At 47.7% G+C, this 140,143-nt stretch overlaps 1 protein-coding gene across 1 annotated transcript; it reads left to right on the forward strand.

Moving 5' to 3' along the window:
* The first annotated feature begins 59,154 nt into the window (after positions 1-59,154).
* KCNJ12 (potassium inwardly rectifying channel subfamily J member 12) lies at positions 59,155-108,587 on the forward strand. Its single transcript, XM_037068854.1, has 2 exons — positions 59,155-59,255; positions 104,766-108,587. Exon 2 carries the CDS (start codon positions 104,825-104,827, stop codon positions 106,112-106,114), a length of 1,290 nt encoding a protein of 429 aa, XP_036924749.1. The 5' UTR covers positions 59,155-59,255; positions 104,766-104,824; the 3' UTR covers positions 106,115-108,587.
* The last annotated feature ends 31,556 nt before the right edge of the window (positions 108,588-140,143 follow it).

The raw sequence follows: 140,143 nt of genomic DNA on the forward strand, positions 1-140,143 counted from the left end.
CCCAGAACTTTCAAAATGAACAAAAATGATTTTCATCAGGACCTGAATAAGACACTGAGAGTTTACCCTCTAAATAAGTGAATATGGCATTGAGAGTTTACAGGGCCTGCTCTGCTTCCAACACTCAGACCTTTCTGTAGGCCTGTTGTGATCACCCCACCTGGGAGTGAGGAGGAAGTGCTTCCAGTGTCCACAATACATGGCACTATCAGGCTGAAGCAGCTAAGACCTGGTGTGCCTCCTCTGCCTCTAACTTTCACAGCTGTAGTCATCTTGGTGACAGAGCTGCACCTGAGGGGGAGGAACCTGAACCCATGAGTACTTGAGCCCCCATTGTTGCAGATGGAGACAGGGTCCAGGTTCTTGGTGGTTGTAAACAAAGAATTGGACTGACTACACAGACATTGTAAAGCAAAGCTAGTGGAAAATATAATAAAGAAAGTAAACTTCCCAAGACATGGGAACATGCCATATCTAGCTAGGAAATGGCTCCCTTCTATTGAAGGGTTACAGGCTTTAAACAGTTTTTATGTAAGCTTCTACACATGCGATTTCCCACAATCCTCCATGATTGCTAACTCAGGGAGGAAACCACAATGCTAATTATTATTGGGTGTCACAAGGTGATTCTTGGAAATCAGGATGCTGATTTGTGAGAGCTGCAGTGTCTTGGGGTTTCCTATTGTACCTCCTGCCTCAGCTTCCCCCTGAGAGACATAATTCTCAAAAATTATTTTTTGGGGGTTGCTCAGGGAGGATGGTCAATTTTCTGTACCTACTTCCTGCTGGAATGGAAAGTAGACTCTGCTTGCTTAGAACTGTGAAACTTGCCCTATCTCATTTAGTGGTTGGGGAGGAATTCCTGAGACTAGCATGGATGCTGCATGTTGTAAGGTGCTGGCATCAGATTTCTTAGGGATTGGCTGAAAACCCTGGAGCATCGTCATCCTGATGTGATGAGTCTGGAAGATACAAATTTAACCAAGACTTTAAAGATGCAAGGGCAAAAGACTAATAAGTCCCAACTGAGGCAGAAACCAAGTTACTGAGGGAATGTATCCATTAATGGTATCCCAGATAGTTTCTGGGTTCCCAAGATACAATCCTTTTAGCCACATTGCTTGCTGTAATACAAGGTCTGCCTCAAATAATGCCCTCATTTCATCACAAAATCATAAGCATGTAATTCTGTAATATAACAATATCACACTCAAGCATACCATATAACAATTTAGATGAAATGTTCAAATTAAAACTATAAATTATCACACCCATATTATTACCCTACCAACCACACTCAAGCAAGCCTTACTTCTACCAGACCCCATATTTTGTCACCACTTGTTTGCATTTGACCTGATAAGTTTATCAAGATGTATTAGTTAGAACACCAATCTGCCCCCCTGGACCAGTAAGTAATCTGCTTAAAAGTCCACTCAGGTTTCTGGCTAGCAAAAGTCCTTTGAGGCTTGGATTGTGCATTGGTTCATTTGGCCCAGAGTACTGTTAGGGATATTCTTCCTAATGCTGCTGAGATACTGTCTTGGCCCAGTTTGGGTGTTGAAGTTGTAATGACTGACTTCTTTCTCTACCAGGCTGCCCATTGCATTGTGGTTGGTATTGGCAAACCCAGAAATATTTATTTTAAAAAATGTATATTTCACTGATTATGCCATTACAGTAGTCCTGATATTTCCCCCTCTATACTCAGCACCCCCTAATCCCTCAGGCAATTGCCCCACTGTGGCACTCCCTATTGTCACCTCCCAACGCCCCTCCAGCTATTGTTAGATTTTTCTTGGTCTCAATGTCTGTGGTTATGTTTTGTTTGCATTTTTCTTTTGTTGATTATATTCCAGTTAAAGGTGAGATCATATGGTATTTGTCCCTCACCACCTGGCTTATTTCACTTAGCATAATGCTCTCCAGTTCCATCCATGCTGTCACAAAGGGTAGGATCACCTTCTTTCTCTCTGCTGCATAGAATTCCATTGTGTAATTGTACCATAGTTTTTTGATCCATTCATTTACTGATGGGCATTTAGTTTGCTTCCAGCACTTGGCTATTGTAAATCATGCTGCTATGAACATTGTGGTGCATAGGTTCTTTTGGATTGTTGTTTCAGGGTTCTTAGGATATAAACCCAGCAGTGGAATTGCCAGGTCAAAAGGCAATTTCATTTTGCAGTTTTGTCTTTAGCTTTCTGAAAAATTCCATACTGTTTTCCACAGTGGCTGACCCAGTCTGCATTCCCACCAACAATGCACTAGGGTTCTCTTTTCTCTGCATTCTCTCCAAAACTTGTTTGTTGATTTGTTTATGTTGGCCATTCTGACAGGTGTGAGGTGGTATCTCATTGTGGTTTTAATTTGCATCTCTCTGATGGCTAGTGATGCTGAGCATCTTTTCATATGTCTCTGGGTGCTCTGTATGTCCTCCTTGGAGAAGTGCCTTCTGTCCATTTTTAAATTGTGTTGTTTGTCTTCCTGGAGTGGAGTTGTGTGAGTTCTTTATGTGTTTTGGAGATTAAAACCTTGGATTTCTCTCCCCAAGGCTTACATTTCCAGTCTCTCCTCAGGCATCTCCAGCCTACCGTGCTTCTGCCTTTGCCTGAGCCCCAGATTTGTGCCAGGGTGGAGAGTAGGCAATCACATTCAGAGGGTCTGGGTGCTCAGAGGAAAGGCCTGAATTTACGGAATGAGCCTGGGGCTTTGCGAATGAAGTTCTCAGAGAGAGATTAAGATGGCAATGGAGTAGCACAGAGGGAGTCCAGCTCCTGTGCTCCTGGTAAAAAATCCAGGCAGATCTACTGAAGAACAGCAAAATCAACCAACAATTCCCCAGCATTTATGAAAATAAGAGACCAGAGAGTGTGACGGAGAAACCAGATAGCTGCAGGTTGGCAAAAACTCTGGAAGGCGAGTGAGGACAAGGGCTGCACCCGCGCCTGCGGCCTCCCTGGCGGTGGGCTGCGCCCACGACCTGATACTTGAATGCAGACAGTGGGAGGCGGNCCTGAATTTACGGAATGAGCCTGGGGCTTTGCGAATGAAGTTCTCAGAGAGAGATTAAGATGGCAATGGAGTAGCACAGAGGGAGTCCAGCTCCTGTGCTCCTGGTAAAAAATCCAGGCAGATCTACTGAAGAACAGCAAAATCAACCAACAATTCCCCAGCATTTATGAAAATAAGAGACCAGAGAGTGTGACGGAGAAACCAGACAGCTGCAGGTTGGCAAAAACTCTGGAAGGCGAGTGAGGACAAGGGCTGCACCCGCGCCTGCGGCCTCCCTGGCGGTGGGATGCGCCCACGACCTGATACTTGAATGCAGACAGTGGGAGGCGGCAGGCGACCTCGGCCAGTGCGTGAGTATGGACGAGAAGCGGTGGGCGATCTCGCTGGCATCATTGGTGGGAAACAAAGGCCCCAGTCTGGGTCCAGTGCCAGAGCGCCTGTGGCGGAGGGAACTCTGGAAGCCTGGCACCCAGTGGGCCAACAAGAGACTCTGTGGGAGCCGTGGGAGCCCTGGGCCTGCTACAGGGTCCCTGGGAGAGAACTGACTCCCTCCCTCCCAGTCTAGGCAAGGCTGGGCAATACTGGGCAGAGACCTGTGGGCTTAAGTTTACATAAAGGGTGGTGGGGGCGGAGGGCCCTGTTCAACTGCAGACTCTGTGGTTGCCAGCCAGCCCAGGGGATTTGAGAAGGACACTGTCGTTTCTGGTCTTTTGGGGACTGGACTGGGCTGAGAGGCAGGCTTTGTGGAGAAGTCTTTATTGGAAAGTGAACTGAGGTGTTCTGCGACAGCAACTTGCCTCATGGCCCAACCAGCCCAGCGGCCTTCCAGGGGAGGGGTGGGAACACCTGGGCCCTGCCCAGGACTGGGAAGGACAGTGCCAGATACTGCAGGACCCAGGCAGCCTGCCTCCCAATCCGGTAACCTGGCTCGCACAGGGTGAGGGTGCGTGCCTGCATCCCAGCCCACAGAGAGGTCCTGCTGCAACCAGAAAAACCGGTTTGGACAATTTGAAACTGACAAAGGAAGGTGGTTTTTTTTTTTGCAACTTCTTTTCTAAGTAATCTTATAAATATATATATATATATATTTAAATATTTTGAATATTTTATTTATTTATCTTTAGAGGGGGAGGGAAGGAGAGAAATATCAATGTATGGTTGCCTCTCGTGAGTCCCCTGCTGGGAACCGGCCTGCAACCCAGGCATGTGCACTGACTGGGAATCGAACCACAATTGTGTGGTTCGCAGGTCCGCGCTCAATCCACTGAGCTACACCAGCTAGGGCAGTAATCTTATATATTTTTAAACTGTATTATTGCTCTATCTTTCAATACTTTGTCCCTTATTTTTCTTTTTGTCTGGTTTTAGTCCTTTTTCCTTTCTTCCCAAAATTTTCACTTATTCTTCCTTTCTCCTGACTTTGTGTGTGTGTGTGTGTGTGTGTGTGTGTGTGTGTGTGTGTTGGATTGCTTGTTTGTTTGTTGCTTAGTTTTATTTTACCTACAAGAGACACAAAATAACTGGGAACTGCGAAAGGACCATAGTGAGACCTAAAGAGGGGGCATCTCAACAATAGTGACACAGAGACAAATTTCATTTTGCTATAGCAGAGAAGCCTCAAGTTGCTGCATAGGTGTATTTTTTTGCATTATTCTCACTTCTTTTTTATTTTGATAATATCTTTGTATTCCTCCTCTTTCTGTACAGGTTTCTTAGTCCTGGCTGGCTATATTGTACTACCTGACAGGTTTCCCCTGCTCTCTCCTCCACAGCGTATTGCTAATTTTCTATACTTCACGCCACTTGCTTTCCTTTGGCATACTACCCAAGCTCTATAACCCCCATTCAGACAGATCACATAGAGTCTGTCACATGAATGTTGCTCTAATATTATTGTAAATAATAGTGATTCTATACAATGGTAAATACTTCACAACACATCTCTTGGACCTTAGGCCACTTTACAGGTTCCTGAATTTTATTACTGTAGTGATTAACTCCATTTGCTCACACACTACACCTAGTTGCTCTCCCCTTACCTCAAAATCTGACCACCCACAATCACACTGCTTTCTAGATACAACTCACAAGCCTTCCCTTCCCAACAAGAGATTTCTCTTCTGTCCATCCTTTCTTATAAGTGGCAAGCTTGGTCGAAGAGTACAGTTAACACTATACATAGCCTAAAGTTGTCTATTTCTTCTGTACCAACTGTGACTGTAAATAACATAAAATACTCTTCTGCTATCATAAACCATTTTGCCTCCCCCTCCAAATGATCACACACACACACAAAAAGGAGTAGGTGGAAGCAGAGAACACCAAGATACCTGCAGGAGACTGCACCACTGAATTTCACAGGTATCCTACCACAGAAGTTCACACCATAAACCCAGGGAACCAGAACAGACCAATTTAAGAAGCTGAGGCCAACAAGAAGAGTATAACAAACAATGGGAAGACAAAGAAACAATCCCCAAATGAAAGAAAAGGAGGAAGTCTCAGAAAGAATGTTAGATTAAATAGAGGCACGTCAACTATCAGATGTGGAATTCAAAGCACTGGTTATTAGGAAATTCAAAGAGCTTACAACAAGCTACCAGAAACTACAGGGGAGCTACAATGAACTCTCTGCAAACTACATCAACATGAAAAAGGAAATAGAAACCATCAACAAAAGCCAAGAGGAAATGAAGAATACAGTTTCTGAACTGAAGAACACAGTACAAGGTATGAAAAGTAGGATCAATGAGGTGGAAGACCGCATCAGTGAACTAGAGGACAGAGTAGAAAGAATATCCCAGACCAAGCAAGTAAAGGAAAAGAGGCTCAGAAAGAATGAGGAAGGATTAATAGAAATGCAAGACAATATGAAATGTAATAATATCCAAATAATAGGAATACTAGAAGGAAAAGAAGAAGAACAAGGGATAGAAAATCTACTTGAAAGAGTAATAACAAAAAATTTTCGTAAGTTGAGGAGAGATAAAGTCACACGAATCCAGGAATCACAGAGAGTCCCAAGCCGGTGGAACCCAAAGAGGCCTACTACAAGACACATCATCACTAAAATGGCAAAACTCCAAGACAAAGAGAGAATCTTAAAGGCAGCAAGGAAGAAAAAGAAAGTAACATACAAGGGCACCCCAATAAGGTTGGCTACTGACTTCTCAATGAAAACACTCCAAGCAAGAAGAGAATGGCAAGAAATAAATATTCCAAGTAATGAGAAACAGAGGTCTACAACCAAGACTACTTTACCCAGCAAAGCTCTCAATCAAGATAGAAGGCCAAATAAAGAGCTTCCAAGACAAAAGAAGTCTAAAAGATTATGCCTCCACTAAACCAGCTCTACAAGAATTACTAAAAGGGCTGCTTTAAGGAAAGGAAGGAAAAGAGACAGATGGAGAGGAACACAAGTACATAAATGGCAATGATTAAATACCTTTCAATAATAACCTTAAACACAAATGGATTAAATGCATCAATTAAAAGACACAGAATAGCTGAATGGATAAGAAAGCATGACCCACACATATGTTGCCTACAAGAGACCCACCTCAGGTCAAAAGACCATCACAGACTAAAAGTGAAAGGCTGGAAACAAAATTTTCAAGCAAATGGACAAGAAAAAAAGTTGGGGTAGCAATTCTCATATCAGACAAAATAGACTTCAAAAACAGGGCCATAAAGAGAGACCCAGAGGTCACTTCATAATACTCAAGGGGAGAATCCACCAAGAAGACATAAACATTGTAAATATATATGCTCCCAACATAGGAACACCCAAATATATAAAGAAAATCCTAGAGGACCTCAAGAAAGATTTTGAGAGCAACACAATTACAGTAGGGGATTTTAACACCCCACTGTCAAAAATGGACAGATCTTCCAAACAAAATATCAACAAAGATATTGCAGCATTATATGACACCCTAGATGAAATGGACCTAACTGATATATACAGAGCCCTTCATCCCAAAGAAGCTAAATACACATTCTTTTCAAATGCACATGGAACATTTTCCAAGATAGACCACATGGTAGGACACAAAACGAGCCTCAACAAATTCAGGAAAATTGAAAACATACCAAGTATTTTCTCTAATCACAAGTGAATGAAATTGGAAACTAACCCCATAGGAAAAAAAACAAAATACCCAAAATCATGGAGACTGAATGGTATGCTATTAAAGAATGAATGGGTCAAGATTGAAATTAAGGAAGAAATCAAAAAGTTTCTCGAAACAAATGAAAATGAACTCACAACAACCCAAAACTTATGGGACACAGTGAAGGCAGTCCTGAGAGGGAAGCTCATAGTAATACAGGCTTACCTAAAGAAGATAGAAACATTTCAAACAAACAACCTAACCCGACGCCTTGAACTTGCAAGAACTTGAGGAACAACAACAAAGACAGCCCAGAGCAAGTAGAAGGAAGGAAATAACCAAGATCAGAGCAGAATTAAATGACATAGAGACTAAAAGCACAAATCTAAAGATCAATGAATCCAGGAGTTGGTTTTTTGAAAAGATAAACAAGATAGACAAGCCTTTAAGTAGGCTCATCAAGAAAAGAAGAGAGAGAAACCAAATAAACACAATCAGAAATGAAAGAGGAGAGATTACAACTGATACCACAGAAATAGAAGGGATTGTAAGGAATTACTATGCAGAACTGTATGCCAAGAAATTTGAAAACCTAGGTGAAATGGACAAATTTCTAGAAAAATATAATCTTCCAAAACTCAATGAAGAAGAAGTAGAAAGCCTGAACAAACCAATAACAGCAGATGAATTGAAGCAGTAATCAAAAAACTTCCATCACACAAAAGCCTTGGACCAGATGGTTTCACAGGAGAATTCTACAAAGCATTCAAGGAAGAGCTAACCCCTATTCTTCACAGACTATTCCAAAAAATCCAAAATGATGGAAAAACTCCCCAACTCTTTTTATGAAGGCAGCATCATCCTAATTCTAAAGCCAGAAAGAGACACAACAAAGAAAGAAAACTTCAGGCCAATATTGCTGATGAACATAGACGCTAAAATCCTCAATAAAATATTGGCAAATTGCAGCCAATAATACACCAAAAAGATCATACACAATGACCAAGTGGGATTCATCCCAGGGATGCAAGGATGGTTCCATACTCATAAATCAGTAAATGTAATACATCACATAAACAAAAGCAAAGACAAAAACCACATGATCATATCAATAGACACAGAAAAAGCTTTTGATAAGGTACAACACCGATTTATGATAAAAAACACTCAGCAAAGTGAGAATAGAGGGAGCATTCCTCAATATAATAAAGGCCATATATGAAAGACCTACAGCCAACATCATACTCAATGAGTAAAAACTAAAAGGTTTTCCACTAAGATCAGGAACAAGACTAGGTTGTCCACTTTCACCACTTCTATTCAATATAGTATTGGAAGTTCTAGACATAGCAATCAGACAAGAAAAGGAAATAAAAGGCATCCAAATCAGAAAGGAGGAAAGAAAACTGGCACTGTTCGGAGATGACATGATAGTGTACCTGGAAAATCCCATAGCCTCTCCCAAAAAACTGCTTGAACTAATAAATGAATTGGGCAAAACAGCGGGATACAAAGTCAATATCCAGAAATCAAAGGCATTTTTGTATACTAACAATGAATCAGCAGAAGCAGAAATCAAGAAAAAAAAATCCCATTCGACATAGCAAAAACAAAAATAAAATATTGGGGAATAAACCTAACCAAGGAGGTAAAAGACCTGTATGCAGAAAACTACACAACACTGAAGAAAGAAATCAAGGAAGACACAAACAAATGGAAACATATACTGTGTTCATGGATTGGAAGAATTCACATCATCAAAATGTCCATACTACCCAAAGCAATTTACAGATTCAATGTAATACCTATTAAAGTACCAATGGCATATTTCACAGACATAGAACAAACACTTCAAAAATTTATATGGAACCATCAAAGACCCCGAATAGCAGCCTCAATTTTGAGAAAGAAGAACCTAGTAGGAGGGATCACAATACCTGATATCAAACTGTGTTACAAGGCCACTGTAATCAAAAGAGCATGGTGCTGGCATAAAAACAGGCACATAGACCAATGGAAAAGAACAGAGATCCCAGAAATAAACCCAAATCTCTACAGTCAATTAATATTTGACAAAGAGGGCAGAAACATAAAATGGCCTAAAGATAGCCTCTTCAACAAATGGTGTTGGGAGAACTGGAACAGCTACATGCAAAAAAAATGAAACCCGAGCACCAATTTACACCATACACCAAAATAAATTCAAGGTGGATAAAAGACTTAAATATAAGCTGGGAAACCATTAAAGCCCTAGAGGAGAGCATTGGCAGGAAAATCTCAGATATTTCACGCAGCAATATTTTTACTGATACATCCCCTAGAGCAAGGAATATAAAGGAAAGAATAAACAAATGGGATCTCATCAAACTTAAAAGCTTCTGGATGGCCAAGGAAAACAGTATCAAGATAAAAAGAGAAGCAGCAGTTTGGGAAAACATATTTGCCAATGACACCTCAGACAAAGGTTTAATCTCCAAAATATACAAAGAACTCACATGACTCCACTCAAAGAAGATGAGCAACCCAATTAAAAAAATGGGCAAAGGAGTTGAACAGATACTTCTCCAAGGAGGACATACAGAGGATCCAGAGACACATGAAAAGATGCTCAATATTGCTAACTATTAGAGAGATGCAAATTAAAACCACAATGAGATAACACTTTACACCAGTCAGAATGTCCATCATAAACAAAGCAACAAACAAGTGTTGGAGAGGTTGTGGGGAAAAGGGGACCCTAGTTCACTGTTGGTGGGATTGCAGACTGGTACAACCACTATGGAAAACAATATGGAATTTTGTAAGAAAACTAAAAATGAACGTGCCTTTTGACCCAGCAATTCCACTGTTAGGAGTATATCCTAAGAACCCTGAAACACCAATCCAAAAGAACCTCTGCACCCTGACGTTCATAGCAGCACAATTTACAATAGTGAAGAGTTGGAAGCAATCTAGATGCCCATCGGTAAATGACTGGATCAGAAATCTATGGTACATTTACACAATGGAATTCTATGCAGTAGAAAGGAAGAAGGAGCTCTTACTCTTTGCAACATCATGGATGGAACTGGAAAGCATTATGCTGAGTGAAATAAGCCAGGTGGTGAAAGACAAATACCATATGATATCACTGTTAACAGGAATATAAACAACAAAACAAACAAACAAGCAAAATATGACCAAAGACACTGAAATACGGAACAGGCTAACAGGGACCAGAGGGGAGAATGGAGAGAATCATAGGGGAAAAGGCGAAGGACTCTCATGAACAAGTATAAAGGACACATGGACTATAACTAAGGTGGGGGTGGAAATGGGAGGCAGGCGGGGAGCACTGGGGGGGGGCAGGGCTGGGAATATAAGACTGAAAACTGTACTTGAACAAGAATTAAATAACGAAAAAAAAAAAAGAAAAAAACCCCACCTTGTCTGAGGTATCATTGGCAAATATGTTTTCCCATACTGTTGATTCTGTTTTTTATTTTAATGCTGTTTTCTTTAGTGGTGCAGAAGCTTCTTATTTTGATGAGATCCCATTTGTTTATTCTTTCCTTTATGTCGTTTGCTTTAGGGGATATATCTGTGAAGATATTGCTGCATGGAATGTCTGCAATTTTCCTGCCAATGTTTTCCTGGGACCTTTATGGTGTTACAAGTTATATTTCAGTCTTTTATCCACCTTGAATTTATTTTTGTGTATGGTGTAAGTTGATCGAGTTTCAGTTTTTTGCACGTGACTGTCCAGATCTCCCAACACCATTTGTTGAAGAGGCTATTTTTCCTCCATTTTATACTTCTTTCCTCTTTGTTAAATATAAATTGACTGTAGAGACTTGGGTCTTTTTCTGGGCTCTCTATTCTTTTCCATTGGTCCATGTGTCTACTCTTATGCCAGTACCAGGCTGTTTTGATTACAGTGGCCTTGTAATACAGTTTGATATTAGGTACTGTGATCCCTCCTATTTTATTCTTTCTCAAAATTGCTGCGGCTATGCAGGGTTGTTTCTGCTTCCATATAAATTTCTGAAATGTTTGTCTTATATCTGTGCAAAATGTCATTGGTAGTTCAATAAGGATTGCATTGAATCTATAAATTGCCTTGGATAGTGTGGCCATTTTGGTGATGTTAATTCTTCCAATCCATGAACATGGTGCATGCTTCCATTTGTTTGTGTCTTCTTTAATTTCTTTCTTAAGCGTTGTGTAGTTTTCTGAGTACAGGTCTTTCACCTCCTTGGGTTATATTTATTCCTAGGTACTTTATTTTTCCTGTTGCTATTGCAATTGGGATTTTTTTCCTGACTTCCATTTCTGAGATTTAATTGTTGGTATACAAAAATGCCTTTGATTTCTGAATATTGATTTTGCATCCCACCGTTTTATTTGGGGGCAATTTTGTCAGCAATTCCCCCTGTCTCCCACAGATGAAAGTGACACTACCAAGACATAATCTGCTTGGGGAGGAGAGGTGGCCAATCTCTGAGAGGAGAAGGGCTAGGAGCCCCTTCTTCAACAGCTTTTATTGGGTTGTAATACACAGGAATACAGGAAGGAAGGATCAAACAGTAAATAACATTTCAAAGAAACCTGAAGGCTTAGTCAGAGTCAGTGTCTGTCAGGAAAGGGGGTTGCAGAAACTTTGGGAGACATACTCATTTTCTGCTTGTACCCTTATCATGTGAATGAAAACACTCTTAGCAAAGCAGGCTTCACAGGACTTTAGGAATTCTTTCTAATGCCAGATCACCTCAGATCCCACTCTAGCTGGCAAAGGGCTGCACTGCCTCTCCCATCACAGGTTTTCAGGCTTAAGTGGATTAGAGCCAGGAAGCACTTCTCCCAGAGGACATGCGGACTTGGGCTACGTCAGAATAGCTGGGGGGCAAGGGTCCATCACTTCCTCTTTGTTGTAGTCCCCAGAGTTCTTCCATGATGGCCTCCCAAGTGATTGTGTCTGGCTTAGGTTGCCCCTCCTCTGAGGAGTCTTACCTGTCTCTGACTATCCAACCATGCATTGGGGGTAGGGGAATGAAGGAGAGGCAGTGTTTGCTACCAGAGACAAGCTTCGTCTCCTTGTGGCTCACATTCTGGAGGTTGCTCACTCAGCCTTAATCATGGGGGGGTAGTTACAACTCCTGAAACCAAGCAGAGTGGTTCCCAACAGTTTTCTAAATTCATTTATTAGATTGAGTAGTTTTTTGTGGAATCTATAGGATTTTCTATGTACACTATCATGTCATCTGCAAACTGTGACATTCTTGCTTCCTCCTTTCCAATTTGGGTGCCTTTTATTTCTTTTTCTTGTCTGATTGCTGTGGCTAGGACTTCCAATACTATGTTGAATAGGAGTGGTGAAAGCAGACATCCTTGTCTTGTTCCTGATCTTAGTGGGAAAGCTCTAAGTTTTTGCCCATTGAGTATGAGGTTGGCTGTAGATCTCTCATATATGGACTTTTATTATGTTGAGGAGTGCTCCCTCTATCCCCACTTTGCTGAGTGTTTTTGTCATAAATGGGTGCTGTACCTTGTCAAATGCTTTTTCTCCATATACTGATATGATCATGTGATTTTTGTCTTTCATATTGTTTATGTGGTGTGTCATGTTTATTGATTTGTGAATATTGTACCATCCTTGAAGCCCTGGGATGAATCCCACTTGAGCATAGTATATGATCTTTTTAACATATTGCTGGATATGGTTTGCCAGCATTTTGTTGAGGATTTTAGTTTCTATGTTTCTCAGCAATATTGGCCTGAAGTTCTCTTTCTTTGTTATGTCTTTATCTGGTTTTGGGATTAGGTTGATGCTGGCTTCATAAAAAGAGTTTGGGAGTCTTCCATCTTCTTGAATTTTTTTGGAATAATCTGTGGAGGATGGGGGCTAGCTCTCCCTTAAATGCTTTGTAAATTTCTCCTGTGAAACCATCTGGTGAAGGGCTTTTGTGTATTAGAAACTTTAAAATTACTGTTTCAATTTCATTAGGTGTTATCAGTCTGTTCAGGCTTTCTGCTTCTTCTTCACTGAGTTTTGGAAGATTGTATTTTTCTAGAAATTTGTCCATTTCCCCTAGGTTTTTTAATTTTTTGGCATATAGTTCTTTGAAGTAATTTCTTACAATCCTTTGTATTTCTGTGGTATCAGTTGTAATCTCTCCTCTTTCATTTCTCACTGCGTTTATTTGGGTCTTCTGTCTTTTTTTCTTAATGAGCCTGCTTAAAGGCTTGTCTATTTTGTTTATTTTTCAAAGAACCAGCTCTTTGGATTTATTGATCCTTAGAATTCTGAATTTATTGATCCTTAGAATTGTGCTTTTGGTCTCTATGCCATTTCATTCTGCTCTGATCTTGGTTGTTTTCTTCCTTCTACTTGCTCTGGGCTGTCTTTGTTGTTGTTCCTTCAGTTCTTGTAGGTGTAGGGTTAGGTTGTTTGTTTGAAATGTTTCTGTCACTTTTAGGTAAGCCTGTATCACTATGAACTTCCCTCTCAGGACTTCCTTCGCTATGTCCCATAAGTTTTGGATTGTTGTGAGTTCATTTTCGTTTGTTTCCAGAAACTTTGATTTCTTCCCTAATCTCATTGTTGACCCATTCATTGTTTAATAGTATGCTACTCAATCTCCATGATTTTGAATGTTTTGGGTTTTTTTTAAGATTTTATTTATTTATTTTTTGAGGGGAAAGGAAGGAGAGAGGGAGAGAAATATCAATGTATGGTTGCCTCTCATGTGTCCCCTGTTGGGAACTGGCCTGCAACCCAGGCATGTGCCCTGACTGGGAATCGAACTGCGATCCTCTGGTTCGCAGTCCCGTGCTCAATCCACTGAGCTACACCAGCCAGGTGTTTTGAGTATTTTTGTTAGTTTCATTTTTGAAGAACATCATCAAGAATGTCATTGAAGAGGGATGGGACTGAGACCATTGTCTCCTGGAATGATATGGAAGGTATAAACCATTTTCTCCCTAGTGTCCTCAGTTAGGGAAGATAAAAACCTTGTGATTTATTAGCTGGCTGTAAATGGCTCAAATTATTTGGCCTTGTTTAATTCTTTTGTCTCAGTTTCCCTTCTTCCACCTCTCAAGGAATCTCTGTAGCTTCTTACTATCCTGCCTCAAGATCTGCTTTTGGATGATATTGTAAAATTTAATTTAAGGCAAGTGCTTATAAGAATTGACTATTTTAAAATTCTCAGACATGTAGAAATTAATTCAAATGCTTTTCAAGTTTATATGACCTGTGAGTAATCGCTAGTCAATAAAAGCTGTGTTCTGTGAATGAGGCTGCCTCAGAGTAGGAATGCTTCCAGACCCTCAAAATGGGTACCCTCTTAGTAAAAACCTATTTCCTTCCCCACAAATTTTTGTGTTATGCTTGTACTTGCCAGCAACAAGCAGCTGGACCCCAGGCTGCCTGGTTATATGAAGATGGATATAGACCTTGCCCTCCCTCTGCCAGTGACTGGTACCAAGGCCTGAAAGACAGGGACCAATTGGAGATTACAAGAGGTAGTCCAGCTTTTGTGGGAAATGTCAAGGGAAGGCTTCTAAAGGAAAGTTGCCCTTGATCTGAGCCCTAAACCATGAATAAAATTTGGAAAGAGATAAGAAGAGAGACATTTTACTTAGAGGGAGACTCTTACTCAGAGGCCTGAAAGTTAAATGCAAATATTATGTCATAGAAAGCACTCAGGTGAAAGTGACAGAAATCCCAAACTATACTAGCTTGAATAATAAGGACAAGGAAGTATGCAAAATGAAGAAAAGTTAAGAGGCAGCTAGTTCCACAGATCAGTGGAGCTCCAGGCTTCTTCCATCCTGTTTCGTCCTCTTCAGTGTGGCTTTTGTTCTTAGGCTTATTGCCTTCTCACTGCAAGATGGCTGCCTCAGCTCCAGCCATCACGCCATTTTATTACCACCTTCAAAGGCTGGAGGCAATGTAAGTGTATCAGGAGGCTCATTTTTCCAAGTCTTCCCTTATGTCCCGCTCCTCAGAAGAATGGCAATGGAGAATGGAATTCTATGACTGGGTTAGACCAATTGGGGTTCATCATCTGGAGCTGAGCTGACTAAGAGAACTTCTGTGATGATGGACGTGTCTAGACCTGTGCTGCCCCTTTGGTGCCCACTAGCCATATGTGGCTACTGAGCACTTGAACTGTATGTAGCTAATGGAGTAGAGAAATTATATTTTTTATTAATTTTAATTTGAGTTAATTTACATTTAAATAGCTGCATGTGGCTAGAAACTACAGTAATGGACAGCACAGCTCTAGAGGCTAGGCACTTTGCCTTTGTTGAATAAGGTTTTAGTTTGGTTATTTGGGAAGAAGGCAGATGGTTGCTGAGAGGGCAACCAACTGGCCTTTTGGGTATGTGTTAGAAATCAGGTGTGGGTGGGAGTGAGTGGGGTGGGACAGAGGCATTAGAGAAGGGTGTGTGACCTCAAACACTTCTGGCTTTTTCCTCAAGGTTGGAGAGAACTCACCCCAGGAGTGGAACTGTGTGCTGGATTCACTGCTTGCAGACTTTCAGCCCCCTCTGAGCTCTGTGGAAAGAGCAGCTTCCTCTGTAGCATTTCTAAGGCTTTGATCTCCTGCCTCTGCTCAAAGTTCTCCAGCTGAGGGCCTTTTTCCAGAGAATGAAGGAATTGGCACAAAGCACAATTCCACATGTCATTTGTCCTCTACCAAATCAGACTCTTAACCCGTCCCTGGTCTTTCAGACCAGAGTGTGAGACTGGAGGAGGTAACCATAGGTGCATTGCTGTGGCAATGTTCATGTGAACCTTCAGGGAGGTGCACCTCTAGCCTGTTTCACAGGTGAGAAAGGTGAGGGTGTCCCACTGGGATGCAAGGTGGGACATGCATCTGGCCTGGCTCACCCCGAGCAGCAGGGTCTCTCCTGTGAGGCCTCTGGAGCCAGAGCTGGCAGAAGCCACAACCATAACTCAGGGAAAATCAACGTAAATGTTGTTTGGGTGTATTTTTAACCTTGCTGGCTATGAGTTAAGTTTGGCTATCCATTCATTTGCTCACTTATCCAATATGTACCTACTGGGTAAACTGTAAGCATATTCTGTTGAACATGATCTGCCTCAGTGGAGTTTGGTTTGATATGGCTAATAGACAACCAAGAAACAAATAATCATAATTAGAGTCATAGGCAGTGTTCCTATAGAGGAATGAGGGCAGGGGAGGCTTTTCCAGCATTTGGCTGCACTGACAGGAAGCCTCCCAGAGGAGATGACATAAAACCAAAGCTTGAATAACAAGAAGCCGCTAGTCATGCAGGACACTGGGGCAGAGGTAGGTACAAGGAACCTGTGGTAAGGTACAAACAGTCTATTGGAGGAGTGGAGAGAAAGAGACCAAGAGTGGCCGGAGAGAGCAGGCCACTAGACTGTCCAAGCAGACGGGGCCACCGGGCTTGGCTGGAGGCTGAGGTTATCAGCAGCGGGGTTGCGTATTCCTGCCAGAGGAAGCCCTTGTGCTCTCTTTCCAGTTGCTGACTCGACTGGCCCTGGCCTTGCAGTCTTTATGGGGTCAGCAGGAGACCCAGGCCTTTATGGAAACCCAGCTAGTGTGTCACAGACTGCTCACTCTCAGTAGTCCTGAGGATGGGGAAATCTTCCCATCCACCTTGTGGTTCAGAGTCACCATGTGCACCCAGAGTGGTGATGGGACTTGCCCAAGACCACAGGACTGGCGAGGGGCAAAGTCGAGATAAACCCAGATCTGAAAATCTCTGGGGTTGGTGGTGTCTCCTCCTTGACACCAGTGGTGGTAAAATGAATTTATTTTGTCAACATTTTCTCCTAAGATTCAGCTTATAAAGTGCATAAACATAAATACAGCTCAATTCATGTTTACATGTGTCCAAACATGTAGCTAACTACCCAGCTCAGGAAACAGAGCGCTGCCAGCCCAGCCCCTCCTGAGGCAGCATCATCCGGACCAGTGTCACCAAGAATCATTTGGCCTGTCCTTGAGCTCCATGTCCACGGCACCATGCAGTGCACACTCCTTCACACGTGGATTCCCTCACTGAGGGCTCTGTCTGCACAGCTCATCTGGGGGAGGCCTGTGTCGGCCTCACTCTCGCTTGCTCCAGCTGTGCTGTACTGCACAGCACAAACACATGGTGTGTTTTTCCTTGCCCCTCTTGATGGCTTGCTTTGATTTACAGTTATTCTGAATAAAGCTGCAAGAACACTCTGTACCTTCTGATGGACATATATCTTCATTTCCTTTGAATTCGCACCCAGGAGTGAACTTGCTTGGTCCTAGGCTCTATTTGCCTGTAGTACATACTGCCAGACTGCTTTCCGAAATGGTTGTCCTAATTATACTCTTGCTTCTACTGTAGGGAAGTTAACTGTATGAAATGGGGGTAAGAAAAACCACTTGCCCACAAGCCCTGATATATACAACAGGTGAGAAGCTAGATACCAGATTTAAGGCAGAGGGGGAGCTTGCACCCTCCCTACTCCCACCCTATGACCCAGTAAATCTTAGAGTTCTCTGGAACCCAGTTTGAAAACCCTTGATTCAGCCCAGCCAATCCCAGCCCTGGATGTGTATAGTAGTAATGGGCATGGGTAGAGGGCAAGGCTTGTTAAAATACATAGTCTGCAGCTCCATCCCTGTAGAGTTTGATGTGCAGTCTAAAGTGGAGGTCCATTATTCATATTTTTACACCCCCCACCCCGTGGGCCCCACCCAGTGACTCAAGCCCACAACTGGGTTTGAGGTGATGGGAATAGACACAGTGCCTCAGAAATGCATTTTCCTGGAGAAGTGCAGCCAGATGGTGCCTGGGTTCTATTTCCCTCTAACTTGCTTCAGTCCAGGTCCAGGCAAATCCACACATCAAGTACTACTGGGACCCAGCCCTTTGTGGGGCTGGAGGACAGGGCTGGGGAGTATGGCGCCTGTCCTCCAAAGGCTCCCACACTGGCAGGAGGAATGGTGCTGAACGGGCCATTTTAGGGCAGGGCTGGGGGAGATGGCTGGAATCAGGGGACAGTAAACAAGGCCCAGTCCCCCCAAATTAACTTTTCTGGGACATGATGGTTGCACACAAGTTGGCTATGCTCTCTAGTAAGGAAAGAGAAAAGGATGTACCCAGTAGGAAGACCAGCAAATTGCAAAGCCATGGCAGGTGCAGAATGCTGAATTTCCCCCGGGGCTTCAGGCACACAGGGGAAGCCCCACTGGCCAGCAGGAAGCCAAGCAGGCTGTGAGTCCTCCTCTCCTCATCACCTCCCTTTTGTTACCATTCAGAGCAGAATCAGATAAAGGAGACACCCCTTCCTCATGCCCCTCAAAATAGGTTGGCCCTTCTAATCTCTCTGGCAGGGATCAGGCTTCCCACTTGATTAATGAGCAGCCGGTGCAAAAATGTCAGTAGCAATTCAAAGGCCTCCCTGGCTTAAGCTTTATCTGCAACATCTTTATTAATGATGCTTTTAATAATGCAACCCTAACTCCCAGCAGAAATGGTCATGGCCACCCATTTCCTGGGTGTGCACTTTCCATTCATTGCTGCTGCATCCCTTGATTTCCTCCTTTGCAGATGGGGATGAGGCCCACCAATACCTCAGTCTCCTCACCTGTAAAATGGGGATATGGTGGGTATCAATTTACTACTGCACTACCACAAACATCCCTGAAATTCAGGGATACAAAATAATAACAATGTTATTTACCTCACAATTCTTTGATTTGGCAGTTTGGATTGGGTTCAGCTCTTCTCAATTGGGCTTGCTCACTCTCTGCAGCCTCACCTGGGATGGCTGGGCCTCGTTCTCCCAGAGGCTGTCTCACTCCCCAGCAGGTCAGACAGGTCAGTCCCTGTGGCAGCAGCCAGGTCTGCAGCGTGATAGTGGAAGCTGCAAGGCCTCTGGACACGGATCTTCAAATCTGGCCCAGCACCACCTCTGCCTTATCCCATTGGCACTGTAAGTCTCGTTGTTTGCACCTGTCCCAGGCCAACTGGGTTTGGCCTGACAATTCAGTAGATGAGACATTCCCAGGTTAGCCTGTGATGCTCAGGTCCCAACACAAAGGTGTTGTGCAGGTATGCTCCAGGAGGCAGGAGGATACAGGCTCGGGCACGGAGGCTAGGACAGACCTGCGTGGAGCCTCCAGAATATAGTGAGAGGGTCTCTAGGAGGTGTGGCCTGGGGCCCCCCTCCAGGCCCTACTCTGTGGGAGCAACCTGCTCCTCAGCCTCTGGTCTGCCTGCTTTGCCAGCTCTCTGGCTATCTCACAACCTTTCTTTCCTTTCTCGTGTGTTTGTTTTGTGTCAGTTAGGCAAGAGGGAAATCCCCCCAGCAACTGCTCCTTGTTGCCTGGGGAGGAAATTTCAGTGTAAGGAGAACCATAGAGCCTGGTGTTTCCCAAGCTGGGACCTACACCGGGGGTACCTCGGTCTCTGGCTGGTGTCCCCTGGGTGGCAGGGCCATGACAGCAGCCACCACAGCAGCAGCACTGTTTGCTGCACACTCCCCTGGGCTCACCCCCTTTTGTTCTCATGATAGCACCCGGGGTAGGTCTTACTATGCCTGGTTTTTAGGTGAGGAAACAGGCACAGAAAGGTGAGTGGCTTGCCCAAGGTCACACAGTGAGTCAAGGTGTGGCCCTGGGACATAATCTCTGCTCAGCTGACAGGCCTCAGGAGCCCAGGGGTTGGGACGAGGGGGTCCTAGCCAGCTTCCTTGTCTGTGTCATGGCGCAGAATGTCTCCAGCCACTTCTGATGTGGGGCTGCTGTCACCTGCCGCCCTAGAGATGGGGAAACTGTGCCCACAGAAGGTGTACAAACCCACCCCAGGTCGTGTAGATGGCACAGGGCAGGGCCGAGAATCGGTCCTAAGCAGTTGGGACTCTAAAGAATGGGACTCTTGGCTGCCCCGCTGGGAAGGTTTCAGACTCCAAGGGATCAGTGAGGCTGTCTTTCCCTCTCAGAGATGTCCATTCCTCAAATCTTTGCTTTCTGGAGTTCCTTCTGACCTGGGCAGAGGGAAGAGAAAGACCCCATGACAGGGAGCTTTGGCTAATGGGTAGCTGTGGACAAGCACAAGGAGCCTGGCCTGGCTCCAGATCCATCCGCTCTGAGGGCCTGCCTGTTTGACCCCTGTCACCCAGGCAGGTTCTCTAGGCAACGAGGGTCTCAGAGACCCCTCAATTTATAGCAACAACAGCAACGATAATAATGTAGCTCTCAGTTCCTGAGCACTTCCTGCACACCAGCTGCTGTCCCAGAGCTTCGTGCACGTCGCCTCACTGCCTCCTGGAGCAGAGCTATGACCGCCTTGCCGCCCTGCCCCGCACCCTCCGCACCCTCCGACAAGAGAAGCAGACAGAAGCACAGAGAGGGTGAAGAACTTACCTCCCTGGGTAGCGGGGGAAGGGGCTTAGGGTTGCTCTAAGATCTTGCTCTCTTCACCTCAGACCTATCACTGATGGGTAAACTGAGGCCTGGGGAGAGGAGAAGTCTCACCCTGGTCTCTAGTACTCAAATAGAAGAGATAGGACCCAAAATTCCACACGCCGATGATAATGAAGGGATGAGGGGGAGGAGGCCCCACATCCGGAGCAGATTCCTTCACCTCCCCTGGCCTCAGTGTCCCCATCTGTAAAGTGAGATCTTAGCAGCACCTGCCTCAGAGGAGCCATTTGAGAGTAAAGGGAGCTAGCACCCATAGAGTAGCCCCTGTGAACACTGGCTGTCACAGCCACATGAGTGGCTGGTGTGGATGGGGTGCCAGGCCTGTGAGTTCTCTTTGTCGCCTGACAAGGTGGCTGGTGTGCCCTGCCATGTACAGACCAGCTCACAGAGGCACAGGGATAAGGAGATGGTCTGAAGGCCTGAGCAGGGAATGTAGGCCATGAGTGTAGGTGGTGGTGCCCTGCAGAACTCCACAAGGACCTGGCCCGCTCACCCAAGCCCTGCCAGAGGGGACAGCTGGGGCTGAGCGTCTGGTGCTCCCCTACTGGGATCCACTGCTCACCGAGCTCCCCGGCCTCAGCTGGGGCCAGCTGGCCTGGTGGGGACTGGATGTTTGCTTCACACGCCTCAGGGTGTACTCCTGGTGGCCGGGGACGCTGCCCAGAAGTGACTTCCTAGATCAATGAGAGGCCCCTTCATGTTTTGCTGACCAAAAATTAGTAACAGTGATAAATGCTCAGGTGGCCCTCTCGTGCCAGGCTCATTCCGAATACTGTGCACACTCACGTTAATCTCCTCACAATCACCTGGGGCAGGAAATAGCGTCAGCTCATCCTACAGATGGGAACACTGAGCTGGCAGGCAGTTTCACAGCTGGTGAGCAGCAGGGCTGGGGCTTTAAACCTGGGCAGTGGGCCTAGAGGCCTCACCTTAACCCCCACCTTTGGGGGTGGGTACTTTTATTATTTTATTATGTGTTTCTTATTGGGGAAACTGAGGCACTGAGGAGTGTGTGTGTGTGTGTGTGTGTGTGTGTGTGTGTTTCCCTCAAGTCCACCCCACCAGGAAGGAATGAAGCTCAGATCTGAACGCAGGCTCTGCAGTTGCAGAGACTGTGGAGGTCACCAGGCCACCATTGGTCCCACCATGGCATCCACCAGCCAGCCCCTCACTAATTAGTCCACTGCCCCCCTTTTATCTGCTTTTCTAGCCATTTCGCACCTTTACCTCAGGCCCAGGACCACATGTGTGAACTCTGGTGGAGAGGGGCCTCCATGCCTTGGTGTGCCCTTCTGAGAAATAGCCTCACAGCCCCTGTCTAGAGGGCCACCCAGGGCTTGGGGAGGACAGGCATCACCCAGGGGGCTCACATAACACTCCAGGCTCCTGGACCCCTCCCTACCCCCTAGGCTCAATTTTGGAAGTCTTCATGGGGTTGCTAGGGCCCTGTGGGGACCCCTGCACAGACTTACCCCATGGACTCAGAGACTCATTTGACCTGCATGGAATGTAGTGGGGAGTCCTTTCCATCTTCCAACATCCTTGACTTCAGAATCTGCTCCCCACATCAGGCCCTTCTCTTCCCTTTGAAACATCTGTCTTGCTGTGGAGGAAGCTATTCATAGCCATGTTGATGCAAAATTTATAAAGTGTGGCTGGTAGGGCTGAATCCACCCTGGCACAGGCTGCAGCCCCCTCTGGGCAGCTCTTCCTGGGCTTGTGCCCTTGCCTGCGGGTGTGCACACAAGCACGTGCGCGGGGGAGAGCTTGATCCCTCCCCTCCCCTCTCCCTCAGTGTCCTCTCCCCCTGGCCTGGCTGCCTGAGTTTCCACTCCTAGGGGAGCCAGACTTAGCAAAGTCAGTTCGTTTAGGATGGAGGGGACATGGCTTGCGGCATCAACTCTCTCCCTTTTTCATGTTTCAGCTGCACTCATGCCTCCGGTTCTTCACCTGAAGGAGGGCTCGTTGTCGCCATAGGAATGAGACACGCTGAGGGCCCACACTGCGGGCCCGGGCACTGCTCTAATGGACTCATTCAGTCCTTATAAGACCCTATGAAGAAGTTGCAGTTCATGCCTGTTATGTGTGGGTAGAGTGAGGCACAGAGTCGCCAGACAAAGCAACCAGGGCCCGAAGGAGGGAGGACTGGGAAGTGGTGAAGCTGGGATCTGAAACCTCATCTGTCACTTACTCACCACTGCTGACCCAGTGTGTGACTCTGTCTCCCTCGCCATCTGATTGCCTATCCTTGAAGAACCCACAAGCAGGAAATTTCTGGGCTGGAAGCTTTGTAAAAGACTGATGCCCATCTCTTTCCCAGATGGGTGGGCAGGGCCTAGGGAAGAGATATGAACTGACCAAGGACACAAAGAGATGGTTGCTCTGGCTCAGCTTGCAGCCACCTTCACCCTGGACGTGGTCTGGGACAGCTTGGGAGCCTCACCTACCCTAGGCTGCCAGCCTGACCACCTAGACTCATGCAGAAGCTGTGGCCCCTGCTGGCAGGGGCTCCAGGCCCTTCCAGAGAAGACTGACACCATGTGGCCTGGCAGGGTGCTTCAAGAGGCACTCTGCTCCGGGCACCTGCACCCGCTCCCTCCGTCAGTCCTGCAGTGGCCCTGCAGCAGGCCCTCTGCTTACCCCACTCCACAGATGAAGTGAAGAGGAAGGCCCAAGGTCGCACAGCCGGCAGATGGCAGAGGAGGCATGGCACCCAGGTGGTCTGGCTCATTATGTCGGCTGTTGCTTCTGCTGTGGTTCTGCAGTGGGTCTGCTCTGTCCCTGGTGGGTTTTTCCATTTTAATTAAGGTGACATTTACGTGACATTAAAGTACTCATGTTAAAGTGTACAATTCAGTGGCATTAAATACATTTCCAATGTTGTGTAAACATTTCCATTCCAGGATATTTTTGGCACCCTAAAAAGATACCTTGCACCCATTAGCAGTCACTCTCCATTCCCCTCCACCAGCCCCTGGCAAACTGTAGCCTGCTTTCTGTCTCTGTGAATTTGCCCATTCTGGACATTTCATACAAGTGAAATCATACAGTAGCTGGCTTTTGTGTCTGGCTTATTTTACTTTGCATAATGTCCTCAAGGTTCATCCATCTTATAACATGTGTCATAACTTTATTCTTTTTTATGGCTGAATAACATCCCATTTGTTTATCCATCATCTGTATGTGGACATTGCATTGTTCTGCCTTTGGACATTGTGAATAGTGCAGTTATCAATATCCATGCACCAGATTTCTTTCAAAAATTGTCTATTTTAATTGTTGTTCATTCATGTACCAGTTTTATGTGAACACTGGTTTCAGTTCTCTTGGCAGAGACCCTGAGGGGTCAGATATGGTCCCTGGTGATTTAAGATTCCTGTTCTTGCTGGTGACGCCCTGATCATCGTCCTTGTAATAAGCACCCTGCTTTACTCAGCTGGACCCATGTCTTTCCCCTCTGCCCCCCCTCTGACCTGAGTATGTCTGTCTTTCTGGGCATAAGCCCTCTGTCTGTCTCCGAAAGGCTGTACTTTGCTTCTTCCCTCCTTTGTTACTGGGGGCTCTGGCCAGGGTCCTAGGGCTCCAAGGGACCAGACCACCAGCAGGGAAATCAAGGTTTATAAGGGGAAAGGGTCTGGCTCAGTGCAAAGACCTGGGCTGGTATTTGACCTCAGGCCCATGAGACAAGTCCTGACTCCTTACACTGTCTCTGTCTGTCTCGTCAGGGGCATAGCCCCCAGAGATAGCCAAGCAACAGGACACTCACTTCCCATTTTTAGGGGGCATTGGCTTTCCTCCAAGATCTGGGGCAGGATGTCACACTTTTATGTAAAAACAATGCTGGCTGGATTCTGCATTGGAATGGTAACCACACATGAATTTTTCATCCTCAATCACAAGTGTTCAAGAAATATCCTGGCCTGGGTGCCCAGAGACATGCCAGGGATCTGCCCTTGCCACAGCCCCCAGCTGCTCAATGTGGGGATGTGACTGAAACTCCAGATGGCCTCCTTGGGGCCTGCTTTTGGGATGGGTCTTTGCTGTCCCCCTGCTTGCTCCAAAAGAAGCAGCAGCTCTCTGCCGCTGTCTGGCTGCCTCTCTGAAGCCCTAAGTTGTAGGGAAGGAGGCCCTCCTATGCAGGATCGTGGGTTTCCTGCCAAGGACCCTGGCACTGATTGGGACTTTGGCATTTATTTTCCTTCCTCTAGGGACTTTGGCTCTACTTGGTGTGCAGCACCCCCACCCCCTACCCTTCTGAGCAGCAGTGGACACTTTATAAATAGTGAATTGATCCTTGGATCTGTCCCCCCTGGGATCCCACGTGTGCCCTTAAAAACATGGTGTTTGCCACTCTCTTCCCTGCGTAGGTGAGGAAACTGAGGCCTCCAGTGAGCTCAGGCTTTTTCTAAAGTTACCCATTGAGGCTGTTGGGGAGGGGATGGGTCAGGCACCAGCTCCTGTGACTTTTGCCTGAGGCATAAATTTGCCTCCCTTCAGTAAGCCCTGGGCCCTTGGGCATGAGCACCTGCCCCTGCATCTGTCCCTGATGGGGGCACTGGGGTACTGGGAAGAAGATGAACCACCCTTTCAACAAATGTTGACTAACTGTCTACCCTGAGCTAGAGAGCCCTAATGCATCCAGGGACACCCGGAACAGGGACCCTGGCCTCATGGAGCTGATGTTCTTGTCACAAAACAGACACTAGCAAAGAGCCATGGGGAGGTGGGCACTGGGAAGACAAAGAATGCAGGGAATGGTAAGACAAAGGTCAGGGAAGGCCTCCTGGAGCAAAATCCTGAACAGAGTGAGGGAATGAGCGATGAGATGCCTGCAGGTGGAGGAGCAGCTGGTGCAGAGGCCCTGAGGTCTTTCTGTGATTGGCCATTGGAGGAAGTTGCTTAAGAAACAGCAGGGATCACAGCTGTGGTCCAGCCTGCAGGCACATTCAGTTTGGCCTACAGAGAATTGACTCTCCTGATGATTTTAAAATTTGAAACTCGTGACAAACACTTTAAAATCTAAGATTTTTTTTTCATGAAAAATCCAGATTTCCAGCCTCTCTTAAGGAACCAAAGCTCTGACAACACCAGGGCCTAATTTTGGAAATCTAGAATCAAACAGCATCCACCCCTGTGCCTCAGATTTTCTCTCACTGTGCTCTCTTGCCTGAGTGCAGTAAGATTTGCACCAGTGGCCTTGGCCAGGGTCATTTATGTGGTCCCCCCAGAGGATGGGACACTGGTCATATAATTGCCGCTGCAGACTTTGCTTCTCTGTTTTCCTTCTAGAGCAGAAACTGGTAACTGGAGCTCTGAAGCACTGTTGCCACCAACTGAGGCAGGACTGAAAGGCTGCACAACATCGTCTTCCTAGTTCTCTCCAGTTCCTGGACCTCACAGCAATTTTTCTACCACTGGAAAATCAGGGATACACCCGCCCCTTACTGTATCTATACTGCCCTGAACTGTAAAATCTCATGGTGTGTTGCTGTGGATGGTGTGGCTCAGTGGATTGAGTGCAGGCTTGTGAACCAAAGGGTCGCCAGTTTGATTCCCAGTCAGGACACATGCCTGGGTTGCAGGCCAGGTCCCCAGTGGGGGCAAGTCAGAGGCAACCACACGTTTATGTTTCTCTCCTTCTCCCTTCCTTCTCCTCTCTCTGAGAATAAAAAAATAGAATCTTTAAAAAAAAAAACCCTCAGTTAGGTTGCCTTTTCCCTGGGTTAAGTTACTGCACTTCTCTGGTACCTCTGTTTTGTTGTCTGAAAAATGAGAGGAAACTTGTGTAGCTCAGGACTAAAATGGGAGAAGTCAGGGTCTTTAATGTTTAGGACTAAAATTCTTATATATGTTCAATTTAGGGTCAAAGAGAGATTTGGGGATATGCCAGCCTTTAGGTTGAAGCCAAACACAACCTGGCATGCATGCCGAGATCTGGGATCAAATCACCCGGTCTGTTATCTTTTCTTCTTCCTTTCCTATCTGGCCTTTGTCTCTCATTCAGTGTTCGACCCCTGCCTTTGAACGTCCATTGTGTGTCAGGCCCTGGAGGCAGGGCCTCGGATGAAAGTCTCACTCTTGCCCCTACCCTTACCCAACTGGAGCTTGGCAGTGGGAAGGAAGAGTGTTTTTGACTGCCTCCTTCCATTTTTGGCAGCAGCTACATGTTTTCCATGGCTTCAGAAGGAGTAGTTTCCTGCTGGTGCTGTTCACTGGTGTCCACTCTGTGCTGGCATCATCCACGTGACCAGTTCCCCAGGAGCAGCTCTCTCTGAGAGACCTGCAGATGCGCTGCTTCCTGGCCATACACCCTAGAGCAGCCTGGCTCAGTCTCTTTCCTCACCAGACCTGTGAGTGTCCTGAGGATGAGGGACCAGCGCTTCCTTCTTCGGTCTGCAGAGTGACATGGAGAGACATGTGCAGGAACCATTCGCATCTCACCAATATCCTGTGAGCTGGGCACTCTATAAGCCCTCACTACATTCTAATAGGTAGGTAAACTAAGGCATGTGTTCTTAACCCTGGGCTCATTGTAGCGGGGGTGGTGCTGTGCAGCTGAGCACTGGCCTAGGCCTAGGCACTGGCCTAGGCCTTCTCACATGAATGGATAGATGGACAAATGGGAGAAGCAGGGCTCTGTGCATGTTTTGGGGGTGGGAACTAGGCCTGAGTCCCAGGCTTGCAGGGAATTTGCCCATCATTGTCTGGTTCCTGATCCCAGGCAGACCAGTGTTAAGCTGGAGCCTTTGGCTTGGCACAGAGACCCAGAGCCTCCAGGGAACTGAGCCGGGCTAATGGGCTTGTCCTCCCAGCTGCTACCCTGAGCAGCTGGGCCCCAGAGGTGGGCATGAATGGGTCCCATAGAGAGATGGTGGCAGGGCTGGGACAAGAGCCTGGGTCTCTGCCTGCTTTCCACCTACTGTACTGAAAAAGGCTGTGTCTGTCCCAAAGGTAAAGTCTGTCCTCAGTGTTTGGGTGGGCGGCGATAGGAGGAAGCTCTGGCTGGACTTTGCCAAGACGGACATCCTCACAGTAACCTGAGTCCGAGGAAGAGACCACCAATGCTGTACTGCTTCTTTGTTCAGAGGGCACCAATCCCCAGCTCCCACAGGGAGCCAACGAAAATAAAACCCCACTGCGTTCCCTGCTCAGGCGTGACTTCCACGGCCTCATCCTGCAGACCTGGGAATCTCACCCGGGAGCACAAACCCCAATAAAGCTCTTTATTGCCTACTTTATGGCTGATTGGCATTTCTTTCTCAGTGGAGTCTAAGAAAACCTCTCACTCAGACTGCCGGCTTTTGCTACAACCCCAACCTCAGCCCAGACTCCCTCTCCTCTTGCTCCACTATAGCCTTCTGCCCTCCTTAAATACCACAAGCTTCTTCCAGCAACAGGCTTCTGTCCTTGCTCTTCTCTTGGCCTGGGATACCCCTCTCCCAAGCCCTGTCACTCCATGAGGAGGTCCTCCCTCACCCGCAGTGTGCTATGGCACTCACATCTGGGGGCTCACCCCTCAGCTTTCTCCTTACTGGATGTGATCATACACTGGCACCCTGTCTGGTGCCAAGGGGCAGGGGCCAGGCCTCCTTGCTAGCCACAGTGCCTGACCCAGGAGCCCTGGCGTGTAGCAACTACTTGATCAGTTGGAGGAATGAGTAAAGCCTACTGGGCACCTGGCACTGGCACAAACAGCTTCTGCATGTTCTAATTCATCCCATCTTGCAGATGAGGTGGCCAGAGTTCAGCGAACTTCACAGACCCGCTTAAGGATGCACAGCTAGGCAGTGGCAGAGGTCAAGGGCGGGAGTTGTGTCATTGTCAAGACAACACCATGGGCCACTGAATGATGAGGGTAAGAAGGAGAAGTCTGTGGTGGTGTGGGGCCCAGCTTCCAGGCCTGGGGGCCTGGGTATTCTTTCCTTCTGTCCTACAGGTCTCTCCCATCTGCTGCTCCCACCTCTGCCCCAGAGCCCTGCCTGATGGAGTAAAGAGCGGCCCTCAACCATCCTGCCATCTGAGGGGCGGCTCCACTTCAGACAGGAGAGAGTTCAGATTCTGGAAGACACCTGGCTCTCCCAAGGCTGACTAGTCAAGGGGTCAGGGCTGTGGTCATCCCCTGTGATGGCTTGGGCTTCGAGGTGGCCTCTGATGCAGTCACCTCTGAGGCTGTCACTTCATGTCACTTCTGGAGTAGGTAGAGACAGGGCCAGTCTGGTGGCTCAAGGCTGTCTCAGAGAGCCAGCTCCCCATCCCCTGCCCTGAGCGTGCCCCTGAGCCTGGCCCTGGCCCTGGCCCTGGCCCTTGGAGGCCCCTCAGGGGCACCTCATGTGCACAGGACATATCCTGCCCCAGAAAATGGGGTTACCTGTTCTGAGGCTCTAGTGGACATCTCCTCTGGTCCTGGTGTTCAGAACAGAAGCACGTGCCCACCTAGCAGCAAGGGAAGCCAGGAGACAGAACCTGGCCTCCAGTCTCTGGGGCAGTGAGCATTGGCCTGGCCACCAGGGCTTGCTTTGACCTCTCTCTCCTGCCCCCTTAGGAGCAGATGCGATGGGCTCTGGGCCCCAGAAATAGGACTCCTGTTCATTCTTTTCCCCAGACACTCAGAGCCTTCATATACTCAGGCCTGACCTATTCTTTATACCAGACTCTTCTTAGGACCAGGTGTTTTGCTGGTAGATGAGATGGTGGGGGGTTGTGTGGCTCAGAGAGTCTGTTTTGTTGCCTCAATTCTGCATCTTGGGCCTGTGCTTGAGCCTAGTAGGGCCTTCTCACAATGCCAACTCCAGGAATCTTGAAAGGCCCCAGCCGGTGAGTTTATAGAGTCCTATTACACACTCAGAGAAAGGCTGCTCAGAGAGGCTGAGCTACTTGCCTGCTGTCACACAGCACCTGCCTTTGCTGTGCACTGTCTTTAGACCCCTCATAGGCCATTGCTCCTTCTCTCTCCCCCTCTTTTCCCAGAAGCTTGGAACTTGAGGCCAAATGGGTCCTGAGGGCTCAAACCTAATCTACCATTCTGCCCAAGGTCACACAGCACGCAGCAGCAGGTGGAACCCCTCCCAGGCCAACAAGTCCACTGACTCTGCTGGGCTGAATCTTCATAGGGCACCATGTGGGGGCCCCGAGGAAGGAGGGGATGTAATGCAGTGTGGGGGTGCTAACCTTTCCCTCATTGGTCTCTCCATGGGGGTGTACGACAGAAAGGCATGATGGGCACTTGTTTCCATGGGTCAGGGAGTCAGTTTGGTTGTGTGAGGGGTGGGTGGGGGCCCCTATCTCTGAACCTTGAGAGGGGCCAGCTGATATGAGGGTGCTCCATGGTTGGCAGCCTGAAGAGTAGGCTTTAGTGAGGACCTAGCTGACTGCTTCATCTGGAGCCAGGGATACGCTTTGCAAACATCTGAGATGTTGCCTCTACACACTACCTTAAGCGTTAAACACGTCTATTCTTTTTTAGAATTATATTTTATCAATTATGTTATTACAGTTGTCCCAATTACATCTTACTATTCTTCTGCAGTATTTGCTGTGTACCCTCCTGACCACTGGCAGTGTGGGGAGCCTTCTGCACCGTCAGGTCCTCTGCGTGAGAGGCTGTCCCTCTGGCTGGACGTCAAGCCCTTTCGAACACTTAGCTATCCAAACAGCACTGCGGCAGCCGTCCCAGGGGCACAGCTACCACATGTCCCAACTATTTCCAAAGGATTTGCGTGCTGTCGTCAAACTCCTGGGTCAATGGGTTAGCAGGTTTCATTTTTCTATTAGTGGACACCCTGCACACAGAACATTAGGGCACAACATAGACGGCTCCTGCTTTTCTCTGTCCTGCAGCCTCTCACAGCTCTCTAGAGGCAACAACCAGATTTCCTGTGTGTACTTCCAGAGGCCTGCATACATACATAGCATTGGTACAAAATCTTTTTTTGTGGTTCTTATTTTGATCAACAACAAAGACAACAAAAAATTGTAGCATCATGTGTGAATGCTGTTCTATACCTTGTTTTTTTTAAAAAACTTGATATATCTTGGAAGTGTCTCATATCAGGATTGAAGGAGCCATGTTGTTCTCTTTCTCTGCTTTGTGATGTTCTGTGATAGGGTGTCACTAACATTCAGTACTATTTAGGGCATCACTGCCTCGTGGTGGGCATCCTGGTGTCTGACCATTTGCTCTTGCAAACAGGATGCAGTGAGCATCTTTGCTCAGGTGTCGCTTCACACATATGCAAAGATATCCATGAGCTAAAGTCTCCAGTGGGCCTGAGTGGGCAGTCATGTCTGAGAAGCCTAAATGGCCCCCTCTGTGGCAGCCATCTGCGCAGTGATGAGTATGGTACCCAGTGCCCTGAGCTATGCTGGGACTTTTGACAATCTGATGGTGTAAATGGCACATCCAGGTAGACTGAATTTGGTTTGCACTTTTTAGAGCGAACAAAGGTCGAGTAGGGGTTGAGGGAGGCACGCTTGGCCTGGCAGTCAGCTCTCACATGGGTAGGACAGCACTGACCATGCTCAGGGTCGATAAGGGACCCATGGGTCCCAGGTACACGTCAAAGGCAGGCAAAATGTCCTGAGAGATTAATTTTGGTGGGGCCTTTAAATGGGTGGGGCCTTTAAAAGGGTTTCCTCAGGTTAGAAGGAGAAGGGAGGGCACTCCAGGCAGTTGCAACAGCACAGGCAAACCCAGGGAGGTGTGGAAATCAGGATGGGCTCAGGGAATGGCGAGGTTGTTGGCTTTGCAGGAGGGGACAGGGGCAGGCGGTCTTGCCAAGGGCCTCAGTGTGTCCTCTGGACACTGGGGAGCCAAGTGATGAGAGGTAAGAGGGAGGTCCTGGAGATGTGCAGGGGTGACCCTAATGAATAACCTTTAGCCAATAATGAACCCAGAATGGAGTCAAGGCCAATGTTTTATTCTTGGCCATGCAGAACCATCTATCACCAGCTCTTGCTGCCCAACTGGCACCACATGCCACCCCAAGCTATTTTGGATTTGGGCTCCTCTCCCTGTCCTCCAGATCCCTCTCCTTGCTGGGGTAGGGGTGGGGTGCTCGTCCTGCTCAGAATGATAGGCCTGAAGCCAGGGGTCAATTCCTGCTAAGCATTTGGGTAAACAGAGGTTCAGAGAGGTGCAGTGGTGTGATCAGGACCCTGCCACAGAGGAGGACTGGGACTTTTGTGTCTCCCATGTAGCCCTGAGGCAGGTAGGGGGATGCACTCCCACGTGATAGAAGGGGTATGGAGAACCATGGGTGCCAGATGGCAAACCAGATCCCATGGTGAGTCAAGACCAAGCCAAAGCTAGAGCTAGTCCCACTATTGTCAGGTTCTTTGCTCGCCATGCTGCCTCTAGGAAACAGGCATCCTCAGCTCCCAGGGGAGCTTAGTTTCAGTGCACTGGCTCCCTCACGCCCTCCACAGACACCTTGGAGACCTCCTCAGGGACTGCCCCCTGACAGCCACTGGGGCCTTGGGGAGGGGTAGTTCCTGACCACTGCCTGAGCTGGAGACTGTCCCAGCCTGACTCTCTTTTCTCACCTCTGTGCAGCATGAACCTTTGAAAGGACAGACAAACAGCCTGGAAATCCCAGAACCTCAGGGGTCCTGGCAGAGCTCCTGCAGAGGACACACTAGGAGCACCAGGCTCAGAGAGGGAGTAAACCCACCCAGGATAACACATTATGGCACTGACAGAGTGGGAATAGGGCAAAAAGAAGGAGCACATATTAATTTGTTTTTACTCTGTGCCTGTGGTGTTCCTGCTGCTTGACTTGTTGCACCTCAGTTAATCCTCAAGAAAAACTTTGGGTGATCTTGGTGGTGAGGCTGATCCACCCCCAGAGCAGTGACCCCCCACTTAGGGCTCCTTTCCCAAGGTCAGGGCACTCAGCCCCCAAGCCTGGGGTTCAGAGGAGACAGAAAGCAAGGAGACACATGCAGTGACCCTTGGTGTCGATCATTCCCACTGGCCACTTAGAGATGCAGAGCTGGCACCGCAGCAGAGCCCACGGAGCCACTGTACCGCTGGGCCTGCATGCTTCTCAAAGCAGGGTTCCCTGGGCTCCCACAGTGGTTGAAGCACTTACTACATACTAGGTGTGGTCCCATCACCTCCCTTCCTCTCCGCGATGGAGCTGGAGGCTTGAGCTTTGGGCTTCAGCATGAGCCCTCCCTGCTGTGATCTTGCAGAGGTGGTGGCAGGTCCTGGGATGCCTCTTGGTCTTGGAACTGTGCCTTACCTGGGCACTCTAGGAAGCCAGTGTGTTTGGAGCAAAGTGGACTACAGACAGCAGGTGCATGATTGTCAGAGGGCCTGGGCTAGATCATGAGGGTCTTGCTGCCAGGTCCCCACTTGCTCAAGAGCTCCTGTGTGATTTCAGGCAGAGGGCAGGGAAGGTCTACTTCATGCTCTAGCCTCCTTGTTACACTAGCCCTGAGGTGGAAGTGGCGGGCTGGGGATTTGGACTTGCCCCTTAGGACTCCATGCCCTCTGAACTTGGCCCACGGAGGATGTGCCACTGTGTTATCTGGGTGAACATCACAAAGCTCCCTGCTAGGCCCTGCAGGGGTGTGCTGAGGACCCAGTGGATTCCTACCTTCGGTCCCAGGAGTCTTGGGGGAGACTCAGGGTGTGTCAGAGAATGAGAATGCTACTTCGTCTCTGCATCAGGCATGAAAGGCCTCCCTAAAGGGCTTGGAGGGAGGGTCCCCAAGGAATGCCTCTGCTTCCCTGCCAAAGAGTCCAAAACACTCTCTGCTTCTTGCACCCCCATTCACTCCATGTGACATTGGCCCAGGGCACATCCTTGTGATACCCTGCCTCTGCTTGGCCTTCAGGAGTTGGGGGAGCAGAAAGGGGCAGTTCTGTCCCCACCCCTATCTCCTGCTTTAGAGGGTGATGGGTTAAAAGCTAGAGTCAGATCTGACTCAGTTTGTCACCCACTAACAGAGAGACAACCTCTCTACGCTTCAGTTTCCTCATCTTTAAAGTGGAGCTGGAGTGTTGACTGGGAGGAGCCGTGTGTGTGTGTGTGACGCATGAGGTGGGCACACGTGTCCTCACTGTGGTTCTATCTGCCGGGGCCCACCTCGCTCAGGCAAGCTCATGTCCCTGGTCCTCCAGTGGTGCATTCTCTGCCCTAGCCTGGCTAGAAGCCTCAACCTACACTCCCCTCCCCTTCTGATTCCTTCCTACCTATTGGCTGGAACTGGCTTGGTCCCCATCAGCTCACTAGGATAGGTTGGGCAATGGCCACCCTCTGTGGAAACCCTCTTAGATTTCTAGGTATCTTCTGATCCCCTAGATGTGTGTCTGAATCTAGATGTGGAAAGCCAGTCCTTGCCTGTGGGATGTGTGGATTCCTGTGGAGCCCTTGGTAGGCCGTCATCATGCCTCTGCTTGCACACCTCTGAAGTTCAAGGAAGCAAGAAGCCAAACTGGGGACTGACTGCTGTGCCTTCCCCAAAGTCCAAGGGCCTGGGTTGTGCCTTCTGCCTGAACTATTCTGGCTGTGTGGTGGTGGGTGGGCTCGCCACCACTGCCCTCCAGGCTTCAGGGACTGGAGGAGGCCTTACAAGGGCGGTTGAGAAAGCCAGGCATCCTTAGGAGAGAGGAGCCCACAGGCCTTGTATATGTGCAAGAATATTGACCCTGCTGCCAGGAGCATCTGATGGATGAAGTCATGGTCTGCACTGTCCTTTCCACTGACTGGGAAGGATGGGGAGATTACCGGGGCCAGGCCAGGAGGCAGGAGGTTAGTGCCAAAGCCAAGTCCTGAGCAGAGACATCCCCCTTTGAGCCTGAGTCTTCCCTTCTGTGGGCAGCGAGCATGCCAGGCCTGGGTGGTCCCCCCAGAACCCTATGTCGCACTTCTGTCCTTCCTGGCCCTGAAGACTGCCTGAGCTGTCTCGTTGTCCATGGACACACTGGTACATTCATCTCTTGTCTTCCCTACTGCAATGTCACCTCACAGAGGGCAGGGATGCCATCTTGTTTGCTTACCTCCCCAGTGCCTGGAGCAGTGCCTTGCACATAGCAGGTGCCTGGTAAAAATTGTTGAATGAGTGGATTTGATGAATGCATAATTGTTGGTCTTCCTTATTCTATGACACTTATTGGACACCCACTTTGTGCCAGGCTCTGTGCTAGGGGCTAGGGGCCCTCCGGTGACAGATTAATAACCCCATCCTTGTGGAGCTGACACTCAAGTTGGGGGATTGATAAATATCAGGTGGCAATTAGGTGCCTTGGAAAAATAAGGCAAAGGGGGGGCATACTGCCAGGGTAGGAGGGGATGCACTCCTAAATCTAATGGTCCGGGAAGGTCTTCCTGAGTAGGCAACCTATGAACAAAGACTTGAAATGGTTAAAGAATTAAACAAGAATCCATTTGAGAAAGAGCATTCCTGGCAAAAGAAACAGCAAATGCAAAGCCCCTGAGGTGGGACCGTTCCTGGTGTTTTCAGCTCAGGAAGTAGCAAGTCCTCACTTTCCCTTACCACACACCCAGCTCCTCAGTGAATCCTGCAGTTGTACTCACTGAATCCCAAACCAGACCACTTCCCCCACCACTACTGTCACAGTCATCCTGCCACTGGGCTAGAGTTGTGGCTGTGTCACAGCCTCCCTGGGTCACACTTGCCCATTTAACCTCTTTTTTGCATGGCAACTGGGGGTAGCTTAGAACACAGAAGACACTATCCTTACAGCAACTGTGAAAAAGAGTTTGATGATTACACCAAGAGTTACTATAGGACCCAGACATCCTACTTCTAGGTATAGTCCCGAGAGAAGTGAAAAAAAGACATCCACACACGTACAGACATGTTCATACATCAATATTCACAGTTGTCACAAGTGGGAAACAACCCTAATGTCCATCAACAGATACATGAATAAACAAAATGTGGCAAATCCATACAATAGAATATTGTTCAGTTATAAAAATGAATAAAGTACTGATACATGCTACCAAGTGGATGAATCTTGAAGACATTATGCTAAGCAATAAAAANTTCTAGGTATAGTCCCGAGAGAAGTGAAAAAAAGACATCCACACACGTACAGACATGTTCATACATCAATATTCACAGTTGTCACAAGTGGGAAACAACCCTAATGTCCATCAACAGATACATGAATAAACAAAATGTGGCAAATCCATACAATAGAATATTGTTCAGTTATAAAAATGAATAAAGTACTGATACATGCTACCACATGGATGAATCTTGAAGACATTATGCTAAGCAATAAAAAGCAGACACAAAAGACCTCATATTGTAAGATTCTATTGATTTGGAATGTCTAGAATAGGCCGATTCACAGAGAGAATGTACATCATGGTTTCCAGGGGCTGAGGAAGAGGAGAGCAGGGAGTGGCTGTTTAACAGGAGTCAGGTTTTCTTTTGAGGTGATGAAAATATTTCAGTTTATCCATCTATCCACCCAACCACTCGTCCCCTCACCTACCCATCCATAATCATTCATCTGCTATCCAGTCAGTCATCTTAGTCCATCTGATGGGCTGAGTGCGCCTGCTCACCCCATCTAATTATCCATCCTCCCCACACATACACTCACCTGTTCATTGACGCATCTATCTAACCACATGTTCATCTATTTTCTTTCTTCATCATTTATTGCATCTGTCTCTGCATTCATCTCTCATCTACAGAGATTTTTCTAACATCTGCCTCCAACCTGCTCAGTAGAAATCTCCTTTTCACCTTCCACTGCTGATGGATCCAACTCAAACTTTAAACTTAGCGATGCTTCAAGGCCCTGGAAAGCTCTCATCTCTCCTCTCACTTCTGTTGATTCCAGAAGTTAGTGTGCACTAGGCACTGTGCCTGTTGTGCCCAGTGGGTGAGTTGTCCCCGGCTTTCCTCCTCTGGCCTGGATTGGAAGCTGTTCCTGAGGGTCTGGACTGGGGTCCTGCAGAGGAGATGTGAGCCATGATCACGGGAGCTGGAAGGGAGGGGATAAATAGGAACAGATTGATGAACTGGGCCTCAGTTTCCCCATCTGCAATGAGGGGATAAACAATGATGACCTTGCACCACATTCTAAGATGGGTCCTTGAGCTACCTGAGTTCCAGAGTGGAAGAGGGATTGTTTGCTCCCCCCTTTTCTCCCTGCCACTCATCCTCTTAAAGGTCCTGATGACCCTGGGCTTGGGAGGGAAGTGCTTACTGTGGGAGGAGGCATCTCAGCCCCCATTAGCACTGTTAACAGCCCCTGAGGAACCAGGGGTCACCTGATGGCAGCTGTAAGGCCATTAGCAGTCCATTAACCCCATCCCCTTTCTCCCCAAACCCCTACTTTGCCTCAGGTCCTGCCCTACACTTCCTGGCAGAGCTTCGGGGCCCACAACAACCTCATCAAGCCTCAGAGTCCCCATCAATGGCCAAGGCCCAGTCAGCCTGTGCCTGGTCCAAGTGATGGAGGACAAAGGCAAGAAGTATGGCAGGTGTAAGCTGGTGGCTGGACCCACTGAGCCAGTAGTGAGGGCAGGTAGATAGGTGTGCCCTGTGGGGAAACAACTTAGCAGAAAGTCCCTTCTGCCCTTTGCAAATAGAACATGTGTGCTGTTTTCTGCTTTCTCTCCACAACATATGTGAAGTGCATTTCACTCAGTTGGAGCTGTGCCAGATCAGTGAGTCAATCAACAAATGTCCGTTGAGCATCAAACCTTGGGCAGCAGGGCACGGACTTAGACTCTCTTAATTACAGAAGATTTGTCCACAGCTAACTACTCGTTGAGCACCCACTGTATGCCATGCCCTGGGACACAACAATGAATGAGACAAGCATTCCAGCAGGGGAGACGAAAAATGAACATGGGAAAGAATAAATAGGACAATTCTCAAAAGGATAGTACCATGCAAGAGACCAAATATGGTTTCATGTAAGACAGAGGTGGGGTAGCAACCAGAGAGGGAGAGAGAGGTGGGAGAGGACACAAGGGGCAGTAGGAGCTTGCATTCTTCTTGTCATACAAAGCAGAGAAAGGGCATGATCTGGTTCAAATTTCACAGGATCCCTCTGGCTGTTCTTAAGGCATGCAAGGGGCTGCGGCTGTCAAAAGACCACGACGTGAGTCCTGGTGAGCCCGATGGTGGCTCTAACTGGGCTAGGAGGGTAGAGGGGAGATTCAGATCTGCCTGAGTCTGAGTCACCAGGAATTAGAATCCTCATGAATCTCAGAATTAGACTCCCTTCATTAGAACAGGAGTAAGAAGCCTCATAGAATTCTGGCATTAAAAGCTGGCAGGAAGCTCAGGGAGACCTGATTCATCCCCTCTGGCCTCAGCTAGCAACCCAGCACCACCTCAGCCTCTGCTGAAATAGCACACCCTCCTCACACCCCCGCTGTACTGGCTGCTTTAAAGGGCCAACTGCTGAAAAACCACCTCCCCAGGGTCCCTCATGGCGATGGCAGCCATGCAACTCAGCCTGTCTCGTGAAGGGGAAGGGTCATCAAGGAACATGTATAAAGGACCCATGAATAAAGACAATACAATAGGGAGGGGAGGATTGAATGTGGGAGGTGGGGGTGGTAGGGCGGGGGAGAGTCATGGGGGGGAAATTGGGACAACAGTAATTACACAAAAACTAAAAAACCGCATAAATCATATCATTAAAAAAAGACATTTATGTGATTCTCAGGAAGAACTAATGAGGCTTATGCCATTATTCTTCCCATTTTATAGATGGAGAAACTGAGGCAGTGAGGGACTGTGTCCTGCCTGGTCTCAGGGTCTGGCCTTGGGGTGGACAGGGCCAGAGAAGAGGGGCAGGAAGAGACTATCTGGCACTTTTGTCAGCCAGCTGCCTGCCTGGCCTGCCAGGGGAGGGGATCAAAGAGAAGCCTCACTGGAGAATGAATGATCGGTGGTGTCTTCATTGGGAACCTCAAGGACAAAACTGTTACAAGGGTTCAGTTATTTTATAAGGAGTTTGCCAGGGCCAGGAGAGAGCTGCAAATATTCACAAAGCTGAGATATGCGTGTGCTGCTGCAGGGGCATGGGGTTTCTTTTTCCCGGTTGGGAGGAGTCAGCCTGATATCTGTGCCTGGAAGGTCCTCTGTCTCACAATTCTCTCCCCTGATTAGTCACTGATGGAGCGACTTCAGGCATGTGGGGGACTCTTTGGTAAGTATCCAGAAACTGACAGAACCCCTCTCCTTTCCCCACTAGGTGGGGAAGGGGCAGAGATGTAGGGAGCTGGGCTATTGCAGGACCACCAAGTTGACACTCTTTGTGGCCCCCCACAGCCCTCCTGTAAGGACCGAGACTCCGTGACCTGCCATGCTGACCCCCTCAGGCCCTCCCTATGTCCCCACAATGAGCCACTCTCATTTTAAACTAGTCCCAGGAGGTTACTGCCTCCAAGCCTTTGCCATGCAGTTCCTGTTGCCTGGAACAGCATCTCTGCTCTGTTCAGGGTTCAGTTGAACTGTCCTCTCCTCAGTAGACCATCTTGTGTACCTCACTTGCCACAGTTTGGTCGCAATATGTCCTTGGTTACCTTGGTTAAATCAGCCCCTCATGGGGCTTTGGTTAGCTCATCGACTCAATGGGAACCACACAGAAATTTCAGGATTTTGTCAGACCTGGGAGGGACAGGGATCTCTAGGCACAGAGAGAAGTCACGGGCCTGGAGAAGGTTTCTACAGAGGATCTGACAGAGATGAGATGCCCCCAGGGGCTCTGCCCCATAGAGCCTGGCCTTCAGCAGGTAGTCTGGACTAGTGATCAAAGCAGACATTACTGTTATCATTTTATATTTTAAAAAACCTTAAATTTTGACTCATTTGACTTCTGGCTAAGATGGAGGTGTAGGTAGACCCACTGTGCCTACTCGTACAACCAAAATAAGGACAACAACAATTTAGAAACAAAATAACAACCAGAACTGACAGAAAATTGAACTGTACGGAAGTCAGAAAGGAGTTAAAATAGACACATTCATCCAGACTGGTAGGTGGGGTGGAGTTGGGTGGCGGAGCAGAGAGAGGTTGCGGCACAAAAGTGGTGTCACTGGGCACGCAAGGCACCCTCAGTGCCTGCGACGGCAGTGGTAGTGGCAGACCCAGCGAGGTGGCAATTGTGAAGTGAGGAACTGCGTGCAAGGCTGTTGGCTGATCAGGTGGCCCCACATTTGCAAACACAGATAAAGCAGGTGAAACTGGGGAGAGGGACAGACCACACAACCCAGGGTCTAAGTGCTGGAAAATAAAGTCTCAAAACACTTATTGGAAAAACCTGTGGGGGTTGAGGCACAGGGAGAGACTCTCGGCCTCACAGGAGAGTTCACTGGAGAGACTCACAGGGTCCTAGGATGTACACAAGCCCACCCACCCAAGAATCAGCACCAGAAAGGCCCAGCTTGCTTGGAGGAAGTGGCAGAGGGGACTGAGATCTGACAGAGAATGAAGCAAGTGCCATTGTTCCCTCCCAGACCCTGCCCACACACAGAGTCACAACCAAGTGTCTGGGTTGACCCACCCTGGTGAACACCTAAGGCTCTGCCCCTCACTACATTACAGGCATGAGCAGACCCCCTCCCCCCCAAAAAAGGCTCAAATGCGAGAACAAATCAAAGCCTCAGAGCCAAAACTTTTAAGTGACCAAGAGACAGCCAAACTACCAGGTACACAGTTCAAAATACTGGTGATCAGGATACTCACAGAACTGGTTGATTTTAGTCACAAATTAGATGAACAAATGAAGGCTAAACTAAGTGAAATTAAGGAAAATGCACAGGGAACCAATAGTGATGGGAGGGAAACAGGGACTCAAATCAATGGAGTGGATCAGAAGGAAGAAAGAAACAACCAAACAGAAAAGAAGGAAGAAACAAGAATTCAAAAAATTCAGGAGAGGCTTAGGAACCTCCAGGACATCTTTAAATGTTCCAACATCCGAATTATAGGGGTACCAGAAGGGGAAGAGGAAGAGCAACACGTGGAAAAGTTATTTGAACAAATAATAAAGGAGAACTTCCCTAATCTGGCAAAGGAAATAGACTTCTAGGAAGTCCAGGAAGCTCAGAGAGTTCCAAAGAAGGTGGACCCAAGGAGGAACACACCAAGGTACATCATAATTGCACTAGCCAAGATTAAAATGAAGGAGAGAATCCTAGAAGTAGCAATAGATAAGGAGACAGTCACCTACAAGGGAGTTCCCATCAAACTGTCAGCAGATTTCTCAAAAGGGACCTTACAGGCAAGAAGGGGCTGGAAAGAAGTATTCCAAGTCATGTAATCCAAAGACCTACATCCAAGATTGCTCTATCCAGCAAAGCTTTCATTTAGAATGGAAGGGCAGATAAAGTGCTTCTCAGATAAGGTCAAGTTGAAGGAATTCATCATCACCAAGCCCTTATTTTATGAAATGTTAGAGGGACTTATCTAAGAAAAAGAAGATAAAAAAACATGTATAGTAAAATGACAGAAAACTCACAATTATTAACAAACACACCTAAAACAAAAACAAAAACAAACTAAGCAAATAAGTAGAACAGAAACGGAACCACAGAAATGGAGATCATGTGGAGGGTTATCAACAGGGGAGTTGGTGGGGGGAAGGTACAGAGAATAAGCAGCGCGGACAGTAGGTAGTAAATAGACAGGGGGAGGGCAAGAATAGTGTGGGAAATGTAGGAGCTAAAGGACTTAAGACACATGGACATGAACTAAAGGGGGGAATGTGGGTGATGGAGGGTGTGCAGGGTGGAGGGGAAAATGGAATAATTGTAATAGCATAATCAACAAAATATATTTTTAAAAACCCTTGAATTTTAAAATAACTTTGAGAAACATGATTTTGTTTTTATATATGGGAATGGAGTAGTGGCTGGGAAATGGGACCCCCATTGCTGGGGCTTCTCAGGAGCTGGCCCCAGGGGCCCTAACCCTGATCCTAACCCCTTGGAGAAATGGAGATGCTAATTGACCCTGTGGTTCTGGGGCCTGTGGGAGGCCTGCAGAAAGGGCTGGGCTCTGATCACAGAGGCTCATTGATCCTGACAGTGGTTGTAAATGTCTGGGGGTGGGACATGGGTGGGAGCAGCCCACTTTGGAGCTCTTCCCAACACCCTACCCTGGCCCAGAACCAGGTGTCTTGAAGCAGCTGGGGAGCAGCAGGAAAGGAGCAGGATCAGGAGTGTGATGACAAAGGGAAGCTCTCCCGATGTCCTAGGGGAAGCTAGGGGCTCCAGCGGGAGGCTGCCTGGGCTCCCACAGCCTGCAGCCCTGGTGCAGTGGCTCATTTTACAGAGGTCAGGGCAGAGGAGAAGCGAGAGGAGGAAGAGCAGAGACTCCTAGCCTCTGTCCTCATTCATTCCTTTGTTCATTTATTCTCTTGTTCACACCACCTTCCTCCCTCCCTTCTTTAGTTCAGTAAATAGTTCCTCAGCTCCTATTGTGTGTCAGAATGCATGTTGAATGTTGGGGATAATGGACCAGAGGGCGTGTTGATAGTCTGGGCTGGAGAGGAGTATGGAGGTCTGAGAATAGGCAGCTGTCCCCCTTCCTCCTCTGCGCTACACTTCTTCCACATGAACCCCAAAGCCTCTGCAGGGTCCTGTGTAGAGGGCAAAGACCTAGTTAATTTTGAAGTTTCTGGGAAGGTTTGAGTCAGATGCTACAATGATCTCTGGATGTGAGAGATAAGTGAGAAAGCTAACGCCATACATGATGAAGAAAGGAAATAGATGGATAAACAGGTGAATGAGTAGGTGGATGTATGGATGGTTGGATGGTCCAGATGGTTGGGTGGAATAAGTATGGACAGACAAATGGATAGATGAATGAGTGGGTGGATGAATGAATTAATGAATGGGTGAGTAGATGGATAGACAGATGGGTATGTGGACAAATGGATTGATGAGTAAATGGATTGTTGAATAAATGAATAGATGGGTGGATCAATTAATAGGTAGTCAACTGGATAGACAAACGGCTAAGAAGATGATGATGATGATAATTATAATAAAAACACCTATTGTTTATTGAAGGCATCCCGTGTACCCTGCCTGCGCTCCACAAACTCAACCTCACTTAATTTTTATTACAATGTAATGAGACAGGGATTTATGTTCCCATTTTACAGATAGAAAATTAAGCCTTAGAGATGTCAAATGACTTATTAAGGCTCACAGCTGAGAAGAAGCTGAGTTGGCTTAGCTTTCAGTGCCGCCCTGCTCTACAGGACAGGGTCCCCCTGACAGGAGTGTTCACCCGTTGGGGACAGGCATCCTGTCGGGGCACTTCCAAGGCTCCCACCAGCTGCTCTCTGGAGGAAGAGGTCTCTGTGATGATCTGTTGGCTCTAATTTGATGTTCATGGTTACATTTGGCCCCAGAGAAGTGAGGCAGTGAGAGCAGCTCACTCATAACCCTCCACATTACACTGGCACCAGGTGGCCCTGTCTGTGGGGAAGAGGGTGTGGGTTGGGAGGGCATCTGACATGACTGATGCAGACAGAGGGACCCTGTTCCAACCAGTCCTGAGATTTCCAGGGCTTGTGCTTCATCTGGCCCCTTAGGCCCCAGCCTCATCTCTCTGAGTCTTGGTGCCCTAAGGAGACAATGGGCAGCCTCAGGAGCAGCTGGCTCACTGGGATGTTGGAAATGTGCAGTGAAGTGATGAATGCAAAGTGCCTGGCACATAGTGCCTACTCAGCCTCCACCACTGACAGTTCCAACCAGCTCTGCCATGTCCTTGTGGGAGACCCTGGGCACATCACTTCTCTCTGAACCTCAGTCCTTTTCTCTTTAATGCTGGGTGCGTACCTTGCAGTGTTGTTAAGATTCTATTCTTTAAACAAAGCTTTATTTTTTCCTAGGCACATTCTAGGTGCTAGGGATACAGCAGTGAATAAAACAAACATTCCTGCCTTCGTATGTACTTACATATGTAATTTATTTACACACGTAAGTAAAATTGTGTGGGGATAACTGATAAAGAAAGCCATAAAACTGGGGAAGGGATAATGGAATGGGGAGTGGTAAATTTTATTTATTTCATTTTTATATATTTTTTCTTTTTTTATATATACAAAATATATAAAATAATATATTTTATTGATTATGCCATTACAATTGTCCTATTTCCCACCTTCACTCCCCTCCACCCTGCACACCCCATCCCCCCACACTCCCCCACTTTAGTTCATGTCCATGTGTCACAAGTTCTTTAGATTCTATATTTCTCATACTATTCTTGCCCTCCCCCTGTCTATTTTCTACCTGCTGTCTATGCTACTTATTCTCTGTACCTTCTCCCCACTTCTCCTCCTCCCACTCCCCTATTGTTAACCCTCCATGTGATTTCCATTTCTATGGTTCTGTTTCTGATCTAGCTGTCCTTTTAGTTTGCTTTTGTTTTAGGTGTGGTTGTCAATAACTGTGAGTTTGCTGTCCTTTCACTGTTCATATTTTTCATCTTCTTTTTCTTATATAAGTCCCCTGAACATTTCATAAAATAAGGGCTTGGTGATGATGAATTCCTTCAACTTGACCTTATCTGAGAAGCACTTTATCTGCCCTTCCATTCTAAATGAAAGCTTTGCTGGATAGAGCAATCTTGGATGTAGGTCTTTGGATTTCATGAGTTGGAATACTCCTGTCCAGCTCCTTCTTGCCTGGAAGGTCTCTTTTGAGAAATCTGCTGACAGTTTGATGGGAACTCCTTTGTAGGTGACTGTCTCCTTATCTATTGCTACTTCTAGGATTCTCTCCTTCATTTTAATCTTGGCTAGTGCAATTATGATGTACCTTGGTGTGTTCCTCCTTGGGTCCACCTTCTTTGGAACTCTCTGAGCTTCCTGGACTTCCTGGAAGTCTATTTCCTTTGCCAGATTGGGGAAGTTCTCCTTTATTATTTGTTCAAATAACTTTTCCACGTGTTGCTCTTCCTCTTCCCCTTCTGGTACCCCTATAATTCAGATGTTGGAACATTTAAAGATGTCCTGGAGGTTCCTAAGCCTCTCCTGAATTTTTTGAATTCTTGTTTCTTCCTTCTTTTCTGTTTGGTTGTTTCTTTCTTCCTTCTGATCCACCCCATTGATTTGAGTCCCAGTTTCCCTCCCATCACTATTGGTTCCCTGTGCATTTTCCTTAATTTCACTTAGTTTAGCCTTCATTTGTTCATCTAATTTGTGACTAAAATCAACCAGTTCGGTGAGCATCTGGATCACCAGTATTTTGAACTGTGCACCTGATAGGTTGGCTATCTCCTTGTCACTTAGAAGTATTAGCTCTGGGGCTTTAAGCTGTTCTTCTTGAGCCATATGTTCTGGTCTGTTCGTGCCTGTTACGTATGAGGGGCAGAGCCTTAGGTGTTCACCCAGAAGGGGCAACCCAGTTGCTGGGTTGTGATGCTGTATGTGGGGGCGGGGTCAGAGAGGGCCAATGTTCCATGCTCTCTCTCAGACCGCGGTCCCCTCTGCTGCTTGCTGCAAGCAAACCCGGCCCCCCTGGAGCCGGCTTCTGGGTGTGTGGGCCTGTGCACCCTCCAGGACTCTGTGGGTCTCTCCAACAAACTCTCTGTGAGCCTGGGAGCTTCTCCCAGCACCTCGACCTCGAAAGTTTTTCCAATTGGTGCTTTTAGGCTTTAATTTCCATTGCTGGGGCCCTAGCCTGTGCAGTCTGTCTCACTGCTTGCTCCTTCACCTGGTTTACCTAAGTGTGAATGTGTGATTGCAGTCCGCAGCTGCCTTGTACTTCCACTGGGTCCGCCCATTGCCACCCCACACCTGGGATTTGCCAACCGCCGCCTGCGTGCCTGGGCCGGTCTGGCCACTTTCCCCCCCGCCCCCCGCACAACCCTGCACGCCAGCTGCTGACTCCACCCTTCTTACTGGTCTGGCTGAATGGTTCATTGTTGTCAGACTTCCATACAGTTCAATTTTCTGTGTTTTGGTTGTGTTTTTGTTACTAAAACTTTGTTGTTTTTAAACTTGGTTATGCGAGGAGGCACAGTGTTTCCACCTACACCTCCATCTTGGCCAGAAGTCCACAATTTTAAATAAGGTATCCAGAAAGGATACCTCCCCCAAGAAGAGACATGTGACAGAGACCCAAGGTTGGAGAAGAAGTGAGCTATGCAGAGATCGGGGGAGAGCATGCTGCAGAGGGAGGGCAAGTTCAAAGACCCTGGAGTGGGCAGGGTCTGCTGTGCTGGGGAAACAGGAAGAAGTGTGAGAAAGAGGGGACAGGAGGTAAAATAGGAGTGGTACTGGGGGCCTGGAGGCTGTGGGTCAGCTGGGAGTCCTGGGTGGGTGTGAAGTAGACAGTTTTCACAAGCTCAAAGACTGTGATGAGGGGAAAGGGCTATTTCCCTCCAGTAGAACAGCCTCTCCCTTCTGCTGGGACCTTCGGGGACTCAGCCCTGCTCCCCTCACCCTCGGCTCTATCCCAGCCCTGGTTGCCCCTCTGAAGGTTTCTGGGAGCTGGTGGCTGCCCTAGACCAGGCCCTAGGCAAGGACTGGCCTTAGGAGCTGAAGGGCTTGTGGGGTCCATGCTGGGAGACAGACTAGCATGCGAGACCCCGAATCCGGGCTGCCTGCTCCGAACACAAGACAGGAGACTGTGGATGGGAAGGCAGGCAGGTGCCCAGAAGTGGCATGAAGTCTACATCACTGCTTGTGTAGCCTCTGGAAACTTTTATCTTTTCTACTTTGAAAATTTGTTCAAGTGTTCCTGTAGCAGAGACCCCTAAGGATGCCCACTGCACAGCCAGGCCTAAACTGAAATTGTTTCAAAAGCAAAATGATAAAAATCCTTTCTGAAACTCCTACTGCCCTTCCCAAATGATGCTGGGAGTAGGGGTGTCTAAACTTCAGAGGCCCGGAGACTGGTTTGGCTGAAAGGGGCCTTTCCCCGGGATGGGGCCTGGTGGCAGGGCCAGTGCCGGCCTTGCCCAGCATGAGCTATGTGCTGACACAGCCCTGAATTCCCCATCTTGCTTCCCTCACTGCACCCATTTTGTGCCTAAGCTGTGGCTCAGCCAAAGACCTAGGACAATGGTGTCCTGGCTCTGGCCCTGATCTTGTGGCTGGGTCCAGCTGGCCGGATCTCTGCACACCCCTTCCACCCACACACATGGGACAAGCTGACCACAGCCCTTGCCCAGTCACCCCAGGCCTGCTGTTCAGGGACAGCTGGGTCTTGGCTTACATGCATACCTCTTGTGATGCAGTCTCGCTACCACGTTGGATCTCGCTCTTTGGATCCTTAGAAAGATTGTCTTTTCCTCTAAATTTAACACAGAGAGGCTGAGCTTTGGCTTCAATGAGACCTAGGTTCTCCTAGCCACACATACCCAGCTCCCAGCACTAGCCCTGTGTTTTTACTGCACCCTCTCCACTCCCACTTTAGGTACCACAAAACTGGGGGGAACCTGAACCCTGAAACCACTTTCCTCTGAGAAGGGAGCAGTGGTTAGAAGTTACTTCATGGCTACAAGACCTTGGACTTCATGTCTTTGTGACTCAGTTTCTCTCATCTGTGAAATGGCAAAATGCTCTAACTGGGGGAGTGAAGATCTGAATAAAGAGGCCACCTGAGGAGTTCAGTGCATTGGTCGCAGGGATGGACTGACGTACTCTGAGGTCTGTGGGGCTTCCTAAGAAGCAGGGGGTTCCAGGTCCCAGGGTTCAGCCAAATTGCCAGCTTTGGGAATTCAAGGAGGGGCTACTTTCTCCATGTGACTCACCTCCCCCATTCAAGAGCCCCCACCTGTGACTGCTCTCCATGTCCTCCTAGCCCTCCCAGTTCTTCTTGTCACGCTGCCCCTCCTCATCCTTTGAGTGCTAATTTCAGGGGCTGGAGATGGTGGGCTTGCAGGGGCTTCTGGAATGGCCAGAATGCTGGGGAAAGTCTGAGACCTGCAGCTGGTGATGAGAAGGTTCTCAGTGCAGACATGGAAATTTGGGACTCCAGGTGTGATAGTGTGAGGCCTCCCCAGGGCATGAGGGAGCCAGAAGCAACTCCCAACTACAATGGCCTGCCTGTCCCTCCAGCCAGGGCTCAGACATCCCCACCTGATGGGTTTTAGACATCCTGGAGCTCTTTCAGATAGACATGCAAGGCCCAGAGTGAGGAAGGTCCCATGCATATAAGCCCAGGACTGGATGGTGGGGCCTTGGCAGGAGATTGTAGGTTAGTGGGTCCAGCTCTATCGCGGTGCCATTCCTCAGGCCCTTTCCTGTATCTTGAACCCTTCTTTAAAATTCTGTCTTACATGCATCAGATAGTACACAGGATCCCAAAGGTACCACAGTAGTTAAAAAGCATATTGTGATAAGTGAAATACGTCCTTTTTAAATGGGCGCATTGATAAAAAAGTTGAATAGTGGGTTTAATCTCAACGACAATTCCAGGTCAGAAATAAATGCAAATAACATTTGGGAAGAGGTGGGCGCTGTCAGTTTTCTGGGTGATAACATCCCAGGCACTGCTGATGATAGTAGGGTTTGCTGCCTCAACTCACAGTCCAACGAAACACTAAATCCCAGCATTCCAGATAGAAGTTAGTGAAAGTAGTGATAATTTTCTCCATTTAAATATGTGGACCCTGCCTCCTATCCCAACATTTCCCCGATCTTGCACTCCCTGCCAAGGACAGCAACAGAAGTGACAGCTACAACGCCACATTTGGTGACTATCGCTGACAAAGGATGGTCTCTGGTCTTAGGGAGGCCTTGCATTGTGCCAGACAGTGGGTGAGTGCTTTTCCCCCCTGTGATCCTCACCATGGCTCTGCAAGGCAGGCGCTGGAGTAGTGCCTACTGTGCAGGAGAATAAGCTAAGGCATAGTGAGATTAAGTAACTTGGCCAAGGCTGCACAGCTTGTGAGTGCTGGTGCCAAGATTTGAACCCAAGTCTTTCTGACCTTATATCCTGTGCTGTTACCCCTACCAGAATGCCTGGCACACAAGTGGGGTTTAATAGATGTCTGGCTCATTTAAAGGGTCATTGCTGAATCCTCTTTGTTCACAGAGGTACATTCCCTTGGGCTGGCCTGGGCTCCCAGAATTTATCTATATTTATCTATATTTATCTTTCCCTTCCCTAGGCAGGTCAGTGGGTTTTATTTTATTTTATCTATTAAAACTTTCTTTTAATCCTCACTCACAGACAATGTTATTGATTTTTAGAGAGGGAAAAGGGAAAGAGAGAGAGGCAGGGAAACATTGATATCAGAGAGAAACATCAATTGTATGTGTGCCCCTATGGGAGACAGAACCTGCAACCCAGACATGTGCCCTGACCGAGAATTGAACCTGTGACCTGTCAGTTTACTGGACAATGATCTAACCCACTGAGCCACACAGGCCAGGACCAGGTCAGTGGAGTTGATACTAATTGCCCATGTGCTGTTGCTGGGCCAGCCTGGGGGGGAAGTTTACTCCAGCTCTAGGACCAAATTCCTAAATCTAGACCAGCACCAAAGCTGTGGTGAGGGTTTAATAAGGTAGAGATGCAGGTGGAAAGGGCACTCAGCCAATGGAGTAAGGGGGCAAAGTCATGGCAGTGGGCACTCTAGAGCCCCACTGGGGGAGCCACGCAGGTCCCTCCTGCCAGCAAGTCCTCCTGGGCTGTGGTCCAGCCCGGCTGTCCCACAGGAGCCTCTGTGAGATTCAGGTCCTCACAGAGTGTTTATTAATCACCACAAACAGGATGGGGTCCGAAAGCTCTGAGGGGAGTTGGGAGCAGGAAGGAACCAGGCTTTGAAAGGACCAAAGAGGGGTATTCAGGACAGGCAATGGAGGCTGGGGCTTTCTGGACCAGGCTCCCAGTCTCCCCTTCCCTTAGCTTTTGGTTATTTTAAAAATTAATTAATGCTGTGGACACATGGAATTCTTGGACATGGTATAAAGATACAAAAGACTTATGGAGCCCAGCTCTCCAGGTAGCCAGTTTCTGTTATCCTTTTCCAGAATATTCTACTAAACACACATGTGTATGTGCATATGCATGTCTCACTTAAAAAAAAAGACCTGATGGCACCCAGTAGCCTCTCTTCAGTCCTGTGTTTTTTTCACTATATCTTAGAGAACTTTTCCCATTAGACTCATTCAACAAGTATTTATTGAGCACCTATTAAGTGTTCTCATGTGGCCAGACTGACCAGATGCCTATTTTCAGGGAGCTGATATCCTTATCTTGTTGCAACTACACTGATTTGTGCCGCTGGGCTCCCACTCCCAAGAGTGCCCCACAGGCTGTTGCTGCTCTGCAGTGAGAAACTTGGGCACACTCACACATCTTGCTGTCAGTGTGCAAGCAGCTTGTGGAATAAATTCCTAGACATGGAACTCCTGGGTTAAAGAGGCATGCCTTTTTAAGTTGACCAGCTGTTTCTAGATTGTAATCAATAGGTTGGGGTTTAACTAAAGAAAGAAATAAGGAAGATACAACCAAATAAAAACATATGCCATGTTCATGGATTGGAAGAATTAACATCATCAAAATGTCCATACTACCCAAAGCAATTTACACATTCAATGCAATAGCTATTAAAGTGCCAATGGCATATTTCACAGACATACGACAAACTCTTCAAAAATGTATATGGTACCATAAACGATCCCAAATAGCAGCTGCAATTTTGAGAAAAAAGAACAAAGTAGGAGGGATCACAATACCTGATATCAAACTGTATTACAAAACCACTGTAATCAAAACAGCCTGGTACTGGCATAAAAACAGGCACATAGACCAATGGAATGGAACAGAGAGCCCAGAAATAAACCCAAGTTTCCATGGTCTATTAATATCCAACAAAGGGGGCATCACCATAAAATGGAGTAAAGATAGCCTCTTCAACAAATGGTGTTGGGAGAACTGGAACAGCTACATGCAAAAAATGAAACTCGAGCACCAACTTACACCATACACCAAAATAAATTCAAGGTGGATAAAAGACTTAAATATAAGCCATGACACCATTAAAGTCCTAGAGGAGAACATTGGCAGGAAAATCTCAGATATTTCATGCAGCAACATTTTTACTGATATGTCCCCTAGAGCAAGGGAAATAAAGGAAAGAATAAACAAATGTGATCTTATCAAAATTAAAAGTTTTTGCTTGGCTAAAGAAAACAGTATTAAAATAAAAAGAGAACCAACTGTAATGGAAAACATATTTGCTAATGATACCTCAGACAAGAGTTTAATTTCCAAAATATACAAAGAACTTACACGACTCTACTCTAAGAAGACAAGCAACCCAATTCAAAAGTGGGCAAAGGACTTGAACAGACACTTCTCCAAGGAGGACATACAGAAGATCCAGAGACACATGAAAAGATGCTTGTTATTGCTAGCTGTCAGAGAGATGCAAATTAAAACCACAATGAGATACCACTTTACACCAGTCAGAATGGCCAACATAAAGAAATCAACAAACAACAAGTGTTGGAGAGGTTGTGGGGAAAAGGGGACCTTAGTTCACTGTTGGTAGGATTGCAGACTGGTATAGCCACTGTGGAAAATAGTATGGAATTTTCTCAGAAAAATAAAAATGAATCTGCCTTTTGACCCAGCAATTCCACTGCTAGGATTATATCCTAAGAACCCTGAAACACCAATCCAAAAGAACCTATGCACCCCAATGTTCATAGCAGCACAATTTACAATAGCCAAGAGTTGGAAGCAACCTAGGTGCCCATCAGTAAATGAATGGATCAAAAAACTATGGTACATTTTCACAATGGAATTATATGCTGCAGAAAGGAAGAAGGAGCTCCTATCCTTTGCAACAGCATGGATGGAACTGGAAAGCATTATGCTGAGTGAAATAAGCCAGGCGGTGAAAGACAAATACCACATGATCTCACCTTTAACAGGAAGCTAAACAACAAAAACAAACAAGCAAGCAAAATATAACCAAAGACACTTAAATTGAGAACAGGCTGAGTGACCAGAGGGGAGAGGGGAGGGAATTTCAGGGGAAAAGGGGAAGGATTTACAGGAACAAGTATAAAGGGCACATGGACAAAAACTAAGGGGGGTGGAAATGGGAGGGAGGTGGGGAGCACTGGAGGAGGTGGGCTGGAATGGGAGTAAAAGATAGAAAATTGTACTTGAAAACAATTAAATAAATTATTAAAAATTAAAAAAATAAAAATAAATGAAATTGAACTGCAAAAAAAGGTTGAAGTTTAGGCTTCAGGCAGGGAGGTGATCCAGGTGCAGAGGGAGAGGTGAGACGCAGGTGGGATGTGCTTGGGGAGGGAGGCAGAGGTGCTGCCTTGGATTTCATGGAGCCTCCAGTGTGAGGAAAGGCAGGATCAGAGAGGCATAGCGACCCTGGAGAGATGTGATGGGGCAGCCCAGGAGACTGTAAGTGTCCAGAGAAGGGTGGGACACAGTGTGGGAGTGGGAGCATTCAGGGAGGCTTCCAGGAGGAGGCCTCTTCACTGAGCACCCACTGTGCATCTGTGGCTGTCCTGGGCCCTTCCCACATTTTCCTTGGGAGACCTGACAGCCGGACAGCCTCCTAGATGCTGGGCCCTGTCATAGGGGAGCAGCACGCCTGTTCCACAGCTGGTAAAAGGGAAGCTCAGTGGCCGAAAGCAAGAGCTGAGACCCCGGGAATCCAGTCACCTTCCCACTGCCCTGTCCCTGAGAATGGCTCAGGCCATTCAGTGCTCCTGTAAATGGGAGCTTTTGCCATGACTCCTAGGAATGGACCTCAGCACACCAGAAAGCCTATCCACCTCATCCCTGGGCTGTCAGGCTATATTACACTGCCAAAACAACTTGACGTAAAATCATTGCTTGTTGTACAAACTGCAGAAGCCCTGAAGTCATAGGATATGCCCATGTGTGACAGGCCCAAACTGCTCTCATTCCTCACAACCCACCCAAGCAGAGGAGGGAGGCTGAGCTGCAGCTTGCTGGGTGAGCACAGGGCCTGGATGCAGGCAGGTGGGCCCAGAACCAGAGCACTGAAGAAGCAGGTGTGGGAATTTGCCTTCATGCCAAAGTGCAGGAAGGACAGGTGCCCTCTCAGGAGAACACACTACTAACAGTTTCATTTCCGAACTTCCCTTTGCTAATGCAAATATGTCTGTAGTTTTAACATAAACAGGATCAAGCATTAAACCCCATTCTGCTTCTTGGTTCTTTTTTGGTGGACAGGGAGGGGAGATAGTGGGTCCTGGACAATTAACTCTCCATTGGCAGGCCTGAGAGGACTATGTCTTTCTACTTTAGGGCCAGGTCCACCTCAGAGAAGACTGAGGTCCAGGACTTCAGCTCTGCCCCCTTGTGAGGAAGGAAGGGGAGGGGTTAGTCACTGATTTGGGGGGCACAGGCCCCATTCCTAGTGTTGTGGGCCCACATGGGGGTCACAGCGTGGAGGCAGGCAGTACCCACCAGGGCGAAGGGGCAGGGTAATTGGCTGGATTATTTTTGTGGGGAGGGTGGCCTTCTTGAGGGAAGCTATTTTTAACAGTGAGAGAGGAGGAAGTGACTTCCCTCCCTTCTTTTACTGCCCTTTATTCCTGTCATTCTGGGGCCTGGGACCTGCAGACCTTGCCTGCCTTCCTGGAAACTCTCTCCCTGTTGAGGAAGGAAGAAATGGAGAAGATTAGAGGATGCCTTCGGCCTACACCACTTTGTTCATTTCCGCCCAGCTCTGTTAGAGAGGAGGGTGAGAAGGTATGAGGGGCATTTGGGAGTCCTTGCTGGTCTCTTGTTTTAAATATAGATTTCATTTATTTAGAAAGAGGGGAAGGGAGGGAGAAAGAGAGGGAGAGAAACATCAGTGTATGGTTGCACTCCACCTGCCCCCCACTGGGGACCTGGCCCACAACTCAAGTATGTGCCTTAGATTGGGAATAGAACCAGTGACCCTCTGGTTCCCAGGCTGCCTGGCACTCCATCCACTGAGCCACACCAGCCAGGACCCTAGCTGGTCTTTTTAAACCCACCACTTCCACAACTATCCCCTTAGGACATGAAGAGAAGTATTAGAACCCATCTCAAAAATCTCTTAAATTAGAAAAGGGATTGTTTGTGTTGCAAAACTCTGAAGTCCAGGGGTAGATCTAAGGGCCCCCAAAGGAGCATATCTGGAGTCTTGTGTCTCTCAACAAACATCTCAGCCCCGCTCTCCTCTGGGTGGGTCTTGTTGTAGGGGGGCTCACCATATGAGGGGCAAAGGAGGCCCCAGCAGCCCCTGAGAAATAAAGCTCCTTTTCTGGCTTATTCAGCCCAAGTCTGGAGCCAGTTCTCATTGGTTGGCTTCAGCCACATGCTCATCCTTCAACCAATCACAGTAAAGTTCACAGCCAGGCCTGGCTCACTTGCTTACCCCTGAGCCCTGGGAATAGTCCCAGTCCCCCAGTGGTAGAGAATATTGGGCATAGGTGGTGAGTCCCCAGAGAGTAAGGTTCCCAAAAGAAGGGCCTAAACAATGGGAGGACATAGACCACTGATTCCTACAAAGTTGTGGAGCCAGAACGGAAACTTCCTGATACCCAGGAGAGGCCAGATCATCCAAAGCCTAAAGCCCTGGCTGGCTGTCAGCCCCATTGCTGTTCCCCTGGCTTCCAGCAGCCCATCCTCCTGACAGCTGAAGCTCCAGGGGTGGCAGGGAGGAGGGGCAAAGTCAGTGGGGTGAGTGTCAGAGCCTGTTCATGAGGGTAATAAGTCAGTTGGCCAGCTCTAGGCTGAGTGGATCAATGCTTACTTCCTGATGGGGTGGGCGGGGCTCCGTGTCCTGTTTCCAAGGCCGACAGCCATTCCTGAAGTTCTGCTCTCCTCAGATCAATGCCACAGAGTCAGCCCTGGGTCTGTGGGAACCTGGGGACAGGAAGGGGCATGTGGCCTCACATGAGCAAGACAGTGACTTTCTTGACCTCTGCACCTTTACCCCTTCCACAGCACCCCTGGAAAAGTCTCACTGAGGTTGGGCGGCTCACATACTCCCAGGCAATCCTTTCACCACAACAGCTCAGCCCCATCTGGGTGTCATTTCTTCAGCTACCAACTGCGGTGGCATTTTTATACCTGTCAGCTGGAGCAGTCACAATATCAACCTCCATGATGTGTTCCTGCAGTGGGTATTAACTTGGGGCCTGGCACAGGCCAAACGTACAGTTGGCATCATCCATTGTTGCCATCACTGTTTTTATTCTTGGGGAAATGGCATCGAGAGAAGGGACTGGGCTAAGGGCCAGACTCCTGGGCCTGGTTTTTTTCCTGCTCTGCCATTCACTGCCTGAGTTATCAGGGGAACCTCCTTTCCCCTTGGCCCTGGTGGAGTGCTTCCCTGTACCTCGTGACTTCTGGCCATGGGCTTTGTGCATCTCCCCAGAAATCCACTCTGGACCAAACAGGAGCAGTTCTCTCTGACCGCTGTTGGGGGTGGAGGTAAGAGGCAGGGCGAGTCCTGGAGGAGGAGGCAAGGCTCTGCTGAGAGCAGGCCTGTGATCTCCTGAGTCTCTCCGGGGTCTCCCTATCCTGTGTCTCTCTGTTCTTGCTCTGCAGATATTCATGGCAGGCCCACTGGGTGCTGGGCCCTGGGCTGTGAGAATGCTGGACAGATTTGTTCCTGCCTTACAGACCTGACATGCCCTGGAGGAGACCAACAGGAAATGAGGTGTCTCAGTATGGGAAAGAATAAAACGGGCCATTGGAGACCCTGGGTGGGCTTTTTCATGAGGTGCTGCTTGAGCTGTCCCTCAAGGAAGAGTAGTTTGGAGACAGTCCAGTGACAGAATTAAGCTAATGACATCCGAGGGCCAGCGCGCCTGGCACAGGAAGGCCAAGGGGGCTGGGTGAGACAAGGGCCGGTAGGTCCTGGGTCCCAGGGACTTAGGCTCTCACACCCACCCTAGAAGAGTTTGAACTGGGCAATGATATTAGCCTGCTTTATATTTCAAGGGTCTCCTGACACAGGGGTTGGGGATGGGCCAAAGTCTAGGGCAGGGGGTTGGCGGTCGGGGAAACCTGGGGGGCTCCTGGAAGGAGGTAGCCCTTGAGGCATTTGGATGCTGGGAGGGTTCTGGGGCCACTGTTGAAGATGGCTGTGGTGTCAGACAAAGAGTCACCAGTGAGGGACTGTCTGGTTTTCACATCTCAATCAATGATTAATTTATGACTGAAACAAATGCATTGTCATTGTCATATTAAGACATGAATATTATAAGAGCCAGCAGACTGAGCCTGCTGCCTATTCAGACCAGCAAACCCCAGGCAGCAGGCTGCTCCCCCAGCCAGTGCCTCTCGTGCACTGACGGCTCTGTGGCTTTGGAAGCAATCTCCCCTGCCTAGGCCTTGGTTCCCTCAAAAGAAGTGGGTCCACATGGGATGAGGGGCCCTTTGGGATCTCAGCCTGTGGCTCTGAGGATGCCAGGTCAGCAGATGTGTTTCGAATGGCTGCTATATGCCAGGCCCAGGGCTGGGAGGGAGACAGGACTCCACCCTGGAGGGGTAGAAAGAATTTCAGATTAAGGGGAAGCCAGGCACTGGGCAGAATCAGAGAGGGTTGGAAAGGTATGCTTGTTGCTAGAACTCCTAGTGTGTGTGGGACACCAATTCCCTTTCATCTCATCAGCTGCACAGATGTCATGAGAGGGACATTATTATTCTTATTGTTGCAACCCCATTTTACAGAGTGGGACCTCAGCAAGGGACACGTTTGGGTTCCCTCCACCTGGCCCTGGTTGTGGACACCCCCCTCGACACAAGATGAAGCAGCGATGCTCTGCCTGGCTGTGGGCCTTGCTTTGGGAGGGCCCTGAGCCCCTTTGGTCACAGGCAGGAAGCCATGGGGCAGGCATGTGAGCTGGTTAGCAAGAAGCCTGTGTACAGCCCTGCCCCTCTGTTCCCTGGTCTCTGCAACTGGAGCATAGGCACCCCACATGGCTTGGAGAAGGACCATGCATCCTCGGCCTGTAACAGCTGCTGTGTGGTGTAATTACAGTTGAGGATTAAATTCTGGCACAGGAGGTGGGTCAGGAGGGTGGGAAGCGGAGCCTAAAGGGCAGTAGCCTGGGGAGTCAGGCCCACACCTCAGCAGGGACATTCTTTGCTCAGTGAGTGACCTTGGGTGAGACACTTGCTGTCTCTGTGAAAGACATTGGGTGATGGCTTTGGGGAAGTCTCTGGCCCCAGGAACAAGATGTGGCTTGCCTGCCATTGGCTCCTCAGTAAGTAGCAGGGTGAACACTCTGCGTGTATGTGAGCATTAGGGTGGAGAGTGCCCTAGGCCCATCCCCTTGTTCTAAGAGCTGTTAGAATCCTAGGCACAGAGGTATCCCAGATGTTTCTGTCCTTTTCCCAGCCAAGACCCAGTCTCCCAGCAGAAGGGAATCTGCTGGCTCCTCTGGGGAAAAGGGGGAGGAAAAGGTGGGCATCTGAGTCACTTTCCTCCTCTGTCACTTCAAAGGAGAAGAAGGAAAAGTTTCCTGAGAGCTTTTGGTCCCCTGAGAGGTTGGTCTCCAAGGAAGAGAAACCAGGACACTCTGTGCCAGTCACCGGGCATTGTGGGGGTGTTTCCCTGGAATCTCCTGGGATGTCCCTCTCTCAGCCCTAGGCAGTCAGTCATTCCTGGCAAAGGACAGGGCTCTGGTCCTGGGGTCAGACCTGGCTTTGAGGCCCAGCTCTACCTTCAATGGTTCTGTGACTGGCGAGTGACCATCCCTCTCTGTGCCTCAGCTCCTTCACCTGTTAAATAAGGCCAGTGACTCCAGAGGGTCACAGAGTTAATACAATAACCCTAGCAAGGTCCTGAGCACAGAGCCTTGTGTGTAGGGAGTGCCCTGTTACTCAGTCAGAGCTGTGCTGGGCGCTTCAGGTAGACTGACTGCATCATGAATCCTCACTGCAGCTCAAGGCACTAGGAAATCTCACTACCCCCACTAGATGATGGGAGTGTGGCCTGGAGAGCTGAAGTGATCTGCTTCCACAGCTGGCCAGTGGAGGTGGTGGGATTTAAATCCCAGACAGCATGAGGTTGGCGAACTCTCTGGGTGGCCTAGACCAGGTGGCACTTTCCACCTTCCTAGGGCCAGGAGCCTGGGCAGGATCGTAGGCTGGAGCCTGGGGCAGGTAGGGCCTGCAGACTGCACTGTCTGAGTGGCCAGCAATCTGGGCGTTGGCCAGAGAGCCATCCTCCTCGGTTAGAATCCTGCAGGCAGTCTCCCTGCTGTGCAGACACATAATTATATTTCACATTAAAGGGGAAGCTGGAGGCTGAGTGGGTCTGGGAGTCATTTCAGACTTGTGCTCTGGGCACAGACCAGCATCTTTGACAAAGTTCTGTGGCTCCAAGGCTGAGCTAGGGGTCAGACTAGTGATAAAGTGGGGTCTTCCTAGGCCAAGGCTCAGCTGGTTAGGTCTGTCTGCCAGTATGAAAGTCCTGGGCTGGCAAGAGGCTGAGAAATCTAAGACCCAGACAACAGGCCCCAGGAAGCTGGGAGGGCAGGAAACTACTCCTTCCTTGCTCTTCCTGGGGACAGGCTGGGAAAAAGCCTGAGCCTCCAGAGGCAGGGCTGTGGAGAGAAGGGGTAACATGGGGGTCAGGTCTTCAGAAAGGGAGGCCAGAGGGAGGAGCCTGGAGAGGATTGGAGAGAAGCCAAACAGAGCTCAAGATGGGAGGGGAGAGATGCCAAGGGGGAGGGGAGATGAAGTGTGTACGAGTGTGCATGCCTGGTGTGCAAGAGAAAAGGATTCTATGGGAATGTACGAACCAGGATCTGGGTGCACATGTGCACACGTGCAGAACTACCCTGAATGTGCACATATGAGTGTGTATGCCCCTGTGCACTTACAGCCATCACATATGTCAGGGCATGAATTTTATATGTGTAGATGAACTTGTCTACCGGCAGTGTTGCACGCGCATGTGCAAGACCCCCTTGCCTGTGTGTGCACACTCTCTATGCACCTGCTTGTGCTTGTGTCCCTGGAGGACATGACTCTGTGTGTGTGCGCGCACCAGTGCCCGCGCGCGCATCCCAGTGGGCAAGTGGCTGGTGGTGTGTGGGGGGGCGCATTCCGGGGCTGGAGAAGCGCTTAGCCAGGCCAGGACCCAGGTGGGTGGGGGCAGCGGCGGTTCGACGAGCGGCGGGTGTGATCTCGTTTGAGAGTTAGAGGAGTTGAAGAGCTGGATTTTGGTAGCAGCAGGGCGCGGAGCTGGGTGTGCGCAGAGCCTCAGCCTCCCGCTGCTTCCTTGCTCTCCATCCCTCTCTTGCTGCCTTCCAACGGCCTCGCCGCTGCCACAGCCTCCCTGGGAACTGTAGTCAGGGTGGAGGGGCTGGTGCGGCTGGACCCCGCGGGGAGGCGCGGGGAGGCGCGGGGCGCAGGAGCGTGGGGAGCGCGCCGGGCCTGCCTGAGATCAGATAACAGTCAGCGGGGGAGGGGGTGCGTCGCCCGCGCTCATAGCCCCACCGAGCAAAAGACTACAGCGGAGCAGCCCTGAGCGAGCGGTGCCCGGGGGCGTCGTCCAGGGGCGTGATCCCAACCCATGGCTAGACCGAAGCTATTGGCGGTTGGAACTGATGCGCCCCTTCGCATGGAGCGCCCCCGGGTGCTGCCCTAAGGTGGCGGCGGCGATGCAACCAGTGCGGCGGCGGCCGGGGCCAGGAAGGGCCGCTCAGAGCTCGGAGGACGCAGAGTGCGCCGCGCCCCGGGCGCTGACCGAGGTATGTGCGGGGTCGCCTGGTTCTCTCCGGGGCCCGGTTTCCCCTCCCCGCAGCCCCTCTCTGGGCTCAGAGTGAGCACGAGGTAGTGCAACAACTGGGAAAGTGGGGTTGGAAGGGTTTTTCCTCTTCTGGTTTTCCGTTTTTTTTCTCTTCCCCCCTCCATTGGTGAGCTTTTGGAGGAAATGCTGACTGCAAGGTTGTCTTTCCCTGCCATATCTCCGGCTACTACGCCACCAGGAACTTTGATCCCTGTTAACCTTCGTTCTGGGGGCGCTTCGGGAAACTTTGAGGCGCTCTCGGTTCCCTTTGGTCGACTTGTACAAGGGGGGTTCGGGAGGCACTTTCGTGCGCAGCATCAGCCCTATGTATGACCTTCCCGGAGACCCCGGCATCAAGGTGGGGCGGGGCGGGGGGCGATGTCCATGAGTAGTCCAGAAAATGCCTCAGGCCAAGATCTGAGGGTCCTTGGAGTCCGCTTCTTTTTTTCACTTTCTGTGCTCTAATGGGGTAAAAATATTCTGGAAATGGTGTTCTCCGTCGGCGAGCGAGCCGATGACTCCGACCCAAGCTTTTTGCTTTTAGTAAAGGGCCTTGACAGTGGAGGATATGGTCCCACAGCTGAGTAGCCCGGGAGGCATCAGAGCAGGGTTCCCTTCGAGGTTTGCTTGTTGGCTCTGGACGTCTGGGGAGGCAGGGGCGAAGAGGGTGGGGAGGAGGGCTCATTGGAAGGCAGCTGAGGTGGGGAGCTCCTGGGAGACTTCAGAACGGGGCTGAGGCCCAAAGGGGTGTCTGCTGCTTGTTCAGATGGAAGGTGCACACCTCATGGGAATACTTTAAAACCTATGCTCGAAATGGGAGGCCACAGCAAAATGTTTCTTTGGAGGTGGGCTTCAGTTCTAGGAGGTTCTTCTGCCTCTCCACAGCCTGGACTTGCTTGGACCTGGGGCTACCTGCTCCCCATTTTTTAGGATGCATGAACATCCTGGAGTGCTGTCTGTGACTATTTCTACTTTCTTATTTACTCCCTGTGTTCAGGCTGGAGCCCTGGAATAAAGTGCTGGGGAACCCCTTCCATCCAGATCCACATCCTGAAACCCTGGTTTGCAGGCTCTGTTTCTCTGAAGCACAGAGGCCCTATGGGGTGGCTGAAATCAACAGCCACCTCCTTGAAGGTGTGAGCCCAGAAGGCACTAGCCTTCTGTCTTACCCCCACCCCACTACTGCCCTGCCCCAACCCCAGCTTCCCTTGTGCTGGGTTGCTGCAGACTCTAGACTGCTGCAAGTGGCCACAGAGGGTGGGTAGGAGATCCCAATCCTGGGTACTGCCATGGAAGGGTTATGATAGAATAAACCCCGCCCGCAGTCCCCTTCCTGGGTCCCAAGAGACTCCCCTGCAAAGTCTGCCCGCAGCTTTCTAGTGACCCCTTCCTTTCAACCAAGGGATCAGAGTTTGGCAGCTCCATGAGAGGTACCTTTTAAAGGCTCACATCAGGTACTGTCAAGACCCCTGGGAGAAAGCAGGGTGCGGAAGGGTAAGGACTCACTTAAGCACACCTAGGGACAAGAAGGGGGTTTCCATAGTGCTGGATAACGGAAACTTTTCCACCGGTGCACTGCTGAGTATGCACAGTGGGCACCCTTCAGGCAGGGTGTTAACGCAGACCTGGCAGAGACACAGGCCCTAAATCCCCAACCATCTCCTTATCCTCCTCTCCAGGTGAGGGCACAGCAGAACCCCCTCCACAGCCTGAAGGGAATGACCCTTGTCTTGGGAAGGGGACAGAGTCTGAGTTTATCAGCCTGTCCCTGGACACCACCCCATGCCCAACTGCCAGGTTGGATTCCCATGGGGCTTCCAGGCTGCTCAGAGGGCACCCTTCCAGATGAGTGCCTGGTGGAGGGATATTCAGGGAGCTGTGCTCTGCTGGGAGGAACAGGTGCCCAGAAACGGGCAGGGCCTTGCTGAAAGCCACACGGCAAGCCAGGGGTTTGAGCAGAAGCTTCCACCTCGCACCTCTGCTGCCAGGCCTCCTGTCCCAGGGTCATTGTGCCCCTTCCCTCATATCCTCCCAAAGCAGAACAAGGTACTACAATTGGTTCTGTGGCAGTGAAATAATGACAGCAATGGCAATAGTTATGACAGTAACAGGGAGAGCAGCACCCTGCAGCACTGGGACCTGGTCTGCCTGTGGGCAGTTTCCTCTGGCCTGGCCAGGCCTCCGGTGTCCTGGGCCATAGTTGGCAGTACTAACTCTGGCACCTGGAGGCCTTGGCTTACATCTCAGGTGAAAGCACCTGCATCGTCACTCCTGGCAACCTCTGTGGCCCTTGCCCGGTCCCAAACCGAAGGTTGCAGTGCCTCCTCTCAGGCCACCTGATATCTGCCCTCAGTCCTGCTGCTCCCAGGCCCAGTGCTGGGCTGGGCCAAGCCTCTGGTGCAGCTGACATCCGCTGCTGTGTCCCTGAGAGGGCTTTGCTGTGACACATGGGTACACCTGCCTCTCTACTGGGGCCTCTCCTGGAGCCCTGCCATGGGCTGGCATGGAGGAGAGTCTGGGAGGGAGGAAGTTTGTGGGGCTGGGTCAGTCCCTGGGAGGCTGTAGTGGGTATGGGCTTAGTCCCATGAGACTGCTCCACTGGGGAATTGGTAGCATTATGGAAAGACAGCTAAGACCGAGGATAAAAGAAAGCTGGCTAGACACTGGGTGATGGGCCAGGCAGGGAGCCTAGAGGTGGGGTAGGGTAGCTGGGCCAAGGCAGCAGGTTTTCTAGAGGAGCTGGGGATGTAGACAAGACTGGTACCTTGGCTGGTCACTGGCTGAGGGATCAGCCCTCCGCCAGCTGATTTAATTTCCTAATGGTCTACTAGTATAGAGGGTAGCATCAGCTTCATTGTACGGACGGGAGGTTTGAGGCATTGGGAGGGACTTGAACCCATGCCCCTCAGTCGCAGAGTCCAGGCACTCTTCCGGACAGAGCTGTGTATTTTCTCATTCCATAGACACCCTGCCAGGTACATCTGTGTGCCAGGCTACCCATGGACTGCCACGATGGCATGCCATCCCCTCCTCCCACCTCTTCCTGTGGGGCTGGTTCCACATAGGCCTGGGGTCTGCTTGCCATCTTCAGGTCTCAGGTTGCATATCCCTGGGACCTAGTGAAGGCCTGGCCTGCAGTTGGTGCTCACAAAGTGTTTGGTGGGTCAGTGTCTGGGCTGCTTTCTCTGGCCACAGAGACCTCAGTGGGCCCTTTTGTGTGTCATGGGCTGTGGCTGTTGGGGAGCTCAGGTGGTGGAGACCCTGGCCCCAGTGCAGTGTCTGACATACAGAAGGTGCTTAATGAACCAGTGTTAAGTAAGTGGAGGCCTGGCCCTGCCCTTGAGGATCTCAGTGTTTGGAAGGAGACTTCAGGGCAGTCAGCGAGGGCTTGCGAGACCTGCGGTGTGACTGTGGCTGAGTTACTTCTCCTCTTGGGTCTCAATTTGTCGTCTGCAAAGCGGGACTGAAGCCCCAGCTGGGGAGGCTGCTGAGAGCACCCAGGATGGGAGAGTAGGAATGTGAGCCTCCGTGTGTGCCTCTGGACAAGAGGTCTCAGCAGAAGCAGGCATGTGGAAAGGGAGCACTGTGAAGGAGATGTCAGCATTTGCAATGCCAGAGCCTTGGGAGTTCGTCATTCCAGTCCAGCCTGCCCTTGTACACTTGAGGCCCAGAGAGGGTAGGTGATCTGCTGTAGCAAAAGAGGGCCTGAGATGCAGGCCCCCTGCTCCTGCTGCATCCTTGGTGCCCTGCTTCCTGCTCCCTCCCTACACCACCCGGCAGATGTTCCAGACCTCACATCTTTCTGCCTGTTGCTGAAATGGAAGCCTCAGGGGCAGTGGGGACCTTAAAGACCCCAGGTCTGATTTCCTAATTGGCCTTCTGTCCTGGAGCATGGGACACAGCTTTGTTACATGGCCAGGTAGGAGTGGAAACTGCTTTCTCAGTGTCCTCAGGGAGCAGGTCTATGCTGCCTGTCATCAGTGCTGCAAAGTCAGTAGTGGGATTAGCCTCCTGGCTCCTGTGGAGGACCGCCTCTGCCCACCTGGCTGGACTGGCCTGAGCTCGAGGATGCAGGCTTGGAGAAGGCCAGAGAGCAAAAATTAAAGCCTTCAGAGTAGAGGCTTTTGTCAGGGCCACCCCAAGCTGCAGCTGCTTGAGCTCTAAATGTGCATTTGATACACTCTGGGTGCTTTAGTCTCAGCAGAGCCCTGGGCTCAGGACCCTGTCATGGTTCCCCTCTCCTGCAGAACAGAAGCCACACTCCTCACCGTGGTCCCCAAGGCCTGGCACAGTCTGGGCATCATTACTGGCTTTCATTTCCACTCTTTTCTTCCACTCAGGCAACTTGCCTCCCTCATTGCTGTTCCTCTAAAACACCAGGCCTGCTCCAGAGCCAGCAAGCTGCCCCAGAGCCTTTGCACTTGCTGCTCCCTTTGCCGGCAACACTCTCCCCCCAAATCTCCATAAACACTCTGCTTCACCACTTTCAGATCTTGCCCGGATGCATGTCCTCCATGAGGCTGCTCCTGGCTTTCCTGAATAACATCATAGCCTCCCTTCCCCTGCACTCCTCATGCATTTTTCTTTGAAAATCTTTTAAAATGGAATTTATTGGGATGACATTGGTTAATAAAATTATATAAGTTTCAGGTATGTAATTCCACAATACATCATCTGTATATTGTATTGTGTGTTCACCACCCTGAGTCAAGTCTCCTTCCATCACCATTTATTCCCCCTTTACCCTGTCCTACGTAGCTCCCCCTCCTGCATTTTTGCCATGTAGCACTTAACGCCATCTGCCACACGATGTTTTATTTGCTTATCTTATTTACTGCCTGTCCCCCTAAAATACAAGCTCCTTGAGTGCAGGGTTTTGGGTCTGATTCCCTTCCAGCTGATGCTCAGTGCTACAGCAGTGCCCACCGTATGTAGGGGCTCAGTAAAAGTTCAGGGAATGATGGGTTGGCTTGTTCATGCATGGTGCCTGACATGGAGTGAGTGCTCAGTAGCCATGGGAGCCAAAATTATTGTTCTATTCTGCAGATGAGAAAACTGAGCATCAGAGAGGTGACATCCCTGTCCCAGAATGGTGGATCTTATTGGGGGAAGAGCTCTGAGCCTTTGGCCTGCCATCTGTCAGTGTCAGAGGGCATGAGCTGGCATTTATTTCAGGCTCTTACTCTGCATTGAGATGTATCTGTATCTCAGATCTGTGAGCTCTGAGCCTGCTATGTCCCTGGCAGTTGGCCTGTTTCCAGCTTAGGATGTCCCCACTGCACCCCTGTGAGAGGTAGGAGCTGTTCTCATTGCAGATCTGAGCAAACTGAGGCACAGGGAGATCCACTACTGTCATTGCCCCCCTCCCCACGTCCATGAATGGCTAACCCTTCCTCCAGGAAAGTGTGTGGGGGCCAGCAGCAGGCTGGGCTGACCCTCAGCTTGGTGTCTTCGTTTCTTGCCCAGTTAAATTGCTTTTTCGTGTGTCTATTGGCCATTTGTATTTTGTGTCAGTATGTTTTACTTCCCTTGCACAATCTTTTTTGAATATGACATCCAGGTTTAAAATTCTTGTTTTTTATTTTTTAAGATTTGCTATTTTCAACTTGAGCAGCTTCTACTTTAGAAAGACCCACATGCTTCCCGCTAGGCTGTCTCTCGGGCTCCCACTGCCTGGGACAAGGCGAGGCATACTTGAGCCTTGTTCCAGAGACAGGTTCCAAGGGGCTGGGACCCTGCCAAAGCTGCTGGGCTCCACCAGATGCTGTCTGCGGCCTCTCTGGTGGATCTGACTTGGGCAGGGCACTGGGTCTTGAGGCTCATCTCTGGGGCAGGGATGAGGGACTGGGACCTCATGAGGACCAGAGTTGTGTCCAGCTTCCTGGTGGCTGTCATCAGCTTCTGACCTTTTGTTACCCTGTGAGGGGGAGTCCTGGGGTGGAGTGAGATGTGGCATCCCCATTGTGGGAATGGGCAGACTAAGGCCTGGAGAGGGACAACCACAGCCAGAGGTGGTGCAACTCTTTAGAAGCAAGGGGTGGAACAGTGGATGAGACCCTCTGCCCCATGAAGCCTTCTGGCAGCTATTTGGAGACTTGCTTAGGGAGCTGGGGCTGGGAGGAGGGAGTGTGTGGACATGGGAAGGTGCTGAGGTGTGTGTGTGTGTGTCCATGTGTGCACACACGCTGGCATGTGCATTGTGTGTGTGTGTGTAATGGAGAGGCTAAAAGGCCAAGGACAAGAGAGGTCAGGGAGAGGTTGTGTGTCCCCTGTCCCCTACCCACCTCCCTCTCCTTCCAGCTGCAGCCTGAGTCCCCTGAGCTGGTGGCTGCAACCCTGCAATTCTCCAGCACTTAAAGCACAAATTAATCACCACTTGGCAGCTGGTGTTCTGGGTGGTAGCAGCCGTGCTACCCCTGGCCCCTGATTCTGTGCCTCTGGGCTCTTGGTTGCAGGCCAAGTCCAGACCAGACTTCCATTAAGGCCTGTGGGGACCCAAGGAGGACTGGGAAGGGCTGAGGAAGGCTGTCCTGTCTCTTCATAGGGCCAGAACCTGGCACGGCACAAAATGTGTGTGGCTGCGTCACAGGGAGGGCAGAGACAGGTGAACTGGGGTTCCTGAGGGTGCTGGGGTCTTGCAGCAGGTGGGGAGCCTAAAAGTGGGCCTTGTGGAAGTAGGGTGTGCACAAGACTGGTACCCCCACTTAAACACCATCTCAGGGCCCAGCCCTCAGCCTCTGTTATCTTGCTGCCCCCCTCTTCCCTTCTCAGAAAGGCCTCATTTGTCATTTTTCTTTCCACAAGTAGCTCTGTACCAAGTGTGCTGTGCCCCATGCTAGGGCTGGGGCTGATGTCTGGGAAGGTGGAGAGGTGAAAAGAAACAAGTAAACAGATACATAAAGAAGTACAGAGACTTTTTCATATTCTATGTTAATTATTAAAATTTTTAATTACAAGTGTTACAGGCTCACAGTGAAGTAGTAAACAGTTATAAGGGTAGAAAGTGAATTTCTCCTTTTCAAACTGTCTCTCACCCCACCCAAAGCTTTATATTCTTGAGGTGCTCATCATTAGAGAACCTTCTGGACTGTCTGGGTGCTTATGCAAACATGTGAGTGTAGTTATATAAACGTGCCAACATCTACAGCTCCTTCTCCTCCCTTCTTTCCTTTCTTATTTCCCCATAGGATCATTCCATACCTTCTGCTCCTGCCGGAGCCCAGCACCCTGGACCCAGGGACTTCATCCTCTCTTTTCATGGGCGTTGGGTTGAGGGCTGCACCAAGAGTCTCTAGATCAGAGACTGCTGGCTGTGGAGTCTTTGAATGCACAGAGCCCTTAAAATGCATAGGTTACGGATTCTTTGAAGCATGAAGTTGTAACCTCTTTGAACCAGAGAACCGGGAATTGCAGGACTGGCTCATCTTAGCCCTAGGAGAGGTGCTAAATCATTGCCACCTTCCTCAGATACTCTGGAAGCATTTGGAAAATTCAGACCTCTTGGCTCCATCCCCAGAAATTCAGGTTTGGAAGGTCTGGGTTAGAGCCTGGGAATTCACATTTTTCCATTTCCCCAGTAGCACAGTCCCAGGCCCAGCCCCCCCCCCGTAGGGAAATCAGCCCCTTGCAGTCAAGTCCCCTGACCCCGGGGCAGGTCCCACCCTCTCTGGGCCTCGGGGATCCCTGGGCCATCCCAGTCCCTACTTGGTGCCCTATAGACAAGTCAGAGGCCACCACTCTGCTTGAATACAGCAGCGAAGGTGCTTGCCTCCATTACGTGCTCTTTTACCATTCTCAGATGGGGAGAAGACCTCTGTTTGGGGGAGTTGGTCACCTCTGACTCATCTCCGAGCTTCTCCCTCTCAGGTGTCTACCACCCTGTCATTGCTGTAAGGTGGTTTGAACTCAATCTGAGGGACAGTTCCCACTTTGCTGCATCAAGGGCCCCTGTTGAAAAGGGCCTGAGAAACTGAGTCTGTGCGAGGTGTCAATCACCCCTGGTGTTCTTCTTTCCTGAGCCTCGGTTTCCCCATATGGGAGATCTGGGTACCTGTGTTCTCATCCCTCTCAGAGTTGGCTCTTCGGGCAAGGCAGGGGAAGGCCTTGTGCTTCCTCTCTCCCTGGTCTCCCTCTCTCTGCCTCATGGGCCGGAGGCTCAGCTGTCCAACACCATGGCCTGCTGGGCCTCAAGCTGTTGACAGCACCTGCCGGGATAGGGCAGCCAAGTACCCCTTCCCCAGGCCCTGAGGGCCTTCAGACCACTGGTGGGGTGGCCTAGAAGTCTCTGTGCCAGCCCAGCTCTCCTTAGGGGCTAGATAGTGGAATAGACCCTGGTTGCCCTTTTTCTTTCCTTTGCTGTCCTCAGAGGTGCCCATAGGGCCTGGCCCTGATCCTGCAGCAGATACCCTGGCCCTGAAGCTCTAGATCCAGACTCTGGGTCCCTTCCTGACTCAGCTACTCTCTTGGTGGCCTCAGCCACAGCTGGGTGGTCCCAAGGGGCTCTCCACTCACTCTGCCCCAGATCAAGGGCAGGTAGACAGGGAGTGTGCTGGGGAGTAGCTCCCTGGGAAATGGATGAGCCTGTGGTCTGTCTCCTCATCTGTGAAATGGGAACCTCAGGGCAAATGGGTTGAATGAATCTATACCCTTGACATTGTGTCTGGGGTGTGAAAGGAGCACTGGGGCAGGATTCCAGGGGGACAGCCACTCAGGTCCAGAGAAGAAAATGGGTGAGGACAGTGGGGAGCAAAATCGGACCCTGTATTAGTTTTCTATAGCTGCCATAACAAATCACCACAAGCTGGGTGGCTTAAAACAACACAGTTTTATCTCCCAGTTCTGGAGGCCAGAACTCAAGCTGTTGAAGTCAAGCTGTTGGCAGGGGTGCCACATTCGGAAGGCTCTGAGGGAGAAGGGTCACGTGTCTTTCTCCTGGCCCCTGTGGCTCTTGGCAATTCTCTGTGTTCTTTGGCTTAATTTTAATTGCTGCCTCTGTCTGCACCTAGCCTTCTTCTCCCTGTGTCTTCTCTTGTTTTATAAAGACACTTGTCATTGGATTTAAGGCTTATCTTGATCCAGGATAATCTCATTTCCAGATCTTTAACTTAATTATATCTGCAAAGGCCCTTTACCTAAATAAACTGTTCACAGGTACTGGGTGAACGTATCTTTTTCGAGAGGCCATTATTCAACCCATTACAGGTGATCAACCCAAATACAGTGCCCTGTACCCTGACTTTGTCTTGTTTTAAAAGAATCTTGTATTTTAACAACATATCTTGGAGACGTATAGTGTTGGGGTTGTATGGTTGGTGTCTGCTATTTACCAGCTGTGTGTACTTGGGAAAATTATGCAGCTGTTCTGTGTCTTGTTTTGCTCTTCTGCAAAATGGAGGTATTAATGGTCCTTACCCACGTGAGGCTGATGGGAGCAATGAGAGGTAATGCGGTGAAGCTCTAGGAGAGGGAGGGTGTGGTGGATGACAACTTTTGTTAGTACATCGATCGGCAAAATGGTTTTAAAATCTAACTGGTATTTCCTGCGTGAGGCTGAATTTCCGTTTTCACTTGCCTCATTTGGAGGCACTTCTAGGTCTCTGTCCAGCCCTTAGCTGTTCCTGCGCATAACCCTGCTACAAAGATCCAGGGACTTACATCGTCATGCCTGGGCCATCTGAGCAGAAAGTTCTGGAAATGGCTCTATGGGTTGGATGGCCTGTGCCTCTTGTGACTTTTGAGAGTGGTCACTACTGTGTCCTCCATGGTGTCATTCCAATTCTTCTGCCCTTTGGCTGAGTGAAGCATTCCTGGTTTCTCCCACCCTGGACCCCTTACCCCCGTGGCCACCAGCACTTCTTGTCACCCAGACCCTGCCAGTCCTGGCCACGAAGAGTGGTGCCTCCATGTCAGTCACTTGCCCTGAATTCTTCTTGTTCCAGGGCCAGGCGGAGCATCCTTTCATCTGAAAACACCTTCCTGTAGTCCCTTGCCTGGCAGCTGCCGACTCCCTGAGAAGGTTATTTCCCTGACCACCCTCCCCCAGGCTGAGATCTGGGAGTTGGGTGGGATGCTCCTGCCAAATGTGGGGCCCTTTCTCATCCTAGTGGATCTTCATGGTGACTCCAGGGACAGGAAGTAGCTGTCCCATTTTAGAGATGTCAAAACCAAGGCTCAGAGAGACCACACAGTAGCCTAGTCCAAGCCTGGAGCTCAAGACAGGCTCCTCAGCATCTGGGTTTCTCTGAAAGCTCACTGTTGCTGGAGGGAGAGGGCAGCATTTCACCTCTGCCAGCCAGCCCTGCCCCAGCCCCCTTCTTGGGCTGCCAGACAGTGTCCCTCTGGAGATGGCTGACGTACTGATGAATTGCTGTCATGCCCTGGCCTGATCCCATGTGGCCTAGGGAGCCTGGGTATCCTCAGTTCCCCCCACCCTTGGCTTTGGGATGTTGTTAGGATATTTGGGGGGTTTAGCAAAATGCGTGCCCCGGTGATGAATTCAGGAGCCCATGGTGTCACTGAGTGCCTTCATTTCTCAGAAAGTGGCATGATGTTGTGCTGAGGATTGGCACTCAGAAATAATAGTGAATAATGACTGCTTACCCGGTGCCTTCTGGTGCCAGGTGCTGTGCTCAGTGCTTTTTCGAACATCTCATTTAATTCTGAAAACATCCTGGCTGGGTGGGGAGCAAGGCTTGAGAGAAGAGGCCACTGAAGGAGGTAGGTGGCCAAACCACATTTGAACCCAGACCAGAAGCCTTGTGAATGGGCCTCAGTTTTTCTCCAATGGTACAAAGTCCTTTAAGAATGCCATGGGCTTTGCTGGGTTTTCCTTTGAGGGGAGGCAGGGGTGCCCTGCGCTGAGGACCTGGAGATGTCTTGTTTATGAAACATTTCAGGCTTGGAGTTGCAGAGATGACCATAAGCCAGGGTAGTCTGGATTTTAATGGGCATGCCCCTCTCTACTTGCTGTGTGACTAGTGGCAGGCAGCTTCACCTCTCTGAACCTCACCTTCCTACTCTGAGAAGTTTTAAACTGTGGGGGCTTTAATCACAGTTTAAACTATGATTGTGTGTGCCAGGTGTGAGAACTACTTCAGAATTCTAGATGACAGAGGGCTCTCTGAGTCCTGTAATTTTCTACGTGGAGACACCGATATCCCTGATGGGGAGGGAGGGACTGGCAGAGATGATGCCCACACTGAGTGACCTGCAGCCCTTCATTCCCTGTGCTGGAACATGGGTCTGGTCTATTATTCCTCATTCTTATTTCCATAGGACTAGGATAGAAAGGCAAGTCTTTGCTTGAGTGCCTACTGTGTGCTAGGAGGCTCATTCAGAGTAAAGGTTTCACCAAGGTCTTGCTAAAACTCTCAGGGTGAGGATCCTGCCCCCTTTATCCACTTCTTAGACAGAGACCGGTCTCATATCTCTCCATTGGCACCATGTACTGAGAGCCCCGCCCTCTCTTGGCTGAGTGTGGTGCTTTTTTAAAAAATATATTTTATTGATTATATTATTACAGTTGTCCCATTTCCCCCTTTCATTTCCCTCCACCCGGCACACCCTCTCCCTCCCACATTCCCCCCCTTTAATTCATGTCCATGTGTCTTAAGTTCTTTAGCTTTTACACTTCCCATACTATTCTTGCCCTCCCCCTGTCTATTTTCTGCCTGCCATCGATGCTACTTGTTCTCTGTACCTTCTCCCCCCTTCTCCCCTTCCCACTCCCCCATTGCTAACCCTCCATGTGAACTCCGTTTCTGTGGTTCTGTTTCTGTTGTAGTTGTTTTCTTTGTTTTTATTTTAGGCATGGTTGTTAGTAATTGTGAGTTTGCTATCATTTTAGTATAAAGGTTTTTTATCTTCTTTTTCTTAGATAAGTCCCTTTAACATTTCATAAAATAAGGGCTTGGTGATGATGAATTCCTTCAACTTGACCTTATCTGAGAAGCACTTTATCTGTCCTTCCATTCTAAATGAAAGCTTTGCTAGATAGAGCAATCTTGGATGTAGGTCTTTGGATTACATGACTTGGAATACTTCTTTCCAGCCCCTTCTTGCCTGTAAGGTCCCTTTTGAGAAATCAGCTGACATTCTGATTGGAAGTTCTTTGTAGGTGACTGTCTCCTTATCTATTGCTGCTTCTAGGATTCTCTCCTTCATTTGAATCTTGGCTAATGCAATTATGATGTACCTTGGTGTGTTCCTTCTTGGGTCCACCTTCTTTGGGACTCTCTGAGCTTCCTGGATTTCCTGGAAGTCTATTTCCTTTGCCAGACTGGGGGAGTTCTCCTTTATTATTTGCCCAAATAAGTTTTCCACTTGTTGTGCTTCTTCTTCCCCTTTGGTACCCCTATAATTCAGATGTTGGAACATTTAAAGATGTCCTGGAGGTTCCTAAGCCTTTCCTGATTTTTTAAAAATTCTTGTTTCTTCATTTTGTTCTGGTTGAATGTTTCTTTCTTCCTTCCGGTCCACTCCCTTGATTTGAGTCCCAGTTTTCTTTCCATCACTATTGGTTCCCTGTGCATTTTCCTTAATTTCACTTAGTTTAGCCTTCATTTGTTTTTGTGTCTAAAATCAACCAGTTCTGTGAGCATCCGGATCACCAGTATTTTGAACTGTGCATCTGATAGGTTGGCTATCTCTTGGTCGCTTAGAAGTATTGACTCTGGGGCTTTGAGCTGTTTTTCTGCTTGAGCCATAATGTTTTGGTCTGTTTGCACCTACTACATATGAGGGGTGGAGCCTTAGGTGTTTACCTGGGTGGGGAAACCCAAGTTGCTGGGTTGCGGCACTGGGTTGTGATGCTGTATGTGGGGGCGGGGTCAGAGAGGGAAAAAAATGAGTTTTTCTCGGCTCTCTGTTGCACCTCCATCCCTTCCACTGCTTCCCCCAAGCAAACTGGGCTTTTCTGGTGCTGATTCCCATGTGGGTGGGCTTGTGCATTCTAGGACCTTGTGGGTCTCTCCAGTGAACTCTACTGTGAGGGTTGGAGTCTCTTCCTGCTCCTCAACTTCTACAAGTGTTTTCAATAGGTGTTTTGAGGCTTTATTTCCCAGGGCTAGGACCCTGGGTTGCATGATCTGTCTCGCTCCCCAGTTGTCTGCATGTGAATGTGGGACTGCTGCCTGGTCAGCCAGCCAACTTGTGCAGGGTACTCGATTCTCAATTGCCACCTCGCTGAGTCTGCCCTTTGCCACCCTCACCCCGGGTCTGCCAGCCACTGCCTAGGTGCTGAGGGTCTGCCCATTGCTGCCTTGTGTGCCCGGTGTCACCGCTTCTTGTGCTGCAACCTCTCTCCACTAGGCTGCCAGACTCTGACCCGCCTACCAGTCTGGATGAATGTGTCTATTTTAACTCCTTGGTTGTCAGACTTTCATGTAGTTCAATTTTCTTTCAGTTTTGGTTGTTACTTTGTTTCTGAATTGTTGCTGTCCTTATTTTGGTTGTTCGAGGAGGCACAGTGTGTCTACCTACACCTCCATCTTGGCCAGTAGTCGCCTGAGTGTGGTGCTTCTGTAAATGTGGAGGCAGGTGCATCAAGCTGTCTATGTGCACGTCCATAAATATTGTGAGATGCCCCAGGGTGTGACAGAGGCAGGTTTGCTGCTTGGGGAGAGAATGAGGCTGTTGCTCACTTATTTATTCATGCATTTATTTACTTAACTTTGGATGCAAAGTAAATGAACTATGTGGCCTGAGTAGAAGTCTTTGAAGAGAGCAGGGGTGCTGGGTGGGGATGAGGTGGGGTGGTATGTGGCAGAGCACAGAAGTTTTCCAAGGAAGCAGGCTCTGGCTTCTGGTCCCACGGGAGGCTGCTGTGGAACTGATGCTTCCCAGCATGAGTGTCCAGCCAGTGGAGACCTTAGAGAGCCCTTCAGAGTCATCCCTGGGGCCCTAGGCAGGGGCTAGGGCAGGGCGGTCTCTTACCAATTGTTTTCTGAACCCATCCTAGCCTTCCTGGACATGTAGGGAGGAGTTAAAAGATATGAGCTCTGCTGCTCAGGGTGGCCAGTTGGCCTCATGAGTTTCTCTCAATCCAGGTCCTGCTTTTAAGTTTGGAGTGCTGCTCCCGGACCCACCCCTTTTCTCCAGAAGGACAAAAACCCTACCAATACCCTTTCATGATAAAACCTTTAGTAAAGAAGGAATACAAGGGAACTTTCCCAATTTGGTAAAGATTATCTACAAAAAACTTATACTGAACATCATAGCTAATGGTGAGAAACTCAAAGCTTCCCCCGAAAGGTCAGAAACTAGGCAAAGGTGCCCCATCACACAACTCATCAACACCACACTGGAAGTTCTAGCTAATGCAATAAGAGAACAAAAGGAAATGACTGGTATGCAAATTAGGAAGGAGGATGTAAAATCGTCTTTGTTTGCAGATGACATGACTGTCTATGTGAAAAATCTGAAAGAATTGACAAAAAGAAAAAAAACACCCTGAAACAAATAAGCAATTATAGCAACATTTCAGGATACAAGGTTAATATTAAAAAGTTGGGCCCTGGCTGGTGTGGCTCAGTGGATTGAGTGCTGGCCTGTGAACCAAAGGGTCGCTGGTTTGATTTCCAGCCTGGGGCACATGCCTGCATTGTGGACCAGGCCCCCAGTTGGGGGCAGGCAAAAGGCAACCACACACCCTGATGTTCCTCTCCCTCTCTTCCTGCCCTCCTTCCCTCTCTGGAAATGAATGGATACATTTTTCTAAAAAGTTGGTTGATTGCGTTCCTACATATCAGCAATGCACAAATGGAATTTGAGATTAAAAATACCATTTACATTAGCCCCTCAAAAATGAAATACTTAGGCACAAGTCTAACAAATTATGTACAAGGTCTACATGAGGACAGCTACAAAAATCTGATGAAGGAAATCAAAGAAGGACCAAATAGCTGGAAAGGTATTTCATGTTCATGGGTAGGAAGATACTATTGTCAAGATGTTAGTTCTTCCCAACTTGATCTATAGATTCAATTCAATTCCAACCCAAATCCCAGTGAGTTATATCATAGATATTGACAGATTCTAAGTGGATTTTAAGGACAATAGAGAGGCAAAGACCTAGAACAGCCACCACAGTGTTGAAGGAGAGGAATAAAGTTGGAACACTGATAGTACGCAACTTTAAGACTTTTGAAGAGCAGAAATTTTTAATTTTAAAGAAGTCCAGCTTATCAGTTATTTATTTCATGGACTGCACCTTTGGTATTCTATATAAAAAGTAATCACCATACCCATGCTACAGGAATTCCTATAAAGCTACAGGAGTCAGGACAGGGTGACTTTGGTGAAAGAATAGACAAATAAATCAATGGACAGAATAGAGAGTCCAGAAACAGAACCACATACATTCAATGGATCTTTGACAAAGAATCAAAGGCAATACAATGAAGCAAAGGCAGTCTTCCCAACAAATGGTGCTGAAACAACTGTATATCCACATGCAAAAAAATGAATCTAAGATACAGTTCTTACCCTTCAGAAAAATTACCTCAAATGGATTGCAGACTTAAATGTAAAATTCAAAACTGTAAAACTCCTAGAGTATGATGGAGAAAACCTAGATGACCTTGGGTATGGTGATTACTTTCTAGATAGAACACCATAGGTGCAGTTCATGAAATGAATAACTGATAAACTGGACTTCTTTAAAATTAAAAATTTCTGCTCTTCAAAAGGTGTTGTCAAGTGAATGAGAAGCCATGGGGATAATATCTGAGAAAAAGACACATCTGATAAAGGGCTGTTGTCCAAAAATACAAAGAACTTTAAAGCTTAAAAATAGGAAACAAACAACCTGATTATAAAAAATGGGCCAAAGTCCTGAACAGATATCTCAGCAAAGAAGATACATGGATGGCAAGTAAACATCTGAAAAGATGTTTCACATCAAATGTTGTCAGGGAAATAAATGCAAATCAAACAGATACCAGTATCTATTTGAATAGCCAAAATCCAGGACTGTGACATCACCAAATGCAGGTAAGAATGTGAAGCAACAGGAACTTAAATTGTTGGTGGAAATGCAAATTGGTATAGCCACTTTGGAAGGCACTTTACCATCCAGCAACCATAATGCCTGGTATTTACCCAAGGAAGTTGAAAACTTATGTTCACGCAAAAACTTGCACATGGATATGTATAGCAGTTTTATTCATAGTTCCCAAAACTTGGAGGCAACTAAGACGTCCCTAGTAGGTGAATGGATAAGGGAACTGTGGTACACCCGGACAATGGAATATTATTCAGCACTAAAAACAGATGAACTATCAAGCCATGAAAGACATGACAGAACCTTCAATGCATGTCACTAGGTGAAAGAAGCCAAGGTGAAATGGCTGCAGACTGTCTGATTCCAACCACAGGCCACTCTGGAAAAGGAAAAAAAACCNATAGTTCCCAAAACTTGGAGGCAACTAAGACGTCCCTAGTAGGTGAATGGATAAGGGAACTGTGGTACACCCGGACAATGGAATATTATTCAGCACTAAAAACAGATGAACTATCAAGCCATGAAAGACATGACAGAACCTTCAATGCATGTCACTAGGTTAAAGAAGCCAAGGTGAAATGGCTGCAGACCGTCTGATACCAACCACAGTCCACTCTGGAAAAGGAAAAAAAAACCTATGGAGATAGTAAAGACCACTGATTGCCCAGGGTGGGGAAGGGGAGAGGAATAGGCAAAGCACAGAGGATTTTTTAGGGCTGTGAAGCTACTCTGTATGACACTATCATGGTGGTTACAAGTCCTTCTACATTTGTCCAAACCCATAGAAAATACACCACCAAGAGTGAACCCTAGGTAAACCGTGGACTTTGGACATTTATAATGTGTCAGTGTGGGTTCATAGATTGAAACAAATGAAACTCTCTGATGAGTGATATTGATAATGGGGGTGCTGTGCACTGTGTGGTGTGGTGGATATGTGGGAAATTGTTACCAAACTCCAGGGACTCACCACTTGGGTGCTCAATTCAAAAACAAGAGGTGGTTGTTGCAAGGTAGTTGTATTTACTTGCCCCAAGTAAAGGAAAACAGGGAATTTATATCCAAAACTCTGCATCCCTAAAGTGCTTCTATACACTATTAGGTCAATTACACATTTATCTTAGTTCCCTACACTTACTTATGGGGTTGGGTTTCTGTCAAGCACATCCTATTACAGCTGGTCTGTAAAATACATTTTAACGGTAGTCAAGAATAGCATTTAGTAAGAATGGCCCAGACCTTGAGATCCTTGCCCCGTCTAACAATTCCTCCCTGAGATTTTTCACTCCACGTTCTTGAGGGAATAGGGACGAGGGCCATCCCTCTGTAACTGGTTCCTGCTGAACGTTCCTGCGGATGGAGTGTGTGTTTGGACATGGAGCAGTGAAAGTCTCTGGCTGCCTGACTTATGAAAGCCTTGGGGGCCCCTAGGTTCTGGGTGTCCTGAGGACAGAAGGGCTTGAAGAGAGCTCTTCTCTAACAGGAGGCATGCGTCATAAGGGGTGAGACAGCAGCGGGAAGAACCATGGAGACAGAGGCCCTGCCACTCACAAACTCACACTCCAGTGGGCCTCCAATGAGCAAGATGGACCAGGGTGACAGCCTCCCTGAGGACAAAGGAGCCAGCAAGGGAGCGAAGGGGAGGTGCTATCATATTTGAATCTCTTCCTATAAAATTCAGGACACCGAGCCATGGTTTTTATTCAGGGGTCACCTATTGAGCTGCTAGGACAGGTAGGATCTGGGCAGGAAGTAACCCTGTGGAGAGGGTGAGCCCAGTGGGTGAAGCCCAGTGACCCCAGAGGAGGAAAGGATGCCAGATGTGACAGGTCTATAAAACATGCAGTCGGCATCCCATGGTTTCTCAGCCGCACTGAGGAACCTGGTTTGTTGCCAGGTGACTGAGTAAAGAGCTGCACCTGGTAAGGCATCTGGGCCTGGGAGGGAGGCTGGACACGCTCCTTCTGCATCCGCTCCCCTGGGACAGTGCACCACAGAAAAGCCCCCTGTGAGGCAGCAGGCTCTCCCAGGGGACATAAGCACTGTGTGTGTACACGCAATCACACACACAGGAGGAGAATAAGGCCACACACGTGAAGCCACCCTCTCCCGGCCCACACAGCACAGGGCGCTTTGTGATCAAATATACTGTTAGACACCATCCCCAGTTAGCCGGCTACACAGCTGCAGCTCAGAGGCAAACACCCCTCTGAAAATCAGGCTTCGGGGAGAAAGCACCACTCACTGGCAACCTCTTTGTCCCCCAAACTGACTGCATAGCAGGCACTGGGATGAGCCTTGAGAAGAGCAGATCACCTGAGATATGTACAGCCCACAGTTCCCACCTCTCACAGACTGTGGCTCCGTCACCCCTTGTCCCCAGTTTGAAAACAACAGGAGCTCAGAACTGATAGTGAAGACAGGAAAGAGGTGCAGGCACAAGTTGTCATGAGACAGAAAAGTAAAGACAGTCAGCCATGCGGTGGGGGCTGCTCATATGAGGCACCACCTTGCCTCACTTCGGGTCAGCCACAGACACCCGCATAGCACTCACCCCCTACTGCAGCCCCAGGTCCCAGACACGTGGGCCTGTGGGAGGCAGAGGGCAGGCCAGGCTGCCTGGCTCACCTGCCACAGGGCAGCCCCAGTCTGCTGAAAGGATGGCTCTGGGTGGTATGGCCTCCCTGCAGCTGTCTCTGTCCCAGCCCACATGTGGCAGAGCGGTGTTCTGTTCCCAGCCCCCATGGATGCCCCTGCTGGGACAAAGCACAGGGATGCTCCACCCTGGGCTTCCTGGCAGGGCTGGTGCCGGGTCAGCCCACAATACTGCCAGTCAGCAGACTCTCACAGCCACAGGGGCCTGTGCCCAGGCTGAGTGAGGGCCACTTTCCAAGGAGGGACACAGCTTAGAAGCACCTTGTCCTGTCTGTGGGTACAGAGAGTGAGCTCTCTCACCTCCACCTGTCCCACTCCAGCATCCCCCCAGCTTTGGAGGGGAGAAAAGGAGCTAGCAGGCAGCTGCCCAGACAGGAAACTGGTCTCAGGAGTCTTTTGGATTGGACTGGGCTCTGACACAAGGAATGCTCCTGCCCAGGGTCAGTGACCTCAAAACCACCCTTCTGGATATATACTTTTTCATATAAATCGACAGGGAACCAGTAAATTACTTTTTAAAGACCCACCAGGGCAACTAGAAATAGGTGTTCCAATATTAATGAACGTTTGGCCTTTCTCAACCCTACTCTCTAGTCACTGCAGGTACCTACCAGGTTCCTTGACTGCGAATATCCACGTGTACATGCAGGCATAGGAAACTCTGACCACTCCAAAATGTTTGACAGATTTTCCCATCAGGATAAAAGCAATTAATTTTCCTGCATCATTCCCACCTTCCTCCCACACGACGTGTCTAGGAAGCCCAACCTTTTGGCTTCTGTTACTCAGAACACATACATGTGGCTGATTCCACCTGCTCCACTTTGCCAGTCCACTAAAGCTGACTCAAACTACATTTTTAATCCTTAGCAGACTTTTCTCTCTTTTTCTCGCACCCATCTGATCAAGCGATCTTAGTTTTATTTAGTTTTCAGTAATCCCAGGATATCTGGCTTCTGTACCACACCTTTGGCAAAACTTCTGGAATCCCACCTACTAATAGACCACCTCCTTATACCAATGAGACTCTTTGAAGAGATGGGGCCTGTCATCTTCCCTTATCCTTCAGAGGAAGAGAAGCGGTGGGAGTCTTATTCAAACAGCTCAGTGATATAACTAGCAATGCTTCCCATGTAACCCAAGCATGTGTCTTTACACCAGTGGCCATAGGCTGGCCGCAGAGTCCCACAGCCAAACCTTGGCTGCTCCGTGCTGCTGCTTCCAGATCACCCCCCTCCCCCCTGGAAGCTGTGAGGCTCCTCCATGAAATTGCCTCGCTATATTCAGGGAACTGAGTGGGCGCCATTCCCATTTCCCATTGTGAGTTCTGCCCTGACGTGGTGGATCCAGACAGTGACCTCCCTGGGTGGAAGCAGGGTGGGGAGGGGGTGCCGGGAGAGGCTGTAGAAGCTGAAACCCGAGGAAGTCAAGAGGCTGCACTGAGAAAACAGTGCCTCCCAAATGCACAGCAGACTCCCAGCCTGGAGCAGTTTTCTACCATTGACTCATTTGTTATATTTCTTAATTTATGTAAGAGCCTAATTTCTTTCTTTTTAAAGATTTCACTTATTTATTTTTTAGAGAGAGAGGAAGGGAGGGAGAAAGAGGGAGAGAGGCAGACACATCAACTAGCTGCCTCTCACCCCGAACTGGGGTCCTGGCTCCCAACCCGGGCATGTGCCCTGACCAGGAATTGAACTGGCAACCCTTTGGTCTGTATGCTGGTATTCAGTTCACTGAGCTATGCCAGCCAGGACAAGAGCTTAATTCCTTTTAGTCAAACAGAGCTCTTTTTATCCAGTTCCAAAGTATGAGTGCACCCTAGGGGCTGTATTTGATAATCAAATTTAAACTACTCCACCCTCCCCGGCCTCCCCGCCCCCCACCCCCCAGCACATTTACATATAAGACAAGGGAAATGCAAATGTCCACACAAAGGACAAAAATCCGTCTCCTGCAGGACAGACAACCAGACAACCAGACCAGAGATTGTCACCGAGGATGTCTTGGATTGCCCTGCAGGCATTCCTCCACCCTCCAGGTTAGGTATCGGTTGGGCCCTGAATCCAGGGTCTGGAGACAGATCCTGCCTGACCAACCAGAGACTGTCACGCAAGAATGCCTTTTTAGTGTGGCTTCTCTCACTTCGAGGATTGTGTCTACAACACCCATGTCGTAGATCAGCGCTTCAGCCCTTTTTATGGCTGAGGGAGGCTTCACTACATGGATGCACCACATTTTGTTTATCCTTAAGCAGTTGATGGACCTTTGGCTGCTGCGAATCATGATGCTGCTGGGAATAGTTGTGCACATGGTTTTGTTTGAGCCCCTGTTTTCAATTCTCTTGGGTGTATACCTCAGGGTGAGACGGCTGGTCCTGTGGTAGTTCTCTGTCTAAGCTTCTGAAAACATATGAGAGGGAGCCCTAATAAAACTGGAATTTTCTTCTGGCGGGCCCCTTGTAGCACAGGCTTCCCCTGCTAGGTGAGTGGAATCCGTATCAGTGCACTACTTGGCATTGTTGTGAGAGGCTGCATTTGGCTTCAGTGGATTCTTTTTGAAGACTCTCTGAACAGGTTTGCCCATTTCATAATCGGTGCAGTATCAGCACACCTGCCCACTCCTTGCTGAACGTTCAGCAGTTTTTGACCCAACGGCGTGATCCTCATTCCCCACCCTCCCTTTTTACTGGATCTTGCACCCAGCGACTTTTTTTTTTGTTTTCTCAGATGAAAAAAAATCCTCAAAGGGAAATGTTTTGCCAATGTGGAAGAGGTGAAACAAAAAATGGCAGAAGCGCTAAAAAGCATCAAAATCGATGAGTTCAAAAACTGTTTTGAGCAGTGGCAAAAGGCTTGGTAAGTGTGCTGCACAAATGGAAGTACTTCAGTACTTTGAAGGTGACTGAAGTTTAAACATGAGAGAATAATACACACTGTTTAAAAAGATTTTAGTTATTTATTTTTTAGAGAGGGGAAGGGAGAGAGGGAAACATCAATGTATGGTTGCCTCTCACACGCCCCCTACTGGGGACCTGGCCTACAACCCAGGCAGGTGCCCTGACTGCAAATTGAGCCTGTGACCCTTTGGTTCTCAGAGCGGCACTCTGTCCACTGATCTACACTAGCCAGGGCTAAGTACATAATTTTTAAAAGAAATGAATTCCGTTCTTGAGGGTGCCCCCTCATATTACCTCTGAAAGCCATCTTCCAACATTAAAGCACCTCTCTGGAGCCCCCTAGCTCCCGCCTCACTTCTCTCTGTCGGGAACTACACACCTCCCAGGTGGTGTCCCCACTCGCTTTCTTCAATTGCTTCTCTTGGCATTTACTTTTGTGATGCCAGCAAAACTGCTGAGGTTCATGGTCACTTCCAGTCTTCATCCTGCATGCCCTCGATCCCCTGGGAACACCTCAGGGGCTTGGCACCTAACCTGTCTTCTAACCCTGTGACTCAGCCTCCTCCCTGAGGTCTGCTCACCGGGGTGTCCCCTTCTTCCCTTGCACAACTGAGCCCATCCCTTACCCAGCTCCCAGTTTTCATCTCTAGTCCATTCCTTTCTCCTACCTCCAGACTCAGCCACCCACCTGCCCACGTGGGTTTCCCTGAGGTGTCTGCAGGTGCCTCAGATTCTCCCTGGCCAGAGCTGAGCTCCCACCTTCTCCAGAGCTTCTGTTCCCTCCCTACCTCTGTCCCACTCCTTGAGAGAAGATGAAGCTGCTACAGAGGCACCAAGGATGACCACCCAGAAATGCACAGGACAACTCCACGGGTGAGGAGGGCTAAGCTGGGCTTCCTTCCGCCTTTTGGCAAGGCTACTTCCTGGCTCCACTGATTCACCATCTGGGCTTCCCATCTGCACAGTGAATGTGAGAACACAGTCTCCACATGCTGGTGCTGTCCTTCCAGTGAACCCAGGTGCCTTTTGTAGATGGTCAGGTTTGTGGTCTGTGCAGGGGGCTTTCTGAAGGGGGGGTCCCCTCCTCTTGCACTTCCTGAGTGGCAGTGACTTCTGCAGGAAGCGGTTTAGGCATGCCACAGAGCTCTTCTGAACCTTAGTTTCCTGGGTGTAAAATCGAAATATCTGCCCACTAGAGTTCCTAGTGGGGCTACATGTCCAGGGGTGCCTGTGGGCCTGGCACACAGTAAACGCTCTGCGTGTTCTTACAGGGTTATGGACATGGACATGTGTGTGCTCAGCAGTGCTCAGTTCAGTGGGCGGGGCTTCCCAGGAAGCTTGTGTCTGCCTGGTTCAGTGGGGTAAGTAAAAAGCCAGGCAAGGGACAGCTTTCCCTCCACAGGTTCTCTCCCTCTGTGCACCATCCCCTTGCTCCCCACAAGGCTGTAGCTGTTTGAGGCAAGAGACACCGGCCCAGCTGATCCCCCTACCCCTAATTAGCCTGTCAGCACTGAAAGGCTGGTGGGAGTCCCCCACTAAGACTGTGCCCAGTGGCTGGATTTGGAGGGGATCCAAGCCAGCTGGCTCCCCTTGGCCTGGGAGTGCTAGGCTAAGTGCTATTGAGAGGATTTATGGACTCCTTTCTATTTTCCCTTTCTCACAATTGGTGGAACCTAGGCAAGTGGGTTCAGAGGGTGGGGCCTGGGGCCAGTGGTGTAGGCAGGGTCAGGCTATCTGGATGGCAAATAGCATAGATAGGCTGTGGCCCACAGGGAGGGATCCAGCTTGGGGGCAGTGTAAAGGGACGTGGACCGCGGAGAGAGATGGAAGGCCTAATGGCAGGCATGGGCAGTGGAGACCAGGGTTCCTTGGCTGTGTGTGCTGTGACCAGTGGAGTGGGTGTGACATGAGGGCACAGGTTGGGGAGGGTAGTGCAGGCAGTGAGGGTTACATGGCTTGGACTCCCAGTCCCCCATGTTCTGACCCTCAGTAACTTTTGGCCACTCTTGCCCTGCCCACCACTCTGTGGAAGGACCCAGGTTGCTTCTAGGTTAGGGCTGGAGTTTCAAGACCATGTGTCTTTTTTTTTTTTAAGAATTTATTTATTTATCTTTAGAGTGGAAGGGAAGGAGAGAAGTATCAATGTATGGTTGCCTCCCGTGAGTCCCCTGCCGGGAACTGGCCTGCAACCCAGGCATGTGCCCTGACTGGGAATCAAACCGCGATCGTGTGGTTTGCAGGCCCGCGCTCAATCCACTGAGCTATACCAGCCAGGGCAAGACCATGTGTCTTTTGAGTCTTTTGTTGTCTGTCTGCATCTCCCCAACTCCCAAGTTCTCTAGCTCACCTATCCTCCTGCCCCCCAACACTCCCCCTTCACACACACACTCGGCTGGAGGGAGAGTGCAGGTTCCCAGGTCTCAGGATAGGACAGTTGCTTTCACACGTAACCCTGGAAGGTGCCTTTCTCCTCTTATCTCCATTTACAAATGAGGACTTGAGGCTCAGGTTTAAGGGATTTGGGGGGGCCCAGGTGCTCTACTGAGCCCTGGCCTAGGTGTTGTTAACTCTTGGTGGTCATTGGCACCAATTCAACACCAACAGGAATCTCCAGTTTGGGGTGCAGTGAAAAAGGAAACTTTATTCAGTGCAAAACAGCTCGATTGTGATACAGCAGAGCTGTGGAAACAGCACGGCTGTGGCACGCCTCAGTTGTGATGTAGCATGACAGCATGGCTGTGACATAGCCTTGGGGCCAGGCCCCTCTCCAGGTAGACAGCTCTGCTCTCCTCTGCGCTAGTCTGCTTTGTGCAGTGTTCATCTGTTCTGTTCTTTGGTCTGCTCAGCTCTGGTGATGCATTAGCCAGGGAAATGCCATCTTTGGTCTTTGATGGAAAGGGAAAGTACATTCCCAGAGCCAGAAGGGAGCTGGCTTATGTAGGTGGAAGTCTCCACCCCTGATCCCTGATTGGTCTGTCCTAAATGAGGGCTCCAAATTTTCACAGTTTGATTGGTCCAAAGGACACTGTCCTGATTAGTCATAATAGATCCACTCTTGTTGGTCAGAGCTGCACAGCTCCTCTGTATGGGGAAAACCTCCATCCTATTGGTTGAAATAGGATTCCATGAACTCCTTTAGAAGGGCTGCTCAGGTGGCAGGGACACAGTGCATGCAGGCAGGCAGTGCAAGTTTTTCCATGAAGTGCAGTTTGCTTTAGAGGCCCTGTGTAGAAATGGCTACTAGGCTCTGTTTTTAAAAATATGAGCCCATTTAGCCACCAGAATTCCTTCTTAAATAGGTGTCTTCTTTCTCAGGGTTCAGGGTAATCAGGGTCAAGCTCTGGCTGATGGGCAGCTGTCAGAGCCCGGCATCGGTGTCCCACATAGTCTGTCTAGAGCTGTTGACTGCCTGCCCTCAGAGCGGGCTCTGCTCACCCCTGCCCCTAGGCTGCTCTTCCTGGTATGCAAGAGCCTGTGCAGCTCCATGCCTTTGTCTAGTGCTTCAGGTGCTTTGCCTGTGTTGCTCACGGAGCCAATGTCGTCTGCAGGCAATCGATCTGGCACCAGGCCCTTTAACGTCCCCCTGGGGGCCTCAGACCCCTATCTGGGTTGACCTACCACCAGGGGAGAGAGACATGAGCGGAGGGAGGTCAGTGGGCCCAGGGGGGAGTCTTTCTTCCAGGACTGATTGCTGACCACCCACTCTGTATTAGGTGCCTGCTCATCCCAGTCCTTCCACTTTACAGGTGAGGCCAAAGAGGCCCGGATGCACGATGCAGTTCCACAGGCCTGAAGCCAGCCCCATGGCCCTACTTCTCCTCTGTCCTGCTTTCACACTTGCATATGGGCTGGTGACTTGCAGAGCAGGGCTCCTTGGAGGTTAGGTTTGGTGGGGCAAGGGGACCATCCCCACTGCGGAACACTGCTGGTCACCAGTGCTGGCCTCCCCTGCCTGCCCCATGAGCTGTAGCAGAGAGGGGAGTTTATCCTGGCTCTGTTCCATGTGAAGTCTGCAGTGTTCTTAGGCCACCTTTCTGTGTCTCAGTTTCCTTGCCTGTAAAATTATAATATCTGTGTCCTAGGATTCTTGTGAGGCTTAAATGAGAGACTCTAGGCAGAGCACTTGTGGACAAGGCCTGGTGTACAGTGCCTGCTTGGTAAACATGGGATCTCATTACAGATTGTTCTTGTTCTGAATACAGCCTTGGAAACCTTGCTCCATGCCTGGCACTGTGCTGGAGGCCTCCAGACTGAGTTAGGACTAGAAGCTCATATGGAGGCTGGGGTCAGAGGGAATGCCTAGTGTGGTCAGAGCTGTGACAGGGAGAAACCCAGAGGCTTCAGAGGGTTGGATGAGTTCCCATACCCATCCTGGGGGACTGGAGGTTGTGCCAGAGGCTAGCTGGGGTCTGGGCCCTGTGGGTGTGGGGTGGGGTAGGGGGAACAGCCTGAGCAAAGGCATGGAAGTGGAAGTGGCGGGGAGTTCAGTGTTGCCAGAGATGAACCATTAGAAAATGTCAGTTCATTTTCTTTCTAGGAACACTTTTCAGAACTTGCTGGAGCCAAGGAAAAGGGGTGCCTGGAAATGCACGAGGACCTCTGGAGCTAGCAGGCCTGTGTACAGACTATGAATACACAGCATGCTGCCCAAAAGTGCTAATGATAGTGATAATGATGTTTCTCTATGCTGGGCACAGTTCTAAGCAGTTTATGAACTTAGTATTCCTCACAAGAATCACATCTTAGTACCCCCATATTACAGGCAGGGAAGCAGGCCCCAAGTGGGGAAGTGACCTGCCTAAGATCTGCCACACCAGAGTGGCAGAGCTGCTATTTGAACATGGTCGGGGTTCAGGCAGGGGTTGTGGACGGGCCTGGGAAGAGGGCAAGTGTGTTCTGACTTAGGGTGAGTGGGCAGAGCTGCTTCTGGGCAGAGCCTGCCTTGCCCTGCCCTGCCCTGTCCTGCTGTGTGGCCAAGGCACAGCTTGTCTTCTGGGTCCCTAAGCCTCTGGGCCTCTAAGGCTGGTTGGGGACCCTCCCCCACCCCAAGCTGGGCTATATTCCTGCTGTTTCTGAGTCCCTGTCAGGTCTGGCACAGTGGTTATTCTGGGTCCCTAGATGGTAGGCACTGGCTGGGTGGTCACTCAGAAGTGTCAACTGCTCTGGCCTTAGAGTTGGAATCAAGTATGAGGGGCTGGTTGGCTCTTAGGGCTTGTTGAGGCTGGAGATAAGTGCTGTATGCACCTGGACTTGCTTTGTCTCCACAACCCTGTAGGGAAGGAGTGACATCCTCCAGGCTAGGAAATTAAGGCTCAGGGAATATATAGCTGGGTGCCTGAGATATATAACCAGGGTATCATAGAACTGGGATTTGAACTCAGAGTCAGCCACAGCAAAACCTGTGCAGTCTGTATTCAAGCAAGTGTGCTGCCTTAGGCTGTGCAAATGACATGAACGCCAGTCACAGCACCTCCTAGCTGGGCAATTACTGCTTGCAGACCCTGTGCTGGCCACCAAGTCCTTGCATGTCCAGTCCTGCCCTTGGAGGGACTTTTGGCACCCAACTTCCAGATTTGTGATTTGAAATTGTAGCTGGCTCGGTTCTCGGAAGTCTCAGGAGAGGCTAGGGATTATGGGACGCCCTGGGGGGTTCTCAGAATTCCCAGCCCAGTGTGGACATGGCTGGGCCTGTCAAACCGGGCGAGGGGCCCCTTCTCTGTGAGTTGACGAGGAGAGGCCAGCATTGTTATTCCTGGTCTCTTCATACTTGTCCTGTGCTGACAGCTGGGTCCTTGGAACTACCAGAGCCAGCCGACCTGGGCCTCCACTTGGCAATTGGGAGGTAGGTCTGGACATTGAAGCATTGAAGAAGTCAGGTGAGGAGACCCCATGTGGCTGTGGTTTCGGGCAGCAGTGCTCACTGGCTGCACTGAGCCATTCACATTTTTGGGGGTGCTGCTCCATGGGCACATCAACAGAATGACCCAGGGCAAGGATTGGAACACATTATTAGTCAAGGTCATCTGTCTAGTGTCCATTCTTGGCTGTGCAGCCCTGGGAAAGTTACTTCACTTCTCTGAGCTATGGTTTCCTTATCCGTAAAACAGGGATCATGACGGGGCCTATCTCAGAAGGCCACTCTGGGACTCAGGGAGGCCAAATGCTGCACAGTAAAGGCACAGGCTCTGGTGTCTTCTGCCTAGCTTTTGTCACCACCTTTACTTTGCATAACAGACTGTTGGCCTCGGGTAAGTCACTTCGCCTCTCGGAACCTCACTTTCCTCATCTGGCAGATGGGGATAATAGCAGACTCTTTCCTACAGGACTTCCTTAGGACACAATGAGCAGATGGCCTGCCACGGGCTCTCAAGCAAGAGTTGCCCTCAAAGAGTGGGAGAAACCACAGGCATCTGCCTAGAAAGCCGAGTCCGCTTCCCAGACACCCCTGTGGGGTTCAGTTCTGGCTACCCATGAGCAGTGATCACAGCACTCTCATCCTCATGCACTCTGTCTGATGGACTATAAATAGCACGCAACATTTTCAAGTGAGATTAGGGGAGAGCGTCTGTGGGTTGAGGCCTGCCAGCAGAGGTAGTGAGGCTGATGAGCTGGCCATGGGGACAAGAAGGAGATAGGAGGTCGTGAATAAATCATCACACGACTAATGGACTAGCCATAGGGTAGCTTGTACAATTAGTGCATTAACTGTCCAGAGAAGGTGACCTCTGTGCTGAGTGGCCCAGTGTCCCTTGGCATACAAAGTGCCTGGTGTCTGGGGTGCCCTTCTCTGAGGTTCAGTGAATCTGGGAGCAGGCCCTCCCCAGATCCTACAGAGGCATGGTGGTGGGGTAGGGGTAATGTGGGAAGGCACCTCATACTGCTTGCTGTCCTCTGAGGTGGGCTCCCCAGTGCTCTGAAGAGTTCCTACACTGGGGACACATGGCCAGTCAAGCCTCACAGAGGGCCTCCCACCTGCATCCCAGCTCCCAGCAGCCTTCATCTGGGACAGGATGGGGCAGGTCCTGGGGCAGGTCCTGGTGCAGGTCGGTCAGCTGTGAACAGAGCTGACCCCTTCCTATCCCTCCAGCTCTTTTTTTTCCTTCTCAGCCTTTTTGGGCTCAGTGGTTTGAACCCAGGCTGTCCCAGCGTGACCAGTTCCTGCCGTGTTGCCAAGGTGACCAGACCATCTGCATTGCCAGGGTTGGGCGAGGGACTGTGGTGCACGAACATGCACATAGCCTGGGCTCGTCAGCATGTGTGTTACTTACCACACCTGGTACATACATGTGTGCACAAAGCTCAAACACACACATTCCTGTGTGCAAAAGCAGACACACAGAGACCTAGCCCCAAGTGTCCAGCACCAGTGCTGGTGTTGGCACAGGTTTGTCCCCATGAGGACCTGTGCACTGAGTTTTCCCACAGAGGAGCAGAGGTGCAGAGCTGACATCCACACACCACTGCATGTGAGACACGAGCTGTTGGACTGCCTACTTCATACCTTGCACTTTCATTCCCCGCGTCCTCACCTCTGCATGAGCAGCTCCTCTGGCCACCAGTCACCCCCCCTGCCCTCCCACCCTCAGTGGACAACACCAGGCCACAGCAGCACCTCCCACCCCAGCACCACGGGGCTTCTTTGCCACAGGGGGGATAATGAAGGCGCAAGTTTTAGGCACGAGTGGGCCAGAGCCCTGGTGCCTGCCACGGTGAGGTGCTCATCAACACACTTGGTACTGACTGTTATCCTTCGCTCTCTTTCTTTCCCTGGGTCACCTCCTAAACTACCCGCTCCCAAGTCTCTGACTCGAGGTCTATTTCTGGGAAATGCAAAGTGGGGCCAGGTGCACATATATCCCTGACAATCCTAGAATAGCATGCACTATATTCCAGGTGGTGTGTTCGTGAAAGGATGGTGCACACATGTGCACCCGTTGTGTACTGGACCATGACCTGGATACCTTGCATCCACTAACTTCATTAATTCCCAACAGTTGTAACAGGGAGGCACTAACATTAGGCCTATTTAACCAGTGTGGAAATTGAGGCAAGGACTAATAATGCAAATGTGCACCTTAGAGGTGGAGACAGGGCAAGTTAGAGCAATTAGAGGCCAGGACCAGGCATAAGATGAATCCATACCTATCTCACCCTAACATATCCCCGCCCCCCCTTTGCTGGAAGATGCTGATGTGCAGGTGGAAAGGGGGAGCACCCTCAGTCATCCTCTCAGCTCTGGCCCTGTGCCCCTGCCACTAGATGCACATGGCCTCTCCAGTGTGCCTTGTTTAGGAGGTGACAACCCCTCTGGCATTGGCTGGCCTGTCACTGTGGGCCACTGGATGCTCTACCCCGTTTCTTCCTTTTGGAGCACAGAGAGACCCAGGCAGTCTCTCCTAAGGTTGTTGGGCACTAAATAAAAGCTTCAGGAGAGAGAAAACTTTTCCTGGACTCTCAGTAGCTGCCTCACCTGCTCTCAGGGCAGAGACCTGCTGGTAAGACCCTTTGTTCTAGGACAGATGTCCTTAATCTTACCTCATTCTTCTGGGAACAGGCTCAGAGAGGGTCAGTGGCTCAAGGTCACATAGCACAGCAGGGGCCAAACAAGGTCTAAATGCCAGTCCCTCAGCCCACCAGCCCTAGGCTGTCTATAGCCCCTGTGTCCCCATAGTATCAGTTAGCCATGAGGGACAGGCAGTGGGAGCCATTCGACTAGGAGGTGGTCCTGGGATATCCAGAGAGACTCGTTTCACCTAGGGACATTAGGATCAGGTGTATGTGGTCAAGTGCAGGGTCTCTGTTCCCATGGCCCTCAAAGTCCTAGATTCTCATGTCAGCTCTGCTGTGGACTGGCCATGTGGCCTTGGGCAATGTACTCACCCTCTCTGAGTCTAGTCTCTTGTCTCTATTGAAAGACATGATTGTATGAACCCAAGTAGCATGTATCAAATGTTGGGCATGCCTCATGCATGATGGTGTACAGTTTCAGTTCCTCAGGGTTGGAAAGGCTTGCATGGTTGGTGAGGTTGGTGTGAGACAACTGTGGGGTCAGAATGTCAGTTCAGTCACCCTCTAGCAGTGAATGCCTTCCCATCCTGAGCCTCATTGTACATGAGACTGTGCCAAGAACAGCTTGCACCTCACTCAGGAAAGGTGAGGTAATGCATGGAAGGGTGATGCTGTCAATACCTTTCCTTGTGTTCCAGAAAATACCTCAGGCTTGTGTTCTTGGCCCAAGGCCCTGGGAAGACTCCCAAAGGACTTTGGGTTTGGCCTTGGACATTATAGATGGGTCACATGCAAGACCCCCCTACCTGCCCACCCCACCCTTTCTCTATCAGACCTCATCTTCCCTTTCCCTCCTGCTGAACCTCTTCCCTCAAACCTCAGCTCCTCCTTGCCTGTTCCAAGCCTTGGCTCTCTCCCAACCAGCTCCCTTGGGGGGGGGGGCGGGGGTCATCCAGCACCCCCTGCAGCCTGAATCTTTTCCATTTATTCATTTCCCCTGAAATGTCTGTGTCCTCTCCTATCTGTTCTGAGCACTGAGGCAGCAGGAGCTTTCTACTCTGTTCACATGGTGCCTCACACGAGGCCTCGAATGACTGGTGCTCAGTGAAGATGGGCTGTGGAATAAATGAATGAACGAGGAAGACACAGACCAGGCAACCCCACCATTTCATAGGGGAGGCCACAGTCTCCACCTGTTTGGCTGTGGGTACTTTTGATGTTCACAACACATGGGAGAACCCACATAGGATCACAGAGGAAACCAGAAATGTGACCAGGACCTAGAGGAGCTTCTGATTTGACAGACAGGGGAACTGAGGCCCAGACAGGGCAAGGTCCTGTGACAAGTTGGGACCGAAGTGGTCTTGGCATGGACTATAGCCCTGCCTGCCATGTAACAGTGCAGGCCTCAAGGACACAGTTGGATTAGACTCCTGAGGGGCTGTGACACCTGGTTCCTGTTGCCCTCCTTAGCCTCCTCCTGGGAACTTGTCCCAGGTTTCAGACAGTCAGACCTAGGCCCTGGCCTCAGGGGCCTCCTGGCTGCTGGGGGACACTCAGAGGGATAGGTAACTGGTGCCCAGAATGGTCTGGCCTAGGACTGATAGAAGCACAAGTGGTCGGGACTTGGGGGTGGGTGTTGAAGGATGCATAGGAGGTGGAGGAGGAGTGAGGAAGAGAGGGCATTGTGCAGAGGGCCTGGCATGTGCGCAGAGCAGGGAGATGGGAAGCATTTCCTCTGAGTGCCATTTCTGGGGCATGGTAAATGAGGGAGAGGGCCCAGGCCCTCTCTGAGCGATTGCTGCTCCCTCTCACCTACTCTGCCCCATCCCTGGCACTTAGCTCCAGCCCCATTGCTCTCCCTCCAGTTTCTTGAACACACAGAGCAACATTCCAGTGTTAGAGCCTTTGTCCCTGCTGTTCCAGAATTGCTGTTCCCACATTCTCTCAGAGGGGCCTTTCCTGACCTCTAGGACAGTGCCTACCCTGCCTCCAGCATAACCTGGGTTTTTTTCTCCTCAATGTGGTTTTTGTTTGTCTTGCCCCATTCAGATGTCAGCCACAGGCACATAGAAGCGCAGGAGCTGAGTGAGTAAACATTGAGTGTGGTTCTGGTGAGCAGGTGGAGGCCTTGGCAGTTCTCAGAGCTGGGTTGTAAGGGGAACCTTGGGTGGAGTGATGGGCCCACCCTATTTTCTGGGCTTCTGATCTCAGAACTCAGGCTTTTGCCATGCCAGATGAATGAACCCTACGACCCTCAGAGGCCTGTCAGGCCCTCCCAGGGAATATTCTGATCCCCCAACAAAGCCAAATTTACAAAATGAGGAAGAAAAGAAAAGGGATACTGAGAACACAACTGTCCCTGCGTTCCCCCAGCAGAGCTTTAGGGTCATTGCAGGAGAGAGGCTGGGGGCTCAGGGCATGGTCCTGCCTGGCCTTTGCCTAGACAGGCCTCACATTGCGCCCAGCCCATGTTGAGGAAATATGACCTCCAAGGTGGGGCTCCTCGCCCCCCCCACCCCCACCCCCATAGGGACAAGCAGGCCTGGAGGGCTCCTAAGGGAGGAGGTGGCTGGAGCACAGAGGGACCAGAGGTAAGATACCTCAGTGGCAGACACAGCTCTGTGGCTAATGATTGGTGACCTTGGACAAGGCTGTACACATCTCTGTGTCTTGTTTCCTCCTTTGTCAAAGATGCTTAAGCCATCCTACCTGGAATAATCTTTGATGCAATGCCAGGTACTCACTGAAGGCAGGTACTGGTTCTAGGGGCCCAAGAAACATGTTATGGGGACTTGGCAAGGAGCACCGGTGAACCCAGGGGCATCTTGGAAGGCCTCATAGAGGAGGAGGCGTCCTCTGAGCTCAAAGGATGCATTGACTTCCAGAAGACAGGGCAAGGCATTTTGCAGTGAGGAACCAGCTTACACTGAGGTTCTAAGGTGTGGACATTCCTGAGACATCACTTGCTGAGGATTGCATGACCCTCAGTGGGGAGCCCAGCCCTCAGTTTATTCCTAGTGTGTGTCCTTTTCTCTTGTGGATTTATAAGAGCACTTTGTACATTAAGTACATCAATCTTTATTTTTTAATAACACACATCAAAGACACAAAGCATTTATACCTTTTATTTTTTTATGGTGGGTTTCAATAAACAGCATCATAAATATTTTTATGTTGGCAAATTTTCCATCCTGTTTATTCATGGTATTTTTTCTTTTGGTTCCGGATGTTCTTTTTTTTTTAATTGCTTTTTTTCCATTACTGTTTAAACTCTTTATGCCCTCTTGCACCTCCACCCACCCACCTCCCCCTACTCTCCACAATCACTGCACTATTGTCCATGTCCATGGGTCCTTTCTCTTTTTTTGCTCAATCCCTCCACCCCCTTACCACATCCCTCCCAGAGCTGTCAGCCTGCCCTCTATGAGTCTGTCTTCATTTTGCTTGTTATTTCCGTTTGTTCATTAGATTCCATGTATGAGTGAGATTATATGGTATTTGTCTTTCTCTAACTGGCTTATTTCACTTAGCATAATGTTCTCCAGGTCCCAGGATATTTCTTGTTACTTAATCTCAAGTATTTGCTATCCCATGCACATACATCCTGGGCACTTAAGAAATGTCTGAGACTCAAATTGGGTTGAAACTTGAAAACTTACTGCTGTAAGAAAAATACAAGTCTTTGTTCACTGGGTTACTACCCCTGGAGTTCTTTCTGTCCGTCTGCTCATTCCTTCCTGCCTGGAGTGAGGTCCAACTGAGGTCCTCCCAGGGGCCTGTGAGCTCTCTCCAGCATGAATCAGACTCAGAGATGTGATGGTGGAAGAGAGAGAGAGAGAGAGAGAGAGGGAGAGTGTGTGTGTGTGTGTGTGTGTGTGTGTGTGTGTGTGTGTGTGTTGGCGGGGGGTGGGGTGGAGATTTCCAGCTAGTCAACTTCCATGTATTAACTTGCTGAAGCACCATCATCACCCCATGAGATATATACCATAATTAATGCCATTTTACAGGTGAGAAAACTAGAGTTCAAAGAGGTTATATGACTTGCCCAATGTCATATAGGAAGGGACAGAGACAAGATAGGAGCCCAACCCATATTGCCCCAGAACTCATACTTTCAAACTCTCCTTTGGGATCCAGTCCAAGCTCATTAATATGCACTCATGGCCACTCAGAGCCCCAGTCTCTTTCCTGTTTTGGTATAGTGCTTTGGCTGCAGTGCCTGTGCACCTAGGCACTCGATACACCTCCTTCCCCATTATTAGGGTGTACCCCTGCCTGTTTCTCTACACCACCTGCATCCCCTGATCCAGTGAAGGGCCAGCCCTTCACTGGCAAATAGGAACTGGAAATTTCAGAAGCAAGGAGGCCTTGGCTGATGCCCAGTGTGTGAAGAACAGAGCCAGGTGTGCTCCTTGGTCTGCGGACCTCGGAGCCCCACTCATTGTATTGTGGTTGGTTTCAGGCTGTGCTCTTTCTGCTTCTGCTGCTCACTCCAGGAAGCCCCTCCATGCCCTAGCTGGGTCAGATGCCTTCCCTGGGAGGGGGCGCTGCCTGAAATAGCCACTCTAGCAGAGTGCTCAGGGACCTCTGTCCTCTGCTGTTCCCAGAGGCCTGGGACCAAGGACACTCTATCTCTCTTCTGCCCCCACCCCCTACAGAAGGATGTTCTCGAGATAAAAATACCCCCAGAAACATTCCCTGGTGCCTGGCCTGACCCATCATCCACCCCTGCCAGAACCTCCTGCCCTGGCTTCCCTCAGGTATCAGAGGATAGATGTTTGCTCCTCCTGGAGACTTGGTGAGACCTTCCACTGGGGTCAGTATGCCCAGCCGCTGTCTCCAGACTATGGAATGGGGGGACGGGGCCTGAAGGGTTTTGGGCACTTGTGGTGTCTGCAGCCAGCACTTAGCAAGCGCTGCCTGCTGGCCAGTACTCTCCCAAGCACAGAGAAGCAAGAGAGCTAGGCTGCTCCCTGGAGGAGGAAGCTCATTGTTCTCTTGCTTAGTTGACTGCTGTGGCACATTTGGAGAGCATCACTTGGGGCCAAGTAGGAGGGTTGGGATGTGCCTGCTTGAATCCTGTTGGGGACCCCTGCTTCTGCTCTGAGCTGCCTGTGCCAGCTGCCAGAGCTGGAAGACCCCTGTCAGAGAACACTGGGAGGACCTGGTGCTGACTCTGGGTCTACTGTGTGCCACACACTGGGGCAGGGCCTCAGTTTACCTACTTGGCAGGCTCCCGAGGTAGGTGAAGTCTACTCATTTTGCAGATGAGAAGGTTGAGGCCCAGGGAGAGGTCCACAGTAAGCTGAGAGAGTGGCCAGGCCTTGAATTTTGGAATAAGGACCCTCTTGCCCCTTGTGTGCCACCCCTCCTAGGAGGGTTGATGACATGTTGGCAATGACGACAGCTGCCTTCTTCTGGAGCCCTGCTGTGCCAGGCCCTGTGCCCAGAGCATACTCCCTCATCACATTGAACTGCACATCCCCTGGGAGTCTAGTCATTAGCCCATTTTGTGCTGAAGGAAGCTGGGCCTCAGGAAGGGGAGGTGGCTTGCCCTGTTCCCTGGGAGGTGTCAGCCCTGGCGTTGGCTCACAGGTTGGCGCTGGCGGGAAGGTGTGGGGGTGCTCCAGTGTTGGTCCAGGCCCTGCCCTTGCTGTCTGGGAGGCTGAGGGCCAGTCTGGCCTGTTTGGGCTCTGGCTGCCCCTCTGTTGTGTGTAAACCCTGTCCCCCTCCCACCCAGACTACTGCATCCAGGACTGTGACCATGCATGACCCAGGAGAACGTCTAGTAAACTCCAGCTGGCTGAACTCTCATCACGGGCTGCTGCAGGGTGGCAGCAGGAGCTCTGGGCAGGGCATCCAGGGACCTGCGTTCTTGTCTCCAAGGTGCCACTCATTCAGTTGCTTTGTAATCATGGGCAAGTCACTTCTCTGCACTTCAGTTTCTCTATAGGATAGAGCTAATCTTGCCTCCCTTATGGGTGAGAACCAATCCGACAGACTGGATTTGTGTGTCCAGAGAAAATCCCTTTGAGGAGATAGAGAGTCAGGAATGAGGCTGAGAGAGCCTGGGGCAGGCCAGGTGACCAGCAGGAAGCTGGGAGGGGCAGGCTGTCCACCCTCATCCCTTCTCCCTAACCTTTTTTGGCTCCCATTGCCCTGTGACAGACACCTTCTCAGCTAAGAGTCCAGCTCTTAGGTGACCTGGGGCAAGGGACTTAACCTCTCTCAGCCTCAGTTTCTCTATTTGTCCAGAAGTAAGAATCATCTATCCTTTAGGGTGGTGCCTTGAAGGCTGGAATAACTGAAGCCAAGAGCTGAGCACACAGGGCCAGGCACAATGTGGGCCCACACAAGGAGACAGGCATAAGATTAGAGACCTAGGCACAAGCCCTGGCCGTGGGAATTCCCAGTTCTAGGCAGTGGTCTCTGATGCAGCCTCTCTGAGCCTCAATTTCCCCATCAGTTTTGAGAGTGAAAGGCCCAAGAGAGGCACTGAAGGGTCCAGGGCAGCTGCTCAGGGAATGATGAGGGATGGGGAAGCAGTGGGTGAGGACTGGGAGTTTTGAGTTGATAGCCCGGGGGGACCATACAGGCCATCTCCATACAGAGTACGCAGATGCCCAGAGAGGCGAAGTAACTCATCCAAGGTCACATAGCTTGTGAGAGTCAGAGCTGGAACTTGAACCCATCTCTCTTTGCCCATTGCCATTGTCTGCCCCAGGAGGCTTATCATATGTGGTGACTCTTATCATATTATTGGTGGATAGATGGATAGACAGTTGCCTTAGTCCCAGCCAGAAAAAAACCGTGTGACAGTAGATTATAGCCAGCCTTGGACGTGAAAGGATGGGGCTTCATGGGCTCAGTGACTGGCAGGTGGGGGAAGGTGAAAAGGGCATCCCAAGTCAGCTTGCCTCTGGAAATTCACAGACTGTCTTCCCAACACAGTCTTCCGTGATCCTTACAGCAGGATCCTTATGCAGGAGATGAAAGCAGGGGGCCCCTTTGGCAGATGGGAAAACCAAGGCTTGGGGATTGTAGGGACCACATAGGACATGTGTATGTTCAAGGCAAGTCTCTGACGAGTTACTGTATAGTCATATACCCATTCACCCACTCATCTATGTATCTGTCTCCCAACTACCGCATTCTTCCATCCATTCATTCACCTATGAATATGCCCACCTACCCACCCATTCAAATACCCACCAATCCATTCATAGTCTGCCTACCTATCTATCTATTATTGACTTATTCATCTATCCACCTACCCACCCACCCATTCATTTATTCATTCACATGCCTACATACCTGTGCATAATCCATCCATCTGTCATCCATCCAGCCATCCAGCCATCTACCCATCCACTAATTTATCTATCCACATACCCATCTGCCCATCCATAATCCATCTATCTATAATCTACTCATCTATCTATAATTATCCATCTATTGTGCATACATCCATCTATCTATCCACATACCCACCTATCTATCTGTAATTCATCCATCTATAATCCTCCTGTCCATCCATTTACACACCCACCTACCCATTTATAATGTGTGGTGACTCATCAACAGTTGACTTATCAACAGTTGGATTTATTTTTCTATTTTTATTTTTTAAAAGATTTTATTTCTTTATTTTAGAGAGAGGGAAAAAGAGGGAGAGAGAAACAGGGATTGGTTGTCTCTCTCATGCCCCCACCTACGGACCTGGCTCACAATCCAGGCATGTGCCCTAACTGGGAATCGAACTGGCAACCTTTTGGTCTGCAGGCTGGCACTTAATCCACTGAGCCACACCAGCCATGGAAAAAGTTGGATTTATAATACACCCACCCATTCATTCAGCCATAATTCATCTATCCATCTATTCATAATTCATCTATCTGTGTATCCACTCATTCATTCATTTATCCATCCACACACCTATCCATTCATAATTTACCCATCCATATATCGTATCCATTATCCATCCATCTATAATCTACCCATCTATCCACCAATAATCCAACCATCCATCCATTCATCTGACTATCTGTTCCATCCATCCTTTCATTTATCCTTTCATATAGCCACCCATCCATCATCCATCCATTTATCCATCAATCCACAGGTGAGCCCTATGATTGGAATTGGGAAGGCTCTTCAGGTGGTGGCTAGGGGCACAGGCTATGGACCTGAGTTTCTCTGTGACTTAGGAGAATTACCATATTACCTACCTCTCTGGAATGGGAATAGCAATAGTTCTACCCTTGTGGGTTTGTTGTGAGGATTACATGAGTTTGATGTCCGCAAACAGCCTACCACAGTGTCTGGATGCAGTAGACACTTACTAATAATCAGCTGTTATTTTCTCTGAGGACCCATTTTGTCTTGCCCTTCTCTGGTTCTGAAAGTTTGTCATGGATAGGCTGACATGCTGCGAAGGTACGGGGCATCAGGGTTGTAGGAGTCACCCTCCACCTTCCAACAGGGCCCTGGGGGTAGCAAGCAGAAATGTGGGTTCCTGTGGAAATTTCTGATTTTTGAGCCACTCTGAGGAGAGCAGACCATCTACAGTGATTTGGCTTTCCTTTGTTAACTTTAGGGTCTTCTAGAGACTGACTCATCTCCAGCTGATGCTGGAAAAATGGCAGCTGCTGCTATTGCAGCCTTGAAGATAGCCATGTGCCCACTCAACATCGTTATTTAGAAAATAGGATTCAAAAGGTAAGATTAAGGTCATTGGCGTGCACCTGTCTATCTAGTCATACATTCAGCCAAACACGCATCTATACACTCACCCACTCATCTATCTATTCTCCTATTCAGCCTCTCATTTGCTCACTATCCCTCCACTAGTTCCACACATCCTCCCATCCATTTGCCATCTACCCACCTACCTAACCCATTCAGCCATCTTTCCATCTTCCAACTATTCATCCACCACCACTCCCAGTCATTCATCAATTTTCCCAACCACCCATGCATCCTTTTATCCATTGATTAATTCGTCTATTTCTCCACTCACTAATCTATCCACCCAACCCATCCAATAATTTTTCACTCATCTAACCCATCCATCTTTGTGGTTACTACTCATCCATCCATCTACTTATCTGCCAGTCCCATTTATCCATCCATATGCTTGACCATCCGTCTGTACATATAGCTGTCTCCTCATTCATTGGTCCATCTATCTCCTCATCCATTTCTCCATTCAGGTGCTTATTCCCTCATCCCTTTGTCTGGTCAGTGAGCATTTCCTGGATACCCTTTCTGTGCCAGGCCTACATCAGCCTCTCTGCACCTGGGCAAGGTCAACTCTCACATGAGGTAGAGAGTAGTTTCTGACCCTAACAGGAGAATCCAGGGCCAGAGAATCCAAAGGGCTTTATGGAAGTAGTGGCCTTCAGCTGATCCCTGATGGGTGAGAAGATTTTAAACACTTCCTTTTGCTGTGATTTGGGGGTTGGCCACATGGAGTAGAGGGATTCCACAATGAAATGCATTGGGAGCCTGTTGCTGTGTCCAAACAGGAATGGCCTGGACAGGAGGGTGGCTTTGAGAATTTGGGAGGTAAAATACATAGGACCTGTTGAGGGAATGGAGAGTGTACGGGTACTGATGGAGAGGGAGGAGGCCAGGCTTGTAGCTGGGGCAATTGGAGAAGTGGCTATTGGCTGCCAACTAACCCCATGAGGAGTGAGAGGAGGAGGGGAAAGGTGAGGGTGAGGAGAAGGTGAGGAAGGGGAAGAGAAGAGAAGAGAAGAGGAGGGAGAGGGGGAGCTGGGGGAGGAAAAGAGGGAGAAGGAGGTTTGGAAGAAGAGGAGAAACCATGGTGCTATGGTACTATGGAACATCCAGGAGGGGAAGCTAGAGTTCAGTTGCCTTTGCCGCAGAGGAGCCACCTGAGGCCTGTGAGAGAGAGCCCAGGAGACCAAGTTCTGTGAAGGTAGTTTAGTGGTTGGTGATCCCAAGGAGTCTTGTACTTGAGGTGAGTGGGGAGTGAGCCAGGAAGGGAAGGAACCGGTGTGGGGTGGATTTTTGACAAAGCCACTGCTGAGGGCAACTGGCTGAGGAACTTGGGGAGGCAGCATAGAGCAGGCACTCCTGTCAATCATCAATTGCAGGTTGCTCCTGGGGCATTCATTCCCTAGTTTGCCCTAGAGCTATTGGGCAGAAAGACTGTGTTGGTGGTTAAATAAATAGTGGGCAGTGGGCCCTGGAATGGTGAGGGTCCAAGGAGTAGGTAGAACACTGACCACTCCCATCCCTATCACATAACATGTTGTTGCTGTTCCACTCCTCGGGCCTAGCAAAGCCTCAGCACAGAAAGCCTGCACTATGTCAACCCCGAGTGTTTTCAGGCTATGAGTGTACACTGTGGGGAGAGGCTGGTCTATGCACTGGTGGAGGGGAAGGGAAGTTGGCCTGCAAAGGTGCCCCTGCACAGGAGTTTGTCCTCTTCTCCCAGACCCTGAGAATGCAAATGGTCCCCCTTCCAACCCTCCATCTCCACTCCAGACCAACTCTTGGCTATCCCCAAGCTAGCCTCAGCTTCCTCACTGCCCACCGCCCCCCCCCCCCGAATGTGCCAGCATGCCCCACCCTTCTCCTTGCTCCATGGCACCCCTACCAGGAATGCCATGCCCCCCCCCGCCCACCCCCAGGCCTGTGCACTCCTAGCCCCTGGTGTCTGTCACTGCTGAGCTCCCTGTCTTGCTGCAGTATACCCTTAGGCCTGCAAAATGAAAGATTGGATTTTCAAAGGTCTCCTCCTAAGTCTGATGAAGAGCAAATGAAGTAGGAGATTCTGAAGCTGTCTCAGGACACAGTGAGAAAGTTCCAAGATGAATTACTGATATCTGTCACAGGCATGGGCTTGAGAAAGGTGCATGTAAGCCACATTCTGACTTTCCCGGAACTAAGTGATCTTTAAGGATTCTTCCAATGGTAGGACTTGATCATGAAGTTGGAGTTCCCCGTCCCTGGACATTCTAAGCAATAGCCGAATGCCTTGGGTTGGGGTGCTGGGATGGGTTTTATCTCTATTGTTGAGTGCTGAGATTCAGGATGTCTGTATGTCTAATCACTACATGGAATGGCAAAGGCCTTGAGGACTGAGATTGAAATATAGTGTCATACCCACATTCTGCCTTGGGGCCTGGGGGACATTTCTTTTTCTTCCTACCCTCAGTCTGGGAGCTCATCCCTTGAAGGCTGTGTGACCTGGGGCAAGTAACTCAACTTTTCTGAGCTTTAGTTTCTTCATCTGGAAAATGGGATAATAGTCACAATATTGTTGTGGGGATGAAGTGAGTTAATTAGAGCTCTTAGAACAGTGCCTGATGGATAATAAGCACTGGATGTACATTGATTACTATGCTTATACCTTGGAAGTGGTCCTGGCCAGAGGAGAGGCCCCTGAAGGTGGGGGATCTTGAGTCCTGCCCCTCAGGGCCCCTCCATTGGCTAGTATAGTCACTGTTTTCTTGGCATCTGAAAATGTGAGCCCAGGCCTTGTCCTGGTCTCCTCCAGATGTCATTGAAACCTGAGGTGTCCAGAGCCTTGGAGCCCCTCCCAGTGACTTTTGGAGCCCTCTCACAGGTCATGTGTTAGCTGCCTCTCTAAAATTCCAGCCCAAGCCTGACCAGAGTTATGAGCAGGCTGGATGCCAGAGGCTGGTCCACAGCTGCTGGGCTGGCAGAGACAGCTCCAGCACTTCTCCAGGGCTCTGGGTCCATGTGCCCCACTGGCCCACTCTCTGCCTGCTAGGCTTGCTTCACTGCTATCTCCAGTGTGAAAGTCACCCTGTCTCTTTTGGTTCAGGTATTGCACCTCAGTGTCTCTCTCCCATTCCCTCCCAGCAATGCCCAGAACCCTCTGGGCACCTGCTGACAATGGTCCTATTATCTCTACCATCTCATCCCAGCCCACAAGTTGCTTTGTGACTTGGGGAGAGTCTCAGCCTCAGTTCTCCTATTTATAAAATGGGGACCTGGCCTGCTTGCTTGCTAAAGCTTCTTTCATCAAAACAAATCTAATTTCATTTCTTATTTGATTTAACCACTTGCAGCCTCTGAACAAGAGCTAAACACCTTTATATCCCTGGTTGAGGATATTGTCCCACATTTGTTTCTTTTTTTAAAAAAAATTATGTATTGGAGAGAGAGAGAGAGAGAGAGAGAGAAAGAGAGAGAGAGAGAGAAACATTGATTTGCTGTTCCACCCATCCATGTATTCACTGGTGATTCCTGTGTGTGTCCTGACTGACCTGAGATTGAACTTGCATTGGGACGACGCTCCAACCAGTTGAGCTGCTTGGCCAGAGCTCATCTTACATTTCTTAAATCGAGTCTCTAAAGACTCGATTTAAGAGTCATGCAACCTTCTGGCCAAGCCAGTGTTATTGTGTGAGGGGTGTCCTTGGGATGTTTGGTAAGTTGGTGGTGTTGGGGTTGTTACTCATGGGTTTTCTTCTGGGGCTTTCTTTGTGGTGCTGTGTTCACCAAGCTTCTGAGGGACTCTCCACACCCTGAGTGTGTCATGCACACATTCACATTCATCCACGCATGCACATGCATGTACACAGACAGCACAATGAGGGCAAGAAAGGCTGAGACTGGACTATACTTGGCTCCCACTCTGTCTCTGTTCTTGACTTTCTGGGTGATTTGGACAACTGACTTTGCTGTGAGTCTGTTTCCAGCTCTGAGAAAAAGGGGAGCAGGTATGAACATGACCTCGTTGTTTTTTTCTATGTGGTTCTAGGAGGAACATCAACAGGTGAGAGTGTTGCCAGGCCTGTGTGACATAGTCTGGTGAGTCCTAGGTGCCCAGCCTTATAGAGACACCAGGAGCCACTGCAGCGGTCCCACCTACTTGGGAGCTGGCCAGATGTGAGGCTACTCAACGGCCAGGAGCTGTGCATCAGAATGGGCTCTCTGGCCTTTGATTCTTGCAATTCTGTCCCATGCAGGCCTTGAGCTATCTTGGAGTTGCAGCTGGAGTAACCATAACCTGTTAAATGTCCCCCAAGGCCTCCAGGCCACACAAACCCACCCCCAGCAATCTGGCAACCTCCTGCCAGCATCCATGTACCCCAACCTTGGCACCTCCCCTTGGAGGATCCAGGAATCTGGGGATGAGTTGTCTTCCTGGCACAGAGTCCTTGGGGTCCCCCCCCCCCACCGGCTCCCTGGCCCAGACTGCATTTGTCATTCCAGCCTCCAGCCTCAGCTTCTCCAATCTATGGTGAGGTGGGCAGGTGGAGCACCTGTCGGGGGAGGATAGTAGCATGAGGAAAGGCCCCATGGAATCTGGGGCCCCATGATGGGAGACCTTGCATTAGGCAAAAATGGTTCGAATCTCACTCAGCTCTCCTGTTTATTGGCTGTGTGGCTTTGGGGAAGGCACTTTACCTTTCTGAATCTCCATTCAGAGAGTAGAAGTACAGATAGTAGCTACCTCCTTGAGCTGTGGATCTGCTGATCTAAGAGCATTTGCTGATGTGTCTGGCCTGCTCTCCCTGTGGTTGGAGGAGCTGATTCTCTCAGGTAGCAAGCACTGCATGAGCATCTGGGGATCCAGCAGCATCTAGGAACCTAGACAGACCTAGAGAGGGGTCTGCAGCCTTGCGGCTCTACCCAACCCTGTCTCCAAGATGTTCGGAGCAGAGGTCAGAGCTTGTGCCCCCCTGAGGCTCTGGCTGCAACTGGTCATACAGACCAGGGATGAATCCCAGTGTTGCTACCTTCTGGCTATGTCATTCCCAGTGTCTAAGCCTCTGGTGGGTGTCCAGCTGCCTGCCTCCCTGCTGCTGTCCTGGGATCTTCTCTGAGGCCTCAGTGTCTTCTGGGCACTTCAGGTCGCCCAGCCTTGTCTAGGTCTGACTTCATAGTGCAACCAGGTGGGGTCTGGGGGTGCATGGGGTCCCCAGTGGTGAGGAGAAGCATGCCTAACCTCCTCATGCTCATGTCCGGGCCGGCCAGCCAGGGGTCTTCCTCTCCTTCCATCTCAGCCCTGCTGAGGCAGGGTGAGGTCCTGAGTACCCACAGCCCCAGTGCTAATGGCCAGATGGCCCCAGTGCCTACAGGGCCAGGTGGTGCCATGGCACCCAGACTGCAGATGCCTCAGCCTGGTACCAACAGGCTGTCCCAGAGCCAGCAGGGTATTGGGGGAGGGGTGGCTTGTGTGTCCAGAGACTGGATGAGTATCTCCAGCACTGGGAGCAGTGTTTGTCTGGTGTGGGTGCGGTACTATGTGATGTGCCCTGAGACCACCCAGTGTGTGTGAGTGTGTGTGCGTGGCAGGCTGACCAAGTGACACTTTGAGTGCTTCCCACATGCTTTAGTTTAGAGCTGAGGAAAGTGGGTGGCAGGGAGGCCCCTGGAATGAGGTCAGCCAGTCAGTGACTCCTCTGGGCACCAACTTAGGGACCCCCTCCTAGCTACTGCTCACAACAAGGAGGCAGAGGGTGTGGTGTATGGGTTTTGAGAGTGGGCACCTTGGATGGAGTATGTGAATTTCAGGAGGGTGGGTGGGGCCCAGCTTGGTGTGTTCTTAGGAATAGGGCCTTCAATAGACCCTGTGGGGTGAGTCAGCAGTGAGGGGAACCAAAAACTCCCTGTGCTCAGGTGGCTGATGGCCTTGTGGGAGGGACTGCAACCTTGTGCACATCATTGTTGTTGTTATTACTACCTTTATTAGGCCAGAGGTCAGGGTTGTGGGGTTACACTGGGGACCTGCATACGGTGTAAAATCCTCCGAGAACACAGGGAAAACCTCAGGAAAAATGGAGATATTCTAGTGACATTAAAGCCAAGGCCTGATAGAGGGAGGTGGTGGGGAAATGCCTGAGAGGAGAAGATCCAGGGTGGGTTTAAAGAACAAGAAGGAGGCCTCGGGCAGCAGCATGGTAAGTGAGGGGGAGGCTGGGAAGTGAGATCAGAGGGGTCCCGAGCTCTGCTCACACAGGTGCCACAGATGCCTGTGGGGGCTCTGGCTTTGAGTAGATGATGGACAGGCTCCCTCTGGCTGCCACTGGACTGGGATTGGGCAGTAGCATGGAGGTGAGCAAGATGGTTGCCAGGCTGGTCCAGGTAGGTGACAATGGGGCTGTGTGAGTGCGGAAGAAGGGGTAGATCCTAAATGTATTTTGAAAGCAGAGCCCTTGGTGTGGGAGTAAGAGAAGCTGAGGATGAATTCAAGGTTTTTGGCTGGAAGTACTGGGAGGATGAAGTGGCAGGTTTCCAAGCTGAGAAGGAGGATGAGGAGCTGGCTTATGGTGGGAGGGAAGATTAAGATCCTGGTAGTAGATAAATTAGGGTCAAAACATCTGCCAGTCACATTTGAGGGCCCTGGGTGGAGGAATTTGTGGGCTGTTGCAGGACATCTGCTGTCCTATCTGTTGCAGGAGCCGACCCACCTGGAGCCGGCCTGGGGGCGAAGAGCCAGGGCTGCCCTATCCCCGGGATGACTGCAGCCAGCCGGGCCAACCCCTACAGCATTGTGTCATCAGAGGAGGACGGGCTGCACCTGGTCACCATGTCGGGTGCCAATGGCTTTGGTAACAGCAGGGTTCACACGCGGCGCAGGGGTCGAAGCCGCTTTGTTAAGAAGAACGGCCAATGCAATATTGAGTTCGCCAACATGGATGAGAAGTCACAGCGCTACTTGGCTGACATGTTTACCACTTGTGTGGACATCCGCTGGCGCTACATGCTGCTCATCTTCTCGTTGGCCTTCCTCGCCTCCTGGCTGTTGTTCGGCATCATCTTCTGGGTCATCGCTGTGGCTCATGGTGACCTGGAGCCAGCTGAGGACCGTGGCCGTACACCCTGCGTGTTGCAGGTGCATGGCTTCATGGCAGCCTTCCTCTTCTCCATTGAAACTCAGACCACCATTGGCTATGGGCTGCGCTGTGTGACAGAGGAGTGCCCAGTGGCCGTTTTCATGGTGGTGGCGCAGTCCATTGTGGGCTGCATCATCGACTCCTTTATGATTGGCGCCATCATGGCCAAGATGGCCCGGCCCAAGAAGCGGGCACAGACACTGCTGTTCAGCCACAACGCTGTTGTGGCACTGCGTGACGGCAAGCTTTGCCTTATGTGGCGTGTGGGCAACCTACGTAAGAGCCACATTGTGGAGGCCCACGTGAGGGCTCAGCTCATCAAGCCAAGGGTCACAGAAGAGGGCGAGTATATCCCGCTGGACCAGATTGACATCGATGTGGGCTTTGACAAGGGCCTTGACCGCATCTTCCTAGTGTCGCCCATCACCATCTTGCATGAGATTGACGAGGCCAGCCCACTATTTGGCATCAGCCGGCAGGACCTGGAGACAGATGACTTCGAGATCGTGGTCATTCTGGAGGGGATGGTAGAGGCCACGGCCATGACCACACAAGCCCGGAGCTCCTACCTGGCCAATGAGATCTTGTGGGGTCACCGCTTTGAGCCTGTCCTCTTTGAGGAGAAGAACCAGTACAAGATTGACTACGCACATTTCCACAAGACCTACGAGGTACCCTCCACTCCCCGCTGCAGCGCCAAGGACCTGGTGGAGAACAAGTTCCTGCTGCCCAGCGTCAATTCCTTTTGCTATGAGAATGAGCTGGCCTTCATGAGCCGTGACGAGGAGGACGAAGCTGATGAAGACCAAGACAGCAGCAGCATCCCTCAAGCTAGGCATGACTTTGACAGACCCCAAGCTGGTGGCAGTGCCCTTGAGCAGCGGCCCTACAGGAGGGAGTCAGAGATCTGAACTGCTGTTGGCCAAGGTGCAGCATCTGCCCAGCCAGGGAGAGGCCTGCACTTCCTGAGGGCCCAGGGTTTTGGCAGAATGGGCCAGACACACTGGTTGCAGACTCAGTAGCGTTTTAGATGTTTTATGTTTCTCCACAATGGCCTTGGAAGGTTGGCGGGAGAGTGGGTAGCTGGAGCGGGTAATCCTCAGCCTCAGATGCCCAAGCAGGCTCAGGGGCAAGGAGGTGACCTCCTGGGGACTGGACCTTCTGCCCGAGGAAAGGGCTGCAGTCTGCCCAGAAATGGCTCTACATCTGGCCACCCAGCCTCTGTTTGGGGCTGGAAGGCTGGAGGGCAACCTGATGGTTTTTAATGTGGGGAGAAGTGATGGGCTTTGGCTTTCTCAATCTTAGCTTGGGAAAGACTGTTTACCAAAAAAATTAACATGTGATTAAATTTTTTTTCAATCCATGAGGGTACAAAAAAAGGGACAATTAGAATTCCATTTGTTTGCCAGGATGCTGGCAGCTAGGTGGAGGCTCCCGACACTTCCCCAAGGCTGGATGGACCTCTGTCTCCTCTGTGAAGGCCAGGCCATGGTGGGTGGTGGGCCTGTGGAAAGCACAGCAACACCATGGATTTTTATGCACGTGGGTAGATTAGATTCCATTTGTGATAGAAAAACCAAGACCATGCTCATTATCATAATACAAGCTTTCCAGTGTCATAGAGGAGGAGGAAAGGGGCAAGAAAAAACTAGTTAGTTCAAGCTTTTTGAGTTTGACTTTGCCCTTTAGAGGTGCTTCTCAGGGTTGAATAGGAGACCTGTCTGCCATGGAGGGTTTCCTCTCTCTCGGTGCACTGTATTCTCCTGGTTTACTTCTCTCTTTTTCTGGCCAGTGGCCTCCACACCTTCCATGGAGAGGGGCTGTTGGGAAACGCAGGAGTGGATGGCTCCATGGGATGGAAGCCTGGTTCCCAGACTGAGAGGAATTGGATCGGCCCCATTTTGTAAGGGGCCCCAGCATGACTTGTGCCTTAGAGACACCGAGTAGTCTGGCTCCAGTTTTTGTTTTTATAGGACTCTCCCCACTACCTTGACTCTACTGCGAAGTCCCTGTCAGCCTCTCTGTCTGCAGAGGCCGGGCTGACTGGTGTTTCCTCTGAACCTGGGGCAGCATGGGAGAGCCCAGGTGAGTGGCAGCCAGGCTGTACCTGGCCGAGGAGAAGTCTTAGGAAAGATGTGGAATTGTTGGCTGAGGTGACTAGGAGTAGCACACACATCCAGGAACTCTACCCAAGAAGAGGTTTGAGGCTGACAACTCTGCTGGCCCAGAAGCAGGCCCCTGGATGAGAACCTGCCCAATGGGGGCTTGTTTCCGGCAAAGAAGACAGCTAGTGGGGCCTGGACCCTGGGATGGAGTTGGGACCCTTCCCAGGACAACTAAGAGTGCCATCCTCCCAAATGACCAAGCCCATAAGGAAGTTAGTTCTGGCTTGCCTGCCCAGGCTGTTCCAACCATGCCCTCAGGACAGCTCACAACCTGAGGCACCAGAGACACTGGCCCAATTTGGGGAAACTGAGGTAGAGTGCAAGGTCGTGCAAACAAGGAGTAAGTCTCTGGTGACAGGGAGAGGTTAGGGCCTGGGTGGGGTCTTCTGACTCTTCCCTCCTCCTCTGACCCCTACTATAGCTGGAGACCTGACCTGAGGTCAGGGGCTGTGGAAGGCCTGGGCATGGACTATCAGCTCCCCACCAGAGAAACTCCGACAGCCCCAACTCTGAGGTAGGCCTGACTCCCAACACCCCATCCTAGCCTCAGACCTCACCCTGACTTCTGGCCAAGATGATTCTCCCTGAGGCACTGGAGGCAGCTCTTTCAGGATCTGCTGGAGGAGCCTCTGCCCTGAGCCCAGCTGACTTACTCAGCCTTAGCCCTGGGGGTGAGGATGGAGCTGATGTTGGAGCACTCACCTACCAACGCCGTCGCAGATTGTCAGGCTGAGCAGGGGTGGAACAAGGTGACCCCAGTTAGTTGGGCAGCATTAAGGGCTGGTGCTCTGATCTGCCCAGCAGCCAGAGATCCTTCCAGGGCCGGGTGGACCAGCCTTCCACTCACTCCAGAGTGTACTCACTTCAGAAATCACTCACTTCCACTCATTGGAGTGTAGCTGACCAGAACTTCTAGGCTGTGGTGATTTCAGGTGGCCTGATGTACCTCTTCTCAGGTATGTCCCCTCCCAGGCCCATGCCAGACAGTTCAGTCCCTGGATCCTGTAGGAGATAAGCTCCAAGCTGCCTTTTGTCTCTCGCCAAAGGCAGATGCTGTGCTTTCACTTTTCTGCCCTTCCCCTCCTCTGTATTTATTTATTTATTTATTTATTACTTGTGCTAAAGATCAAAATGGTCTCCCTTTTTAATGCACTTGAAACTGGAGGGTGGATGGGAAGAGGGGCTATTGTGTGTGCAGAGTGAGGATCAGATGGCTCCTGGGGAGCGTGTGAGAGGTGTGTGTGTCCACATGTGGTGTGTGGAGCATGGGAATGCTCATACACATGTGCATGCATGTGGTGTGTGGTAAGTGTGTGTACGTGTGTGTGTATGTTGGGTGTAGTCTGTGCTGAGCAGGTGTGTATTCCAAAGTGCTCTGGCCCTCACCCTCCCAGGCAGCAGGATTTCCAAGAATTTTCTTAATAGTCTGAAGCAGGAGGTTGGAGGTTGGAGTGGGCTACAGATGTGGCCTCCCGCATGCTCTGCCCTGCGGCGCTGAGCTGCTTATGCCGGAAAGGGCAGAAGTGTGTGTGTGTGTGACTGTGAGAGTGTGAGCATAAAGCGTGTGTTCAAGTGAAACATACAGTTGTTGCTTTGCCTGTAAGTACACGAATGTGTGGATTCATTGTACATGGGACTGTTGTACACATGTGTGCAAGTGACAGTCTCTGTGTGAATCTGGGATGATGACATATCTCTGTGATATGTATGTTTGTCTGCACACACATAGTTTGCACATATTTACCTGTAGGTGTGTGTGTGTTTTCTTTCTCTTTTTTTTATTGTTCAAGTACAGTGGTCTCCATTTCCTCCATGTGTGTGTGTGTGTGTGTGTGTGTGTGTTATATGTGGGCATTGGTTTAAATGTTCACCAGGAAGTCAGGCTGTGCACACACAACTTGGGATGGACGTTGGCCATGAGTAACAGTATTGTGGACCTCGGCAGTCCCATTGGTACTCTGCCCTGGTCGTGTCCACGGGGAGTGTGTGGGGTGTGTGTGCCTGGGCATGAGGTGATATTGGCACATGTAGGCGAGTCCTTGGCACCTATCAGTGAGCAGTTGTGTGTAGGAGGTGTGTGTGTCCATATGAACATATATGCGCACGTGGCACATCTGTGTGGCATCTGTGCCAGGCTGTGAACAGGACAGTGTGTATGTATGTGAGTGTATGCAGGTTCTGGGAGCTGTGTGTGAATGTCAGGGTCATGTATCCATGTGTGTGCACTTGTATTGCTGTGCCTCCCAGTCCCTGCCTGCTCAAGGGTCCTGGTGGGGGTTGGGAGACTTAGTGGAAAGGAGTCCCCTGCACAGAATGTCAAATATATTTCAAATGGTGAATTTTCATGTTATTTTCAGTACAGAGCAGTATCTGAAGACATAGGCCATGAGACTAGACTACATTAAATGCATTTTGATCTCCTTGAGTGCCACCATGTGGAGATGTGTGTTTCAAAGGCCTTGCCTGGCTCCAACACACACTGGTGGTTCTTGTGCTTCCTCAGCCCTTGTTCTGCAGCGATGGGGCTCCCCAGGGACCTTCAAGGGTTGAGGTCAGGGAAATATGGAAGCAGCTTGGAGAGAGAGGACAGAACACAGCCTCCACACAGACTCTGGTGTGCTCTTCCAGCCAGCACGAACACCCTCACTCTCTGGTGACCAAACACCTTTTCCCCTTGGGCTTAGACTGCACATGTCACACCTCCCAGCTATGTGACCTTGCCCACTGCTCTGTCTTTTCTGGGTCTGTGTCTCCCACCTGTCTTTCCTTCTGCAAGGACGTGTTGAGCATTTCTATGTGCAGGAGACCAGAGGCTCACTCTGGGACCCACAGGACTGGGGGAGGTCCCCTCAAGACTGCAGCCCTGGTGCTCACTTCTGTGACAGAAGTTGGGCCAGGCAGGGGGCTGAGAGACCCCTACATCAGCCTGGCAAAGGATCCAGGCACTGCTGGCAGGAGGACCAGCGCAGGCAGGGAGGAAGACATCTGTGCAAGGCCTATTTTGGGGGGGAAAGAAAATTTCTTCTACACCAAGGGCTCAGTCTCTAGCATTCCAGTGGCCTTCTGGCAGAGGCCCACAGGGAGAGAATTCTTTCCTTTACCCAAACTATTTTCACTACTGGAGAGATGTGCATCAGTGAAGGACCTGGGGATTGTTCCCTTGCATTGTACCTGGGGTCCCTACCTCAGGACCCAGATGGGACTACATTGAGGCTGCTTTGGCAGGCAGAGAGTTTGGACAAAAAGAGCAAATAATGACCTAGCGCCTAGTTCCCTCCTTCCTGACTCTGTCAGCTGCAGCCTTTCCCTAAGCCTCAGTTTCTCCACATGTGATCTGACACGAGGATAATGCTCTCTGAGGACTCGGAGTGCTATACCAGGCTGTCCAGGCCCAGGAGTTTAGAGAGCCCTTCCCTCCCTGGGTCAATGCCAAGGTCATTGCTGAGGCCTGGGACTACACTTCCTCCTTGATAAGGCTTGGTGCAGAGGCTGAGCTAGAGCTCAGAAACCACAGCCTTAGGCCAGGGAAGGGCCCCAGGTCAGGCTCTGGAGCAATACACTGTACAACCCCAGGGATGCCATTTTTAACCTATATAATCAGGCACAGCAATGGTAACCTCTGAGACTTACTGCCTTTTCCCCTCACTTCCTCAGGGCTCCAGAGAGGAGTTGCTCCTGGGCTTTCTGGGAAGGGATCCACAGCATGCCTGGAATATGCAGTATGAGATTACAGGGATAGGAGGCACAGATAGGGGCCACTTCTGCAGACACTTTTTCTTGAAACCACTGACTGGCTAGAAAAATGAAAGGGTGACTCAGCCTCATACCAACATACACACAACCATGCACACAAGCACATGTACACACACCAGAAATTCACACAGACACATATAACTGTGTGGAATATTATGCAGCCAGAAAAAAGAATGGTTCCCTGATTCATGCAACAGTGTAGATGAATCTCACAGACATTACGTTGAATGAAAGGATCCAGATACAAGAGGATGCCTTTTGTTCAAGTCTATTCATATGAAATCCTGGAACAGACAGTCTATAGTGACAGAAATCAGGACAGTGGTTGCCTGTAGGGAGCAGGTGAATCAGTCACTGGATGTCAAGAGACAGAAGTCTCTTGTTAGAGCAGGTGGCTGAATTTGGACTCAGAGAACAGGCAGCACCTGGATTAGGAGGGAGGGCCTGGCAAGGGGAGGTCCTCGTCCACATGTCCTGTCCAGTCGAGAGTGGGTTTTACAGCTGAAGTTTGGAGGTGAGTGACTTTCTGGAGGCTGCAATGTCCTGCCCTTTCAGTTGGCCACCACTGAGATTCATCATCAAGGAAGAACCAACTAGGGGCAGGTATAGAGAGGCAAGGAAGCTGGGCTGCCTGGAAAGGAGAAGTGAGTTGGGGGGCAACTGGAGTATGGTGGGACCTGACTGAGGTTGTTGACAGACACGGGGCATGTGACAGACATTGATACCCTTGCTGTTCAAAGACACTGATGAGGCTGCTGGTCACAGGTTCTGGCCCTCCCAAGAATCCCTTAGTACAACAGTTTCTGACACCCCCATCTTAGCCCTTCAGAATCAGGCCCCGTGTGCTGCCCCCTGGGGAGAATAGCAGGGCCCAGCCTCTGGGGGCAGATGAGCAGATGGTAAAGGTGGGCTAATGAGCTCTGTTAAGCAGCCTTGTGTGTGTGTGTGGAGGGGGGAGAGTAACTGGGGGCTGTCAATGAACCAGCTCCTCCAAGGAATGAGCCCCTGGGTCCCAGCTCAGAGACTAGTGACCTGAGTGACCATGAGTTCCCAGTCCACACAGTTCCAACCATAAAGGGTGGGCTATGCTGGGCTCATTCCTTGAACATTCTGCTGAATATCAGAGGTGGAGTGTTCTGTCCACCCAGCCAGGTGGCCCCTGTGGAGTGCTGGTAAAGTCCAGGTGGCTGTGACTTCTACCTAGCACCCACTCAGAAGCAGGGACAGTGAGGCATGGCTTTTATTAATTTAGTGGGTGGGCTCTTCCTCCGTGCCTGACTCAGAAGTGATAAGCACTACAGACACTACAAACCAAGTGAGTAACAGAGAACAAGGGTAGTTAGAGGGAAGTGACTTTCGTGCCATCCCTGAAAGGGCACAAGGAGTGAGAATGGACTCTGAAGAAGAACTCTTTGGGTGTGAACCTGGCTTCACCTTTCCCTAATTCTGTGTTCTGGCCCAGGGAGCTAACTTCTTTGTGCCTGTTTTCTTCCCTGTAAAATAGGGCTGGTGATCGTAAAGCAGTGTGTGAGAGATGAATGAGTAAGAAACAGGACAACAGACAGAGGGTATATAATGAAGATGAGCTCTTTTTTCTCATCACTGTTATTTGGGGATAAGCACCCCAAGTTGGGGCAGCCTTGGGCTGGCACTCTGTTGGCTGGGGGCAGGGAAGGGTGGCTGCACCACTTAGAGCCAGGGACAGAGTCCGAATGGGAGAGAGGGAGTCTGGGGCTGAGGTCTACCTCCTCCAGGTATGGTGGGAGCAAGAAGGAACTGTGAAAATGGTCAACATTTTCACACTGGCATCGTTTTAAGAAGATCACTCTGGCTGCCATGTAGGAAGTAGTACAGTGAAGCCAGTGTGGTAACTGGGAAGAGAGGAGGAGACTTGCTTCAGACACACAAGCGAACCAGTTAGGAGGTTGAACGCACAGCTGGACTGAGGGGGCACTCTGACTGAGCCTGTTCATTTTGGAGTGAGCTGCTGAGTGGATGAGGAGCACCAGAGAGATGGTACTTTTGGACATTTTAAGATGCCAATGAATGACACTCCACTTTAGAAGTCAGTTTGGCAGTTTTTTATGATACTAAATGTACACTTAGCATAAGATGAGGCCATTCCACTCCTACATGCTGCTCAAGAGAAAGGAAAACTTATTTTTACATGAAAAAATGCCAGTGATATTTGCAACAGCTTTATGTGTAATTGCCCAAAACAGAAAGAGACCCAAACGTCCGTCACCTCTAAGTGGGCAACCAGACTGTGACCTGTCCCCATGACAAAATGCTACTGAGAAATAAGGAGGAATAGGTGTTGATTCCTGGACCAATACGATTCATCCCAAAGGCATGACACCGAGTGAAAGAAGACAGACTGAGAAGGATCTCTTTTGCATGTATAGCATTTTGGAGAAGCCAAAACTATGGAGATGGAGAGGACATCAGTGGTCACCAGAGGCCAGGGCAGAGGAGCAGGTGACTACAAAGGATAGAAGGAGATTTTTGAGGGGTGATAAAATTGTTATATGTCGGGTTTTTTTTTTAACTTTTTAAAAATTTAATTGTTGTTCAAGGACAGTTTTCTGTCTTTTTCTCCCATCCCAGCCTACCCCCCTAGTGCTCTCCACCTCCCTCCCATTCGCACCCCCCTTTGTTGTTGTCCATGTGACCTTTATACTAGTTTCTCAAAATCCTTCCTCTTTTTCCCTGAAATTCCCTCCCCTCTGGTCACTGTCTGCCTGTTCTCTATTTCAGGGTCTTTGGTCATATTTTGCTTCCTTGTTTGTTTCGTTGTTTTGCTTCCTGTTAAAGGTGAGATCAAATGGTATATGTCTTTCAACACCTGGCTTATTTCACTCAGCATAGTGCTTTCCAGTTCCATCCATGCCGTTGCAAACGGTAGGAGCTCCTTCTTTCTTTCTGCTGCATAGAATTCCATTGTGTATATGTACCATAGTTTTTTGATCCATTCATTTACTGATGGGCACCTAGATTGCTTCCAACTTTTGGCTATTGTAAATTTAGCTGCTATGAACATTGAGGTGCATAAGTTCTTTTGGATTGGTGTTTCAGGGTTCTTAGGATATAATTGGTGGAATTGCTGGGTCAAGAGGCAGGTTCAATTTTATTTTTCTAAGAAAATTCCATACTGTTTTCCATAGTGGTTCTATCAGTCTGCAATTCCACCAACAGTGAACTAGGATCCCCTTCTCCACAACCTCTCCAACACTTGTTTGTTGCTTTCTTTATGATGGCCATTCTGACCAGTGTAAAGTGGTGTCTCATTGTGGTTTTAATTTGCATCTCTCTGATAGCTAGCAATAACAAGCATCTTCTCATGTGTCTCTGGATCTTCTGTATCTCCTCCTTGGAGAAATGTCTTTTCAAGTCCTTTGCCCACTTTTGAATTGGGTTGCTTGTCTTCTTAGAGCAGAGTCGTGTAAGTTCTTTGTATGTTTTAGGGATTAACCCCTTGTCTGAGGTATCATTGGCAAATATGTTTTCCCATGTAGTTAGTTCTCTTTTTATTTTAATGCTGTTTTATTTAGCTGTGCAAAAGCTTTCAATTTTGATGAGATCCCATTTGTTTATTCTTTCCTCTATGTCTCTGGCTCTAGGGGACATATCAGTAAAAATGTTGCTGCATGAAATATCTGAGATTTTCCTGCCGATGTTCTCCTCTAGGACTTTAATGGTGTCATGGCTTATATTTAAGTCTTTTATCCACCTTGAATTTATTTTGGTGTATGGTGTAAGTTGGTGCTCGAGTTTCATTTTTTGCATGTAGCTGTTCCAGTTCTCCCAACACCGTTTGTTGAAGAGGCTATTTTTACTCCAATATATGTTGCTGCCCCCTTTGTCGAATATTAATTGACTGTAGAGACTTGGGTTTATTTCTGGGCTCTCTGTTCTGTTCCATTGGTCTATGAGCCTGTTTTTATGCCAGTACCAGACTGTTTTGATTACAGTGGCCTTGTAATACAGTTTGGTATAAGGTATTGTGATCCCTTCTACTTTGTTCTTCTTTCTCAAAATTGTGGCTGCTATTCGGGGTCTTTTATGGTTCCATATAAATTTTTGAAGTGTTTGTTCTATGTCATTGGTACTTTAATAGGTATTGCATTGAATCTGTAAATTGCTTTGGGTAGTATGGACATTTTGATGATGTTAATTCTTCCAATCCATGAACATGGTATATGTTTCCATTTGTTTGTGTTTTGATTTCTTTCTTCAGTGTTGTGTAGTTTTCTGCATACAGGTCTTTTACCTGCTTGGTTAAGTTTCTTCCTAGGTATTTTATTTTTCTTTCTGCTATATTGAATGAGATTTTTTTTTAAATTTCTGCTTCTGCTGTTTCATTGTTGCTATACAAAAATGCCTTTGATTTGTGGATACTGACTTTGTATCCCACTGTTTTGCCAAATTCATTTATTAGGTCGAGCAGTTTTTTGGTAGAGGCTATAGGATTTTCCATGTACACTATCATGTCATCTGCAAACAATGACAGTTTTGTTTCCTCCTTTCTGATTTGGATGCCATTTATTTCCTTTTCTTGTCTAATTGCTGTGGCTAAAACTTTCAATACTATATTGAATAGAATAGAAGTGGTAAAAGTGGACAACTTTGTCTTGTTCCTGATCTTAGTGGAAAAGCTTTTAGTTTTTGCTCATTGAGTATGATGTTGGCTGTAGGTCTCTTATATATGGCCTTTATTATGTTGAGGAATGTTCCTTCTCTTCCCGCTTTGCTGAGTGCCTTTATCATAAATGGGTGTTGTACCTTATCAAAAGCTTTTTCTGCATCTATTGATATGATCACGTGATATTTGTCTTTGCTCTTGTTTATGTGATGTACTACATTTACTGCTTTGTGAATATTGAACCATCCTTGCATCCCTAGGATGAATCCCACTTGGTCATGGTGTATGATCTTTTAAATGTATTGTTGGTTGCAGTTTGCCAATATTTTTTTTGAGGATTTTAACATCTATGTTCATCAGCGATATTGGCCTGAAGTTTTCTTTCTTTGTTGTGTCTCTATCTGGCTTTGGAATTAGGATGATGCTTGCTTCATAAAAAGAGTTGGGGAGTCTTCCATCATTTTGGATTATTTGGAATAGTCTGTGAAGAATAGGGGTTAGCTCTTCCTTAAATGCTTTGTAGAGTTCTCTTGTGAAACCATCTGGTCCAGGGCTTTTGTGTGTTGGGAGATTTTTGATTACTGCTTCAATTTCATTTGCTGTGATTGGTCTATTTAGGCTTTCTGCTTCTTCTTCATTGAATTTTCGAAGATTATATTTTTCTAGAAATTTGTCCATTTCACCTAGGTTTTCAAATTTCTTGGCATACAGTTCTTCATAGGAATTCCTTACAATCCCTTCTATTTCTGTGGTATCAGTTGTAATCTCTCCTCTTTCATTTCTGATTGTGTTTATTTGGGTCCTCTCTCTTCTTTTCTTGGTGAGCCTACTTAAAGGCTTGTCGATTTTGTTTATCTTTTCAAAAAACCAGCTCCTGGATTCATTGATCCTTAGAATTGTGCTTTTAGTCTCTATGCCAATAGTTCCTCTCTGATCTTAGTTATTTCCTTTTTTCTACTTGCTCTGGGCTGTCTTTGTTGTTGTTCCTTGAGTTCTTTTAGGTGTAGGGTTAGGTTGTTTGTTTGAAATGTTTCTATCTTTTTTAGGTAGGACTGTATTGCTATAAACTTACCCCTCAGGACTGCCTTCACTGTGTCCCATAAGTTTTGGGTTGTCGTGAGTTCATTTTTTTTGTTTGTTTCTAGAAACTTTTTGCTTTCTTCCCTAATCTCATTCTTGACCCATTCATTGTTTAATTGCATGCTATTCAGTCTCCATGATTTTGAGTGTTTGGGGTTTTTTCTTTTGGAGTTGCTTTCCAGTTTGAGTTCCTTCGTGGTCAGAAAAAATGAGTGATATGATTTCAATTTTGTTGAATTTGTTGAGGCTTATTTTGTGTCCTATTATTCAGTCTATCTTTGAAAGTGTTCCCTGTACATTTCAAAAGCATGTGTATTTAGCTCCTTTGGGATGAAGGGCTCTATATATTTCAGTTAAGTCCATTTCATCTAGGGCATTGTTCAATGCCACAATATTTTTGTTGATATTTTGTTTGGAAGATCTATCTATTTTTGGCAGTGGGTTGCTAAAATCTCCTACTATATTTGCGTTGCTGTCAATATGTTTCTTGAAGTCCTCTAAAATTTTCTTTATATATTTGTGTGCTCCTATGTTGGGTGCATATATATATTTACAATGTTTTTGTCTTCTTGGTAGATTCTTTCCTTGAGTATTATGAAGTGACCTTCTGGGCCCCTTTTTTGTGGCCCTTTTTTTGAAATCTATTTTGTCTGATATGAGAATTGCTCCCTCAGATTTTTTTCCTGTCTGTTTTCTTGGAATATTTATTTTCAGCCTTTTACTTTTAGTCTGTGTAAGTCTTATGTCCTGAGGTGGGTCTCTTGTAGGCAGCATATGTGTGGGTCATGCTTTTTTATCCATTCAGCTATTCTGTGTCTTTTGATTGGAACATTTAATCCATTTACATTTAAGGTTGTTATTGATAGGTACTTATTCATTGCCATTTTCATACCTGTGTTCCTCTCTGTCTCTCTCTTTTCCTTGTCTCTTTTCTCTTTTCCTCTCCAAAATCATGGAGACTGAATAGCATGCAATTAAACAATGAATGGGTCAAGAATGAGATTAGGGAAGAAAGCAAAAAGTTTCTAGAAACAAACAAAAAAAATGAACTCACGACAACCCAAAACTTATGGGACACAGTGAAGGCAGTCCTGAGGGGTAAGTTTATAGCAATACAGTCCTACCTAAAAAAGATAGAAACATTTCAAAACATCTCTTATCTCCTTAGAGCACTCCCTTTAGCATTTCTTACAAAGCTGGTTTGGTGGAGGTGTATTCTTTTAGACTTGGAAGCTCTTTATTTGGCCTTCTATCTTGATTGAGAGCCTTGCTGGGTAGAGTAGCCTTGGTTACAATCCTCTGGTCCTCATTAATTAAAATATTTCTTGCCATTCTATTCTTGCTGGAGCGTTTCCATTGAGAAGTCAGTTGCTGGCCTTATTGGGACTCCCTTGTATGTTACTTCCTTTTTCTCCCTTGCTGCCTTTAAGATTCTCTCATTGTCTTGGAATTTTGCCATTTTAATGATGACGTGTCTTGAAGTGGGCCTCTTTGGGTTCCTGTGTTTCCTGGATTTGTGTGAGTTTTTCTGTCATCAAATCAGGGAAAATTTCCATCATTACTCTTTCAAATAGGTTTTCTATCCCTTGTTCTTCTTTTTCTCCTTCTGGTATCCCTATTATTCTGATATTATTACATTTCATATTGTCTTGCATTTCTCTTAATCCCTCTTCATTCTTTCTGAGCCTCTTTTCCTTTTCTTGCTCTTTCTGGGTGTTTTTTCCTACTTTGTCCTACAACTGGCTGACCCGATCTTCTGCTTCATCTATCCTTCTTTTGGCTCTTTCCACTGTGTTCTTCAGTTCAGAAATTGTACTCTTCATTTCCTCTTGGCCCTTGCTGATAGTGTCTATTTCCTTTTTCACTTCGATATAGTTTGCAGTGAGTTCATTGTAGTTCCCTTGTAGTTTCCAGTAGCTCATTGTAAGCTCATTAAACTTCCTGATAACTAGTGCTTTGAATTCAATGTCTGATAGCTGACTTGCTCTCTCCATTTCATTTCACAGTTTTTCTGAGGCTTCCTCCTTTCCTTTCATTTGGGGGTTGTTTCTTTTTTCCCATTGTTTGTGAGACTCTTCTTGTTAACTTCAGCTTCTTAAATTCATTTATTCTGGCTTCCTTGGTTTATAGTGTGAACTTCTGTGGTATAATACCTGTGAGATTCAGTGGTGTAGTCTACTTGATCTCCCAAGCTCACTGGTCTTGGGCTGTCTTTTACGTTGGCTCTGTGTTTGTCTTTGGGTTTTGGTTGTTTTGGGGTCTTTCTTTTGCGGGTCCTTCCCACCAGTTGGTTAACTGATGGTCCCTCTGTCCAGCAGGTGTTTTAGTTTGTTGTGCTGGTGAGGGCAGGTTTTGTTGAAACTAGTTCTTCTGTGTGTGCAAGGTTTTGAGGATTGTCTTTTGCTCTTGTTCAGTTGTTTGTTGTGGGTAGTTTCTCCACTATTTAGTTGTATTTCTAGATAGGTCTTGGATTGAGGTTTGTGTGGTTTCCACTTCTTTCTTCACCTCCTTCTGTTGTTTTTTGTTAGTGGTTCCTTTGCTGTTGGGTTTCCTCTTCCAGTGGGTATCCTGGTGTTAACCACTTTCACTTACTCCTTTTTTGTGATCAGTTGGAGGGGAAGGCAAAATGATTTATGACATCAGGAGAGTATTCTATGATATTTACAGTAGTATCTGGGAGAGAAGAGGTAGGAGATCCTTTAGCTATGTATAGTGTTAACCACAATCTTCAACCCAACTAGCCACTTTTAGGAAAGGATGGAAAGAAGATAAGACTCTTGTTGGGGAGGGAAGGATTTTGAGTTGGATCTAGAGAGCAGTGATATTTTGGGAGGTCAGATTCTGAGGTAAGGTGAGAGTAAAGGATAGTAAATAGGTGTAGTTTGTGAGAGAATAGAGTTAACCACTACAGTAATAGGGTTCAGGAAAATGTGAAGTGGGCTAAGATCCAGAAGGGGTGTTGTGAAGTATTTACAATTGTATGTAACAACTATTATTTACAATAATATTATAGCAACAATCATATGACAGAATCTGTGTGATCTGGATAACATGAAAAGTGAGTATAGAACTTTGAGTAGTGTGCTAAAGGAATACAAGTGATGTGAAGGATAGCAAATTAGCAATACACTGTGGAAGAGAGAACAGGGGAAACGTGTCAAATGATACAATGTAACCAGCTAAGCAAAGACTATACAGAAAGTGGAGGAATACAAAAATACTATTAAAACATAAGATGTAAGAATAATGAGAAAATAATAATACAAATATGCAGTAGTTTATAGTTTCTCTGCAATAGCAAAGTCAAATTTGTCTCTCTGTCTCAACTCTTGGGATGCCCCCTCTTTGGGCCCAACTCTGGTCCTTTCACAGTTCCAAGTTTTTTTGTCTCACTTGTGGGGGGAAAAAAAGACAGGAGAAGGGAGGAAGAAGAGATAAGTTTGGAAAGAAAGGAAGAAGGAATAAAACAGGAAAGGAGGAAAGAGAGGAACAAAGGTATTGAAAGATAAAACAATAATAAAATTTAAAAAAATAAAAGGGTACCGAAAAAAAGAAAAAAACAAAACAAACAAAAGAAACACCTCTTGTTGGTTTGAAACTGGCCATACCGGTTTTTCTGGTCTGGCTGGCTGCAGCAGGCTGAGGGGCGATTGGTGTGGCCTTTCTCCCTTCTGGATGTGTGCTCAGCCATCTTGCAAGCACTTTCCCAAGAGCTAGTCTGGCACCTCTCCCCAGCACTCCACGCAGGGGATCAAGGTCTTCTTCAGAGCACTCTTTCCCCAGGGGTCATTGCTGTGGACTAGGGTGTGGGTGGGCACATGCCCGGCCAGGCTGCCTCAGTCTGTGGGTTTGGGCGCAAACCCTTCCCAGGGCCTTGGGGGAATGCAGGGCCTTTTGCCTGGCTGAGTGGGGAGTAGGCCAAGTGGCTGTCACAGGAGAATCGCCCAGTTTTACTTTTTGAGAAATTCCTCCTACTCAAGCCTGCCACTCAGTATAGCCCAATTCTCCAGCCAGACCTGTGGTGACTATTGGGGTCAGAGCCCAACACTGTGACTCTCAACTCTCCCAAGCCAGTTACCACAGACTCCATGGGTGATCACAGCCCTTGTGTGTTTGCCTCTTTGTCCTTATCCCCTTCTCTGCAACTTCAAGCAACCAGGTCTCTCCTGGTGCTGCTCAAACCCTGCTTGGGCAGGGAGGGAGGAAGCTGTTGACCTGGGTCTCTCCCAAGGACTCTGTGGCAGGCCCGCTGCTCCCAAGGAATTTGTGGTAGACCCAGCACCAGGTGCTGGATATGGGGCCGAGGCTGCCACTGCCCCCTGTCCCTGCACTGGTACCTGGGACCTTACTGTCCTGCAGCTGTCTCCTTACCATCTGGTTTTTCAGTGTGTGCTACAATTTCTGGTCTCTTATTTTCATATATGCTGGGATACTGTTGGCCATTTGCTCTGCTCCTCCATAGATTAGCCAGGTTTTTCTCCCACGTGTGGGGGAAGTAGAATCTGTTCCATCCTACTCCGTCGCCATCTTCCCTGTTATTGTCACTTTTTCTTCTTTTGAGAGAGAAGCCGTGCTGTCCCCTTTCCTCCACAGAACTCGGTGGTCTGTGTGAATGTCTCATGCCTCATCCAAAATGTGGTATACCCCATGAGCCAGGGTCCAAATCACTCCATTCTGGTATCACCTGCAAAAACGGACAGTGTTATTTTTCCACTTTAGAATAAATGCATTGATTTTTTTATGTTTGTTTTTTGTATGTTTGTTTTTTGTATGTTCCAGCAGTAGGTTGAAATAGAGTAGAGAATGTGAACATATCTTTTTCTTTTTCCTGATCTTAAGAAGAAAGCTTCATGTTTTCAGCAATTGAGTATGGTAATAGCTGTGGGCTTATACTATATAGCCTTTATCAACTTGAGAGATTTTCATTGTATATTCATTCTTCAGTGTTGTTTAATCATAAATTCATATTGGGTTTGCCAAATGCTTCTGCAACTTTTTGAGACCACATGACTGTAATTCTTGATTTTGTTGATTCGTTTAGTCACCTTAATGTTTTAAAATGTTGAAGCAGATATGTGTTTTTGGTCCAATTCTTACTTGATTATAATGTATAGTTCTTTGAACATACTGATAAATTGTTATTTTTACATTTTTATTGATTTAATTTTTAGAGAGGAAAGGGAAGGAGAAACAGAGGGAGAGAAACATCAATGTGTGGATGCCTTGTGTTCATCCCCTACTGGGGATCTATCCCCCAAACCAGGCATGTGCCCTGGCTGATAGATCGAAGCAGCATCCCTTTGGTTCACAGATTGCTACTCACTCCACTGAGCCAACCAACCTTGGCATACTGAAAACTACTGTTTGCTATTTTCTGTTCAGAATTGTGGCACCTTTGTTTGTTGTGTGGACCTGTAACCTTTTCCTTTGTTTTGTCTTTCTCTGGTTTTGTTATCAGATTAGTGCTGGCCTCATAATATGAATTTGAAAGTGTTATTCTATATGTTTTACAACAGCTTGAAAGGAAAATGCACTAATTATCATTTAAATATTTGTTAGACTTCACCTGTAAGTCTTGTGATACTGGGATTTTGTGTTTTGTTTAGAGTTTTTATTACTGCTTCTATTTCACTGCTAGGAATTGGTCTATAGAGATTCCCTGTTTTTTTTTTCTAGTTGAACCTTGGGAGGCTGCATGCTTTTCTGCAAAATCTATTTTCTCTAGACTGTCAAATATGTTGGTATGTAATGGCTCGTAATATTTTTTAATGATTTTAAACCTGTGGCATCAGATGAGATTTTCACTTTCATTTTTGAATTTATTCATTTTTATTCCCTCCTTGATGAGTCTTACTATTGGATGGTCCATTCTATTTTTCAGTGAATCAGGCTCCATTTTATTAGTCATTATCTTATATTTTTGTTTTACTTATTTGTACTCAGATCTTTGTTATACATTTGCTTCTACTTATGTGTTAGTGTGTTTTAATGTCTCTGGTTTCTTCAGGGATAAATTTATAAGTTTTTAGATTATTTTCCTTCTCTTTGGTAGTCCTGTATAGCTATACTCTTTTCTAGTTTAACTTCTTTAATATACTAAATTTTGTTAGGTTGTTTTTTTATTGATGTGAGTCTCAAGGTAGATTTAGTTTTCTCTTTGTCTTCTTCATTGATCTATTAATTCTTTAAGACCATGTTGTTTTAACAGCATAAAATTGTCCATACTACCCAAAGCAAATTATACATTCAACACAATCTCTGGTAAAGTACCAATGACATAATTCACAGATATAGAACAAACATTTCAAAAATCTATTTGGAACCATAAATTACCCTGAAAGCCTGCAGCAATTCTGGAAAAGAAGAACAAAGTAGAAGGGATCACAATACCTGACATCAAACTATACTGTATGGCCATGGTTACCAAAATAATCTGGTACCATCATAAGAACAGACACATAGCTCAATGGAACAGAATAGAGAGCCCAGAAATAAGCCCAAGACTCCGTGGTCAATTATTCACCAAAGGGGGCAGAAACATAAAATAGAGTGAAAATAACCTCTTCAACAAATGGTGTTGTGAGATTTGCACTGCTACAAGCAAAAACAAAAACAAAAAAAACAAAACGGAAACTCGACCAATTTATACCATACACAAAAATAAACTTAGAGGAGGACATAAGCAGAAAAATCTCATATATTCCACCAAGCAATATTTTCACCAATATGTCCCCTAGAGCAAGGGCCGTAAAGGAAAGAGTGAACAAATGGGACTTCATCAGAACAAAATCTTCTGCGTGGATAAACCAAGCATCAGCCTAATGAAAAGTGAACCAAGCATATGGGAAAACATATTTGCCGTGATAACTCGGACAAGGGTTTGATCTCCAAAATATATTTTCATCTTTCTTTGTTTTTTTTCTTTTTTTAAAATTATTTTACTGTTGCTCAAGTACAGATGTCTGCATTTATCTCTCACCACTTTGCCCCGCGCCCCAGCCATTCTTACCTTCCTCCTCTGATTCCATTTCCTTTTGGTTTTGTACATGTGTCCTTGTTTTGTTTTTCCTGAATTCCTTTCTTTCTTCCCCCCACCCCCCCCCCCCCGCATTATGCACTCCCACCTCCTCTCTGGTTAGTGTCAGATTGTTCTTAATTTCAATGTCTCTGATTACATTTTGGTTGCTTTTTTAATTAGGTTCCTCATAAATACTTTCATCTTTGTAAAAAACATTTGATCTATTTTAGAGAGACAGGAAGGTATGGGCAAAATGGAGAAATAACTATTTGAATCTCCTGACATTCTCGAAACAGGGCCCCGGCCTGCAACACAAGCGTGAGCGCTGACTGGAATGGAACAGTGACATGGAGGTCCACAAGATGATTCCCAGCTCTCTGAGCTACATCACTCATGGCTCTCCTTGTTTTCATCTTCTTCTTATCTTTGTATGCTCTCAATTAATCTGTGTCTTTACCTTCTCTATCCCATGTGGGGTTGAGATTCTGGAGGCATCTATTCTGTGGGGACCAAGGTGCTGTCAAAGATTTGATGGTGTGGAAGGAAGCTAAAAATAAATTATTTGGCTTAAAGTGTCAATAATTTATGCACATAAGAGCCGCAGTGTGAGTGCATATATTGTGCATGTTGGGGATTAGCTTTCTAAACATTTATATGTGGTGTGGTTTTTGAGATGCTGTAGGCTGAGGATGTGCCCTTTGATAGGGCACCTTATGAGGTAGTTAATGAAAAGCATTTGATTTGCTACATCTTGTCCTGCTTTATGTAATAAATATTGTGTGGGATATGTTAGGCACCAAAGTTTGGAAGCATTCAGAAGGAAGTATTGAGACTTGTAAAGAGAGATACATCCTAGGTACAGAGGTACAAAGAGCCAAATTTTTAAAATAGACCCAGTTTTGTGCCTTGCTTGGGCATCTTCTTGGGATGTCTTACCTGAGGAAGCTCTGTCTTCACACATAATAAAGGGAACCCAATATTCGTGTTTATGTACACTGGTGTTTTCAGATTCTGGGCTTTTGATGAAAAAATAGTTGAGTGAAAAAATGTATAGACACAGGGCTGGTAAGTATCAAATAAACATGTTGGGCTCTTGTTAATTGGAAATAAAGTATACACAGTGGGGACTCTCACAAGTAGGAAGGAAGGGGGACATGGTGAAACTCAATTCAGTGGGAAGACAGGGAGAAGTATTCAGGGCTAGAGTAGTTGAGCCCCTGAGAAAGGTGTGTGGAGTTGGTGTCAGCTTGAAGGAAAAGAGGTGGGCAGGAATAGCATCAGTTGGGAGGCAGGGAGAGGTATGGTGCTGCTGTCAGTTTGAAGAAAAGGAAATTGGACAGGGCTGGAATGAATCACAAATAAATGTAAGGTACATGGAATTTATATCTGTTGAAATTCTGGGAGCGGAGGCAGGCCTGACATTAGTTTAATATTTTTCTTGTCAATGCTGCTATACAGTTGCCAGATTTATTTTTAGCATGTATTCTTTTCTGAATTTTGAAGGCCATTTATTGAATAGAATATCTAAAATTGTTGCCACTTTGTTTTATTTCCTTTAACCGATGGTGTTTTGTTCATGCATGTTCACCATAAACTGTACTATGTTCATCCTGTGCCTACAGAGAACATGGGACTTGACTTTTTGAAGTTCAGACCCACAGAGTCCATTGTGCAGACACTAGTGGGAGTCCCTTGCTGAGAGTCGCTTCTCTTTTCCAGCTTTCTCCTTAATCTTTAAAAACGTCTTTCTGTACCTTGCCACGGATGGCTGCAGAAATAAATTGCTTCCGTGGTCTGGTTCAGTCCCACTGACATTCAAGCCTTTTGTTGGGTGCTACATGTCAGTGCTTGTATGTTTCTTTCCTCCGGAGCCACAAAGAACGTGATTTGGCCGTGGTGGTGGAGGAAGATGTCTTCCAGTGTTTTAGTAGCAATGGGGCGATTGTGCAGGCAGTGTGGGGCATCGGCGCTCAGAATGTGTTTCAGAGATTGGACATGCAGGACTATTGAGAGAGTGGATCCCCGTATCTCCAAAGGCACCTGGAAAGGTTGACCTGCACTCACTCATGCTGCCTCTTCTCCCACTGGGACCCAAAGTCCAATGGTGATGCTGCCTGGCAACAGCAGATGTTGATGTATGGAGCTTGCTCCAGGGATGCCTATTGACTGTGGGTATATGGGGTGGAAGGACAGAGTGGCACACACCTGGCCATCTTTGCTCCTGGGGTCCTTCCCTTGCTTGGCAGTGCCTCTGTCATTTTTCTAAGTCCTCATCTGAAGATGTGAAAGGAAAGGTTGCCCTCTGCCTACTTGTGTTCAGGCTGCTGTCTACCTGGCCCATGTATGTGTGGTCCTGGGGGCTTGACATCAAAGAAGACTTTCTTGCTGAGTCAAGTTCCAGAGGTGGGGACAGCCATGGGCTCTGCGTGGAGGCACTCAGAAGGCAGTGTGTTTGGACATGGGTAAGCCTTGGTCCCAGTCATTGGACTCGAGTTTTCTACACTGTTTTCTTCAAAGTCCCCAACCTGGGGAGTTCTGTGAGCTGTCCTGTGGGTGAGGAAGGCTGGACACTGTTCTTATCTTGCCTGCTGTCTTGTCCACTTCTTCCTATTCCCACATCCTTTCTAGCTGACAAGCTGAGCAGGTGTCCATGCCTGTTTCTTCAGAGCCACAAACACATGATTTCAGCTTTACAAGGTGCATCTCTGACTGTTGGGAACTGCCCTGCCTAGTTTTAGAAGCTGTAACCCGCCCCCCCCCCCCATGGCTAAGGATGAATGACCTTCAGACCATAAGCCACTGAGGAGACAAAGCTTATGTCCCTGGCAGGAACGCCGCTTCTGTCCCTTTTACTTTGCCTTGCCTGGCCCCCAGTGCTTGATCAGTTAGCCAATGACGGGTAAGATTTCCCAAGGGGGCAATGACCTAAAACAGGCATGATCGTGGGGAGGCCCCAGGGAAGGACTTTGGGGGCTGTGGCAAAAGGGGGTGATGGACCCTCACCCCTTGGCTTTGATATAGCCTGAGTTCACATTCTGTCTTCGAGAAGTTTCCTAATCTCTTGGCTGCTTTACTTCCCCTACCTGACTTAAGCCTGAAACAATGACAGGGTGGTACAGCCCTGTGCTGGAAAGGGCGGGTTCCCTGGGTAATCAGGCCTAAGAAAGAATACATCAATTCCTGTGAAAACTGCTTTGCTAAGAACGTTTGCTATTAAACGATTGGGATCCAAGTAGGAAATGAGTTTGTTTTCCAAAGTTTTGTAGCCTTTTAGCTAACAGACCCTGATTCAGAATAAGCCTCAGAGTTCTTTGTATGCTATCTATTGTTTGATCCTTACTGCCTGACAATGCTTAATGAGCTTTACCTGTATTCCTGTGCAAAATTAACCTATAAAAGCCCATTGGGGAAAAGGCTCTTGGCCCTTTTCCTCTGAGAGATCAGCCACCTTTCCTCCCCAAGCAGTTCATGTCTTGGTAGACTTATTCTCAACTGTGGCGGCTGGTGTGGGGGGCCTGTGGGTGGAGCCCCCCACATCTGACTGCCAGGATGACCGTTTACCTGGCTGCTGAAGTTGACCAATGGACCAGTCCTGGACTTAGATTGGTGGGCACAGCAACTGGGGTGAGAAACTGACCGTTCAGTCCCATGATTTCCATCTTGCTCACTTAAAAATACTGCACATAAGATCGTTAAGCTTTTTCCAGGTAGAGAGGGATGGAAGGTCGATGCATAAATGCTATGTAATACTTTTTATTTTTTGCAAATATGGCTGATATCCAACAGCCTGTTACTTGCAGATGTACAATACAGTGATTAGACATTTACCTTACCTATATTGCAATCAGCGCACAATATCTGTTCACTTTTCTCCATGCAAACTTATGATGAGGGTATTAAAATTATACCTCTCTTTTTACAAAAAGAGTAAGCACATGGCCATGTTTTATATCATCATTGCAATGATTACCATTACTGTTAGTGCCTGTCATTTATTGGTACTTCACAGTGACATCTGCTACTACAACACAAAGTGACTCCAATCAAGTTTCTCTGTCCCCAAAGAGTACCCAGTTGACCCTTCCCTTTGAGAAAATTTCTACATGGCACAGAACCAGTTGCCCCAGGTGGCAGCCCTGTGTGACTTTTCCAAGTTCACCAATGGCCTTGTGTCGCCGCTGTAGAAGCATACAGGAGGAGTCATTACTTGACATGGTGAACATCCCAATCCCAGTGGTGTTGGAACAGAAAAGGAAGGAAGAAAGGACAGAGCAAGGAGGAGAAAGAATAAAGTTTCCAAAGTCCCCTTCTGTTGGCATGATGCTAGAAAAGGCCTGACTACTTAGTAGCTGTCCGTGTTTCCAAACTGGAGTGCTCTGTATGGAGCCCAGTGGTCAGTCCCCTCCTGACTGGTGGTCACTTTTACAGATTCCAGAGGGATAAGGTCAACCAAATGGCTGGGCTGAGAGTAACAGGAGATGTGGAGGGTTGACGGAGCCAAGCAGGGTAAGGGTATAGGGCATGAGGGGAAATGGGTGTGCACACTGTGCTGTGGAGAGCAGAAGGCAGTTTAGAGTTTCATGGTACATATGATAATAGCCATTACCATTGTTTTCATTCATTCATATCATTTAGAAATAACACATAGAAGTCTCTCAAATACAAATTTCTTTCACGTACATGTGAAATGAGGTCACATCACTTTCAGAATATTGATGCCTGGTACCTGAAGAAATGTAAATATGTCACTACTTCCCACTCCTCCCCCAGCCTTCATTTTTATTTTCTGCAGAATTCCAGTGGCAGTGTAGTGTCTGATCCTTGTTTAACTCTATAGGTTATTTTTTTCTTGGGTTCCGGGCCCAGAAAATATTGAAAAAATAAAAAAACAGCAAAGCACTCAAAGTAATACACATTCCTCATGTCTTTAAGTACATGGCTTCCATGTTGTCATCTCCCTCCATCCTTGTCTCCCCTCCTACCAGATCCCAACCCATCCTACCCCACCTCACGCCACACCAACATCACCAACACCACCACTCTCCCAGTGCCTACTCCAGACCACCCAATCTTCTGTCTCACTCGAGGGTTTCATGCTTCTGGAAAATGGCTCAGGAATGGAATGACATTCTGTCATCTTTGATGATGGGCTCACGTCATGTGGCACAAGGTTTACTACATGTAGTCACCGCATTAGTGCATATATCAGTGTTTTGTTCCTTTGTATGGCTTCAAAATTTCCTATCATAAGCCTTTTATCTCAAATAAACAGGTGATGGATTTTTGCACATGCTACCGAATCTGAGTTCTTCACACTTGGAGAAAATGCAAGTCAAACAACCTAATTAGGGAAAAAGGAAGAGAGAAGCATACAGATATCAGCTGGCTGCCCATGGTCCTACTGACCAGCACTGAGAACCCTCTAAAGACTGGGTGAACCACATTCCCTTTATGCTATGAGGCTTGATCTGCCCCTGACATGTAGAGAAATAATCTGGTGAATGTCACTTGTCCCCAATTTGGAGACAGTGTGCAGGAACAACATACACAATGAGAATGTGAATTTTAAATAAAGATACTGGTTGTTCTTTGTTTCACTTTAAACTAATTGTGATTCTCTCTGTTTTGGAGATTCCAGACTTAGAAGAGTGACAAATACTTGAAGATTTCAGGAAGATGGCCCATTTCAGGGAAGGAATCTAAGATGACTCAGGAAAAAGCACATCGGTTTTGATGTTAAATACCTGACGGATGACTCAAAGTAGCATTCCAAAAAGTGCACATAACAACCACAGTGATAGAATTGAACCTGAACATAAGAGTGGTTTAAATTTAAAAGAATCATAAATTCAACATTAGGCTGTGTGTAAGAAATTAGCCACCGTCAAAGAGTGGTAATGACACTGTCACAAATAAGTATGTTTTCCTCAGGTAACATGATGCTTTGAAGCAAATAATTGAAGAATACACCCAACTAACTAATCTCAGATCACAGTTTTCTATGTTACATTATTTTTTTAGCTTGGGCCTTCATGTCCCTCAAAAACTGGACATTTCAGGGTGAGCATCAGTTATTGGTTCTTTCTATGCTTTCTGGTGGTGTTTCTTAAGTTCTATTGCTCCTAGTGTGGAGAGCACATCAACTTGCTTTGACTGAGGATTACATTTGGAAGGGCCTTTGGAAAACCTAAAACAAGAGTTTTCTGTATTGTCCACAATACGGTCTTCTCTGGAAGAACCATTGTTTCCATGACTACCTACCTGTTCACTTCTCTGACATTCAACACCATCCAAAACATCTTGTAGAGACTGGTTACTAAGTGAGCACTGTTTTCCTCCTCAGCACAAGGTGACACAGTCCACCTCCATCTTCTGTCTTTGAAATATCTCCTCATGTCTCTGAGACTCATTTAGATTCTCTGAACAAGTTGATGGTAGAAAATAAACCTTGAATAGTTTGTGTAAATTTAATTGGATTAGACATGGCAGGTGCTTCTTTGGGCCTTGGACTGTTAAATATAATGCTTGACCCTCTATGACTGTTCATCTTGTGAATTTTCCTTCCCCTATGACAAGCCTTCTTTGTCAATGGCCTATGATCATTGTGATCTTGGAGAGGCTTATGGAAATAAGCCTATCCGAATTTCATGGTGCCATGTAGCTGGTCCCAGTTTTGGTTTTTGGTGTGGCAGATGAGAGTTCTCTGGCAGCAGCAGAGAAACACCTGGCTCACTCAGAGTACTTGGAGTGATTTGGGGGGGGGATGGGATTTTCGGATGGGGTTGATTCATGTACCAGGTGTTTAAAACATCTGCTACCTGTGTTACTTTCTCTAACACATAGTGTACCTCAATAAAAGATGCAGACACAAGCCTAAAACTAAGTTTTAGTCAGAGGGTCAGAAAACGTTAGAACACGTTAGAAATTATTTGAAGTCATTTTTCTATTTAGTTGCAGATGTTATTTTTATAATCGTCTCTGGATCTGAAGGCATTGTGTAAATTATGGCCAAAACAACAAATCATAGGACATTGAAATGTGTGTAACCTTTGTGTCTATCAGGAAGGCCTCATATTTCCAAAAACTTGTTTGGGGGAAAAAGAATTTGAGTTGTTGGTGAGGAGAATCTGGTAGAAATTTAAATATAACCCAATCCTGTCTGAAAGTGTGGACCTTCTATTGTTTTCCAATAAAACTGCCTGCCCTGTCCTGGTGCCCTTCACTCTCAAATTCACTGTCACTGACCTATGCAATACAGAGGGCATGAGGCCAGACTCTGGAGGTTCTACTGCACAAAGTCAGTTGTGAAGACCTGGTGAGAACACATGAAAAAAGCTCCCCATTTTTTCCAGCTTTCTCCCACCTCTCACTGAATTTTCTTTCTAAACTTTATGATGATGTGGATTGATAAGGAACAATTTTAGGTCAAATGTGGAATTGTCGCAAATAGGTGATGTGGCTTAAAAGCAGCAAACTTGCCTTTTAAATTCTTTATGAGCAATATTTAGTGCTACAAAGCAATGATCCTACAGTGTTATTTTTCTAGTTAAATATGGAAAATGTATTTTTACTTTAAAATGTTGTGTTTTAAAAATTAATGAGAAAATACTGGCTATAACTGCCATGTTAGATCAATTTGCCATGACATACATTTTTAGAACACTTCATCAAAAAATTGCACTTTGATATTTTTCCTAGTGCACGAGGAACATTTTCAAAATAGATAACTTACAAAGTGACAAAACAAGATTTGAAAAATTTAGAACATTTGAAATTATATCAACATTGTTTTCTGAACACAGTGGTAACTAAAAGTGAAGTATAGGTTAAAAAAACAGCCAAAATTATGAGAATATTATACATCATGCTTCTAAGCAACCAATGTATCAGAGAAGAGAAAAAATTTTTTAAAATGAAAACATTCCATGATACAAATGAAAAGGAAAATAACGTTATAAAACCAGACATACCTCATAATTAGTTATGGGAAAAGAGAAGCAACTTTACATCTGTACAGGACTATCAGAAGAGTCAAAAAACAACAACAACAACAAAAAACCTGCGAAGTAATTTAAATTTGCCAGTAAGAAAACCAAACAAAATAAGAAGAAAGAAGAAGAAAAGATACTAAAAATCAGTGCATAAAGTAATGAAACTTAAAAGAGAGGGGAACCTGGTACCTATAGAGGATGGTTGTTTCAAAATATAAATACACTGACAAACCATAAGACTCATCATGGCAAAAGAAGGAGAACACAAATGAATAAAATCAGGAATTAAAAAGGAAAAGCTACAACTAACACAAAAATAAGGAAAAAACCATTAATGAATACTATGATCAGGGGCAGGAAAAGAAAGCTGACTCTTACCACTATTATTCAACACCATAGTGTATTTTTCTGGCCATAACAATCAAACAAGAAAAACGATTTAAAGACAACAAAAATATGGACAAAACCTGTCGTTGTTGGCAGATGGCATTTCATAGAAACAGACGGCATTTAATAGAAAATCTTTGATAATCCAAATAATTTAAAATAATTATTGAAAGAATTCAGTAGCCCTGGCTGGTGTGGCTCAGCGAATTGAGAGCCAGATGGTGACCCAAAGTGTTCCTGGTTCAATTACCAGTCAAGGCACACGCTTGAGTTGCAAAACAGGTCCCCAGTAGGGGGTGCGTAAGAGGCAACCACATATTGGTATTTCTCTCCCTTTCTTTCTCCCTCCCTTCTCCTCTAAAAGTAAAGAAATAAAATATTTAAAATGGAATTTAGTAAAATAATAAAATAAAAATTCATACCAACCTATCTGTCATATTTGTATACAATAATAATCAGAAGAAGAAATAAATGAAATAATTCCATTTACAACTGCATGAGAAAGAACTACTTAGGAATTGATGTATGCAAAGAGGTAAAAAACATGTACTAACAAAATTGTAACATAATGAAAAATATTATAAGACATTGGAAAAGTTTACAGAGAAGAAAAAATAAAAGAAAAAATTGTGTGAAGTGATCGATAAGTTCAAATTGTTAAAATGACTGTACTTGCCAAGTCAGTTTACAGGTTCAGTGAAATCCCTCTCAACAGGAAAATGCTATTTTTCTCAGGACTGGATTGAATAATTTCCCAATTTATATGGAACCAAAAAGTACCCCCAAATGTTTCAAGCAAGTCTGAGAAGAAGAATGAAGCTGAAGGTATTGCTTTCCATGGTCTCAAACTATGCTACAAAGTTCTACTAATCAAAATGGTAAAGTATTTGCACAAAAACAGACTCATAAGATGGTGGATCAGAATTGAGAGCTCATGTTTATATCCACTCATACACTGACGGGCACTTGGGCTGCTTCCAAATATTGGCTATTGTAAATAACATTGCAAGAAGCATAGGGTAGCATATACACTTTCTAGTTAGTGTTTCAGCTTTCTTCAGACAGATTTTCAGAAGTGGAACTGATGGGCCATCAGGCAGCTTAATTTTTAGTTTTTTTAAGAAACTACGTAGTGTTTTGTCTGGTCACTGCATTAATCTGTATGCTGAACAAGAGTGCATGAGGGTATGTACACAATTGAATATTCCTCAGCCATAAGTATGAAGAAAAGGTAACTTTTGGAACAATGGGGATGGCCTTAGTGTATATTGTGCTAAGTAAAATAAGCAAGTCAGAGAAAGAAAACTACCACATGAATCCACTTATATTTATAACCTAATAAACTAAACAAACTAACAAAATAGAAATAGAGTCATACATAGTGAAGACAGTCTGAAGTATGTCAGAGGAGATGGGTTCAGAAAGCAGATTATAAACAGAGAGTAAAATTAAGCAGAACAGAATTCATGAACAAAGGCAAAAATGTGGTCAAAGCAGGAAAGAAGGGTGGGGCAAAGTAGAAGAGGGTAAGAATATTTAATTGTTGATAAAAAGACTTTGCTTTGGATAGTGAACAGAATTTGTGTATTCAGATAATGTGTAATAACATTTTACATTTGTAATTTATATAAAATTATTAGTGAATGTCAACCACACACATTCAGTATTTAATTAATTAACCAATTAATTCATATTCCTCTCCGTGTTCTTGGTTCTTTGTCTGGAATTCAAAACCAAAATCCCAAGGTACAACAGCTATCCCTGAAAATAGAGCATCAGGCAGAAGTGATACCTGCTTGAATGTTTTTGGTACCATAATAATATGGGTGCACTAATTTATAGTTTTAATTTGAACATTTCACCTAAAATGTCATATGGTGTGCTTAACTGTGGTATTGTTCTGTTACAGAATTACATGCTCATGATTTTTGTGATAAAAGCTTTTGTAATAAAGAAAGGTATGCAATTTTTGCCAGACCCTGTACTTTGTGTTTTCAAAGAAAAACCCTAAGACTTTTCAGACCCAGTTTTCTCATCAGTGGATTGGAGTGAGAAATCTCCAAGGTAGAATTCCACAATTCTGCTGCCTTTGAGAAGGTATGGTGTTTTTTTTTTTCAATCTTAAAGAGGGATCCTCAGGCCAATCATCTCTGATCAGCCACAGATGCCTCCCTCAAAGGGAGAGCAGGAGCACCCATCCCCTCAGAAACCCCTCTCTGTGAGGACTCATGGAGGTCTTCCAATGCCCTGGGTCTTTTGTAGATTAGTGTCAAGAATATATATTGTTCAAGTGTCTGATAAGAATGTCTGCCTATCTGTCACTTGGACATATCACATGGAGTATCTTTAACTTTCTGTGACCTAGAACAGATAAAGTGGAAGCCTTTTAGAACTCAATCACAAGGGAATAACTGGGCAAGAGAGGGAATGGGGAGTGTGTGGCTGGCTGTCATCCTAATTAAAGGATGATGAATCCATGTGTAGCTAGGTGATCAAGGTTGGTCTAATTTGCACCCAATTAAAAAGGACTACATAAAAGCTATATAGAGAAGAATCTTGTGATAAACCTTTCATGCCTGGCAGTAGGGGGCATGGAGAATGCATAAAGCAAGAGGTTTTATTCTTTTGAGGTTAATGTCTTTCTGTTTTTTTAATTTTTATTTAACCCTTGTTCAAGTACAGTTTTCTTTCTTGTATTCCCAGCCCTGCCTACCCCGTGTTCCCCACCTCCCTCCCATCTCCACCCCCCACCTTAGTTATTGTCCATGTGTCCTTTATACTTGTTCATGTGAGTCGTTCCCCTTTTCCCATGTGATTCTCTCCCCTCTCCTCTGCAGACCCTGTCAGCACCTTCTGTATTACAGTGTCCTTGGTTATATTTTGCTTGCTTGTTTCTTTTGTTCTTTAGAATCCCGTTAAAGGTGATATCATATGGTATTTGTCTTTCACCACCTGGCTTATTTCGCTCAGCATAATGCTTTCAAGTTCCAACCATGATGTTACAAAGGGTAGGAGCTCCTTCTTCTTTTCTGCAGCATAGAATTCCATTGTGTAAATGTACCATAGTTTTTTTCTTATCCATCCGTTTACTGATGGAAACCTAGGTTGCTTCCAGCACTTGACTATTGTAAATTGTGCTGCTATGAACATTGGGGTGCATAGGGGGTTTTTTGGATCGGTGTTTCAGGTTTCTTAGGACATAATCCTAGCAGTGGAATTGCTGGGTCAAATGGAAGATCCATTTTTAGTTTTCTGAGGAAATTCCATATTGCTTTCCATAGTGGTTGCCCAGTCTGCAATCCCACCAACAGTGAACTAGGGTCCCCTTTTCCCCACAACCTCTCCAACACTTGTTGTTTGTTTCTTTGTTTATGGTAGCCATTCTGACTGGTGTTAAGTGGTATCTCATTGTGGTTTTGATTTGCATCTCTCTGATAACTAGTGATATTGAGCATCTTTTCATGTGTCTCTGGATCCTCTGTATGTCCTCCTTGGTGAAGTGTCTATTCAAGTCCTTTGCCAATTCTTTAATTGGGTTGCTCGTCTTCTTTGAGTGGAGTCGTGTGAGTTCTTTGACTATTTTGGAGATTAAACCTTTGTCTGAGGTGTCATTGGCGAATATGTTTTCCCAAACTGTTGCTTCTCTTTTTATCTTGATACTGTTTTCCTTGGCCATGCAGAAGCTTTTAATTTTGATGAGATTCCATTTGTTTATTCTTTCCTTTATGTCCCTTGCTCTGGGGAATGTATCAGTAAAAGTATTGTTGTGTGGAATATCTGAGATTTTCCTGCGAATGCTCTCCTCTAGGGCTTTAATGGTTTCCCAGCTTATATTTAAGTCTTTTATCCACCTTGAATTTATTTTGGTGTGTGGTGTAAGTTGGTGCTCGAGTTTCATTTTTTTGCATGTAGCTGTCCAGTTCTCCCAACACCATTTGTTGAAGAGGCTATGTTTACTGCATTGTATGTTACTGCCCCCTTTGCCGAATATTAATTGACTGTAGAGAGTTGGGTTTATTTCTGGGCTCTCTGTTCTATTCCATTGCTTATGCCAGTACCAGGCTGTTTTGATTACAGTGGCCTTGTAATACAGTTTGATATCAGGTATTGTGATCCCTCCTACTTTGTTCTTCTTTCTTAACATTGCAGCTGCTATTTGGGGTCTTTTATGGTTCCATATAAATTTTTGAAGTGTTTGTTCTATGTCTGTGAAATATGCCATTGGCACTTTAATAGGTATTGCATTGAATCTGTAAATTGCTTTGGGTAGTATGGACATTTTGATTATTTTAATTCTTCCAATCCATGAACACGGTATATGTTTCCATTTGTTTGTGTCTTCCTTGATTTCTTTCTTCAGTGTTGTGTAGTTTTCTGCATACAGGTCTTTTACCTCCTTGCTTAGGTTTATTCCCAGATACTTTATTTTTGTTTTTGCTATATCGAATGGGATTTTTTCTTGATTTCTGCTTCTGCTGTTTCATTGTTGGTATACAAAAATGCCTTTGATTTCTGGACATTGACTTTGTATCCCGCTGTTTTGCCCAATTCATCTATTAGTTCGAGCAGTTTTTTGGTAGAGGCTATAGGATTTTCCATGTACACTATCATGTCATCTGCAAACAATGACAGTTTTGCTTCCTCCTTTCCGATTTGGATGCCATTTATTTCCTTTTCTTGTCTGATTGCTGTAGCTAGAACTTCCAATACTATAGTGAATAGAAGTGGTGAAAGTGGACAACCTTGTCTTGTTCCTGATCTTAGTGGAAAAGCTTTTAGTTTTTGCCCATTGAGTATGATGATGGCTGTAGGTCTTTCATATATGGCCTTTATTATATTGAGGAATGCTCCCTCTATTCCCACTTTGCTGAGTACCTTTATCATGAGTGGGTGTTGTACCTTATCAAAAGCTTTTTCTGTGTCTATTGATATGATCATGTGGTTTTTGTCTTCGCTTTTGTTTATGTGGTGTATTACATTTACTGATTTACGAATACAGAACCATCCTTGCATCCCTGGGATGAATCCCACTTGGTTGTGGTGTATGATCTTTTTGATGTATTGTTGGGTGCGATTTGCCAATATTTTATTGAGAATTTTAGCATCTATGTTCATCAGCGATATTGGCCTGAAGTTTTCTTTCTTTGTTGTGTCTCTATCTGGCTTTGGAATTAGGATGATGCTGGCTTCATAAAAAGAGTTGGGGAGTTTTTCCATCATTTTGGATTTTTTGGAATAGTCTGTGAAGGATAGGGGTTAGCTCTTCCTTACATGCTTTGTAGAATTCTCCTGTGAAACCATCTGGTCCAGGGCTTTTGTGAGATGGGAGTTTTTTGATTACTTCTTCAATTTCATCTGCTGTTATTGGCCTGTTCAGGTTTTCTGCTTCTTTTTCATTGAGTTTTGGAAGATTATATTTTTCTAGAAATTTGTCCATTTCACCTAGGTTTTCAAATTTCTTGGCATACAGTTCTTCATAGGAATTCCTTACAATCCCTTCTATTTCTGTGGTATCAGTTGTAATCTCTCCTCTTTCATTTCTGATTGTGTTTATTTGGGTCCTCTCTCTTTTTTTTCTTGATGAGCCTACTTAAAGGTTTATCTATTTTGTTTATCTTTTCAAAAAACCAACTCCTGGATTCATCGATCCTTAGAACTGTGCTTTTAGTCTCTATGTCATTTAATTCTGCTCTGATCTTGGTTATTTCCTTCCTTCTACTTGCTCTGGGCTGTCTTTGTTGTTGTTCCTCAAGTTCTTGGAGGTGTCGGGTTAGGTTGTTTGTTGGAAATGTTTCTATTTTCTTTAGGTAAGCCTATATTGCTATGAACTTCCCTCTCAGGACTGCCTTCACTGTGTCCCATAAGTTTTGGGTTGTTGTGAGTTCATTTTCATTTGTTTCCAGAAACTTTTTTGATTTCTCCCCTGATTTCTATCTTGACCCATTCGTTGTTTAATAGCATACTATTCAGTCTCCATGATTTTGGGTGTTTTGGGTTTTTTCCTGTGGGGTTAGTTTCCAATTTCCGTCCTTTGTGGTCAGAGAAAATGCTTGGTATGATTTCTATTTTCCTAAATTTGTTGAGTCTCGTTTTGTGTCCTATCATGTGGTCTATCTTGGAAAATGTTCCATGTGCATTTGAAAAGAATGTGTATTTAGCTTCTTTGGGATGAAGGGCTCTATATATATATATCAATTAGGTCCATTTCATCTAGAGTGTCATATAATGCTGCAATATCTTTGTTGATATTTTGTTTGGAAGATCTGTCCATTTTTGACAGTGGGGTGTTAAAATCCCCTACTATAATTGTGTTACTGTCAATATCTCTCTTGAGGTCCTCTAGGATTTTCTTTATATATTTGGGTGCTCCTATGTTGGGTGCATATATATTTACGATGTTGATGTCTTCTTGGTGGGTTCTTCCTTTGAGTAATATGAAGTGACCTTCTGGGTCTCTCTTTATGGCCCTGTTTTTGAAGTCTATTTTGTCTGATATGAGAATTGCTACCCCGGCTTTTTTTTCTTGTCCATTTGCTTGGAAAATTTGTTTCCATCCTTTCACTTTTAGTCTGTGGTGGTCTTTTGACCTGAGGTGGGTCTCTTAAAGGCAGCATATGTGTGGGTCATGGTTTCTTATCCATTCAGCTATTCTGTGTCTTTTAATTGGTGCATTTAATCCATTTACGTTTAAGGTTATTATTGAAAGGTACTTATTCATTGCCATTTAAGTACCTGCGTTCCTCTCCGTCTCTCTCTTTTCCTTCCTTTCCTTAAAGCAGCCCTTTTAGTAATTCTTGTAGAGCTGGTTTGGTGGAAGCATATTCTTTTAGACTTCTTTTTTCTTGGAAGCTCTTTATTTGGCCTTCTATCTTGATTGAGAGCCTTGCTGGGTACAGTAGCCTTGGGTGTAGGCCTCTGGTTCTCATTACTTGGAATATTTCTTGCCATTCTCTTCTTGCTTGGAATGTTTCCATTGAGAAGTCAGTAGCCAACCTTATTGGGACCCCCTTGTATGTTACTTCCTTTCTCTCCCTTGCTGCCTTTAGGATTTTCTCTTTGTCTTGGAGGTTTGCCATTTTAATGATGATGTGTCTTGCAGTAGGCCTCTTTGTGTTCCACCTGCTTGGGACTCTCTGTGATTCTTGGATCCGTGTGACTTTATCTCTCCTCAACTTAGGAAAATTTTCCGTTATTACTCTTTCAAGAAGGTTTTCTATCCCTTGTTCCTCTTCCTCTCCTTCTGGTATTCCTATTATTCGGATATTATTACGTTTCATGTTGTCTTGCATTTCTCTTAAATTCTCCTCATTTTTTCTGATTCTCTTTCCCCTTACTTGGTCCATCTGGGAGATTCTTTCTATCCTGTCTTCGATCTCACTTATGTGATCTTCCGCCATATCGATTCTATTCTTCATACCTTCTACTGTGTTCTTCAGTTCAGAAATTGTATTCTTCATTTCCTCTTGACCTTTACTGATGGTTTCTATTTCCTTTTTCATGCTGGTATAGTTTGCAGAGAGTTCATTGTAGCTCCCCTGTAGTTTCTGGTAGCTCATTGTAAGCTCTTTGAATTTCCTGATAACCAGTGCTTTGAATTCCACATCTGATAGTTGGCTTGCCTCTATTTCATCTAACATCCTTTCTGAGGCTTCCTCCTTTTCTTTCATTTGGGGATTGTTTCTTTGTCTTCCCATTGTTTGTGATACTCTTCTTGTTGCCCTCAGCTTCTTAAATTGATCTATTCTGGTTCCCTGGGTTTATGGTGTGAACTTCTGTGGTAGGATACCTGTGAAATTCAGTGGTGCAATCTCCTGCAGGTATCTTGGTGTTCTCCGCTTCCACCTACTCCTTTAAAAGAAGTTGAAAGAGGAAAAAAAGGGGGGGAGGGGAAAATCCCCCCCCCC

Source organism: Sturnira hondurensis, unplaced genomic scaffold (genome assembly GCF_014824575.4).
Source record: "Sturnira hondurensis isolate 20B ecotype Veracruz unplaced genomic scaffold, ASM1482457v3 Scaffold0018097, whole genome shotgun sequence".
NCBI classification, from domain to species: domain Eukaryota; kingdom Metazoa; phylum Chordata; class Mammalia; order Chiroptera; family Phyllostomidae; genus Sturnira; species Sturnira hondurensis.

Coding starts and splice junctions, on each gene's coding strand:
- KCNJ12 (XM_037068854.1), top strand. CDS start 104,825: ATGACTGCAGCCAGCCGGGCCAACCCCTACAGCATTGTGTCATCAGAG.